This window comes from Ochotona curzoniae, unplaced genomic scaffold (assembly GCF_017591425.1).
Source record: "Ochotona curzoniae isolate NIBS_2020 unplaced genomic scaffold, NIBS_Ocur_1.0 scaffold_4701, whole genome shotgun sequence".
Taxonomy (NCBI): Eukaryota; Metazoa; Chordata; class Mammalia; order Lagomorpha; family Ochotonidae; genus Ochotona; species Ochotona curzoniae.
In genome coordinates, this window is record NW_024467122.1 from 56,958,347 (window position 1) to 57,079,840 (window position 121,494).

Below are 121,494 nucleotides of genomic sequence, written 5' to 3' on the forward strand. Positions count from 1 at the left end.
GCTTTTCTTTATATTAAAAAGTTTTAAAAATATCACCATTACAATCAACACGCACTGTTTCTAAAATAAAAATGGCACACATGCATCACCAAATTTAGGGCATCCCATCAGAGAACACTGGTAGAATAATCAACATTTTAAGAGTCAGTTTGGTAGGCCCAGTGGCATGGCCTAGCGGCCAAAGTCCTCGCCTTGAACGAGCCAGGATCCCATATGGGTGCCGGTTCTAATTCCGGCAGCTCCATTTCCCATCCAGCTCCCTGCTTGTGGACTGGGAAAGCAGTTGAAAACAGCCCAAAGCCTTGGAACCCTGCACCCATGTGGGAGACCTGGAAGAGGTTCCTGGCTCCTGGCTTCGGATCAGCACAGCATTAGCTGTTATGGTCACTTGGGGAGTGAACCATTGGATGGAAGATGATTCCTCTCTGTCTCTCTTCCTCTCTGTATATCTGACTTTCCAATAAAAATAAATAAATCTTAAAAAAAAAATTAGTTTGGTAAAGGACAAGAGTGTGATGAGACTGAGAAGACAAATATTAAGAGATTAAATAAGCAAATTATATTTTCAGACACTGGAGTAAATAAAAATGAACTTAAGTAATCTCAGGAAAGAACACTTTTTAGGGATAAGAAATATGTAATCTGTCACTTTCAAAATTAACCAAGGAAGAGGTAGCTTTGTTCAGAAAAATGAAGAGGGAATGATGCAGAAACCAGCAGTGATCCTTATGCCTGGTGTCATACTCTTAACGCACAGAGTGTTGTAAGAGCAAAGATGAAAACCAATTTGTGTGGGTTCAAATGCTAACCATGCTGTATCTTTATTAAGAGTCTTATAAAAGTTTAAACATTCATACAAAACCTGTATCTCCCTTTTCTGATATAATGAGAAGTATTTCACTGTACAGGACAGAGGAGCAAGAGGCAAAGCAAAACCACTGAGGCTGTGAAAATACTGAACAGCTTTTCAGAATGATTCAACTCATTAAACATTTGTAAACAAGAATAAATTTATTTAATTTCTTTTAAAGATTTAATGATATACAAAATGTATATAGTATAATATCTTTAAGTAATACACTTTTTCTTTCTCCCATCAATATTAAACACTATTTAAACAGCTTATTATCTCTTTTTGCCTTGACTGTATCTATGAGATACACTACTGGATACATATAAGCTTTTTACTGCTTTCTTCCAAATGAAAATTAAAATTAGTACCTAGGAAACAAACGAAAAGGAAAAAAAAAAAAATCAAAGCATAAAACTTTAGTCAGATGAAAAGCTTTTCTCCTTGTTGAATATTCAACAGTATCTGGGGCAGTTAAGTTCCATTTTATTGGCATAAAGTTGCATTGCAATCTCCCGACATTACATAATAATCCAACTCAATTAATTTCTTAAATAAGTACCACAAAAACATTCATGTTCAGATGTTCCAACACAATTTTAAATATAAGAAAGTTCATATTTACAATCTGATTTGACTGGTTAATAAAAATCTTTGGAGAAGTGTGTAACTTCCAGGTTGTCACTATAGACATTAACAAGAAAAAAGTACTTGAACTTTCCTCACAAGGTAATTTCCCTTCAACAGTGAGCTGAGGTTTCCTTTTATAGGTTTAGGTTATATACCAGTTTACCATGGCTTTCTTCTACTTAGCAATGACTTGATGAAACAATGTAAAAAAACCAAAACAATACTTTTTGCACAATTTGGGCTCTACTTAACAAAGACTGGCTCTATCTTTAAATATGGAGCCTAACCCTGATTCACAAATAAAGTCTCTCAGAAAATGGTCACCAGCTCCGCCTTCTCATATTCCTGGGAATTCAGAACTGTATCAGGCCATCTTCTTTCTATTGTGGCCAACAAGCAAAGAGTTGGGAACCAAGTGACATCATCATGGAACACACTTAACACGTTGAGGAAGACTTTGGAATGCCACTTAACCAAAAGGCCTACTTCATTTCTCCAGCTGCCAATAAAATGTGCATGGACACCTAACTTTGGTTAATGGTATTGCACCATGGAAGAGGGCATGATCACCCTCGTCAGAACAAAGTCAAATGAGATCCTCTGCTACAAAAAGCCCTTTAGAAAGTCATAAATACTAATTTTTTCATTACTTTTAAAATTCTCAGTTGCCAGGACTGCCCTATAGGGAGTGTCTGATTGACTAGTTTTATCAGGCCAAAAAAGATGCTGACCTTGTAACTGTGCTGGAGTCAGCAAATCCAATTTGCACACACCTCTATAGATTACTAGGTAACTTCCTCTTGAAGGAAAAGTGACAGTAACATTTTAAGGTGTCAATAAAGTCAATGATTCTGTAATATTATAACATTAGACGAACAGAATTCGTTGATTCTGCTTCTTTGGTGGAATTTTCAGGTTGAAGAGTCAAATCTGATGGCTCATCCTGAGGAAATATAATTTTATCAGGTGTATAGTCATTCCTCTTCAGATCTATATTCACCACCCAGGACAAAAAGAAAGAAAGAAGCATTATTTGTATTGTTTAGAAAAGCAGAACATTTTTCAAACAGCTTTTTAAAAAATGTGTCAGAGATCTATTTTCCAACAGGTTATTGCAATATTATAACAACCAATAATTAATTCAATAATTATGATGCACTGACCATGATTCATTAATCTGGCTTACATGTACATGTGGGAATGTTGCCATGAAAAAGGAAGGCAGACAAGCTCCTGTTTTCATTGGGTTTATATATGAAGAAAAGGGAACAGAAAAATGAGAGCATTAAGTTAGGAACATGCATTTGAAGAAATTAAGTTGATGAAAGGTGATGAGGGTGCATGGACATTTCAGATAGGGCCGGGCAGAAAAGCCAGAGAAAGAGAGTAAATCTTGAGAACTGAATTATCAAAGTTCTTAGAGGACTGTTCTGGGCAGAGGAAAGGTGGAAATACAAAGACTGTGAGAAGGAAATGGGCTTGCTATGTTCACGTGGTTTATTTGCCATGAATGAAAGGAAGACCAGCAGGAAACTAGGTCAAGCAATGGTTATGGTCAAACTACAGCTTTTGGTCCAATCAGGCATGCTGGCTGTTCTTGTAAATGGTTTTACTGGAATAGAGTGAGGTTCATTTGCTTCATCTATGGGTAGTTTTGCATTATGATTGTTGACTGTGTATTTGAGACTAACATCCTACAAGCCTAAACTATTTACTACCTTGTTTTATATAAAGTTTGCTGAGCTGATTTAGGAGGTGGCAAGCTCTGATGATATGAGTTCAGATAACAATAAAAATCAACTGGATAGTTTTTCTTCTTTTCTTCTTCTTCTTTTTTTAAAGGATCTATTTATTTCTACCTCAAAGTCAAGAAGGAGACTGAGAGAAGTTCCATCTGCTGGTTCACTCTCCAAATGATTGCAACACAGGGAGCTGGGCCATCTGAAGCCAGTAGCTTCCAGGTCTCCCACGTGAGCACACGGGCCCATGGATTTAAACCATCCTTTACTGCTTTTACAGGCAATAAGCTGGAGCAAAAGCAGGACACAAACCGGCACCATACTGGACACCAGCGCCACAGATAGAGGCTTAGCCTACTACGCCATGGTGCTGACCCCCATTTTTTTAAATTTAAGATTTATTTTATTTTCATTACAAAGTCAGATATACAGAGAGGAGGAGAGACAGAGAGCAAGATTCCCCATTCGATAATTCACTCCCCAAATGAACGCAACGGCCGGCGCTGTGCCGATCTGAAGCTAGGAGCCAGGAACTTCCTCCAGGTCTCCCACACAGGTGCAAGGTCCCAAGGCTTTGGGCCATCCTCGACTGCTTTCCCAGGCCACAAGCAGGGAGCTGGATGGGAACTGGAGCTGCTGGGATTAGAACCGGTGCCTATATGGGATCCCAGCACATTCAAGGTGAGGACTTTGGCCGCTAGGCCGCTGCGCAGGGCCCTGACCCCAAATTTTTTAAGTTGTCTATATTTGGCTTATGACACAACTTCCCAGACCCACCCTCACAAAACCAAAGCTGGGAAATGAATGATCTGCATGCTCTGCAGATCAATCCTGTAGTAGCTTCATATCAGACATGAAAAAAACAACTATGGCTTTAGACAACCTTTTTTCATCTGAGCCATTTTCAATCACTAAGCAAAGAAATGAAAAGCAATTTGCCGGCCTAACTGGATGGTTCTGAGCAGAGTTAAGGTAGAGACAGAATTCAATTTGTTTTAAAGGACTATTCTGATTGTGCTGCAGAACCTACCGTTAGCCAGGAAATGGCAGCAGTCCCAGAAACATGGCAGTGACAATGCAGGAAAGAAACAGATGAAGTAGAAAGCAGAGAGTCTGAGGAAGGGTTAGCAAAGGCGTGGGAAGAGAAAATGGAAAGGCTTTGGGATTGAGCAACTGAGTAACCATGAACGAAACCAAACTAATCATTACAGGTAGTGGAAATCAAGAGTACTGGGATGGATATGCTATTACCAAGATAACTTCAGGACACCCCAGAAGAAGCTCAGGAAATAAGTTTTCTAAATAATTTGGTATGGTTAATTGTATAATGTATGGCTTTTGGACAGTATGAAATCATTCAGCCAAATATGAGAGTAGAATTAGTAAATGTAGTAATTTCCAATTTGTAATTTAAACCAACCACAGTCATGCATATAATTTTATACTTTTAACTCCCTAAATAACTGACACCCAGAACATATTAATAACTGTATAAATAATTTTTGATAAAATGCTAATTCATGGCTGGCAGGCTTGTCCTAAGGAACTCTAAGAAAATGTCTTACGATCCATCTTCAACACAGAATGGAAAATCACTGTTAGCTGACTTGCAGACACAGAAAAATTCACTAGGAAAACAGGATGTTCTGGGGTAGCCAACTAACAGGAGGAAATAGGCAACTGTAACCTGGATGATAGAAGGTTATACAGCCCATACTACTCCTCAGTGAGGAACCAAGGCAGGGACTTGAATGCTGGGATATAAACTGCTTGTTCACTGCCCCCTGTGCCCACTCCTAAGACATCCTACCCTGCAACACAGATAATAGTCTTGCTTTGACTGTGCTGCCCAAGGCTGAGTCCCTGTCTTCAGAGGACAGGGGAGGCTATTTCGCACAGGAACACAACTACCGCACAACTTATCATACGAACAACAATAGACAGACATGCAATTATATCTCAAGTCTTGATCTCAGGGGGTTAACAAATGAGGGTAACCATGAGCAACTAACCTCAACTAAAATTATTAAGCATAAATGAGGCTCTATACTGTTGCTATTGTGGTCTCTTCTATTTATGAAACTCTGATCATAACAATTTTAAAAATGTTAAATACTCTTTAAACATTGTATTGTCTTGAAAACAAAATAAAATTGTATCTGTGATGTTAATTTCACCAATATACATTATAGATATGGCTAAAATGAAGCAAATACATGCCACTCTATTTCTCCCACTGGTTCTAAGTAAATGATGTCAACAAAACAAAACAAAACAAAACACATGAAATGACTGCGATTCCTCAAACAGCCGGCTGACTGAGAATGGCATATACACGGTGAGCTTCCTAGTTTTTTCTCATGTCTAGGAATAGATTTCAGGACAGCTCAAGCTCAGAGTTGTAAGAGTTAATGCAGGCAGAAAGAACTAAAACCTTCTGACCTGAGGAGAAGGAGGTGGGGTTTACGGGACGTACAATGTTCTGGGAAATGCCCACCCCTTTTTCTTTCTTCTTCGGATCCTGACCTAAGATAAACCCCACTCATGAAGAGTCGCTCCTGAAGTGCTTCCTGTTGGGGAAACAACTAAAATCCCCAGAAAATTACTCTCATTTGATAAAATGGGACTAGGTGTCTAGAAGAGTCAGTCGTGTTTAGCCAACTACCAAAGGTGCATCCAGCTGCAATAAGCATATGACAGTACAAGGAAGCTAAAATCTTTGCTTTCTAGTTGGAGTACAAAATAACTAACAAGAGGCTGCTGCTCTCAAGTAGTAGGCACCTCTGCCTTCGGCGCTGGCTTGTGGCTCAGCTGCTTTAGTTCCAATCCAGTTCCCTGCTGATGGCCTGGTAAAAGCGGCAGAGTGGCTCAGGTCCTCCAACCCCTGTATTCATTGTGGAAGCCCCTGACTCCTGGCTTTGGATGGGCTCAGTTCTGGCCAGTGTGGGCATTTCGGGAGTGAACCAGCACTTGCAAGATCTCCCTGTAACTGTGCTTTTCAAATAAAAAATAAAACAGGGCCCTCCAGCATGGTGGCGCAATGGTTAAGGGCCTCGCCTTGCACACCCGGGATCCCATATGGGCGCCGGTTCTATCCCGGCAGCCCCGCTTCCCTTCCAGCTCCCTGCCTGTGGCCTGGGAAAGCAGTCGAGGACGGCCCAAAGCTTTGGGACCCTGCACCCGCGTAGGAGACCCGGAAGAGGCTCCTGGCTTCGGATCGGCATAGCATCGGCCGTTGCGCTCATTTGGGGAGTGAATCATCGGACGGAGGATCTTCCTCTCTGTCTCTCCTCCTCTCTGTATATCCACCTTTCCAGTTTAAAAAATAATAAAAATAAATCTTAAAAAAAAATAAAACAAATCTTAAAAAAAAAAACAAATAAAAAGAGGACCCTGGCATCCACAGTTTGAAGGACATCATGAGAAGAGGAAAACGGATAAAAGGACACCCTCAATTTGTGGGTGAAAGGTAGACACTTAATGGTGCATGCAAGGAAAAACAATATAGCAGTCTTTGGAAGTATACTGCTATACAATCACCCAGGTCCCATGGTTGCCCCTGGCTGGTGCATGGGTGAGGCGGACCTGAGAACTGCTGTCAAGACTTTAAAACCAAAGGAATATTGGAAGCAGAGCAATAGAAGATAGATCAGAATCTGTGAAGTAAACTAAAATAAGCTGCCTGCCTTCCAAAGCAAACAACAAGAAAACCAGTATTCTCTGTATTTTTAAACAAGATCCAGAACCTAGCAATATTCAAAATACATAGAACACATTTTGAGGCTGCTGTGGTGGCAAAGTACGTGAATCCTCTACCTGCACTGCTAGCATCCCATATGGACTATTATCAAACCAAACCCAATAATATATAAAATAATACAATGAAGTGTGAACTGCACTAGAAATGCAAGACTGGTTCAACATTCAGAAATCAATGTATTACACTATATTAACTGACTAAAGAAAAATCACATGATCATACCAGAAGAGGGAGAGGAAAGATTTGATAAAAACAAATAATAGGCATACAGAGTATGTATGAACGTTCAAGCAATCTATTTCTAAAACATGTGGGTGCTGGTTCAGGTCTGAGCTGCTCCATTTCCAATCCACTTCCTTGCTAATGCACCTGAGAAAGCAATAGAACATATCCCCAGTTCTTGGGCCCCTACATTCATGTAAGAGATCTGGAAGCCGCCTCTGGCTTTATATGGACACAGCTCTGGACACTGCAGTCATCCAGAGGATGTAAAACCTCTTTCTTTCTGTATCTCCCTCTATTTTTATTTTATTTATTTATTTATTTTAGGCCACACCGCTGGGCCCTCCTTCTATTAAAAAAAAAATATTTTTGAGAACTCTGACTTTCAAATAAACAAGTAAATCTTTACAAATAAAGACTTAACAAGATCACAAGAAATTTTTTAAAAAATTTCAAAAGATCTCTTCCAGGGCTCCCACATGAGTTTAGGGGTTAGAGGACTTGAGCCCTTCTCTAGTGCTTCCCCAGGCCTAAAGCAAAGAGCTAAATTGAAGGTGGATCTACTGGGACTCAAACTGGCACCCATGTGGAATGCAGGTGCTACAGACAAAAGGAAGCCTAGCACCAGCCCCAGGAAATGAACATTTAGAAGTTATACATAGTGGCCCAGCACGGTGGCCTAGCCTTGAGGCCAAAGTCCTCGCCTTGAATGTGCCAGGATCCCATATGGGCACCAGTTCTAATCCCAGCAGCTCCACTTCCCGTCCAGCTCCCTGCTTGTGGCCTGGGAAAGCAGTCGAGGACAGTCCAAAACCTTGGGACCCTGCACCTGCATGGGAGACCTGGAGGAAGTTTCCGGCTCCTGGCTTTGGATTGGCGCAGTACTGGATGTTGTGGCTGCATGGGTAGTGAATCATCGGACAGAAGATCTTCCTCTCTGTCTCTTCTCTCTGTATATCTGACTTTCCAATAAAAATAAAATAAATCTTAAACTATAAATAAAATGCTTCCAAAAAAAGTGAATTAAGTAGGGTTTAGAACACCAGGTTAATATGTCCAAATATCAATGATATTTCTGTACACCAGCAACAATCCAGTAAAATTAAAGACACTAATTCAGATATCTAACAACACCTGGCTGGCCCTATTTTAAGCACTTCACAAATACCAACTAATTTAATCCTCCAAACAAACAACAAGAAAATAAAAAATACCAAAGCTAAAAAACCCAAAATAAAAGCTGGATGCAGGGCAAGTGTTGTGATGCAACAGGCTAAGCCACTGTTTGCAACATCCACAACCTACACTGGATGCCTAGGATGTAGTCCAGCCTTCATGTTAGAGCTGACTTCCTGATGATGCACAGGGAGACAGAGACGGCTCAAATACCAAGGTTCTGCCACTCATGTGGGAAAACTGAATGGAGCTCCTGGCCATGCAACAAATGCTCCAGGTATGAGGACAGTGAACTAGCAGAAGCAGGCTTGCTCTGTCTACCTTTCGCATAAGTAAATACATACATGTTCAAACATATTTACACAACCTGGATAATACAGGTACCAATCAGTCTGAGACCAAGCTCCTAAGTATGAAGTTACTAGCCAAAATGAATAAGACTTAAAACACAATTTGTAGCTCAAGCGTGAGTCCAGACAGTAGTTTAACATAATACACAGAGGATTCTGTAGCACAGTAAAGGCAGAAAAAAGAAACATGGTTGTGCTGCAATTTATACCTAAATAACAACGCATAACCCTTAAAATACAAAGTTTACTATTATGACAGAATAAAAAACCACAGTTCCTATTCCTGCTTTATGAAATTCTCTTTCCAACTCGGACAGGCTAATGAGACAACCTATTTATCCTTCAAGCCAGTTGCCTGGAACCATTCTCTGCTTTCAATTTGACAACGTGCTTATACATTATACAGCACTCTTGGTGTTTTTGTGGTTTCCTTTTCTCTTGGAAATTATTGGTCCTGTAATTCCCTGCTAAATATTGTTAACAGGGAATATCTGACTCAACTCCATGAGGGGAGGAAGTATGTCTTATGTATGTCTGCTCATATTATATCATCAATATCTAGCACAACTCCAGGCATCCTGCAGACATGTTAACACATTAAGTAAAAACATAGCATTATGTAATGAAAAGAAATTATCATTTACAACTAATGATGTGCATTTGTGAAGAACCTGCTAACACTGGCATAATTAGAAACCATTAAATGAAGCTTCTGTACCTCTTGCCTCATGAGGCATTGTAGGAATCAACCTAACAATGTATGCGTTATCATTACCGAAAGAAGCTTTACCTGGAAGTTTAAGCTTTCTACAGCAAGAATTACAGTGATGTTTTGCTCTGAAGTTTTTTATTGCATCTTCCCCTAGATTTGCTGGGCCAAATACCATATCACAGGATCTGTGGAATTGTTATAAAAAAAAAAAAAAAAAAGGGAGTTTATGTAAACATAAATGCAAATTTGAAACTATGAAAGTATGCCATAATGCAAATGCTGAAACTTGTTACCTCTTTTCTTCTGCTTTTATCACAGATGGGTCAGTCAAATTTTCACCTACACCTTTTTATGTATACATAAAAAAGACAAAAAACATTATGTAATTGACATAAACAGACATTCATATAATTAAAAAAAAAACAAATCATTCATCACAGCAATTTTAAACTATTCAAGGGAGGCAGGTTTCTTCTCTTGATATTTCAAAACTTGATTTAATCTGTAGCTTATCAGGAACAAAAAAAGGGCTCTTGAGATGTGAGGGTTAAATGTCTCGGTGGGTAGGTAGGCAGGGAAAAGGCTACAAAGAAAAGTCTATACAATCTACCCTTGTTGCTTCTTAGTTAGCAAAGAACAATCTGCCAACAATCTTCTACAGGAAAGCATAATCCACAGAACTTCTAAAAATCAAAAACCACATATGCATAATCCACAGAACTAAAAAAATCAAAATCACATCTCCACATGAAACACATTTTCACAGAAAACATGCAGATAACACAAAGAACACAACTGGGAGCATCTTTCTTTGCTTCCAGCTCTCCCCACAAGTACTATGTGGCTAAATCTTTCCAGCTCATCTGTTCTTCCCTCATTTCATCCATCCTCACCTAAGTAATACCTAGTAATATTTTGAATAACCATAAATACTTAGCCTATTAAAATGAAATCTAATAAAATGTCTTGACTTCACAACAGGGAAAATCAAAATTAAAACAAGATGCTGATTTCCACACAACAGACTGGCAAAGATCAAGAATATTCAATTCTTGGGCCTGGCACAGTAGCCTAGAGGCTAAAGTCCTCGCCTTGAACACGCCAGGATCCTATATGGGCGCCAGTTCTAATCCCAGCAGCTCCACTTCCCATCCAGCTCCCTGCTTGTGGCCTGGGAAAGCAGTCGAAGACAGCCCAAAGCCTTGGGACCCTGCACCTGCATGGGAGACTCAGAAACGCTCCTGGCTCTGGATCAACACAGTGCCAGCCATTGCCATCACTTGGGGAGTCCTCCTCTCTTAGTTTGCAATAAAAATAAATAAATCTATATTTAATACTTGACAAACCGCGAAATGGGCACTCACACTGAGTGTGAACTCAGCTAACTAGAAGCTCTTGTGAAAGTAGCGCTCATTAAAACAAAGACAGTGACCTATGTTGTCACACAGCAGGCATGATGAGTATACTTTCTAGTCCAAGTCCCAGCTGCTGTTTCTAATTCAATTTTTTGCTAATGAGGCTGGGAAATCGGTTACTGATGGCCCAAGTACTTGGGTTCCTGCTACCCACAAGGAAGACCAGGACAGAGTTCCATGCTTTGGCCTGGTCCATCCCTGGATATTGTGGGCATTAAGGGAATGACCAGTGGATGGAAGATCTGTCTCTCCATCATATTCCAAATCAATAAATAAGTTAGGGGGAAAAAAAGCAATGGCATTCATTTCTTTTTAATATGCCATAATACTTTGTGGAAACAGAAGTAATACTACATGCATATGTATATTGCAGCACTGTTTGTAGTATCAAAAAGCCAAACACAGACTGAACATCTATCAACACAGGACAGAAATCATGCTATGCCTTATACAAAAGACTATCATGAAGTTATTTTAAAAAAGAACTTGGGGTGGGTACTGGGTCTAGCAGTTAAGATACCTACATCCCACAGTGGAGTGCCCAAGTCTGATCTCCGGATCTGGTTCCTGACTCCAGCTTCCTGCTAATGCAGATCCTGGGAGGCAGTGATGATGGCTCAAGGAGTTGGTTCCCTGCTACCTGTGTGGGAGACCTGGGCTGAGTCTCGTGCCTAGCGTCAGTCTGACCTGGCTCTGGCCACCTGGGGAGTCAGCAGAAGGGTGGTGTTTTCTATCTGACAAAGGAAGGAACAGAGGTAGGGATCTAAAAGACATCCTTGACGTATTGTCCCATAGGAAAAAAAAAAAAAAAAACCACTGAAAAAAACTTGCTCATTATTCCAGATTTATTTTTGTTTCTGCTTCTGTCTGTTTATTGGGAGAGGGTGAAGGAGGAAAGGACGGAGGCAGCCTGATACAAAAAGCCAACTAAGGAGGTAAAAAAGCTTCCATTAGCTTTTTCTGCAAGAAGGTATAAGGTTCCTCTACATCTTACAGCAGTAGAACAGGAAAGATGGGGATGCTCATTCTTTATACTCAAGGACCTCTCCATACTAATTTGCTGTGGTTTCATGCAAAATGGCTTAAACATATTAATCATGCAGAGAAAAAAAAAACAAACCATAGTTATCTTGCTCACCAAAATCAATCATTACACTAACTAAATCAGGTCTGACAAAATTTGTTTTCTTCCCTACTTATAAATGTCTGAAGGAAATGAAATTGTATTAAATGATGTATTTTAATTATTAAATTTGAATTGATTTAAATAAAAGTTTATAGAGTTCTCACTATACTTGAATACATATCCTTAACCATTAATATACAGTGATTAACTAATAAAAGGGTATTACACATATACAAATTTTCATTCTTGAACTGAATCAACCCAATTATTTGCTCAAAAAAGCATTTAGTTTTTTTCCAAATCATTTAATTTCTATCTTTACAGTAAAAAGATTGAGAGATAAGCATTCTAAACAATTTTCTTACATGGTTTAAAATTGAATGTGAATTTACCTTTGAAATTAAGGATGCTCTTAACAGAGAAAAAAATTGTGGAAATCATAACTTACTAACGAAGCAGAGCTAGCACAAACTTTCCTTTGATTCCACTTTGAAAAGAAACAGACATTATTCCAAGTAAAGCTGTCCTCTTTTATTATTTTTCATATAGGACAGAGTTTATCTAACATCTAACAAAGACAGTTATGAGTAATTTTTTTTCTCTATGCATGATGTTTCACCTGAAATGCAATCATCTACTTTCCTTCCTCTTGCTTCTGGGCTGCCCCTTAAAACACCTGGACCAGTAAAAAGTGGCAGAAGGGATGTGTGGTCGGTTTTGAGCCAGCCCTGAGGAGGTTCTGCTTTTGCTCTAGAGGAAGCCCGCTACCATGTACAACATGGGAAAGCCTAAACCAGTTAGTTATGAGAAATACCATTTGGAGAGCTGAGAAGCCGAGCTGCGAGCGAAGGGCTGACATTTTTCCTATCAACCTGTTCAACGACTCCAATGAGACAAGCCTTCCAAAATGACAGCAGAGATAAACTACCCCTTCCAAGCCCCAACCAAATTCTTAAATCAAAGTGAAATGGCTATTTAATTCACTAATAGAACATGAAATTTCATGTTTTTGCTATCAAAACAATTGAGATGGCTAGCTTCCTTCATTCAAGATAGTGGTGGCAGCAAGCTATGGCTTATACTTTCTTTTGGCATAAGATTTTAAGTTGGCACATTTCTGTATATCATATGTAACATATGAATAGGTAAGAACCTACTGTGAAATTGCATGTTAGTATTTTTACAAAAATTCACCTTGTAATGGCTGGTGCAATGGATCAACCAGTTAATTCTCCCCCTGTAAGTGCTAACATCCTTTATGGGTGCTAGTTAGTGTCCCAGCTGTTCTACTTCCCAACCAGATCCCTGCTTACAGTCAGAGAAAGCAGTAGAGGACGGCCAAAAGACGTGGGATACTGCACCTGTGTGGGAGACCTCAAGGAGACTCTGTCTCCTGGGTTCAGATCGGCTTAGCTCTGGCTGTTGTCACTATCTGGGGACCTCCCTCTCTTTCCTTCTGTCTGTAAATTTGCCTTTCCAATAATAAATAAATAAATCTTAACGATTTTTTTTTTTTACCTTGTAAGTCAAGTACCAGTAATTCGCCTCTGGTATATTCATAAGTCCAGTGGCTGAAGGCTAGCATGATCTCTTCCAGTGTATTAGTCGGTATAATTTCATCCCCATTATTATTGTTGTATTTTCTAAATTCTCCGGTCATACACTCTTCCACAGCAAACCACTGTCCTGCTGAATGGCAATACAGCAGGAAAACTTCCAGGAACCTTGTGAAAAATGAAATATAGATGTAACGAATGTATCGTTAATAAAACTGTAATTGATCTGCAAAACATGTAAGTGACCATTATATTCAACATCATTCATATTGGTCAAAAATGGAGGTTAAAAAAATACTACCATTAAATAATACTGAAAAATTCAGGAACATGTGAAGATTTACCTTGGAGAATATGGTATAGATTTAGGTTTCATCTGATTGAAGGCAAACGTGAGCTTTTGTGCTGCTCTCTGTTGTTGAATTTCCTACAAGAGGGAAAAATTTTCTGTTCAATATTTAAGCTAAGACTTCTGTTGGTTTCTTCACACTTCAGAACTGACAAAATGAAGTTCAAATTATGCTTCAGTATTCTACATTCACCATCACTTACTCTGAGGCAGAGGTGAAGAACTGTATCTTCTTTATAAATACTTGACCATGTGTTAATCACCTCGGGAAGAAAAGACTTGATAATATACAGGTGTCCTGATTTGAGGATATCATGTTCTGACCAGGTACACTGCACTTTTACAGCTCTTCGTAAACCTCCTCCCATTTCCTCTTTACTTAAAAACTCTATCTTGGCACAGAGGCCTAGCTGTGACCAAGAAGACATACTGTTATTCAGTATGCTAGGAGAACTCTCTTCCAAACGATACACTGTGACAGGCTCACCTGCAATATGAACAAATATTGTTTAAAATTTAAAAATGACTCTTTAAAGAAGATAAAGTAAAACAAAAATAGTCTGAGTACATCATTAAGGAAAAGAAAACATACTGGATCAACTTGTAGTTATAGAAAAAAATCCTTAAAATGGCAAATCATAGGAAATCAACAACAAATTTCCATAATATCTAATTTTTTTGTGCCATAACATTTTTGAAATTGTGAAATTTCTTAAGAATAAACTTTCAGAAACCCAGTAGAACTTTTACATAGGTTAGAACTAATCTGTCTCCAAATGCTGCACTGTCAATTCATCTGTTGCAATGATCAAAGAGTAAAGTAGAACTCTTGTAAATTAGAAAGCACCAGCGTGTGGTTATGCTGCAACTACAGTTTTGGTGCATTCATCCTCGAAGTCTGTACCACCACTTAAGTAGTCATACTATTTAAGAATTTATATGAAACCTATGTATCTTCATGTCATCTTTTATTCTTTCACGCATCCATGTTTAGTGTCAACTAAAAATCAGCATAATGTAAAGTTCCCCTTTTATTCCCTTTTGGATTTACCTCTTGGAGGCACAGGTGTGAATGGAATGCTCTGGGATAACCTCATCAAGTTGTTTCTTTCCACAGCTGCATAAAAATCAAAGAAATAATTAAACCTCTAAACATCCAAAATATTACTAACTTTTATTTTTAATAATACTCACCTGAGTAATAGTAATTGGTATCTATAACTGGCTTAAAAGGAGAGGCGAGACCTAAAAGAGCAAATAAACAAATTAAGACAACTTTAAAAGTACTAGTGCAGCAATAATTCATGCTCACTCTCATATAGTCAATTATTCACCTTACAAAGAAACACAGATAATAAGTATGTCCAGAATACACTATAATATTATCCTAATTCTCTCTGCCAGATTAGTTGTATATTCATGTGGCAGGAAGAGGCACATTTATGTTTCTCATTCTCCTCAATTGTCATAAAGAGCACTTTCCTCAATCAAGAAGGACAAAATGACTCTGACTTCTGGGGCCTGGGTACAGCAGGCATTTAACCATTCGTGAAGGCTAACTGTGAGAAGACCAACTTCTCCAATTTTTTGTTTAAATAAGTTATTTGTTTTTATTGGAAAGACAGTTGTATAGAGAAGGAGAAGGAAAGAGAGATCTTCCATCTGCTGGTTGACTCCCAGAAGGCCCACAATGGCCGGAGTTGATCTGAAGCCAACAGTCAGGAGCTTCTTCTGAGTCTCCTATGTGGGTGTAGGGGCACAAGGATCTGAGCCACCCTCTGCTGCCTTCCTTGGCCATAAGCAGGGAGCTGGATCCAAGTGCAGGAACTGATACTAGAGCCAACACCCATATATGGGATGGTGGTGCTGCAGGGAGAGGTTTAGCCTTCTATATTCCAGTACTACCCCAAGTTATTCTTTTTCATATACATCCTCTGTGTGTTCATGTGCCTGTGTTTGTGTGTATTCACCTGTTGATGGACACACTGATTCATTCATCTGTCAATGGTCACACAGATTCATTCCATATTTTGGCTGTTGTGAACAGTGCTGCATTTAATCCTTGCAGGTAGAGGATTAGCTTGCAATGCCACTGTCCCAGCCCCAACTTCCTCAATATTAAACAAACCCTAAAACCCTTCCCTCATCTCTAAAATTTTTAAGGAGCATAGCAATTAGTGAAAGACAGAGAATAAATGTGTTATGTACTAAGTTTCTACAACACAGATTAAAACAAACCTATTGTCTCATAGAAGTTAGCCAGCAGTTTTAGCATAATGTATAAACAATATACACAGAATACATGTATGCAAATCATGAGGATCATAAAGGTGGGATAACACCTCTTGATTGAAAAAAAGGTCATGAACAATCTCAAAGGGGGTCAGTTATTACAGTCCAGCAGTTAAAACAACCATGCTCTCTATTCTGGAGTGTTCCCAGTCCCCGTTCTTGATTCCTGTTTCCTGAGTGAATACACATCATGGGAAGGAGCAGACTCAAGTAGCTGGGTCCCTGCCACCAACAGGTGAGGCCAGCACTGCATTCCCAGCTCACTGTTAGGGGTCCAGGCCCAGCTATGGCCATTATGGGCATGTGGGAAGTGAACCAGCAGGTGTGAACTGCCTGACTGTCCCTCAAACAAAATTTGAAATTTATTTTTGTCTTGAGAGGCAGATTTTACAGAAAGAAACATGCACCTCTTCCTTTGGTGACTCACTCACCAAATGGCTGCCAAGGCTAGAGCTGAGTCAATCTGAAGTCAGGAGCCTGGTCTTCCATGTGGATGCAGGGGTCCAAGGACCTGAGCCAGCACCCATTGCTTTTCTAGGCTGTAGGTTACGGAACTGGGCCTCAAGTGGGTGAGCCATGACTCCGACTGGCGCTTCATATGGGACACCGGCACTGCAGCAGATGATTAGCTTGATAAGCCACAACACTAACCCCTCAAATAAAAATTTTAAAAAGAAATCAAGGGCCTGGTGTGATGTCATAGTAATAGGCTAATCCTTGGCCTGCAGTGCTGGTGTCCCACATGGTTGATGGTTTGAGTCCTGGCTCTTCCACTTGTGATTCAACTCTTTGCTTATGGCCCAGGAAAAGAGCAAAGATAGTCCAAGTCCTTTGACCCCTGCACCCTCGTGGGAGACGTGCACAAACTTTTGGTTTAGCTCTGGCCATTGTGGGCACTTGGGGAGTCAACTAGTGGATGAAAAACCTCTCTGTCTCCTCTTCTCTGTTAAATTAAATCTAAAAAAAAAAGAAAGAAGAAATGTAAGGGGAATGGCAGTGGGTTACGCCACTGCCTGTGCTGCCATCATCCTATATGGGCACTAGCTGCTCTACTTCTGATCTGGTTCCCTGCCAATGCTCCTGGGAAAGCAGTGGAAGATAGCCCAAGCACTTGGACCTCTGCCATCCAAGTGGGAGACTTGCTTAGTGTTCAGGCTTCTGAATTCATCCTGGCACAGCACCTCATCACTGCAGCCACTAGGGGATGAACCAGCAGAATATCCTTTTCCCCTTTCATTTGTATTTTTCTTAAAATATTTATTTATTTTTATTACAAAGTCAGATATACAGAGAAGAGAGACAGAGAGGAAGATCTTCCGTCCTACGATTCACTCCTCAGGTGAGCACAACGGCTGGCACTGTGTTGATCCAGAGCCAGGAGCCAGGAGCCTCCTCTAGGTCTCCCACATGGATGCAGAGTCCCAAGGCCTTTGGGTCGTCCTCGACTGCTTTCCCAGGTCACAAGCAGGGAGCTGGATGGGAAGTGGAGCTGCTGGGATTAGAACCGGCGTTCATATGGGATCCCGGTGCATTCAAGGCGAGGACTTCAGCCTCTAGGCCACGCCGCCGGGCCCCCATTAGTATTTAAGTAAAACAAATCTCACAAACAAGCAAACAAAAAAACCAGCTACAAAACCTATCTCAGAGGAACAAAGAAGTAACTATGTAATTTGCGAGAGTGATCTTGCATGCTATCTTTAGAAACTGTATGCAGTTTACTACGAATAAACTAATTATACACATTAGAATGACCTATGAAACTTATTTGAACATGTATTCAGCCATATTTCTCTCATTTCAAAGCAGTCTAATTCTGTAGATATGTGTCACCATGGAAGATATGATTCTCTGTATGTGAACTGAATATGCTGCCAAAATTGAAAGTTAATAAGCACAGCTGTACAAGTGAAGCTACGAAAGCAGGGAGTCAAATTGGAAAGAACCTAATATACCATGCACAAAGTAGGCACAGTTTATTGAAGAGTAACAGGACAGAGTAGGAAAAAAAAGCTTCAACAGTAAGAATGACAGTACCCACTAGTGAAAACGCACATGCTATTATTTCACATAACAATATTCATAAAAATCATAAAAACGTTAGAGGCACAGGATAGCACATATTTATTTTATTTTTACAGCACAGACACACCTCCCACAAAAACTTACTGTGTTATTTAGAGGCAGAGGTTATAACAAGATCAAGGCACTGGCAACATTGTTTATTTTGTTTTTGGTGTTGATTACAAGCGTATGCACATTTAAGTTTTCAATGAGAGTCTACCCACACTATTCTGCATACATATAATAATGCTTCAACAAAAAGTTTAAAAAAAAAAACAATAGTCTGAACGAAAGGAGTGATGGAATGTACAGTGCAGTATAAGATTTGGAAATACTTATCAAGTATTTGGTATACAGCGGACTTCATGTTACAATGTCAAGGTGATCAAAATTATCTGTTCACATAGCTAGCTAAGAGTATCACCTAGCAAAACAGGATTTTTAGAGAAGGAACAGGCTGAGAAGAAAGGATGAAAGCAAGGGTGACAGTGAAGAGACTGTTTTCTAAATACCTATACTATTTCAGAAAAAGTTACTTCAAGGAAAAACTTTCTAGTACCTTGGCTTTTTAAATTTGCAATCTAAAATGTACCTATGATATTGTCATATTTGCTGTAATAGATCCAATATGATTCAGTTTCTCACATTAAGTCTACCAGAGACTTACCATTTAATGTTCCTTCTTCAGACGGCCTAAAGAAACATTAAAAAAAAAAAAAAACACACTATAAGCAGTGTTACCATGTCTTACTCAATCAACAACTTGTATTTTCTAGTTTATATTTTGGGGAGATTCATTCCTGTGCTGCAACAAGGCTTTGAAATGATCTTGTAGAATTATAAAAAAATATAAAAAGGATTAATGAGCAAAAATCCAAGAGAATAAAGAGGTCATTTTGTAAAACTCATTTTCTGATGCAGAAATTTGTCTCCATGATTAATACATTTATTTAAAACAACACACCATGGCAAGTGGAGGTTCTTTTAATTCCAAGAATTACAGTGTAAATCACAGACATAGGAATAGCACAAAAAGTGGAATAGGAATCAAGAGAAAGGGATCATGGGCTCAGCTGTACATTACATAACTAATGGCACTGCTCAGGACTCGGAGGACCATCCACAGAAGCACCTAAGAAGTAGAGGACTTCTCCAGTACCTCTCCAGCTTCCTATATTCTTTGTTTCCTGGTGGTTTTCACCTTAACACAGCATTTTCTTTTAACATATATTCTGAACATAGCACCATCCCTTCCGCTGCATTTAAAGAGTGATCAATTACCCTTCTGGTTATTTCCCTGGGTTAGCATGCTACAAGACAATGGTCCCTTGGCACACAGTATAATTAACATCAACTTGAAATCTCTATTCAGTATTCATATCCTATTGCCTTGATTATAAAACACAATATTCCCTTAAGATGTCTGGTAATAAATCTTCCAAGTGTCACCTAGGGCTAGGATATTTCAGTAATTTAAAAGCAATTTATGAAAATTATTTATCTGACTATGAGGTCTGCTTATTTTCTTCTCCTATACCAAATGGGTGACACATCAGACTTTAGAATATGTTCTTGGGAATATTAAAGTAATAATTCCTAGGCTGAAGCACACAGGTTATCTTTGATTGTTTATTCATGTCGAATCTGAACTGAACATCTTCCTTTCAGGAACAATCACCTGTAAACTGCTTTCATGTTCCCTTTGATTTTGTACCAGATCAGGTTTCTAGGGGATCTTCATATCTGTACATCTTCCTATTTGTACATTACTACTCTAACTATCAATGTGACTAAGCATGTGAGGGAGGGGTGGATAGGGATGCTCCGTCTGCAGGGACACTTGAAGCTGCTGGATTTTCGTTTCCTTGTGCAAGCCCTGTCCGCTCCGTCTGTAGGCTGGGAACTCCCCAAGGCCAGTTATAAAGCAGAGAGAGAAATGGCCCAGCCTGGCAGGGGTAGTTTGGCTTTCTTGGTGGTGTGGGTGGTATTTAGGGTGATGCATTACCTCCCGTTAGGACAATGTGCTTCCCAAAAGTAGATACAAAGTTTGTTTAAAATGATGAACAGAGATGCTAAGCAAATACAAAATTAAATTTTCAAATTGGGTCTCTCAATGTATTTATTCAAGAACAAGATGGAAATAGAACAACACAATAAAATCTTATTTTTATTACTATCAGAAAGATAGAATTGCAGTTACAGTATAACTATACAAAATGATGAAATCAGATCTATGTATAATGAGTTACCTCAATCTCATGTATACAAAGATAGGACAGACTACAATAATTACAGACCATAAATGAAGGAAATTTAAAGAAATTATGCAACAATCAGAGGAAAAAAACATTTGGTAACAATAATACTTCTCAGATTAATGATGTGAAAAAGGCTTACTTACAATGTTTCTCTGTTTGATGGTTTGTCTTGTAACCAATCCTTTAGTAAGAAAACAAACATAAACAAAAACTTAGCACAAAACAAGTTCATATCATTTATGAAATCTGTTTAATGCTATTTCGTTTCCTACAGTTTGTTTTAAGAATGAAGAACATTTTAGGGGCAAGTGCTGTAGTGCAGCACATTACACTGTGGTCTGTAACAACAGCATCCCAATATGGGTTCTGGCTGCTCCAATTCTGATCCAATTCCATGTTAATGTGCCTGGGAAGGCAGCGGATGATGGCCAAAATCCTTGGGCCCAGGAAGAAGCTTTGGCGTTACCCAATCCTGGTTGTTAGGCTATTTGGGGAGTAAATTAGTGCATGCAAGATCTTTGTCTCCCTTGCCTTTCAAATAAATAAAATAAATTTTAAGAAAAATAAAGAGATACCTGGCTTTAGATCCTGGGCTGGCTTTTGCAGGGGAATGAACTACTGTGCAGCAGGAGATTGATCTCTGTATGACTGTCTCTCTCTTTATAAATATGCCTCTATCTATGCCTGTCTCTGGCTTTACTTACACACACACACACACACGTTCATACACACAAACATATGTATATACACACAAACATGTATTATAAATAGTCATTTTGGAACAAAATTTTTAAAAATTCATGCATGATCTCTTTTATAACTTTTCATGAACTTTGTGAAGACTCTTCGCCTATACACTATGGCCCTCTGCCCCTCAAAAAGCAAAGGATAAAAAGAAAACCTGAGAAACAAGTTGAACGTTCAACAATAATTATGGTATTTTTTTTTCACATTCATGGCAGCCTTTTGGTACATATAGTTTTTATTCTGCAGGTTTAAAATGGTGTTTCTACATCTAGATTAGTTTTACTCCTCCATTTTCAGATGTTCCATCAGTTTGGAAAATTCTAAGTTTCTCAATGTCAAGCAGATATATGTTCCGTGTCTCTTTACCTTTAACATTTTCCATCTAATTATAGTTCTATATTGTATCAGGTTCAGTTGAGTAACTGTCCCCACACATGCCTAGCGTGTTACTTAGGTTTCGATCTGTAGTTCTTATTTCTATATTTTCCTTTCAAATTTGACAGTCTCTTAAAACATAATTATGAACAATGATTTCTATAGAATTCAATATAAAGGAAGAATTTTACTGCTTTTTAAAGAAATAATAAAAATCTGCTATTAAAAGAAATAAGTAAAATCAAAATGAGAGGGTTTCAAAACAGGTCTTGGAACACTGGAATTAAAAGCTAAAACAATATTCATTTCTACATTTTTCTGAGGTATCCTATTATCTTAGTTGGCAAAGTTCATGTACTTAGATTTAATTAACACACAGAAGAGATCTTTGCCTGTCTTCCATATAAACTATCTCATTACTCACCATAGGAAAAAACTTCCTGTAACTGCTACCATGCACTGATGTTGTGGTGTCTCATCTTTTTTAACTCTTTATTTGAAAAGCAGAGATGCTGACTGATCTTCCGGTCATCGATCCATTCCCCAAATTCCCATAAATAGCCAGGATTCACCAGGCAAAAGCCAGAAGCCAGGAATTCCATCCAAGTCTGCCACATGGGTAGCAGGGTCCTAGCTATCCGAGTCATCATCTGTTGCCTCCCAGGGTGTGCATCAGCAAGAAGTGGATTGGAAACCAAGCAGCTGGGACCTGAACCAGGCACCTCTGTATGGGATGTAGGCATCTGAAGCAGCAACTAAACCACTATTCCAAACACTTGCCACAGATGTAAGTTTTCTATGCTATAGTCTTTTTGAAAACTTGAAGCAATCCCAAATAAAATACTGCCACTTCTAGTTCTTTCCTAGCAATATTGTACTAAATAATATGCATCTGTATAGTTAAAATGTACAAACCGGTAATAAGGCTGCTTTGGAATCTACTTCATGAGTATCTTCTGCAGAAGGCCTTCGACTACCAATTTCCCCTAAGAGAAAATTAATGAAAAGTCAATTAAATTTTTTAAATACTGATTAACCAAACAAAAGTTTTCTAGCAACCTTCATAAAATAGCTTACTATCTGCCTAATACTGCTGAACACACAAAGTTACATGCAGCCCATGAATAATAGTGCTGTGGAAAGGCACTAAGAAACAGAGGAAAAATTAAGTAAAACATCTCTCTCCCTTGTCCCAAACTCACCCTTCTTGGAGGCATAAGAAGACTCAAGAAAAAATCTACATTATGACTATGATGACAGCATACAGTCTAAATATTTTGGGCTGATGAAGAAGCCTTCCCTGGTGGGCACTGCCCAATGTGGACAGTCTAAATATTTTGAAGAAATTTATTCAAATATTAAAGAATCTAGAGTTTTTGCTCTAACCATAATATAAGTTTGTTGGTGTGGAAGAGTAAACAGGTGTGTGTATGGGCTTTGTGTTTTGCGAAGAGATGCCTTTTTTAAAAAGGTAAACAGACACGGCTTAAAATGGAAATACGAGGATGCAGTAATGTAATCACACTAACTCTGAAAGTAACTATGTTGTGTCAGAATACTCAAGAGTTTTGTAATTTTTTCTTTACTAATTCTACTGCTTTATTGTTCTGATTTAGAATGTAAGAAACAGCAGTCCCAGATTCCCAGTATTGTTCTCCATTATGGACTTCGCCTATTTTATTATGGACTATAATATCCGCAGTAACTTTTTGAAATGCTTTTATCAAAATCAAGGAACTCCTTCATATTCCTACTTTAGCAGCTTTAATTTTCTTTTTTTTTAGATTTATTTTGTTTTTATTACAAGGTCAGATATACAGAGAGGAGGAAAGATAGAGAGGAAATGGAGCTGCCAGGATTAGAACCAGCAACCACATGGGATCCCGGTGCATTCAAGGCGAGGACCTTAGCCACTAGGCCATACCACCGGGCCCAGCAGCTTTAATTTTCAATGATTATTAAATTTTATCAAATCCCCTTTGTATAGTTACTGAGATAATCTCGTAATTTTCCTTTGGTTTACTTTCTTCATGCATCACAGTAATATGTTTGAATGTTAAGCCAATTTGCATTCCTGAAGAATAAACAACCTGATCATTATATGTACTGCTGAATTTAGCAGATGAAGAAGAAAAAAATAAGTGAGGGTAAGAGGGACATGGCGATACTGTTTCTGAAAAGGAAGCTTTAAAATTACTCAATTTTTAAGATACAAGAGTATGCAATCCTGACTCATTTTAAAAAGCCTGATATGGAACACCAGAATATCTTCAGTAAAAAGTTAATGGTACAAAACAAATCTATGGTATACTGTTTTCTGTTGTATAGGAAAAAGACTGAATTGTCATGTATTACAGTATAAACATGAAGATCTAATGGGAGACAAACCAACAATGGTGATGATGAATCATGCAGATTGAAGCATGATACATGACAAAAGTCAGATCTATCAGAAACAATTGTTTATGTAAAAAGTACCAGAACGTTAGCCTTACATGACTTATTTATGGCTAACAACAATGGACCAGAAAACTTACCTCTGACTCCTATATAATTTATTATCCAGGTATTTATCAAAGATAAGATAAAAGTTTAAATAAGCACGTTTGCTAACAAAATTCATAAATCAAAACACTTACCTTGTTCCACATGAAGAGAATCTGGAGTTCTGTGACATTCAGTAAAGCCAGCAAAAGAACTCACGTGTTTCAAAGTGTCTTCAGAGGGATTATCACTCTGCATATAGTGGACATACACATAATTTTTAAAACAACTGAACTGAATGCCATGCCACTGTTCTAAGTAAAAAGAACCCCTTGATTATTTATTTAGCTCAATATACTTTATTTGAGATAGACACAAGGCGGAAAATATTGATTACGGTTATTTTCTTCAGGGTCTCATAAACTGTCAAAGCACCTTTACTTGGCTATTGTAGACAAATCCATATGAGCTACTCCTTTTTCATAACAATATAAATTCACAAAAGATTTAGAACAATATAAGGGAATTGTAGAAAAAGAATCAACTCACAAGAAAGAAAAAAAAGGAAGGAAGAAAGGAAAAGAAAAATGGAAAGAAGGAATTATTTTACACATGCCTTGGCACACTCACAACACTGATTTGGAACTACTTCGTATTTGTGGGTCTTGGTAGTTTCTTAATGATCTGTATAAGGTATTCATCTAACAAAGATCTGTTGGCTGCCTGTCAAACTTTTTCAAATTTATTTAGATTTATCTATGTGTAGGTACTTAATTGGTTTTTTTTTTATAATTTATCCCACTATTTTCTATTGCCTGCATGTTGAGAAAGCTCTTCTGCGGACTGGTTCATGCCCTGGCTTTTCCATCTATGATCAAACTCTCTGCTAATGGCCTGGGAAAAGCAGAAGTTGTGCAAAGAGTTTGGGAGACCTGAAGAAATCTTGGCTCCTAGTTTTATGCAGGTCCAACCCTGGCCATTGCAGCCATCTGGACAGTGAACAAGCAGAATAAATAAATAAATAAATAAGTAAATAAATAAATAAATAAATCTTAAAACAAAGAAAGATGAGGTTCTATTAGCTTTACAGCTTAAGTTTTTTTGTGATTTCAATTTTCTAAGTTAATTTAAATATAGAGATAAATCTTCCAGCTTTGCTGCTAAAGTTCTTGAGCCGCAGTGGTTTTACACAGCTAAGGTAAAAACAGTACTCATCTTTTACTGGCAGAAACAACAGATTTTAAATTCATGTCCAATTTTAGTTTCTCCTTCTGGAACCAGTTTACAGCTATTTCTTGCTTGCTTTATTTTAAGTGCTTTTTGATATACTCAATAATAACACAAAAATTCTAATCTGCAACTAAGAGACAGATTTAGAGGCATTTGAAGAACTAAAATTTAAAATTAAAAACAAAACAAAAAAAATTTTAATGGGCCCAGTTCATGTCCTGACTGCCCCACTTTCCATCCAGCTCTCTGCTTATGGCCTTGGAAAGCAGCAGAGGATGACTCAAGCACTTGCGACCCTGCACCTGCGTGGGAGACCCAGAAGAAGCTCCTGACTTCCAGCTTCAGATTGCTCAGCTCTGGCCAGAGGCCATTTGGGGATTAAACCAGTGGATGCAAGATCTTCCTCTTTGTCTCTCCTTCCCTCTAAATGTGAATAGCCTTTCCAGTAAAGATAAATATACCTTTTAGAGAGAGAGAGATATGAAAAGTAGAACTTCTCTACCAAAGTTGATTTTACTGTTACTGTAATGTGAGATATGCTATTCCAGTTTTTCTAAAATAGATTCAACTGAAGTGAATTTTAGAATTAAATAGTGTTGGTTGGATCTTTGTAAGATTTAATCAGTTTATTTGTAATCTTGAAATGCTTAATAAACTGTCTCACCACATTTTCCTTTTTCTGTAGGTAGATTATTTCTGCATTCTAGTGCCATGTAAAAGGTTTTTTGTTGTTGTTTTGAAGTTTTGTTTTTATTGGTAGATCAGATTTAGAGAGAGAGAAGCCAGGAGCCTCTTCCAGATCTCCCACACAGATGAAGGGTCCCAAGACATTGAGCCATCCTCTACTGCTTTCCCAGGACATCAGCAGGGAGCTGAACAGGAAGTGGAGCAGCCAGGACACAAAGCAGCAACCATATGGGACACCAGCACTTGAAGGAGAGGATTTAGCTGCTGAGCCATCATGCCAGGCTCTTCTCTTCTTTCTTTTCTGTTTTCATCATTAGTTGCGAGCCAGAGCAATCTAAATGCAGTCGACCCATGTATTTAGATGTCTTTCCAAAATCGCTCTTTTAACAGAAAAATTCAGATCACAGGAATAAAATGGCTACAAACATTATGCAAAATATAAATACAAGAGATCCACTGAACTTACACCTACCTCCTGACTAAAAGGACATGTATATTTTAAGCTGAATTTGTGACTCCCATTTTTACTAGAGACTTTACCTGATATTTAGGCATCTCTGCATATGCCATAATCATTTTTCTTACATCATTCTGCTGTCCCTATGAGTAAAAATAATAGGATTATTTTTAAACTTAGAGCAAACATAGCACGCACACACCCAACACATCTTACCTTTCATATAACCAGATAAATTCTAAGCAGTAAGACTTAGCCAAAAGTCATTAAATATATCAAAATACTATTTTAATATGAACATACACTGTTAAAAATACAAATGGTACTGCAAATGCCACCAAAATACATAGATCTATCTTCTCTATGCAGGATAACTAATAATATGGTCCATCAAAATTACATAATTCAAGCTGGTTCCTATGAAGAGCAACTATTCACAGAAATTCGTACGCCATTATCAATTTTTTGGTGTTAATTTAAGGAAAAAATTTATTTTCATTTAATCAGTTCAACATTTCTGAGATGTGAAATCTCTAAAGCAAAGAGACATAAACATAAAAGTAGTGAAAGAAAGTAAAACTGTCTTGCTTCAATAGGTTTTACTTACAGATAGAATTTCTTTTGTTTTGTTTGATGTTTCCTTAAATCTCTGCAAATCCATACTATCTCTATGTCCTTTTAAAAAAATAATAAATTTTTTTGTTATGTTTAAACTGTAAAAATAATGACATCATAAGACATTCACAGAAACAATGTTGTTTTTAAAATTTCAATTGCTTCACTGTCCACTTTAGCATATTTGATGAATAATATTAAAAATATTTGTCAGGACATTTGTGAAGATTAGTTTAGTCTACAGTCACAGCAAAACAAAAGCCCCTTAAATGAATCTAACATGTGAAAAGGGGCCAGAAATTTAAAAGGAAAAAAGGAAACAATCTTTTTCACTAGTATATAAAGGTAAACATACATTTTAAGGGTAACACATTACACAGTAACAAACAAGCTAAAATGGACCTTCAAACATAGACTAGGCTAGACTTTGGGTAGGGAGTCATGTATCTACATCCACAAGGAACTGCACAGAGCCTAGCAGAGGCTCTCAGCACTCTCAGGACCTAGGTAATCTGTAGGCTGGCCTTAGTGCAGATTTTACATTGACTCACTAACATTCTTAGAACTGTATCTATGCACATTCCATAAACGCCAGAAGTTCCAAAGAGTAGCAAGCCACCTAATGGAAAGAAATAATCAAGAACCTCATCTATCTTTAAATAATTGCTATCTTCAGAAAATGCTGAGTATTTGTTAAACACTTCTAGCTATTAACAACCAGAAGTATTAGGTTCTTCAAATTAGAGGATTATATTCTTCAAATTGGAAGATTTAATTAGCTCTATAAAATATTTCCCCTTAACACATTCCTCTACAATGGCATACCATTAGCATTTTACTATATTTAAATTTCCATTACCACTAAAAATAAAACAAGGCACATCCTTAACAGACAACAACAAACCCAGTCATTTGTTTTACCTTCACTGCTAAACTTTTTCAGAGTTGCCAATAGTGACTCTACTATCTCTCCTTTCTTTCCTTCCATTCACACTTAATTTCACAACAATCTGCTTTCCTCTATCACTTCCTTACCAGTTTTGAAGGTCACTAACATGTTATTACTAAAAGGCTTTCCTTTTCTCATGTTGTTTAAGAGATCACGGGTATAAGAATAAATCATTTTTTTCTTAAGTGCTCTCCTTTGTAGGAATATAAATGGGTAGCACTTAAGACTTCATAATGACAAATGAACAAGGTACAGGCTTAGTATTTTCTATACTTTACTATTTTCTATTGTTATTGTAGGGTGTATTCCAACTTACTGAAAAAAATACAATAAACAGTATGGTCGTGGTACACTAGTAGCAGTCTCATACATTTCCTCAAAATGCCATATCAAGTGATTATCTACCACTTAGGTTTATATAAGTACAGTCTATATTAAAGTCTCCTAACGAGAGCCCGGCGCCATGGCCTGGCGGGTAAAGTCCTTGCCTTGACTGTGCTGGTTTTGATCCCACCAGCCCCGCTTCCCATCCAGCTCTCTGCTTGTGGCCTGGGAAAGCAATGGAGGACGGGCCAAAGCCTTGGAACTCTGCACCCCCGTGGGAGACCTGGAAGAGCTCCTGGATCAGCTCAACACCAACCACTGCGGTCACTTGGGTAATCATTGGATGGAAGATCTTCCTCTCTGCCTCTCCTCCTCCATATATATCTCTGACTTTGCAATTAAAAAAAAAAAACAAAACAAACAATGCCATCTTGTCAAACTCTCAGAATATGCCCCCATGATTAAGTGACACATGACTCATTTGTTCTCAAATTAAACTATTTTCCTAAAAACCTAATTATTATTTGTATATCCTTTCACTCTCACATGTCATGAATTACCTCTCTCTAACTCCCTCTATATCCTTCTGTTGTCCCCAAAGGACTGTAATAAATTATGAACACTCAAAGTCTTTCAATAGGAGATGGCCAAATTCAACTAAAATGTTTAAATTCCAAAGAAAGCCCAGAAATTTTCCATAAAATTGTAATTATGGCTAATAATGGCTTTTCCATCATAACTCTTAAAGAATCAAATTTAGCCTATCTCCCCTACTAATTCCTTTTAAAAATTGCAGAACTACATATTTTAAAAAATAGTATACTTGTCACATAGTACTTAAAATTTTTATTATCTAATTATTTTTTCCTTTAGAGATAACTTTTATTTCTGAGCAGAAAACAAACAATCCCGACAACATGAACACCAGTTTCACTTACCCACAAATGCTCCAAATTCTGTATTGTCTCCTTCTGCAGCTTTAGAGCAAACAGTGTCATGATCTTTGGTTACACTTTCCAAGTGACTTTTGCAACTTGGCTGGGATGGTGTACTAACAGAAAACTTGGTTGGAGGGGATGACAGATGTGGTGTACTACTAGGTGAACTGCCTAGTTTTTGACTTTTATTAAATCCCTTTAATAATTCTAGGCCATGTCGTCTCTGCCGTAGTTCTGAAGGAGAAACAGCACTTGAGAATAAGGCACTGCAAGAGGAACCAGCCTCCGGAAAATTGAATTCTTTCCTCTGGGGTAATATAGGTAAATCTTGACCAAATATATTATACTGGGAATCTTTTTCATGTTTCATAAATATATTGCAAAAAAAGGGGTTATTACTTTCAACATCACCTCGAGGAACAGAGGAGCTAAGCGTATTTGCAACGCTATGCTTTTTCCACACAGAAGGTCTGACAGGACCATCATCAATAAGGTTTTGAGTCAAATGTTTAGAAATACTCAGTTCTCGTGTTATTTCATTGTGAACTTTGCTAGCTTCGGAAGCCTTCTGAGCAGTGAGAGTCTTCAACGTATCTACTGTGAGGGCTGAAAGATCCTGTAAATGTCCAATTTGAGAATCTAATGACTGTAAAGATCTTTTTATGTAGTTGACACGATCTCCAACTTCTTTAATTTGAATGCACATCTGTTCCACTCTGTAAAGGAAAAGCAAGCTTTTTGTAAATACTAAATATTGATATAGAAATTTCTTCTGTGGTCTCAATAAATTATGGTAAAAGCAGATTTTACACAGGTTCTAACATTGTAAAATTTAAAAAAAAGATTTATTTTTATTGGAGAGGCAGATTTATTGAGAAGGAGAGACACAGAGAGATCTTCCATTTGCTGGTTAAACTCCCCAAAAGGACATAATAATCAAAGCTGAGCCAATCATAAGCCAAGAGCTTCCTCTGGGTTTCTGGTTTGGGACTTGCAGGCATAGTGATTAGTTAGCTGAACCATCATGCTGGTCACTCCAACACTGTAAATTTTTTCATAAGACATGGTTACTTATTACGAGGCATACCCTAAGATTTAAGGAGGAATCTAAATCCTAATATAAAATACAAGATTTTTAAAAACATTTTGTGGGGCAAGCACTGGTACATAGCACCTTAAGCTGCCACTGGCAACACTAGCATCCTATTTGTTCATCTTCTAGTTGTTTCAATTCCAATCTAGTCTTCTGTCAGTGTACTTGTGAAAGCAATGAAAGATAGCTATAGCCACTGGGGTCATTAGAGGAACGAACCAGTGGATGGAAGATTTCCTTTGTTTCCATCTCTCCCTCTGTAACTCTGTCTTTAAAAACAAACAAATATTTTTAAAAGGTTGAAAAGTGATCTCTATTTGGGCGCGGATTCTAGGCTATTTATTCCAACATCTTTACAAGTAATTTGGGTACAGATACATCCACACAGGTCTACCATGGCTACACAGAGACCAGATGCTTCCAGACTGTAACAAGAAAATGGAAAAAGACTTTCAGAAAGTGAGGATAGTTTTATTCCTCTCACTGAACAGTAAAAAACATTAATTCCTCATTATTCTAAGTAGGATTAAAAAAGTAATAAGGTTTGATTTCTCGAGATTTGTGAAGTATTGAACCAAAAGAAATTGAAGTCTTCCCAAAATATGAAACAATTACCAAAAATTAGTTTGTCTGCGGCCTGGCATGAAAGCTTAGTGGTTAAAGTTATCGCCTTGACCACACCAGGATCCCATATGGGTGCCAGTTCTGATCCGGGTGGCTCCGCTTCCAATCCAGCTCCCTGCTTGTGGCCTGGGAAACCAGCTGAGGATGGTCCAAAGCCTTGGTACCCTGCACCCGTGTGGGAGACCCGGAAGAGCTCCAGGCTCCAGGCTCCGGATTGGCTCAGCTCCAGCCATTGCAGTCACTTGGGGAGTAAATCAACAGACAGAAGACTTTCCTCTCTGTCTCTCCTCCTCTCTGTTTATCGAACTTTCCTCCTATAAAATAAACCTTTTTAAAAAGAACCATTTTGTCTGACAAAATAAGTTTGACAATGTGACCATGCATAACATACAGACATAACCAATACAGCTTCATTCTGACATAATCAATTTTAGTGAAAGTACTTCTGAACCTTTCAAAAGTGACACGAATTCTCTCTTCACTTCCAGAATGAAATTTGTCATCTTTTTCATTAAAATACATCTCAACACACTGTTCTTCAAAATCATGTAGTTTCTTTTGATCTTCTTCTGTTAGGAAAAGTTCTATGAAAAAAAAAGTAGGGAAAAAACGAATAAAGAACTATCAAGCTATCAACTTTACCTCATGAGTTTTCCAACTTTTATTCAGGGCTCTTAAGAATAAATCTACCTGCACATTTTCTCTCTTTTCACTGCTGTGCGTCTACTGCTCTAGTACTAGACAGGTACTGTCTTCACTCATGCTATATCACCAGGGTAATTTCAGACACTTCTTGCACTTGTTAATTTTTTTAAAAAGACTTATTTTATTTGAAAAGCAGACACACACACACACACACACACACACACACACACACACACACACACACACACACACACACACACATCTTCTTTCTCTCCAAATGGCTACAACAGGCAAACATGGGGTCAGACTGGAACCAGGAGTTTCGACTTCCATCTGAGTTTTACACTTCTGTTGCTGGCAGTGGCTCAAGTACTTGGTCCATCTTATGCAGCTTTCCTAGGCCTAAGAGTAGGCAGCTGGTTCGAAAGCCCTAACATCGCCTCCTCCAACCCCCAGATCATACTGCACCTAAATTTTTCCTTAGGTTTAGAAAATTTAACAAAAGCAGGCATTAACTAATTAAATCTTCTCAATAACCAATTTTTAGCTTTTAGTATAATACTGAGAAGTTATAAAAGCATTTGCTTTTATGTATTTTACTTACTTGGTCCACTAGAGGTCTTATCTTTCTTTCTTCTTTTACATATGCAGCAAAAAAGAGAAACTATATGGCTAAGAATGATAAGCGGAGGAGGCAGAACTGGTTTCTCATGATAAGCCATAATAAAATGATAACGCTGGTACTTCCATACAATATTGGATATTGCCTTCACTTGTAAATATACATTGCTAAAATAACAGAAAAAAAATGAACTTAACTAACTGTATCTTAAGTTTTAAATACTTAAAGCTTTGTTCTAAATAAGGACACAAAAGTCATAAATTTGAGGTAAAAACCTGACATTCTTGAGGACCTTACTCATGCCTGGTAAAAAAAAATTTGCAGAAAAATATATTAAGATTTGAAAAATTATATATAAATGGCAAAACCACAGGAAAATAGTCAACCTTAATAGTAATTAAAGAAATGTAGGGCCCGGAGCACCCGCCCAACAGCTAAAGTCTTCATTTGAATGCGCCAGGATCCCATATGGACGCTGGTTCTAATCCTCTGCTTGTGGCCTGGGAGAACAGTTGAGGAGAACCCTAAGCCTTGGGACCATGCACCTGCGTGGGAGACCCGGAAAAAATTCCTGGCTTTGGATGGGCTCAGCTCTGGCCACTGCTGTCACTTGCGGAGTAATCACTGGACAGAAGATCTTCCTCTCTGTATATCTGACTTTGCAATAAAAATACTATTATTAAAAAAAGAAATGTAGAGAAAATAAGGTCCTTTAATTTATTATAAAATTGGCAACCACTGAAATAATAATAGTCAGTGTTCACATAAGTTAGGGATACAGGTCTATGTTTTGCTTATAAAACTTCCCAAAGTTCTATTTTTTAAAATACATTCTAAGAAAATCCTTTTTAAGTTTTATTCAAAGAATTTCAATAGTTTAAATTTCAATATTTTTTTTTTTAATTTTAAGTTTTGTACATTTCCTTCAAAACAAGTAGAAACTGGACAATGATTTGTTACAATGAACATTTGAATGAACTTACTTGAAAAATGCAATCAGAAGATTAACCATAATAATATACTGTACAAAGAGGTAGACTGCTTGAAGAAATGGAGTCAGCCATGTCCCAGGACCACAGATTTCACGGACAGAGGAATCATTTGCACACACTTAAGGAAGAAAAACAAATTTTGGTAATTCACCAGTAATTGCTATTACTTAGTATTTAAGCTTATTTGTTTACTATACATAAGAAGTCTTGATTACACACAAATCTGTATCAGTTACCAGTAGAAGCCTTGGCGTAACTTCAGTACAGAAAGACTTTTGGGAGAATTTCTCCACTACTCTATTCTGACAAGACTACACATAATACAAATGCTTCATTGACGAGCTTACCCTGAGGTGCATTAAAGAAAGCAAAGTTTCTATTATCAGCCACATCACAATACTTCTTTTAGAAACATGTTTTTTGAAAAATTTATTTATTTATTTTGGAAAGGCCTATTTATGAAGAGAAAGAGAGACAAAGAGAAAGACCTTCTATCTATCTGCTGGTTCACTTCCCCAGATGGCCGAAATGGCCAAATCTGATGTGAAACCGAGAGGAGAAACATATCTTAACAGTATGAGAGTCACACTAAACCCTGTAAAGTCATTAACATAAAGATCCTCTTCAAGATCTATTGGTAGACAGCCTTTTTCTGTACTCTTGAGGAACAGATGTTTTTCACCCCAACCTTCTAGCTGTTGAATTAGTTACTTTGTAGGGTCTGTTAAGCCTGTGACTGAGAAGTGAACTGAAAATGTGCCATGACAAAAAAAGGCACTGTCACTGTGACTGAACAGGTTAACCCTCCACCTTGAAGCACCAGTTCCCAATATAGGCACTGGTTTGTCCCAGCTGCTTCACTTCAATCCAGGTTCCTCATCGTGGCCTGGGAAAACTATCCAGGATGACCCAAGTCCTTGGGCCCCAGCATTCACATGGGAGACCTGCAAGAGGCTCCTGGCTTTGGAGCAGCTCTGCTTTGACTGCTGTGGCCATTTGGGGAGTGAACCAGTACATGGAAAATCTTTCCCTGTCTCTCCTTCTGAGGATGGAGCATTGGGGGGTGGAAATATCACAATGCTTCTAAAACTGCATTGTTAGATATGTGGAATTTGTTTTATAAAAAACTTGTAAATAAAGGAAACTGAAAAAAAATCACAGAAGTTATCTAATTGTGACATAAAAGAGGATTGCAAAAGTAGCCAGTGCTTCTCAAACATATTATAATTAGATCTGAATTCCTTCTCATCCCCCTTTGCATTGTAGTTTCTGAAGTCAGAACAAAGCTGAATACAAAGGGAAAGCTTTAAAAATTATTGTTAGCTACCTTTACTAAGGTGATATAAGAGTCAAAGTGTAAATATAACAAAATTGTACAAAATATTTCCTTTAAGAAATGATGGTAATTATGTCATTTATTGGTTTATCCAAAAACTTTACTTAACAATCTTTGATAGCAACCTGAAAATCTGAAATCCCTGAAAACTTAACATGATAAATGCCCTTAAAAAAATGACAGTATATTATTACTTTTGTCATTAACATTGTACTCGACCCCCATCAGCATTGGTCAAAAGTTGTCAGAATAATCCCAGTCCCCTTTACCTCTAACTCTATACCATAGCTAAAGTTAACTTAAGCTAATTAGAAAAAAGTTTCTAAAGATTTCTGTGAAAAAAAACTTTATGCTAAAAATATATTTAAGTAGTATCCCTTCCTTCCTTCCTACTAACAATTGTCTTATAATTACAAGGGAAACATACACAAATCAGAAAACATGATTAGGGAGGATGAAATAGGAAAGAATAAGGGTTCTTGTTTATATAAGTATCCAGTCTGAAAAGCAGCATGCCTTTGAAATTTTTGTTATGTGAGCTGATAAATGTTCTTATGTGTAGGGCCAGTTTAGGCCAGACTTCCATTATTGAGAGCCAAAAAAATTCTAAAACATTTTAATTAATTTATATGCTTCACTGGGAGTTAACTAATGAATTGTTGGAGGCCTTAGACTGGCTAACAGCTTGACTTAAAAATATACAATATTATTATAACAGAATATTGATTTTAAAACAAAACAAAAATCTTTGTGCATAAATCCTTACCATCAATTTCATATGCATAAACTTCACCAAAAATCATCCAGTATGGATGAAAAACTATATCTTTAGCAAGAGTCCAAGACGGTGCTTCATGAGGATAGAGTATTGCCTTTCTGGGAACACCAAAACTAAGTAACACAAGAGCCATAATCACAACAATGTAGAACATATTGGCCACCTGTTAAAAAATGAACATCATTAAAATATAGAGAAAACTAAATTCCACAACAAATTCTCATTTTAAAAAACGCACCTGATGTTCTAATAGGCAAATATTAGTAGAATAATTAGGCTTTTAAAAAAAGTCCAAGTAGTAGTCATTGAAAGTGTGGTATATACAATTTAGAAAGCTGAGAAGTTACAGGCATCTTTATCAACATGCTGAATTGTATTATCGGTTTAAACTAGAATAAGAGGTCTATAGGCAAATAGGCAGATTTCTAAGTGTCCTTCCTAGAGCTTTACTGTTCTTTTGTCTTAAGTGTACTTCACGGCATTTTGTCTTTAATAATCATCTTGTACTCGCTACATAAAAGAAAAGCTTATTCCTACTAATATCAACTGACAGTTATAATGATAAATTGGTCTAAGAGAAATTATTGTAATATTTTTTATACTTTTAAAATTATTAAGTAGAACTGAAAGAATAAGTCCTATAGCCTAGACAGAATAATTTTATAGGGATATAATATTAGGGGGGGAAGCTATTTGAACAGCTGAATCTTAAAACATCAGCTCATATGCAGAGTAGAGGCTGACAACTTTCCTTAGAGCTGACTAAATTAAATTATTTAAAGATATCTAAATATTTTCCCTGTTTATGTAAAAAAAAAAAAAAAAAAGTCTAAATTCCTAGGTTAAATGTGTAGGAAGAAAGAAAGAAGTTCAGTATTTATCATGCAATTTTATTAGGCTGCTATCAAAGATATAAAAGGAGTCTGAATATTAATATGTTCAAGCTTAAGATTTATTATTTTGAAAGTGAATTACTGAGAAAAGGAGACAGAGAGAGACTTTCCAACTGCTGATTCACTCCTTAAATGCCCTCAACTGCTAGGTTAAAAGCCAGGAACTTCCTCCAGGTCTCCCATGTGGGTGCAAGGACCTGAAGACTGGGGTCATTTTTTTTGCTTTCCCAGGTGTACCAGCAGGGAGTGGGATAGAAGTGAACAGCAAGAATTTGTCTTAGGTGTTTAGTTGTTATGGGCGTTTGGGAAGTGAATCAGCATTAGTACTTTTTAAAAAATATCTGATACTAAAAAATAATAAATAAATAAATAAATAAATAAACAAATAAAAAACTGCATGATGGGTAAAGACAATAAAGAGAAATGTGGTTTCATCATATACAGAGATAATATCTTAACGATCGCTGTATTGTTCCACAAAGCATATATAATAAACATTAAAACATTCTTGGTAAACAATTATACTCTACAATTTGTTGCTAAACTTATAAAAATAAAGAATGAATGCTCAGCATTTTTGTTTGTTTTTTTCTTATTTGAAATGGATTTATCCATGTAGGCAACACATATCTATGAAGGAGAGCTCCTATTCCCAGATTATAGTCTACAGATGAAAATCCAGTAAGAATATAGCATAAAACATAGTTAGATATAGAAATATTCTAAATATTCTAAAGTGAAGATACACAGGTTCCAGCAGCAAAGGATAACAATAGCATCAACATGATGGAGCCGATATCTAAAGGATAAATTTAGGTTATCGAGTCCAAAAAGCTAAGGGTCTAGGCATAGGTGGAGATGACAGCATTCCAGTATCTAGTCTGGCACAAGCAGAGATGAAATGTTAAAATGCTTACGTGACCTGCAGCACATGTAAAGAGGTCAAGAATAATAAAAGGGAAGCATGGAAGATGTTGCCAAGAAAAAGAATACAAAAGCTTTATTATTTCTTATAATTCTATATAATTTATAATTACCTCAAAATTAAAATTTAGACAGTCAGTCAAAGTAATAGCCAAATTGGGCATAAGGTTATGGGCTCATTGAAACATATTGATCCCTTGAAGTGACGTAAAACCCTTAATTTTTTTTTTGAAATACAGAAGTGATATTATCAGACGTGAATTTTTATAAACAATTTCTCTAGTTGCAATGTAAACTGAAAACAAGCCAAAGTACTTCTGAGGAGACTGAATACTAGCCTACTACAGGTGCCAGATGAGTTGAAAAGAAATACAGGGATAGGATTTAACAGATGCTAGTAAATGTTCTGTGATACAAAATATTCTTTGTAAGTATCATTTAAAACATCAAAGCATTCCAAGAAACCACAAAATGTTTTTCCTAATGTTATTCTAGCAAATATTTCTCTTTAAGTTAATAATGTATCCATAAAGATATATACGAGGCAAAAAATTTAAAAATTCACTGGTTCAAACAAAACTGTTAATAACACATCTTTATGAATTTTAAGAAAAAAACTGGCAACAAATCCATAAGTATTAGCAGACATGTTTCAACTTACCATTTTTCCAATCATCATTACATAGGGTCCTGCCTGTTGATTTACTGCTAGAAAATCTAGCAAACGCACATACCAAAATATTATGTTAAGACAGTAAATTAATCTTCCAGCCACAAAAACATGATTATCATACGCATTCTCAGAGTTCCATTTTGCTCCAAATCTTAGTCCAAATCCAATGAAGAAAGAAATTATGGCAATTGTATCACTGATATTGAAGTAATCACTAAACCAAACTTTAATCTTCTGGCTTATTTTTCCAGCTTCAGACATGAAGATCTAAAGGGTTAATTAGAGAAAAAAAAATGGCTTAAGCAATTTCTTCCTGTCAAAACATGTAGTATTTAATTGCAATACCACAGTAGCATTTTAGATATCTTAATATTTCAAAGCATTTTTAAAGTCAGTTATGTTGGTATTTGATGACTGAAATACTAAGATAAAGGACTTCCATAAGCAAAGTCATTCAAATAAATGACTAAAACAAAATCTTAAACATGTATACATATATTATACACACATATATATTACTCTATAACCAGAATGTACAATATTTTATGAAGATATTTATTACTTTTGTAACATTTATTATATTTTTATTGGAAAGGCAGAGCTACAGAGATGAAAGACAGAACGATCTTCCATCCACTGGTTCATTTTCCCCAAACGGTTTCAACACTAGAGTTAGGCTGATCTGAAGACAGGAGCCTCCTCCTTAGGGTCTCCTATGTGGGATCAGGACCCCAGGGCTTTAGACCATCCTCAACTGTTTTCCCAGTCCACCACCAGCAGGTAGCTGCATCAGAAGTGGGGCAACTGGCATTAGAATCAGCACGTATATGGGATGCCAGTACTGCTTGTTGAGCCATGGTGTCGGCTCCAAGATGCATGTGTTTATTTACTTGGAAGGCAGAGTAAGATAGAGAAAGAGATCTTCCATTTTCTGGTTCACTCTTCAAATTGCCCAGGGCTGGCACAAGACAAAGCCAGGAGCCCTGAACACCATCTAGATCTTACACGTGAATGGCATGGGCCTTTAGTACTTGGGCCATCCTTTGCTGCTTTCCAGGCACATCAACAAGCACATGAACTAGAAGCAGAACTAGTGCTTCAAAATGGGATCTAACATTTCAGGCAGTGGCTTAACTGCTGTGCCACAACATCTACCTGTGAACACTTTTAAAAGGTGTTTTATTTCAAATTGAAGGAGCACTTGGACAGAACAGCCATAACTTTCAAAGGTGCCTGCTGTCAGAAAGTAAATCAATGGTTTAAGTAGTTTAATAAATTCATTTAAACACATATCTTTCTTGGAAATAAGAATTTTAAAAAATTTAACTTTTCAGAGAAATGTTAAAACTCACAGCTTTAACACCACAGTGTCTCATAAATACTGACATCTTCTCTTTAACTCTTTTCCCTTGTACAATAAATCAAACCACTAGAGGTAACCATTATGACTATGCCACTTATCCCTGTGGAACTGATTCATGAATATTTAATTTTAAACAAGTATGGCAACCTGCCTTTTAACAATTTACAGCTTAATTTCTTTAAACACATTATTAAAGCAACACATTTCATAAAAATATAAATTGTAACACTCAAAAATAGAGATAAATTCTTACCACATCTATATGGGAAAGTACAATGTTCTGTAACTACTTTTCATTTTCGTGTACTTTTGAAACGTAAGGCAGAGACATAAAAAAGTACACATGCAAGTGTGTCAAGAAATAACATCTGGTCTCAGCGCAGTGGCCTGGCATTTAAAGTCCTCGCCTTGCATGCGCAGGGATCCCATATGGGCACTGGTTCTAATCCCAGTGGCCCCTCTTCCCATCCATCTCCCTGATGTAGCCTGGGAAGGCAGTTGAGGACAGTCCAAGGCTTTGGGACCCTGCACCCTCATGGGAGACCTGGAAGAAGGTCTTGGCTTCGGACTACGGCCACTTGGGGAGTGAGTCATCGGACGGAAGATTTCCCCCTCTCTCTTTTCTTCTCTGTGTAATAGCTTAAATAGGAAGAAAAAAACTAAAAACAAAACAAAAAACTCAAGAAAAACAAAACAAACAAAAACCCAACTAAATCCAAAATCTTAGTTAAAGGGGCCAGCATTGTTACAAGCAGCAGTTCAACCCCCAGCTGCTCTACTTCTAATGCAGCCCTCTGCTTCTATCTGAGAAGCAGTGGAAGAGAAGCTCTCACGGCTGTTTGCGGAGTGAACCAGTCCATGGAAGATCTCTCTCCTCCTAATTCTTTCAAATAAACTATTCTTGAAAAAAAAAAAAACCACACACACACAGAGAAGAATATAAATCCAAATAACTAAGTGCAAACTACAGTGCACTTTAGTGAGCAGTATATAACACAACAGCAACAGCAAAATAATCTGTTTTTAGTTTATCCACCTGACTGGTTATTATTTACTTACCCATTACAAAGAGTGACAGAACAAATATAGTGATGAGGAAATGAAACTAAAAAAAATGAACTGCACATTACTGACAGTCTTCCAAGTCACTTTTTAGAACAGCAAAAAATATCATTTTTTACTTCTAAACTATAACACAAACTTACAAAGACACCCAAGACAAAATAAACTGAGCAAGCTACTTTAAAAAACCAAAGCCATACCTCACGGACTTTCTCAATGGCATAGGTAAAAATATAGGCAATAACAATCCATTCTTGAACTGAAGGTAACCGTTCCATTTGTACAAGAACTACAAATGTATAAAGCATCAGAAAACCTAAATACGCCAACTGGTTAAAAAAAAAGAAGTATTAGTAAAAATCATAAACCTTTATAATGAACATTTCAAAGCACCTACACAGATTACTACTAAATTAGACTGAGAATCATCCCTCACTAAGACAGATTTGGAAAAAGCTCTTCTTCAACAGACACTGCCCTTAATACTTAATAAGGTATAAACAGTCCCCAGAGTATAAATGTGTGGTTCCAGAACTGCTGACCTTTTAATTCACCATGGAAAGAATCTGAACAACTATTAGGTTAATATGCTCAGTATAGACGACTGAATTATTTAATATATCATAATGCATTTGAAATTATTGTACAATTGCACTATCATAATCACAAAGGAACACAGAGGCCTGCTTCCTTCCAAGTATTTTCTTAGGAAAGACATCCAGTATCTTCCTAGCTCCAGGTCATAAAAATTGAATCTCAAGAAACAGAAACAGACATGAAAAGGATTTGCTCTGGATAAGGAACAGCCCCATTTCTGACACTGAATCACAAACTTCTCAGGGAAATGAAAAGGGTTATAAACAATAACAAGTATTGATTTATTTCATTTCAGAGGAAACTGTGATTTTTTTTTAAACATTTATTTATTTTTATTACAAAGTCAGATATACAGAGAGGAGGAGAGACAGAGAGGAAGGAAGATCTTCTGTCCAATGATTCACTCCCCAGGTGAGCGCAACAGCCGGTGCTGTGCCAATCCAAAGCCTAGAACCAGGAACCTCTTCCAGGTCTCCCACATGGGTGCAGGGGCCCAAGGCTTTGGGCCGTCCTCGACTGCTTTCCCAGGCCACAAGCAGAGCGCTGGATGGAAAGTGTAGCAGCCGGGATTAGAACCGGCGGCCATATGGGATCCCAGCATGTTCAAGGCAAGGACTTTAGCCATTAGGACACGCCGCCGGGCTTGGAAACTGTAATCTTAATGACCCTTAAAATAATTATAGGTCGGCCCAGCATGGTAGCCTAAAGTCCTTGCCTTGCACACACCAGGATCCCATATTGGTGACCGTTCTAATTCCGGCAGCCCCGCTTCCTATCCAGCTCCCTGCTTGTGGCCTGGGAAGTAGTTGTGGATGACCCAAAGCCTTGGGAACCTGCAACCTGTGTGGGAAACCTGGAAGAGTCTCCCAGCTTCAGATCGGCTCAGTTCCAACCGCTGCCATCACTTGGGGAGTGAACCAGCAGATGGAAGATCTTCCTCTTTATGCATCTGACTTTCTAATAAAAATAAATTAAATCTTTAAAAAGCATAATTATAGCTAAGAATTCTCTCATTTCTCTCCTTCCTAACCAGTATTAGAACAAGTTACATTCTTGATTTAGCTAAAGTAGAGAAATAAATGGCAATACATAAAGAAAAATTCCTGTGATCACCCAAACTGCTAATTTTATCTTTTGAAAAATGTTATGCTCATATGATTTAAAAACATACCGTGTTAAACCAGAACTTTACAATGGGTGCATGATAAAAGGCATAGAACTTTCGTGTGATTGGAAGCTTTTTGGATTTTATTTGTATCTCCATTTCGTTCTTTCCTTCATTACTACCCAAAATCCTTACTTCCTTAAACACTTCCTAAATTTAAAAAAAAAAGTAGGTTATTATATAATAATTCACAGAAAAACTGTATTTATTTAAATTCTTTTTCCTCCTTACCATGGGGATGTCTTCTGCTATGTTCTGAAAGTTGTTTTCACTGTCTTCCATTGTCATCTGATGAGCATCTTGAGATTGCGGGATGTGGGACATTTCAGCCTTAGTTTTATATTCTAGCATTAATATGGCAGGTGGAACTAAAATGCTTAATATGACCTAAAATTTTTAGAAACATAAGTTTGCATTTTACAATCAGTGATCTTTAAGAACATAATAACCAAATCTATAAAGATGTAATAAATATCTTATGACTGTTAACCATTTTGCTGTTAGAAGTGCAGGGAAAAACAAAATCTCAATGGCCCAAGTAGAACTGTTTTAAAGTGTCAAACAATGAATATTATAATGAGGGAGTTAAGATAAATTCAATGATTTTTATAGATGTATCTTTTAAAGAAATTCTGGTTATAATTCATTAAGAAAACACGTTTTTGTTTAAATAAAATTTGTTTTAAGAAGGTACTATGTGCTAAACTGTATCCTAAATCCTCTTGCAAATGTTTCATGTCATATCAGTCAGCTCCTGCCTGCATAAATAGAACAGGTTTTTTCCTGAATTTTACATAATGGAAAACCTTAAAGCACAAGAAAACGGTTAATTCTGTAACAGAAGTTAGCTATTCCCTCAACTTTATTTTTACTAATTAATACTGTCATTCATTGACAATAGCTGACAACCTGACAATATAATGGACAAATATCCGCCTGATTTCTCTCTTCTATATTTCTGTACCTTATTTTAAAAGATGTAAAAGAATAAAAAGGGAGGTTTAACAAAACTGAAAGACCATTTTACCCAAATTCTTAACCGTATCCAATATACTTCAAGTAACTTAAAAGTAACAAGTAAGTTTGGCAGATAGGTCTTCAATTTTAGAGTCATCCTTTCATAAAGCAGCGAGTTTTTACCAGGGATATAAATGTCATGTTTGGAAGCAAAAATTCAAATTTTAGCCCTCCACCCCTGCCCCACACTCCCAGCCCAGCAACTCCCACCATCCTGCACAAGCCAAGGCATTTTACTACATACCTAGCTAGAACCTCTACCCCACGCCACCCCCATTTGAATGTAATCACACATTAACACTGACATTGCCTATAAAGTATACCTTGTACCATGAATTTTTCCTCATATTAAGCCTTCCCATCCACATATCAGATAACAACATTTGTGTACACGTGTGAGCTACAAAAGGTCTAAGTCTTGAAGAAACTGCTAATTTAAGGCAGGTAGAATTACTCCAATTTTTCAGTTCATATGTGAGCAATTTCATAGCCATGGTTTCATCTTGCCTGAACGACTGTTCTAATAATTCAACAGCCAGCTGACCAAAATCACTACAAAAAAAAGTCAAAACATATTCAATTAATAAACCACTAATCAAAATTCATACAATTTTCAATACAATATTTTCATACATATTTACAGAGCTATGAAACATGGGAGTAACTATGTTTTCAGAGATCTATATGTATCACAAAATTGCAAAGTCAATCACATTAAGCATGAGAGTAAATGTGAATGCAGGGACATTCTCCAGGTCCCAGAAATAAAACTATAATCTGTCTCTCTCTCTCACACACACACACACATACATACACACACATATCAGAGCTAATAATGTTACAGTGCTCTATTTAAACACAAAAGATCTTTCGGGGCCAGCATTGTGGTCTTGTGGGTAAAGCTTCTTCCTGCAATGCTGGCACTTCATGTGGGTGCCAGTTCATGTCACAGCTGCTCCACTTGCACATTCAGCTCCCTGTTTACGGCCTGGGACAAGCAGTGTAAGATGGCCCAAGCGTTTGTGCCCCTACCACCCACACAGGAAACCCAGATTAAGTTCCTGGCTTCTGACTTCAGCTCAGCACAGCCTGGACCATTGTGACCATCTGGGGAATGAACCAGAAGGTGGAAGATCTAACTATGACTTTAAAAATAAAACATCTAATATTTATACAGGTAATATTTGAGTCTCTATAGAATATAGCAAACATAGTAAAAGGTTTGGTATCCAACAGAGAGGAAGAATGAGATTAGCGAATAAGGAACCATGAAAAACATGTGAATCTTCAACACCCACTCAAGTCAAGTCTGTGAGTTCTTTTCAGTGACAACTATTCCTCTCTCTAAAGACTACCCACTGGGGGATATGGTGTGTCAAGTAACTCAGAGACAGCTTTCTCAAACAACCTTTGCAGTTTAATATTCTAATAATATCTATATGCACCATCTAAAATGCCCATATGTGAATCCAGTCTATGTTGTTAGGCTAGACTTAAAACCTCCATTACTTCATTTCCTTATCATCTGAAATGGAATTTTCTTAATCTATCACTACCATGTGCAATTATTAAACTGGCTTCTGGGGTTTATTTTATCTTTTTTTTTTTTCTGTTGAAACACTTAACTCTTAGATTGTGAAAATAGTAATTTTTTCACACACAGTACGTAATTTCTAAATTTAAAAATATTCATTTATTTATTTGAAAGAATTATTGAGAGACAGGGAGACAATGAGAGACAGAGAACTCTTCTGCCTCATATTTCACTCCTCCCAACAGCTGCAATGGTCAGGGCCTGGCCAACCTGAAGTGAGGGGCCAGCATCTGAGTCTCCCATTTGGGTGGCAAATGCACAAGCACCTGGGCTACCTTCACTGCTTTCCCGAGAGAGTAGAAGGGAGCTGGATCAGAAATGCAAGTCTTCAATTGGGCTAGAATGCTGACCCATATATTATATTTTCCCAGATTTAGACCACCCAGCTGTTTGTTAAGGTCAATTGGGGATTAAGCCACTCTATACTTGATTTTGAAGTAAAAATAAATATTTTTTTTAAAAGATGCTTTCAAATTGAAAAATATTACTTACTTGGAATACTGTTTCAGTTCTTCTGAAGTATCATCTACCAGGTCGCTCTGCTTTGCCTCATATGCCATTGAACGATAGATCTTACAGGCAACTAATGCTTTAGCCATTGACTCTTCACCATGCTGCCATAAAAACCGGGCCATGACCTGCCTCTTCATAAGGCAAGCCCAAATTAACAATTCATTAAGTGGGTAAGGAAAACGCTTGGTTTCTGGATCATCAATATCTACAATTTCATCTTTGGTTCTTTTCTTCTTTCCTTCTTCCACAGCTGTATCAATCTTTAAGAGAAAATAAATGCTATAAGGCCCATTATAATAAGGCCATATGTTACTCATGTTAGTGCAGTTTTTGTCAAATACATTTAGCCCAATTTTTCAACTTTATAAAATCACACGTAACTTTATAAATTTTATTTTTATAAAATACTTCTACTGTAACCTACAATTCATTTTACAACAATGTCATTTCAACAATATTTGTAACAAATCCCCCAAATTAAAATGTCTAAATATTTCAGTCAATACCTGATAAAACTTTAATAAATGTTTGATGATACCTGTTTTGCAGGTTCTTAAGTAAAAATGGGATATAATGAAACATTTATGAATGTATTTTGTAGTTATTATCAAAGTAAACTATGTAAAGTTTATGTGAATCATTAACTCACAAGGAATACCTTTGCATATGGAGAAATGAAGATTCACAGAAATATCAAAATTAAAAAATTCTTACTGAAAAGTATTTTTTGGTTTATGACTCAAGAATTGAAAATGAACAAAATCAAAAACCAGAAAGAGAATAATTAAATATACCTTTGGTCTGTAGGGCTGTGCTGTTTTAATGAAATGATTATGCCTCATTTTTTCCTTTTTATCTGCTCTATTGCCAAAAGACTCGTGACTCTTTCGCAACTGAGGAGTGCTACTGGAGGTATTTCGGCCAGATCTCTGAAAATGAAAGACTATTAGATTTTACAGCTTTAAATAATCCTGAAATGCTATAAAAATTCAAGAGTATATTCATCTACCTCTGTAAAATATTTGTGTATACATACACATACATGGTTGGTTTGGGATTTTGTTTGCCAAATGCTTCTAACTGGCTGTTTAAAGTCCCTCAATTATAAGACAATGTTCTTCTCATCTTTCTAACATATCTAATTCTTAACATTTAAAGTGTATGGATTAATGAACAAGAGCTGGTCCTTCAAACGTAAAAAATAAAACAGTTCTAAAGCACATACAGATACTCACCCCCCAAGCTTTACATACCCGATTGTTTCCACCAAGACTATTATATATTAATCGAAAACGTTTCCGAGTATAGGTGCATCTGTAGGTTCCTCCCATGAGATATTCAATAACAAGTCCTATATCAATTAGAGTGATTTTATATCCAGGAGGAAGATTTCCCTGGAAATAAAATATTTTAAATATATATAACAGTATTTCTTCATATTGCCATGCCATGACTAATAGATCTATTTTTCAAAATGTTAAATGACCATGAGTAGCAACAACTTGGGGTTGCTATCAGTTATGCTTTACAGGAAATGGGAGTGCTTTCTAAGAAAGGATTCTGTTGTGACTGCACCTGAAAGACTATATTATTGGGAGATATATGGAAAAAGGTTGGGGAGAAAAGAGTAGTCACAGAGAAGGCATATACCTACAAAACTGTATAATGGAAAATAATAATAGTAATAATAAATACTATTCCATTGGTAAAAATATTAAAAAAGCAAGAAAGCAAACAAGCAAAAAAGAAGAAAGGAATAAAGAAAGGATGAATTGGGAGGCTTGGTTCTTCAGCCACCATGTGGCAGCTGGGGGTCTCTGGGTCCGGCCACTTCTAATCTGGTAAGCACCAAGGCGGCTCCCACACCCACATCGGGAGCTGCTCCAGGCGGCCAGTGCGCCAGTTGGCGCATGGCTCTGCCTGCTGGCCACCCAGCCAGGGAGCCCTGGGATTTTGGTTCTCTGAATGCTGCTCAGACAGCTCCATGCTGAACCAGCAGTGCTTTGGGGACGCGAAACAACCCTAATGATTCCCAATGATGGTAAATCTTCCTCAGATGAACCTGCAACTAATACAGTCTCAACCCATGTGTTTTGAATGATTGTAATACCCAATACACTCCCAATTCCTTGGATACACAAAAATTGGGTGGGAGCACAGAGAAATCTCTCATCTCCTTTGAATGTGTGAAGAAGCCTGCAGGAACTGGACAGGCAACTTACAGACGATAGATTCAGAACAGCATTAGACAATAGTAAAAACTACAAAGACATACAAGGGGAATCAGGAGCGACCCTAATAATCTATTATCAAGGGGTCATATGCACAGAACAGGGGAGAGCCCCAGAGCGGAGCAGCAGGACAGGAGGAGGCTTGCATCCCAATCGTAAGGACTCCCAGATTCCCACCAAGGTCTATCAGAACGGGCACCAAGGACTTCATCACAACTGCCAAAGAGAACACGGGGAACTGGAATGCCTTCGGAGACCAAGAACCCAGAGGACATCCATCCACCCTCTTTGGACATACTACACGAGATGGAAGAAGCCCAAGTCCTTCCTCATAGGATCCAATGTCATCAGAACAACAGGCAGGAACCACGAGCGGTCCTCAGAATCAGAAGAACAATAAACTTCCTTCAGGACAAGGGAGAGGAGCTTTCTCCAGTCCTTACTTAGTTCCAGCTCTGGGCCCCCACCCTCTACAATGACCAACAGGGTCGCTCCAGACTCCCGCCCCCAAATACACACGCACACACACACTCACATACACACACAAATAGGAATATATAAGCAGAGAACAACAAAGAAGAAAGATTGGTCATCATGGACTCACACATACCCTACTAGGTAGAACACAAAGAACAAGTATCCCTCACCAAGGTATGAGAGATTTCTCTGCATATCCCCTCTAAAGCTGTTTTGCACCTTAATTGTTAAAATGTCATTGAAATAGTCGCAGGAGGTTGTTAAGAACTTACATATTTTTTAACATATTGTTTACTCAACACTATGTCAATTAATTCCATAACGATATATATTGTTGCTGCTGAGGCTTTAAACTGATCGGGATCTTGCTCTCTTGGCCCGACCTTCAGACCAGAGAAGGTCTCCCCAAGACGCAGATGAACTTATACGGATAATAAGATGCTGGACTTTATGCTTGGTATATGCTTACAATGAAGGTGTCTCAACTGATCTTGAACTGAGGTCTCACAACATGGTGGAGGAGTCCACCATGAGGGGAGGGTTGTGGGAAGGGAAGGGGGAATCCCAGTACCTATGGAACTGTGTCTCATAATACAATGTAATCAATAATTTAAAAAATAAATAATAATAATTAAAAAAAGAGAGAAAGGATGAATTCTGGAGCTCTGAGGTCTCAAACTGTGGCCTGGGAAAAACAGACGTTATGACCTAAAGCAGAAAGGTACAGTATCTCTTTATTTGCACCAATACATCATACAAAAAGGCACTGAAACTGTCAGCCACATACTCCATTCACTGAAGTACATACAACAAAATGAATTCTCAAAAAATGTTATAAAAGTATCAACTATGATTTCAGACCAGCTCTAAAATGCCTGGAAGTTATTTTTTAACCAAAATTACACTGGATATATTAAAGATTTGCAGAGAAGGAGAGACAGAAAGATCTTTATCTGCTGGTTCATCCCCCCAAAACGGCAGGAGCTGAACCAATACAAGACAGAAGCCAGGCGCTTCTTCCGGGTCTCCCACATGGGTGCGGGGTCCCAAGACTTTGGGTCATACTCCACTGCTTTCCCAGGTCACAAGTAGGGAGCTGGAAGGGAAGTGGAGCAGCCAGGACATGAACTGGTGCCCATGAGATTTCAGTGCTTGCAAGGAGAAAATTAGCAAATTGAATCACTACACTAGGCCCAGACAAATTTTTATAGTCTTCTTTGGGTGCTTGAATGCCTTTTACAAAACTGCTAAGAGCTAAGACTTCACTTTAATATAGCATTAGAACATAAATCACTTTTAAGTTTAGAAAAGTGGACTGTTTCAGAATTGAAAAACTGGCTAATTTCATTAAGCAAGCAATTTGATCACCGGATGATCTGTATTAACTAAATATCATATCATCACCATTTGTTTCATGTACTAGATTTTAATTATATAGATCTGTTATCTTTTAATAATACATTTAATATTTTATTATCTGTGTGGTTTCTAGGTGTATCCTTGCACCTCAAATTTGAAAAATGACTAAAACACTTACTTCTATGCAAAGTACAAGATTTTTGTTATAAGAGCTGGTATTGTGGCACAGCAAGTTAAACTGTAGCTTGCAACACTGACATTCTAAAGGAGGATGCAGGTTTCAGTGCTGGTTTTCCTACTACTGATGAAGATTGGCTCGGGAAGGCAACAAACGATGGATCACACTCCTGGGCCTTTCCCACCTTCGGGGGAGACAGGACAGAGTTTCTAGCTCTTGGCTTCTCCCTGGCTGGGATACAATTGTTGAAGCAGTTTGGGGAATGAGCCAGTAAGTAGATGATCTCTACAAATATAAATCTCTTCTTCTGGGTCCGGCGGCATGGCCTAGCGATTAAAGTCCTCGCCTTGAACGCACCAGGATCCCATGTGGGCACTGGTTCGAATCCCGGCAGCTCCACTTAACATCCAGCTCCCTGCCTGTGGCCTGGGAAAGCAGTTGTGGACGGCCCATAGCTTTGGGACCCTGCACCCATGTAGAAGACCGAGAAGAAGTTCCTGGATCCTGGCTTAGGATCAGCATAGCATCGGCCGTTGCACTCACTTGGGGGGTGAATCATTGGACGGAAGATCTTCCTCTCTGTCTCTCCTCTGACTTTGCAATAAATATAAAATAAATAAATCTTTTTTTAAAGAAAAATCTCTTCTCTCACTGTTGCTCTGCCTTTCCAAAAAATCTTTTTTAAAAAGAATTTATTTTCTTAAGAAACCTAACATACCATTTATGATACACGCCCACTAGATGGGAAACATTTAAAATAAAATGTCATTATCCTTAAAAATAAAAAACATATTATAAGCAAATTTTCAAACCACACTGTCAATTCTTGCAAAATCCATCTTACTAATTGGAATCAGAAAATATTCAACTACTTCCTTTAATACTTAAACACTAAATTAAAAAAAAAAATTTTTTTTTCTGGGCCTAGCACACAGACCTAGTGGCTAATTTTTTGCCTGATAACCGCTGGGATCCCATATGGGCTCCAGTTCGTGTCCTGGTTGTTCCAATTATCAGGCTCCCTGCTGTAGTCTGGGAAAGCAGCAGAAAATTGCCCAAAGCCTGGGGACCCTGCACCTGTGTGGGAGCAGAAGCTCCTGGCTCCTGGCTTTGGATAGGCTCAGCTCTAGCCACTGCAGCAGCCACTTAGGGAGTGAACTAGAGAATGGAATATCTTTCTCTCTGTCTCCCCTTCTCTCTGTAAAAATGTCTTTCCAATAAAAAAATTGGAATAGGGCCCAGCACGACATGGTTAAGGTCCTCGCCTTGAACACGCCGGGATCCCATATGGACACCAGTTCTAATCCTGGCAGCTCCATTTCCCATCCAGCTTCCTACTTGTGGCCTGGGAAAGCAGTCAAGGACGGCCCAAATCCTTGGGACCCTGCACCCACACGGGAGACCTGGAAAGAAGTTCCTGGCTCCTGGCTTCATATTGGCATAGGATCAGCCATTGCACTCACTTGGGGAGTGAATCATCGGATGGAAGATGTTTCTCTCTGTCTCTCTTCATCTCTGTACATCTGCCTTTCCAATAAAATAAATAAATCTTTCAAAAAATTGGAAAAGAAATTAAAAAAAGATTTTTCCTTATTTGAAAGGCAGAGTTATGGAGAAAGCAGAGATAGGGATTTAGGAGTGACAGATTTCTTCATCCATTGGTTCACTCTCCAAATGTCTGCAACAACTGAGCTGAACCAATCTGAACTTTTTCTAGGGCTCCCATGTTGGTAGAGGGGCCAAACGACTTAAGCCATCTCTTACTGTTTTCTCATGTCAAAGGCAGGGGCATGGATTCAAAGTGCAGCAGATGGGACTTGAACCAGCAGCTATTTGGGATGCTGGTGCAAAGGTCTTTTAATCATAGTTAATCAATATACCCAGTCACATTTGTTTCCAAACATTAATTCTGCTTTGTGCTAAACCATATGCAAATGGTGAGTAATGAAAATGTTTTATGAACTCCCGGCCTGAAGGTCTCACAACTACTCAAATTTGGGGTCGAAAGTTTTAATCACTTTTTAAAAATCAGATTAATAGGAAATGTACAGACCCCCGAAACCTGCAACTGTTGTCTGGGGTCGGGGTATGTAGGGAAGCAGCAGGACAGTCACTGTTAATGAGTACACAGTCACTGTTAATGAGTACACAGATACTTTGAGCTAGTTAATGCTTTAACATTAGACTTCAGCTATGATAGCACAATGTTGTGAATATACAAGTCAATGACATCCACTTATAATGAATTAATTATATGGTGTGTGAAATACAACTCAATAAAGCTGCACAAGAAACTGTATACAAAATATTGAATTACAGAAAACTGCTTTTTATATTTATTTGAATGATTTTTAAAACAATATTTCTTTGAAAGACAGAGTAGAGTTTACAGTGAAACCTTTTGTCGGCTGGTTCACTCCCCAGGTGGTCTTAAAAACCCCACCAGACTCAGGCCAAACATGGGAGCCAGGAGCTTCCTCTGGGTCTCCTATGTGAGTGGCAGGGATTGCTTAGGTCATCTGCTGCTGCTTTCCCTTGCACATCAACAGGGAGCTGAGTCAGAAGTGGAACAGCTCGTATGGGCTATGCCACAAAGCTGGTCCAAAAAGAAACTTTAAAAGTTATAAGAATGTCTTAAGTTCTTCCTATGAGGTACTAGTTTAATATTACAACATACCAACTACATGAAATTAAAAATGACATTTCTATTTTGTTTCTGGTTTTTAACAGTGAAAGAATAGTAACTATCAAGAGCTCAAGTAAATGAAGAATTTTTGGATGAGAGGGCTTAGTCTAGAAATTTGAAACATAGTTAAGATAGCTAACTGAAACAAACCATACTGGATACCCATAATTTGGCTATAAAAATGCTGGTAAAGATTTAACACTATAAATCTACAAAAATCTTAACAGAAGAGGCATAGCATTTGGTCACCACAAAAACAGCTTTAGCTCGTACAACAGTACTGCACATTCAGTTACTATAGTAGGTTACTTTACAACAGGGAGAGTATTATACCATTTTTATTCACTAAATCTACCTTGAACTTCCCTCAACTTCTTATCAATTTCCTTTATATTTGAACAAACTTCTAGGAATATATTTTTCAGAAAACATTCTATCAATGATCTGCTTTTTATGGATAAATATGCATAAAAGCCATGGCATTCTATCTTGGACCAAAGAAGCTTGGAAACTTGCTTTTTACTTTAAAAACTTTCCTTCTGCTTGATTTTCTCAGGAACAGATGTCCTGCCAAGTGATTTTTAAAAACAAGACTTTAGGGGGTTCGGGGGGAAAAAACTTTAAAAATAAACTTTCTTCTTACCTGTTTGACATCTCGAATAAGATGCAACAGCATTGGATTAGTTGGTCCTTGTTTCTTCAGGGAGAAAAACATTAAAGCAAACTGTTATTTTTCTTATAAAATAACTTCTTGCTCCTTTTATTACTTTTAAAGTTTTCATGAACATTGTGTACAATTAAACTGTTTTCAAGTTCTATTCATAAAATGGGGGAAAAGATACAGGAATCACTAAAAATTCTACGGAAATGTATACGAAAAAACTATGGACTTTAGAAATTTCTGCACTGTTTTTTTCCCGCTTTTCCCCTTGAAGATTTGTTTATTTATAAGACAGAGTTAGAGAGAAGGAGAGACAAAGAGGGATCATCCATTCACTAATTCACTCCCCAAATGACAACAAGGGCTAGGGCTGGGCCAATCTGAAGCTGGGAGCCACCAAGTCCTTCCAGGTCTCCCAGGCGGGTGCAGGGGCCCAGAGCCTTGAGCCATCCCCTCCAGCTTTCTCAGGCCATTAACGGGGAACTGGATCAGATGCAGAGCCGTCAGGACTGAAACTGGCACCCACATGGGAATGCCGGCCCCTAAAAAAATGTATCTTAAATGCAGTGCTCCAACTTAAATACAACTTAATGTGATGAATTCTCTGAGAAACACATTAGAAGATTTATACTTTAAATCTTACTGCTTAACAGAATCATGGGAATGATTTAACCATACAATGTTACTGCCAATTTTTATGAGTTTAATACTAGCAATCAATTCAACCTACCTTCCCAGTTTGATCATATCTACACAATGATGTATTTTCAAATCTAACTGGGTACATTTAGTAATACTTGGGGGGAAAACATTCTTTTTGATATTCCTAGCTTTCAAATTTCACATAATATCTAATGTAACAATCAATACTGCATTCAAATTAGCTCTCACTTTGACACTGGAGACAGGATATCCTATATTAGAATGGCAGTTCAAGTCCTAGCACTCCACTTCTGATCCTGCTTCTTGCTAATGGTCTGGGAAAGTAGAAGATGGTCAGCTACTTGGGTCCCTGTCACCCAGAGAACTGAAAGGAAGTTTGGAGAATAGCTTTAGCCTGAGAAGGCCTTGGCAGTAATGGTCACTTGGGAAGTGAACCAGCAAACAGAATATCTCTGCCACTTCACCTTGTGAATAAATTACATTTTTTTCAAAAATTACCTTTTTTTCTTTTAAGAATTTATTTATTTAGCACCTGACACAATGGCTCAATGGCTAAATGGCTCAAGTGCTGAGATCCCATATGGGTGCCAGTTTGTGTCCCAACTGCTCCACTTCCCATCCAACTCCCTATTTGTGGCCTGGGAAAGCAGCAGAGAATGGCCTAAAGTCTTGGGAGCATGTACCCGCGTGGGAGACCCAGAAGAAGCCATTTGGGGAATGAATCAGCAGATTGAAGATTTTTCTGTCTCTCCAACTCTCCGTAAATCCAATCTACCTTTCCAATAAAATCTTTTCTTAAAAAAATATTTGTTTGCTTATTTATTTATTTATATTAAAGGCAGAATGACAGACAGAATAAAAGACAGAAGGGCTGAGCTAAGTTTCAACACCCATGGGTGTACAGGACAGCTGAATGGGATGCAGGACAACCTGGGACCAGTCTGCTGCATATACATGGAAGCATAGGAAAAAGGACTGGGGATCCGGCATGGTAGCTAAAGTCCTCACATTGCATGCACCAGGATCCCATACAGGTACCAGTTCGTATCCTATTTGCTCCACTTTCCACTCAGCTCCCTGCTTCTGGCCTGGGAAAGCGGTAGAGGACAGGCCAAAGCCTTGGGACCTTGCACCCACATGGGAGACTTGGAAGAAGCTCCTGGTTGTGACTTCAGATCAGCTCAGTTCTGGCCGTTGTGGCTATACAGGGAGGAAACCAACAGATCTTCCATAGAACTTTTTCCCCGTCTCTCCTTCTCTCTTTAAATCTACCTTTCCAAATAATAATAATAATAAATTTAAATCTTTTTTTAAAAGAAAATAAATACATTTAAAAAAGGACCCAGGGCTGGGACATGGTCCAGTGCAGGTCACCCTGACATTCCTGCTGGTCAACGTGAGGGATGGTGTGTCGTGGTCAAAGCTGGGCTGGGCTACAACATGTATCAGTTTACATAAGAGAAAAGGCCAGAAATAGAACTAATGCAGCACTGTACCTACTAGTGTGTGTGTTTGTGAGTGTAGGCTGACAAGAATGATGGACTGAGCTGGACCCTTACTGGCAATCACACATAAGAGTCAGGTCTGGGATCGCCTCAGGTGAGCTTTCTGTGGGTATCCTCCCCGTTGAACGGCTGGACTCAGAACTCCAATCATGAGGCGGATGGCAGGATCTGTGGTCTGATCATGGAGTGCATGTATCAGAACTGAACCTTCTCAGTGACTAAGAAGGACCAGTGGACGGCATACCCAGATGCACATGGAGAATATGGCACTCCATTTGGGCCTGCAGAGGACATCTGGTACCATAGCAGAGGAAAGAGAGCGGAACAAATTGGTCAACTACCCCAGCCAGGTGTTGACAACAAATATCTGGGTAATGGGGACTCTGGAGTGGACTATGCTAGCAGACAGCCCTTGGAAGGATTTCCTCATCCTTGAATTGGCGAAATCAACAGCATTTCAGAATTATCAAAAGCACTCAAGCGGAATCCTTGGAGCAGGTCCCACACATCAGGGACCTTGGGATGGCATCAAGTAGCCATTCTCCATCCCCTGGTACTGGGGTGGCAGTTAGCCCAGGTGCAGCTCCTCCACCAACATCCTTCCAGATATAAGAGGAAAAGAGGGAAGATTTGGAAACAACAGTCTCATCATGGTCAACTATGTAAACAAAATGAACAAAATATAAAATAAAGAAATTTCACTAAGACGCTGTTCCCCCCATTAAAAATTTTTACAATGACTTACAGTGTTATAAAGTTCTTCCAATCTTGGAATGGTGAGGAATTTATGCATGCTTACTCCATTTTCAATAAGAAGTTTCACAAATGCAACTCTATCCATTACAAGAGCATCAAGCATAGCTTGTTCTAAAGAACCAACCTGAAAGAATAAATTAAAAATTAACTTATTAATTAAATATATACATTTCACATGTACCAATTACACAAATACTTCTAAATTTAAATCCATAGAATTTACAGCTATTTGTTCATGAATAGTTTTAGAATAATTAGATTAATATAAGGCCATTCTTGAACAAACACAAAGTGAAATACTTTTTTTTCATTATAATTTACTTTTCTTTGCCTTTTTAAAAAAGCAATTACAGCATTACACTGCTATTTAGATAACATTTATAAAATTTCATTTTAGCACAATAAACACCACAACAAAATTCTTGCTTTAATACAAGGAATGAAAATTTACTTAACAGGGTTTATAACTGTTATAACAAAGCCTGACAAAACCTGCACATCCAAGCAAAAAGTCGAAAAAAAAATCTCCTTTGTACTCAGAATTTCCTCACAAAATGCATACTAACGTCTTGCAATAAAAAGGAAAAACTGAAACAAGCGTCCTGCAAACTCTTGAGTTTGGTATGAGGCACAAATGAAACAGGTAACATGCACAACAAATCCAAGACACAAATTATAAATACAAAAGACAGGGGCAAAATTTTAGCCTAGTTGTTATCTAAATCCTATGGTGGAAAGCTCGACTTCAATTTCTGGCTCTAGATCCTGATTCCAGCAGCTTACTAACACAGACCCTGGGAGGAAGCAGTAACGGCTGAAGCAATTGGGTTCCTGCCATCAATACACATACCTAGAGCGAGTTCCCAGCTAGCTGGGCTGTGTGCAATGAACCAGCAGATGGAAACAAGCGCACTTGTCCTCTCTCTGGTTTCCTCCCTCTCTTTGCTTCTAAAACAAATAAAAATTCAACACCTACAGAAGACAGGCTTCCTCCAAATCTTTAAATCTGAGTTCAAAATTCAATTGAAATCATAAGGGAATAAAAGTTTAGTTTCTAGATTTGTGTTTTACCACAGGTGACAAGCACCCATTTCTCTGCAGTACAAGAGGAGATATGACTTCACAATTTCTTTACCATTATAGCACTATTTAAAAAAAAAAAAATGGATACTACAAATAGTAAATAAAACTTTCTCTTCTAATCCTTTCTCTAAATATCTCATTATCACCACACAGATATGCACATTTATGCATTCATAAAGATAATTTACTACCACTAAGATCAAAGTACATATACTTTTCAGCAATTTGCAACTTACATTCACTATGTAGACAGAAAAGATCTAATTCATTCTTTACAGAGGCTGGAAAAATTCCAGGACACAAATGAACATTTAATTTATCCAACCTCTGATGGATTCAGACATCTAAACAAAAATTTAACAACTGCTTACTAAATACCAGGCTACAATTACAGCAGTAAACAAAAGTTTTCCAACTTTCATAAAATTTGTTTACTGATGCAAAGGTAAGTAATAAATAAATAGCTATCTTATATGATTTGTTCAGTGGTGATAACTGTTAGTAAAATGATAAAAAAAAGGGGGGAGGAGAACAGAAATTGCTGGCAAATGGAGATGTTATCAAAAAAGAGACAATTAGATGAAATACAGAAGTATAACCAGGTGGAGAGTTAGATAAGAGTGTTCCAGACAGAGCTGAGAACATGGGAAGCTCAAAGAAAAGCAAGAAGGCCAAAAAGGCTACTTGAAAGACTGTGATCTGGGTAAACTTGACGTGATCCATCTTTTGTCTGAAAAAGGAGAGGAAGAATCACTGTAGTAAAACTGAAGAGAATGTTACTGTTCAATAACACACAAAAAAAGGTGATGATAGCTTGGATCATGATATTAAAATCAGATAATGAATCATAAAAATAAAAATATTTTTTAAAAAGATTAGATATATTGAATGTGGAGACAACAGGTGAAAGTAGATTGGAATATACAAAAAAACTGAAGAGTAAAACAGGATAGCAAAGCCTCACATGGGTGAAGAAGTTGCTCCCACTGAGTAGGAGGGGAAAGAGCACCAAAGGAACAGGTCTAAAGATCCAGGGGAAAAGTTAGCTTCAAGGATCCTGTCAAGTCCAGGCATTTAACAGATACCTAGATCTTTTTTTTAAAAGCAAGCTTTTATCAAGAGGTAAATATAATTTATTAAACCATAAATGAATCTGGACACTGTGGAAATGTTTAATCAAATCCATTTTGTGTTTTCAGCAGAAACTTTATCTGGCTAGAACAGTTTCTGCAAATAATTTATCACTATAATTACCATTCAGTATTCATGGAAGTACTCATTCCAGGACATTTCTTTGGGTAACAAAATTCACACATGTAAAATGGTGTAGTATCTACATATAGCCTGCCTATATTCTCCTAATACTTTTAATCATTTGTAAATTAATTACTCATCTTATACATGTAAATACTATGTAAATAAATAGTTGCTTTCATGTGTTATTTAGGAGACAGGAATAGTAAAGTCAGCAATACATTCAGTACAGTGGAAACAAAACAATCAGTATGCAATCCAAGAACAGATTAATCAATGGATGCAGAACAAAGACCAACTGTACTGTTTAGTTTACATTGTATATATAAGTTATTTGCTTACCAGCCACTGCTGTCCATACACAAACACATGATTTTTGGCAATGTCAACTCTGTCCCATGCCAGTGTAAGGATAAGCTGGTCAAATGCAGATGCATTAGTACCTAGTAAAAGAGAGATTTGGCAAGATCAACTAATTCATTTCAGCTAAAATATGAACGTACACACAACACCCCACCACACCTTACTAATAATTGGTCTAAGCCTCCATTCAGAAGGAAAAACACCAGGTTAAGGAATTTCACTTCCCAAGTAAAATGTGGGACAAATGCATTCACTGCAAACAACCAGAAATGAAGAAAAAATAAAAGTAAATACAGAAGCATGATCTATTTTAATCATACTCTAAAGTGCTTTTCTGTGTGTCTCTAAGCTCATTCATATACTTTATTTATCTAAAAATGAGATTACCCTACACAAAGAGTTCAGCAGCCTGCTCTTAACGTTATACCTCAGTTTTCCTCACATCATACTTAGATGTGCCTCACACTCATATATTGATACCTTTTAGAAGCAAATCACAACTGATTCAACAAACACTCCAAATGGTAAACAGTTAACACTTTTGTGCAGGTTCTACTATTACAAATAATGCCACTTACTCCTAAAATATAATTTAGAAAGCTTATAATATCCAGCAGGAACCTGAGGCTACCCCTTTCTCTACATGCCATTGGGGGAGGGGAGGATGAAGGGAAGACTTACTAAAAATCTATTTTATTTATTTACCGTCATGGCGATTATTCTCCCACTTTCCCAAGATTTGGGTTCTTCCACTGGTGTCTTTTACATAAATTCATCTTTCTCTCACTCATTTATAATAATAGCTCCTTGTAATTTCTCCACTTGAGTATATCTGTACCTAACTTCCTCATTTAAAACATGAAAAAATAAAAGGAATTCTGCCTCTTATGGATATACTAGGAACAGAATAAGATAACCAATAAAAATTATTTGCTTTCATTTTATAAAAATGCCTGATGTGCACTCTCTTCAGGAACTAAAAATTGGAGCAACAGAGCAGAGCAGCATGGCCTCTGCAAAAATATGACAAGCAAATTCATAAAGCATTCCATATTTCTTTAAAACAATTTCTGATACATGGGCGATTAATTGTTGCCTTAGATGAACACCTTTGTTGAGAAAGTGAAAGGAAAAAAACTCAGTATGGTATGTAAATCAATTCCTTAGCTCTGTAAGACACTAACAGTTTTCAAATTTTCACTTCAAAATGGAAGGGCCTGATGAAGAATCCATCTTTAATTTCTATCACCTAATACATTATGACTTTCAAACATTTTTCAGCTAAGAATCTAAAAAAGATAATTAAACAAATCTGGAAGAATAAATCCTATTATAACATTTCAAAATAAATAATTCTACAAGAAAAACACAAAAACCTAATTTGCCACCAATGAAAATCAACATACTTTTACAAAGAAAAATTATTGAAAACCTCGCTTTCCAAGCACTTCTCCAAATTTAAAACTTATAGCCTATAGAAAAGGCCATAAATTAAACATTACAAGTTAAGAAGTTTTAAAAACTTTACCTTTCAGCAATGCAGTAAGTATTGCTACATCTATATCTTGATGCTCCTCTGATCCAATGTGGAAAACAGTGATCTATAAAAAGTAATTTCCAACATCATACTTTCATATTTTAAAGTAAGAGCATAAAACAAAGCAATTTTAAACTACACTTGAAGAAAAACACATGTATCTTACAGGGCAGGGGACAGAAATAACTTCATTTTAATAAAAAAAAATTTTTAAAGAAAACCAGAAAGTTAAAATATATCATTTATCAAATAAAATACAAGTATAATAATATTGAATCTTTTTAAAAAGATTCATTTATTAACTTGAAAGGAAGTGTGACAGAGAAAGGGAGAGATTCTCTACCTGCTGATTTACTCCCTACAGGTTTTCAACAGCCAGGTTTGAGCTAGGCTGAAGCCAGGAATCATGAATCCTACCCTGTTCTCCACCACCACACAGATTTTAGAGATTCAAATATTCGGACAACCGTTCTCTGCCTACTCCAGCACATTAGCAGGAAGCCAGATCAGAAACATGGCAGCCAGAATTCAAACTGGCCCTCTGATATGAAATGATAGAATCACAAGCTGTGGCTTAACCTGCTCCACCACAAAGCCTATCCCCATATTTTCTTTTCTGATCTACATTTTACCCCTTGCTACGGTAAGTAACTGATGGTTAAAGTTATAGATTACTTTTCAGAGTTAAATTTTATCATTTCTTCAACACGTACTGCACAAAAACTTGCAACCACAGGTTGTGTCATAACAAGTTAAGCACTGCCTGCAATGCTGGTAATCCAATATGGACACCACACTGACTTCCTATCCAGTTCCCTGCTAATCGCTTGGGAAAGCAGCAGAAGATGGACTATTTGGGCCCCTGCACTCACATGGGAGATGTGGAAGAAGATGATGGCCTCTGGCTTTAGCCTGGCTAGCCCTAGCAGTGCAGCCAACTGAGGAGTGAAACAGCAGATGGAAGATTTCTCTCTAACTCTGAAGAAAAGGTGCAATGAAAAACACATATGTTATTTATATCATGTATCTATCACCTATCTACCTAGGCATCAAACTGTTTTAAGCCCTTATTCAGGAAAATTTAGCCTCATCAGTAAAACTACGCAGCACTAATCTTTCATTCAGCAGGCTTAAAAACTAAAAAGTAAAACTGATTAGAATTTTTTTCAAGAAAAATTTTTAGAGCAGCCATTGACAACGTTTACAGTTCTTTCTAGACCTGAACATAATTTGTTAACATGTCATCTGAAATACAAAAATCAGTCTTCCTTTGATGACACCTTTTAAATTGAAAAGACCAATAAATATCTTCTTAAATGGTTTTAGAAGATTTTAAAATGTAAAACACAAATTAAAAACAAAAGTATTTCATCAATTCAGAAAATGTGTTGAAAAAAAGAAGCGTATTCTAAAATCTACTTACAAGCTCCTTTTTTTTCATGCACTCCATCAGCGTTTGAAATAAATGAACCGCTTCACTCTGACCAAAGTTAAATGTTTTCTTGATGGTTGAGATAATATCAGGTTCTGCAGCATCAAGAAGATTCCTGGAATAAGAAACAATCATTCACTAACTTCATTCTCTACTATTTTTTAAGATCAACATGAAACATAGGTGGATCCATTTAAAACCTTTGGAAATACTGATACCATACTAATAATAAATATTTAATTTTGGACAGAAAATAATTCTATATTGTATTCTACATATATTTTCTATATATAATTCTATAATAAAATTTCCCCAATAAATCTTAGGGAGAAACAAAATAGGAGTAATTTTTTTTTTAATTGCTCCATGAATTTTTTTTACACAGTATGTGCTATAATACTAGAACACTACTTCATAAAGATAATTTTAAGATATTATATGGCAAATAAAGCAATGTTTTCAAAAGTTTTAACTGAGCATATTCATATTTTTCTTTCTGAGACCATGTAATACATTTACAAATACATTGGTATTTACAGAAAATACCAAAACATCCAAAGACTTATGGAACTCTCCTTCCCACTAACTTTTATCTGCCAGTTTCATCTCAACTATTTTCAGAAATCACTACTAGTTTGCTAATTTTTCACAAAAAGATTTCGTTTATTTCAAAGACAGAGCTACACACACACACATTTTCCATCTTCTGGTTCACTCCCCAAATAGCCATCACGGCCAGGCCTGCTCCAGGCTAATGCCAGGTGCCAGAAGCTTCACTTGGCCCCTGTTGATACAGGGATCCAGGGATTTGGGTCCTCTTCCTCTGCTTCCCAGGCAAATTAGTAGGGAAGTGGACTGGAAGTTGAAGAGCCAAGACTTGAGTATATATTTATATGGGACACTGGCACTGCAGGCAGTGGCTTAATACACTGCACCACAACGCTGACCCTAGTTTGTACAGCGTTCTTAAATCTTCATTTGTACAATTATTTGCTCTTCCTTTTCTTTATATACAAAGTACTAAAATATATATACTTTCTACACCTTTTTTCCATGCACATACTTCAATAATCATTCCAAATGTAATACAATTTAATTTTACTCAATTATGAAACATGTCACTGCAGCTGTAGCGATGTAGATAATTTGGTTCTCTAATCTACTCCTTACAAACATTATACTGTGCTCTAATCCCTGTAGCAAGTAACTTTACTTCTTACTTCATGTCTCTATACTACTAGATCAAGACATATGCCTCTGATTATGTGATGGATCCTGTGAAACATTATCTATTAAAAAGACGGTTGTACCACGTATTAATTCTTTTCAATCTGTATATGAGATAGTCACATACAAGGCTAGTTTCTCAAGCTTTAAGCACGTATCATACTAATACTGAAATGTTCATGTTCATAAGTAATAAAAGGAATCCAATATTTAAAACCACAGCCACTTTAGTAAAGATATTAAAATTTCATTATTCACATACCCTTCTTCCTCAGTTTGCTTATGAATGTATGCAAGTAGATCTGCAGCTCTGCCTGTTCCTTCACACACAACTACTGGAACAGGGGGGCTCTCCTGAAGGTATTCTAAAACAGTAAGGATAACATTTGGCCCACCCTCAAATACAAGTGCCACGACAGGAACACCTTGGCAAATTCCTTAAAAAAAAAAAAAAAAAAAAAAAAAAAACTTCAATTAAAAACAGATAAAATAACTTTTCAAATAAAAGTCGAAACAGAATTTTTATGATATTGGCTTCACTTTACTTCAAGCATAACATGATACTAGTCTCCTATAAGTGAAGAACTGAATAAACTGTCACCAATCAAATCAATTTTAAATGACAAAATGAGAGCCCAACATATATCCACTGCCACATAAACACTACTGTATTGTTTTTGCCAACTGAGCTCTTTTTTTATTTTTTTAATGATTTACTTATTTATATGAAAGGTAAAGAGAGAGAAAAAGAAAAACACTGAACTTCTACCCATGGGTTTGCTGCTCCATTGTCCATGACAGCCAGGGCTAGGCAAGGCTGAAATCAGCAACCAGAATCTACCTATGCTTACTAAATGAGTGGCAAGAATTTGCTATCTTGCAGACAACTTAGCAAAAGGTTGGATCCAAAGTGGAGTGCTGGGACATGATCCCAGGAACTCCAATATGGCATGTGGGTATCCAAAGCAGCAACTTAACCTGAGACATTACACAAATTATAGTCAGAATTAACAGACTAATCAAGAAAATAACAAGGTTTCTATCTTAGTTACAACAACAAAAGTACAGTGGGGAAGAGCAACTTTAAAATAACCTACAGTGCAGTGAAAAAACAAAAATGTTAACGCTAGGATTTGAAAATGTTCTTAACTTTTAGCAAATGCTCTGGTTCCACCATAATCTAACTGACTCTGTCATTCAATTTGCCTTCCTCATGTTTTGTTTTTTTGAAAGCCAGAATTACAGATTAAGAATTGAGACAGGGGAGGGAGATCCATCCTTTATCCAATAGTTCACTTCCAAGATGTTAGCAATGTTCAGGGCTGGGATAGATTGAAACCAAAAGCCTAACCCTTCTTCTGGGTTTCCCATGTGGATTGCAGGAAGCCAAGCACTTGGGTAAACTTCCAGTCTGTTCACAAGCCATTTGCAGGGTGCTGGGTCAGAAGTGGAACAGCCAGGACTCAAACAGGTGCTCAAAAGGTAGGCTAAGATGGCAGGTGGAGGCTGTATCTGTTATACCACAACAGATATCTTGATATCTTAAGGTTATAAAATCTCTTACATTTGAAATAAAATAGAATTACTAAACCAGAAAATCCAACCATCGTTGGAAAGAAAAGTCAGTTCCAAGAACAGAATCTCCTAAGACACATCTGCCACAAAGCAAAATCTATTCACTTTGGCTAAAAACTAAAAAACAAAATTCTAACTCAATAACAAAACAATTTTTTCCTCCTTGTAATGCAATCTCGATGTTAAAGTCCTATACTGGAATATATTTCATTTTAAAAACATTTGTGAACTCAGAGGCTGCTGCCATGATGTAGTAGGCTAAGCACGTCCAAGGTGCCATCATCTCAAATGGGCACTAGTCCTAGTCCCAGCTACTCCACTTCTCATCCAGCTTCCTGCTTACGACCTGGGAGGCAGCAGAGGATGACTCAGGCCTTCCGTCCCTGACCCATATGGGAGACCCAGAACTATGCACAAGGCTCCAGGATTCTGCCTTCAGATTGACTCAGTTCTGGCCTTCACAGCCTATCTGGGGAGCAAACCAGCAGACAGATCTGTCTCTACTCTGTAACTATTTTTAAAATATACTTATATGTAAATTTCTTGGGCTGCAACAGTAACACAAATTTTATAAAAAAAATAAGTCCCTTTAAAAAAAGATTTAAATGGAAAGTCAGATATACAGAGAAGAAGATTTTTCATTGATTCACACCCCAAGTGGCTGTAATGGCCGGAGCTGAGCCAATGCCAAGCCAGGAGCCTGGAAATTCTTCTTGGTCTCCCATGTATGTGTAGAGTCCCAAGGCTTTGGGCTGTGCTTGACTGTTTTCCCAGGCCACAAGCAGGGAGCTGGATGGGAAGCAGAGCTGCCAGGATTAGAACTGGCGCCCGTATGGGATCCCAGCATTTGTAATGCAAGGATTTTAGCCACTAGGCTTCTGCACGGGGCCCAGTAACACAATTTCTAATGCACTTTGGTTTCATCTTTTTTTAAAAAAAAAGATTTATTTATTTTTATTATAAAGTCAGATATACAGAGAGGAGGAGAGACAGAGAGGAAGATCTTCCGCCTGATGATTTACTCCCCAAGTGACCACAACGGCCGTTGCTGTGTCGATCCAAAACAAGGAGCCAGCAACGTGTTTCCAGGTCTCCCACGTGGGTGCAGGATCCTAAAACTTTGGGCCGTCCTCGACTGCTTTCCCAGGCCACAAGCATAGAGCTAGATGGGAAGTGGGGGCTGCCGGGATTAGAACCAGCGCCCATATGGGATCCTGGCACGTTCAACGCGAGGACTTAAGCCGCTAGGCCATGCTGCTGGGCCCTGGTTTCATCTTGATACCCGGATACTCTTATCTACTCTAACTAGGACTATTTTCCTAGGTCTTATCATTTGGCTTCAGATCAGCAATTTTTGATTGTTTTATATGTTATCTTGCTATGTAAAGAGAAAAACTCTTTAAACAACACCCTACACCCTACTAGAGATGCCAAGTAATTGGTATAATAATTGGTGAATTCCCTTACTAGCATGAATTCTTTGTTGATTAATGGTTTTTTCAAGTTCTCTTCTCAGTCTTACTTCTGCCCCATACTTTCCAACAGTGCCATCATCCACCAAAATAAAGTGGGAATGGAGATTATTCAGAACATTGAGTTTGCTCAGGGGGTTCAGTAAAGTTTGATAAGGAGCAACGACCTAAATGATAATAAACATGAGTTAGTGAACAGGATTAAATAACCATAGCATGATACAACCTAAATTTTCAAAGAATCTATAATGATGAGTTAAACTCTTTTACATGTTAAAATAAATTACAAAGAATGTATCAAGAAACCCAACTTTTTAAGTAACTGAGGATTAATCAACAATGGGGCTGAACTGCACAATTGTTATCTTGATTCTATTACATAGTTATGTATTTAATCATCACATGAAAGAGGAAACAATACTTAGGTAAATAAGCAAAGAAGCTCTTAGGTTATTAAGGAGAAAAAACTGCACATATAAATAGAGAAAAACCAATGAAATGTCACCTTTCTTTTTTGACTCAATAGAATCCTTAAAATTAGCATTTGAAATAACTTGAAAAATGATAATAAGTAGTTTTTTTAACAGTCAATTCTATTGATAAATATTTATAAACCAATTCATATGAGTTTAACTCAAATTACTGCCATTTGATTCCTATTCTTAGTGACCCTAAAATTAATTCTTAATGCACAAAGCCATTAAAAATTTAATTATGCCTGGCATGATACAGAAAATATCTGTGCACTAATGTTATACTTAATAGCAATTGTTGAAGGTTTATCACATTTTTAAGAGCAGCAAAAGAAAACCACAGAAAAACTTTTAAATTTTTAAAAGTCTGGTATTACTATGAATGAATACTTTTACTTTTACTCGGTTCTTGATATAATTTTGCTTACATATAAATTCAAATACAATAAATTTTCAAAATCACTCTTACATCTCTCCCAACAAGATCATTTCTGTTTTCAATCACTCCCCATGGAGCTATTCCAATAGTGCAAATTTTTCGAGATGATCTGGAAGCATGTTCTTTAAGGGCATCACCAACATGTTTTGCTACACCTGTTCAGATAAAGATTTAGTCATTTTGCTTGAAAATCTTTATTGGGTTCAGAAAACCTGTACGCGTAAGATCTAACAATGACAAATTGTGACACATTTCTTCATACATCCAAGCTATAAGGCATTGAGTCCATAGCCAAATTTGAATACACATGAAACAACATAAGAATAAAAAAATAACCCCTCCAATACCTAATCAATACAAGTGCCTTAAACATGTAAAATTAACTTTTGGCATGTTAAGCTTAATTGCTTTTCTGTCTTCTGGCTAAGGGCAAACGCATGTTAATCTTAGTCCTTTCTTAGATTTCTCCTATAGACAACTGTCATTTTTTGTTACAGTTTTAAGTATTATTTAGAACAACTACAGCTCAATAGGTATGTCCAATAAGTGAAATACACACACACACACACACACACACACACACCCCTACTTAAAATATAAAAGTTGTCCAATTAAAGGGAAAGAGAGAAAAGACAATTCCCAAGAACACATGCAATAATCCCCCACCAATGTCACTCAAAACCCATAGTGGAAGCCTGACAAATCGAAACTGATGTGAACACTGAAGTGACTAGTGGATGAGTAGTGTAAGCAAGGTAGGTATGTTGCACAAAAGGATGATTTACATTCTATGAAGGACAGAATATGATGCGACATGATGTTTCATCATGCTACGCAAAACACACAAATTTAAAATGAATGAATTGGTTATTTCTAAAATTATAGTTAATAGTATTTTTAGATCACTGTTCACCTGAATAATACAAATGATCTGAACTGTGTACTTCAAAATTCATGAAATCTTAGCCCAAAATATAAGTATTTGGAGATAGGGCCCTTTGAGATGACTAAGTTAAAATGAGGCTTTTAGGGTAGGACTGATATTCTTGTAAAGGAAATTTTAACACACAAAAAAGGCACCAGGTGATATCTACAGAGAAATGTCACAGCAAGAAGGCAATCAGCCGCATGCCAAGGAAAGAGGATGTAGAACAAAACAAGCCTACCGATACCTTAATCTTAAACTCTTGGCCTCCAGAATCATGAGAAAATAAAACTGTAAGCCGCTCAGTCTGGTATTTTGTTGTAGCAATCCTAGCAATCCAATGTATTCATTTACTTTTAATAAGACAATAGATTTCACCCTTCATTTGATTACAGAGATAGAACCTTCACTGGTCTTTTCAACTACCATGTCTGCCATTGCTGCTTACTGTCAATCTTCAAAGCATTGCCCAAGTCATTTTCACTCTTACCAACTCTGCTGAAAAACAATCCCTTCTCATTTAAGCTGAAAATCAAATTGCTTATATTAATCCATAGGCCTTATATAATGACCTCCTGGTTGGTCCTGCTATACACCAGTAACTTCTGGCCTCCTCAATCACTCCTTGCTCATTCCCTTCAAGTTATTGACCCCGAGACTTTTCACTGTTTTTTAAGTACATTACTGACTTTCTCTCCTGCACATGCTGTGCCTTTTCTTGCTCTCCTCATCATCTCAGAAATGAAGCTAGCCTTTACCAGATAAAAAGCAGTATCCCTTCCATTCTTGCACTAACTTTTGATAGCATTTTTAAACAGGATATAATGAGTTACTAAAAAGAGTATAAGACTTCAGTTTCAGACACACTATCACAGCAACGTGAGTTTTATGGTGAAGCTTGAGAATGAAAAAAAAGGAACTTTGATGCTTTAGAAAAAAATTGATGCTTACGGAGACAATGCTTTAAAGAAACCTTGGTATCGCCATGGAAACATTTGGGGAAACGCTGAAGGGATTTTGCTGGTTGACTTTCTAGAGGACCAAAAGTTACCTTATTCTGGGAAAGCTCTACCAGAATAATCCTGTAACCGCTCTGATTTCTATGGCATGAACATAATTTGGCTAACAAACTCACACTCATGCTTTACACCAAAGTTATAAACTGGATGGAAGAAACATGACTGAATCATGAGGGTTGGCAGAAGGACCTGCAGAGGTCCTTGGGCCATGGAAGAGTATCCTTGGAAGGTAGTTGTAGCAAGAGGATTGGTTAAAAAGCTGAATTGAGCCTGGCTACTCCTCTTTCCTGGCTGGTTTTGTGATTTTTTTTCCCCTTTGCACATGCATTGCCACTGCCATCCTTTCAGCCATACCAGGAAGTTGAACCTACCAACAAACTTAATCTTAGACCACAAACCCCCAAAACTAACAGTCAAAACTTATTCCATCATAAGCAGCTATTCCATTTTAGTGATAGAAAAGGTGACTAATGGGGTGAGTATTGCACTGCAGTAAATTAAGCCATCAACTAAAATGCTGGCATCCCATTTTGTGCCAGCTCAAGTCCCACAGGTTCCACTTCCAATCCAGCTCCCCGATAATGCCCTTGGGAAAGCAACAGAAGACTGTCTAAGGGCTTGGGTCTCTGCTCCCACAAGAGAGACATAGATGCAATTTGAGGCTCCTGGTTCTGGCCTGGCCCACCGCTGGCCATTATGGTCATTTAGAAGGTGAACCAGCAAATGGAAGACTTTGGTTTCTCCTTCTCTATCTCTGCGTCCCCAAAAAAGCTGACTAATTAATACAAACAAAATGTTCCTGCTCATTCCTCTCAACAACAGCCATTCTGCCAGAATTTTGATAGGAAATTATGCATCTATCTCACAGTCCAGATTTGGATCCTTTTTCATTCCCTTTCTTAAAAAAGAAATTTTTTTTGAAGGCACTAGTTTTTCTACAATTAATGTAAACAAAACAGGACTGATATCGTAAACTGCATAGGTATGAATTAAAAACCTGGTATTCTACACCAAGGTATGTTGAATCTGATAGAGGTTATGTTGAAAAATAAAGCTTGTATTTTAAATTTTTACCTGCTAATCCCATTTTTTCACAAAATCTTTGAATATCTTTCATATTAGTTCCAGGGAGACAAATAGCTCATCTATTTTCACAAATGAGTTAATATTGGTGGCCCAAAGAATATGTAACACATTTGAACAGTGTTCAAAAGCACAGTTTGCTGATAATCCATGAGATGCTTACAAGCAGATCTAAGCAAATAACTATGGTTTGCTTTAAACATTAAAATTAAGTTGCCCTCCTAATATTCAACCTATACAAGTAATACAGAGGAACTGGCATGAAACGTGATTTTTGATCAACTACTTTTTTACCACCGTTGAGGCAACAGATTGGCTTCTTCTTTCAATTTGCCAGTATTCAGAATACAAGAATTAACACAATGAATAAGGTCAGCAAAACCTTTTAAAATAATTCAAGCAGTAAATATTTCAGGCTTTGCAAAGTATTTATCAATCTCTTCTGCTGCTATAGCACAAAAGTAACAAATACATAACAATAACAAACAAATATGGCTGCTTTCCACTAAACCTTTATTCAGAAAAACAATGAAGAAGCTGGATCTGGTGCCAATCTCTGAGTTATATTGTATTCTTAAAGATCAGGTAACAACCAAACAGGTTTACACTTACCATTTGTACCAAGAAAGGATGCACAAATAGTAAATCTGTACTGGCTATTACTTTGAACGCTTAATTGATAGTATAAAAAAACTTTATAGACACACTAAATAAAATTGGTTAGGTCACCATATTACCTGTATTAACTCCTCCAGTTAAAATCCAGGCTCCGGTTGTAACTGCAGCTTTAATAAGACCCTTTCCAAGCAATTGCTTAATTCGTGGATGCAACTCAAATTTCTGCATACCTCCATGTACAGAGATAACAAGCTTTGGCAATTCCATTTGCCATTCTTTAAGCAGAAGTTGTAGAATGATTTCTGGTTTTGTGTCATATGATAGTCTCACATACTAAAAAGATATTTTAAAAGGAAAAAATAGTCAATCATGTTTGACGATTTCAAAATGCAACATTGTATAATGTGAAAAAGATTTTACTTGACTCAGATGATTTGAGAGTAATTTTCAGGAAGACTATTTTCAACATATTTACAGTCCTTGGAATAAGCAATTGATTTTCAAGTTGGAAAATTCATTCTGTAAGAAATACAGTAGCAGTAGTAGTAGTACTCCTACTTTTTAGTATTAAGATGGTGTTATTCTATTTATATTCAGTCTCCATTAGTCAAATTTATAAATTTACCTTATTTAACTATGAATACACATTGAGAAGCATGAAGACTGCCTAAAATGATAAGAAAACAGAGAACTACAAGTACTTCCAAAACTTGATACTAAAAGGTAAATAGTAAACTGATAACTTGTCAATTTCTTTCTGTCATGGCACCACACATATTGTTGTGCATTACTGAGACAATAGGAATTTAGTAAAATAAATGGATATCTGAAATACCTTAGCTCTGTAGGAATGAGAGCCCCCTTGAAAATTTATAACTCCATAAGCATCTGTTGGGCTCTGTTCTGTATGCTTTTCCACAGACCATTCCTCTGTTGCCTGATTAAAGTGATCAACCAATTTCACATCTGAGTATTTCATGGCAACACTTGCAGTAAAACAAGCATGTTGCTTGACTAAGCGACCACAAAAACACCTAGAGGGAAAAAGTAAAATTATAAAATGACCTTTCAAAATATTATCCATTGAAAAACTGAATATAAATCATCAAAGCATATGAAAATGGTTTTTTAAATTTTAAGATGTTAATAGTATCTTCCGAAAACTATAAAGTAATGTAATTATATCAGTACATAACATTATCATCTGAAATATAGGGCATCTACAAAATATGGTATAGCTATAACTAGGAATAATATTCAACAACAGAAATAAACAAACCACTAACATACAATATGGCTGAATCTCAAAACAATCATGCTAATAGGACAATACTGTAATGTAGCAGACTCTAGTAAAGTGACAAATCAGAAGTCCCTACTAACATGCCTGGGAAGACAGCAGAAGACGGCCCAGGAACTTGAGTCTCAGGGGCCCAGCACAATAGCCTAGTGGTTAAAGTTCTTGCACCAGGAGCCCATATGAGCACTGGTTATAATCCCAGTGGCCCTACTTCCCATCCAGCTCTCTGCTTATAGCCTGGGAAAACAGAAGACCTTTGGATCAGATTAGATCAGCTCCAGCTGTTGCATCCCCTTGGAGAATGAATCAGCAGATGGACAATCTTCCTGTCAGGCAGGAAGGCAGGAAGGCAGGAAGGCAGGAAGGCAGGCAGGAAGGCAGGCAGGAAGGCAGGCAGGAAGGCAGGCAGGAAGGCAGGCAGGAAGGCAGGCAGGCAGGAAGGCAGGAAGGCAGGAAGGCAGGAAGGCAGGAAGGCAGGAAGGCAGGAAGGCAGGAAGGCAGGAAGGCAGGAAGGCAGGAAGGAAGAAAGGAAGGAAGGAAGGAAGGAAGGGGAAAGAAAACAAATGAGCGAGCTTGGGTCCCTTCCTTCAATGAGGGAGGCAAGGATGAAATTTCTGGCTCCTGGCTTCCACCTAGCTCTTACATAACTGTTGCAGCCATTTGAAGAGTGAATTATTGGATGAAAGATCTTTCTCTCTCTCTCTCTCTCTCTCTGAAACTTCCATATTAGAACAAAACATTTCACTCTTAGTCAGGGATGAAAGACCCTAAAGAGTACATTTGATATCATGTATCTAAAGCTCAGAAAAAGGCAATTTAATCTGCACAGTAATGAATGATTAGTGATTGCATAAGGCCTGGGACAAAAAGAGACAATGCATTATATTTAAAAGCACAATTTAGGAACTAAGAACCTAGAGGAGGTGTACAATTAATAATCTGACAAACTCTTCCAATCAGGTCAGTGTCTGATCAAGGTAGGGTTGGCACTGTGGCCTCCAGAGTGGGTTATATCAATGCCTGCAACATAGACTTCCCATATCAGAGCACTGGCTTAGGTTTCAGCTGCTTCACTTTTGATCCAGCTCCCTGTAGCTAATGCACATGGGAAGGCAGCAGAAGAGGGTCCAAGTACTTGGGCTCCTGCCACCCATGTAAGAGTCCCAGATGGAGTTCCTGGTTCCTGCTTCAATCTAGGGCAATGAGCCAGCTGATGAAACATACACATTTGCTTTCCTGATCTCAAACCTTGTCTCCCCACCATTCAAATAAATAAACAATAAAATAAATCTTTTTTCATTCTAAAGAGCATAAAAGTGGCTGCAAAGAGACATAAAAATCAAGTTATTTGGGGGTCATTCTTCAAAGACACTGTATGTTTTCTGAGATAATGAAGCATGAATACATTGGTGAATCTGATTATTACTCATGATTGCAGAGATAAAAAGAAAACTGTTATGAATCTCAAAGACAGGTAAACAAATCTGGAACAACCAGCCCTAAGATTTGTTGGACAATCCAAAGATCTAGAAATCTACCATGAACAATCTGCTCTCATCCTGTCAGCTTGGTTTCACTGTATTGATAACTTCAACAATCATCACGCACCACAAACAAACAAACAAACAAACAAAAATAAGACAAAAATATACAAGAGGGCAAAATCTTGGAATTGTTTTTCTGGATATAATAATACAAATTTTGAAAGAACAAACGAACGGGAGAAATTCATTCTAGGATACTACTGAAAAAAATGTTGTAAGCAGCAAAGTACTGATGTCACACTCTGCACAGACCAAAGATAAGAAAGAGAGCTGCCTCTTTCAAACGCCATCAGGCCTAAAGTCAATGGAACCTCATCTTTAAATTGCTTAAAAGGAAAAAACAGTCACATTAAAATCCAGAGATACAAACAAAACTATCAAGCAAAGTGATCAAACAGATGCTTACAGAACAGTCCACTAAAGGGAGTAAAGATTCTATTCAAGAGCTTACAAAATATTAACTGAAATTGACATTATTTGAGACAACGAGATTAAGTTAGATAATGGCATACTTGGGGAAATTCTAGGGTATTTGAGGACGCAATTACAACTCATAGATCAAAGAAAGTTAAAAAACCAGAAAGTATTTAGAATAAAATTAATATTAAATCATGTAGGGTACAATTTAGCAGTTTATTAGAAAAGTTATATGTACATAGCTATATATTTTATAAAGGAAATATAACAACAGCACAAATTTTGTAGTAAAGCTTAAATTAGAAAAGATCTTCAAGAGTAATAATCTAAACTTCTACCTAAAACACTTTAAAAACAGCGATAAGAATTAAGTGCAGTGGTTAAACTACTTGGGAACCCTGTGTCCATTATCAGACCTGGTTTCAAGTTCTAGCTGTACTTTGGATTCTAGCTCTCTGCTACACATACCCTGGAATGATGCAGGTGATGGCAAGTAGCTGGGTCCCCATCGTCTACACGGGAGACCCAGACAGATTTCTGAGCACCTGACTTTAATCTGAGCTAACCCTGGCTGCTGTGGGCATTTGGGGAATGGAAGTTCTTTCTGCCTTTCAAATAAATCACATTAAAACTAAAAGAACAAAATCTACCCAAGGTAAATCGAAAGAAAGAATAAAGAAAGCACAATGAGGATGGGTGTCTGTCTGGTGGTGCATTCCACAACAGAGTACCCGGGCTCTGCATACAACTTCTAACCCTAGCTTCCCCCTAAGCAGACGCCGGAGGTCAACAGTAATTGCTCAAGTTACTAGGTTCCCAACACCCACAGAAGAAAAAAACATTAATATATTTCTGGCTTCCAGCTTAGCTTCAGCCCACTCCAACCATTGCGGCTTGTCAGGAGTAAGCCAAAGGGTTGAAGCTCTCTTTCTCAAAATATCAATTTAAAAAACAAAATACAATGAGACAGAAGATAAAAACAATGGAATAAAAACCAATGAAATAAAAAACTTACCATCGAAGAGACCAATAAAACTAGCTAATCTAAAGCCAGATTGAGGAAATAGAAAAAACTGAATAAAAAAATTCAATTAACCATTACTAACCTTCCTACAAAGAAAAACTCAAGGCCAGATACCTTCACTGGTAAATTTTGCCAAACATTTAAGAGGTAATAGTGTAAAATTCTACACTCGGAGCGCAGGTGCCACAGCGAGCCGACCCTGTCGCCCTCCCGGGGCTGCGTCCGTCGAAGCAAATGTGGAGGTCCTACACCCCCCGACTTCAGCACGGATCCTCCTAGCCTGGCTGCCCCGAGCTGACCACAGCCCCATCCATCCCTCCCACAGGAAACAAGAAAAAAAAAATTCTACACACTGCCAGAAAACAGAAATAGGGAAGATTTCCTAATTCATTTCATGATGTGAGATGCAACCTAATGGCTTAAAAAAGAAAAGTGCTACAAGAGCAAAACAATTACCACCACAAGGCTAGTATTCCTGTTTAGGGTAAGCACAGAAATATTCACATAATATTAGCAAACTGAATCCAGCAGTATATGGAAAGCAAAAATAATAGATTTCAAGAGAAATTCATTCTAGGAATACAAGGGATAAATCATTCAAGGTAATTTACTAGATCACAACAATCAGTTCACAACATGGGAACGGATAGAAACTTCAATGCACATAGCATACTACTTAGTAAATCTTATCAATGAGTACCTCTCATGCTAACCCTGGTAAATTTTGCCAAACATTTAAGAGGTAATAGTGTAAAATTCTACACTCGGAGCGCAGGTGCCACAGCGAGCCGACCCTGTCGCCCTCCTGGGGCTGCGTCCGTCGAAGCAAATGTGGAGGTCCTACACCCCCCGACTTCAGCACAGATCCCGGCAGCTCTATTTCCCAACCAGCTCCCTGCTTGTGGCCTGGGAAAGCAGTCGAGGCGGCCCAAAGCTTTGGGACCCTGCACCCACTTGGGAGACCTGGAAGAGGTTCCTGGTTCCCGGCTTCGAATCTGCGTGGTATAGGCCGTTGAGCTGACTTGGGGAGTGAATCATCAGAGGGAAGATCTTTCTCTCTGTCTCTTCTCATCTCTGTATATATCTGACCTTGTAATAAAAATAAATAAATCTTTAAAAAAAAGGGAAATATGGGATACACTAATTGAAATGAGGCCAGCACACAAAGCCAACCTCCACAATTAAATTGGTCTTTCTTCTCATCTCCTCAAAAGGCCAAGTACTCACACCAAAATAAACATAACCAGCTCCTGGCTAAAGTTGGCCCAGCTCTGGCCACTGCATCCGTTTGGGGAGTGAACCAGCAGATCCAAGATCTCCCTCTCTCGCTGTAACTCTGACTTTAAATAAATAAATCTTTACAAAGAAAAAGGCAGGGGTGGGGGGAGGAGGAGACAGGGATAAGTGGGAGTTTGACAGCACTGTATTCTAACTAGTACTGCTAGCAGATGATCTTTATTTTTTCAAAACTTACGAACTGTATTTATATTAAATGTACCTGACAAGTTGCTGACAAATCTGACATCCTGGAAGGCATCTGTAAGACACAAAAAGGTAAAGAACATTTAATTTTCTAGAACAAACCAGAGATCATGTGCATCTTGATTTATACAAGCAACTATTTTTAAAAAATTATTTTTTTAAAATTTAAATGCAACTAATTAGTTGTGACAAAGTACAGAAAACAAAGTACAATTTGATGACATAAAAATACAGTAATTATCAAAACTCTGCTACTGATAATGTCTAGACAAACTGCCTAAAACATTTGTGAAGAGCAGTTTTTCTAATAAAGAGCTTATTTTAACCAAGTTTTAAAATCTAATAAAGAAAATACACACATAGTTAAACATTAAAATATACATACAAAAATGTATTTTAGTAAGAAAGAATTTATTTACTTTAAAACAATATTCTCATAAGGCAGTCTCGAATCTGATGTTAGTTCTGTATGCGTACATCTCAATCATCTCTATGGCAGCATTATGCCAATACTCACCACAATAAAAATTCAAGATTCCTTCTCATACCGTAACTCTAATTCAAATCAAAGGCTAAATGTATCTGTGTTATGTACACAAACTGAAAAAAATGTATAATGTAAGACTTTGCATCATTTTTCCTGATTCCTAAAAATATATATATGTATATGTATATGTGTGTATACACACACACACACATAAATATATATATATATATATATATATATATATATATATATATATATATAAACTGAAAAAAGCTGAAACACTCATTAGGAAGAGACTCCCAGGGCTGGCATTATGGTTAGAGGATAAAGCATCTGGCATGGAATGCAGTAAGCCATGGGAGATTTGAATCCTGGCTGCTTCCATCATGATGGAGCTACCTGCTTAGGACCTGTCAAAAGCAGAAGTTGATTCAAGTGTTTGGGCCTCTGCCACCCATGTGGGAGATCCACAAGAAGCTCCTGGCTCAGGGTTAACCAATGCAGCCATCTTGGTTACGAGTAAACCAGTGGATGGATCTCTGTTGATCTCTTTTTCTCTCCCCGCCCCCCATAACTGTTTCAAATGAATAAATCCTTAAAAAGGGAAAAAAAGTAAAAGTTTCAGAGCAGCAGAGATCATGGTTTGACAGGAAATACAAGATTCAGAAAGCTCATAAATGTGTAGTTTTTTTTCTAAGTGCTTGTGAATAGAGATGTTCTATAACTTGGTCTTGATGAAACTTCTCTCTGATTAGTCTGTAACTTTGATTTTTTTTATTTGTAAGTATCAGGAGGAAAAATTAGCAAAAATGCATTTTAAAGACTAAAAACTCAGAAACACACTTACTCTTTGATGCTAGGCTTCCAATAAATGCTAATCTGTGTTTAGGTACTAGCAAACAACTCTAATAGGTCCACATACATGCACCTCAGCATGAAACACACTAATGGGTATTCAGTAAATCACCAATACATAAATACTAAGTTCTAAAAATCAGTGAAAAAGACAGTACTAACTGTCTTGTAATACATTAGCATGACTCCAGTGAACTGTGACATGGGGGAGTACTTTGAGGAAGCAGTTTATGTCACCATGACAGAGGGGTGAGGCACAGTCTTCAACATCCCATATGAGTACCATTTCTTGCATACTTTGTTTCCAATGCAGCTCCCTATTAATGTGCCTGGCAAATCAGTGGAAAATGGCTCAAGTACTTGAAACCCAGCCACCCAATGTGGGAAACCTGGATGGAATTCCTGAATTCTTGCTTCGACCTGAACCAGGCCCAGCCATGGAGACAATTTGGGAAGTGAACCAACTGGGCTATCTCTCTCTCCACATCTCTCTCTTTCCTAATCTCTCTCTGCCTTTCAAACAAATAAAAGGAATCTCTGGAAAAAGTCCAGAATACTAATACATTGCTAATGTTGTTTCCTCCTGATCTTGAAAGAATAACTTAGCAGCAACTACAAAAATCAGCACTTAACCAAAAATACACTTCATGATTTTTGCTTCTAACAAATTAAATGTAAAAATAGTAACATAAGGGCCCGGCGGCATGGCCTAGCAGCTGAAGTCCTCGCCTTGAACGCGCTGGGATCCCATATGGCCGCCGGTTCTAATCCCGGCAGTCCTGCTTCCCATCCAGCTCCCTGCTTGTGGCCTGAGAAAGCAGTCAAGGACGGCCTAAAGCCTTGGGACCCTGCACCCGTGTGGGAGACCTGGAAGAGGTTCCTGGTTCCCGGCTTTGGATCGGCACAGTACCGGCCGTTGCGCTCACTTGGGGAGTGAATCACCAGATGGAAGATCTTTCCCTCTGTCTCTCCTCCTCTCTGTATATCTGACTTTGTAATAAGAATAAATAAATCTTTAAAGAAAAAATAGTAACATAAATATAAAAAATAACTATATTTCTAGAAAACTCTTGAAGGAAGAAAGGTAGGCTTACCTGTGAGGATCCTTGGAACTTGGTATGATATACACACATTCCCTCTTGGTCAAAGTGCTTTCTATCCAGGATTTCTGGGACTAAAACAAGTTTGAGAAGATGGTTTATAAGTAAACTCATTAATATAATTAGGATATAATTTCATGACTAAAAACATAAAAACAGTCCTGTACTATATAATTTTATCTAATTCATTACATACTTATTATATAGTACATTCTTTGGGGATGGTAATAACCTAAATCATTAGAATAACTGCATTTAAATCCAATGTTATTCAGCTTATTAAGCCACCAATATAGTGTAGATACCATAGCTTCAAAAAGCCAGAAAGGAGAGAAGTCATGTTTGAGACCCCTATCATTGGTCAAAAGTCTCAAGAAGAACTACAGTGATCTCATGAAATAGACTAGCTAAAACAATTAACAGAGGCTGTCAGCGTCAATTAAATAACGGGGGGGAAGGAGGAATGTGAAGCAGCACGAGAGAACTGGAAGAAACCCCGGATCCTGGCTTTGGATCAGCTCAGCTAAAGCCTTTATGGCCATTTGAGGAATGAACCAGCAAATGGAAGATCTTTTTGTCTTTTCCTCTCTGCAAATCTGCCTTTCCAACAAATATAAATAAATCTTACAAAAAAAGAGAGAGAATTTACCTAAGACTTAAGGGCATGGAACTGTCAATGGTACATGGACAGAAAAAGGAAGCAAATTCTAACGGAGAAAAGGCAGTAGCAGAACAAATACACACTAAATATCAATATGAATTTCAGGTTATTACATGATTATATTCAATTGATTGAGTTGCTAGAACGATCTTACATATGATTAACCAAATAAAAATCACAATACACCAAGCAAAAAACAGAGAAATATATAAATTTAGAACCATAGTAATTAACATTTCTTTCAATTACTAAAAAAATTTTAAAATAATTAAGAAAGACATTTAATAAACAACATAATTTACAAGTCTGAGTAAATGATACAGGTTTATTTCTGCACATAACAAATGAGATCCATTCACTCTTTTCAAAGCATACAAAGGATCCTTAGTGACCATTAAGCAAAAAAGAATGATTTGAAAGGCAGGGTTACAGAGAGAGACAAAGAGAGGTCTATCCATCCCCAATTGGCCTCAATAGCCAGGGACAATGTCAGCCCAAAGCCAAATCCAGAAGTGGCTTCCAGGTTTCCCATACCAATACAGGGGCCCAAGCAATTGGATCATCTTTCATTGCTTTCCCAAGTGCATTAGCAAGGAACTGGACAGTAAGTAGAGCAGCCAGGACTCAAATGGGCACCTACACGAGAGGCCAGTGCTACAAATGGTAGCATTCTATTCTGTACCACAGGCCAAAAAGACCCAACAAATTCTCATATAGTGGGGTACCTTTCAGATCATATTCATTGATTACATGTAAATACAAATTGTAAGTCCTTATTATTTAAAGCTCTTTAACATGAACTAGGCCTAGTGTGATGGCTCAATTAGCTAATCCTCCCCTTGCCAGCACTGGCATCCCATATGGGCTCTGGTTTGCGTCCCGGCTGTTTCACTTCAAGCCAGCTCCCTGCTTATGGCCTGAGAAAGCAGAGGATGGCCCAAAGCCTTGGCTGAGACCAGGAAGAAGCTCCTGGCTCCCAGACTGGTTCAGTTCTGGCCACTGCAGCCACCTGGGGAGTGAACCAGTGGATGGGGGATCTTTCTGTCTCTCCTCTTTATAGACCTGCCTTTCCAATAAAAATAAATAATTAACCTTTGAATAACACCAAGTACAAAGAAAACAAATTTTCACAGTTCAACCAGCATTTTTTTTTTGGCCTTTTCAAAAATTACTTATCTTTCATGATGCAATTCTACAGGCTCAAGGATTTCCCATTCCAGCCTCCCAATTTACTCTCCCCGCTACCCCTGCACCAGTCTATCATTCTGCTATTTAAGTGCATCATGACACTATAATTATAGACAATGTAAAAGGTCCAGCATCCAATTGTCAAAATATATTTTATAGTTTCATTAGAAATCCATCTTTCATTCATGAGTGGAGATGCATACTAGCTGTATCTTCCCTTCTCACATTTTAAAGATATAATCAAGGAGAGGCCACTGGCCTAGCAGTTAACCCAGTGATCAGCATACCTACATCCCACATCAGAATGCCTTAATTTGAACTTCAGGCCCCAATACCAACTGTCTAATCACACAAATACAGGAAGGCGCTAAGTGACGGCACAACTGAGTCAACGCACCCACACAGGAAACCCAGATGAAGCTCCTGGCCACTGCGGCCATCTTGGGAGTGAACCAGCAGACAGATAATCAACCTCTATCTCTCCCTCCCTCTTTGTAAAAAATTATTTAATTTTTAAAATTGTATTTATATATAAATGTATTTTGTTATTAACACTTTACCAAGTGTCCCTAATTACTGCATATATAAACATGTTATATAGACTATAATGTGCATATTTATACAAATTTTATATACATTTATATACAAAGTAATTGATACATATAAAACATATATACAAATACATTTATACACATACTATATGTATGTGTGTGTGTAAACTTATACCAGCATAGATACAGGACTAATGTCCCAATATAAAGGAACTCTGAAAATCTTAACAGTAAAAACAATAATAAAAGCAAAAAACCAGAGATTTACATGAAATAGTATCGCAATGCCCCACCTTACCCAGAGACTGCTTGTAAGACCCCCAGTGGATACCTGAACCCACAGCCAGTACCCACTCCTACAATTTAATGATTTTTCCCATTTTAACTAAGCATTTATATACTATGGCCATAACGTTTGAAGTTTAAGACATGACAGCAAAGCTATCACATTTTCACAGGAAATTTTACTTTTTTTCAATCTGTTTTTACATAGATCTTAGCAACTTCAGCATATCTCTTTTTCCTCAAGTTGAGAATTTTCGCTCTTTCACTTGAAGGAAGCACTTAACAGCTTCCATTACTTGAACTACTAAATAAAACAGAGTTTACTTACATAAGAACATTCAACCATCTGATCTGGTAACAAAGATGGCTAAGAAATAAATGAATGTATAGAATATGTGTAGCCTGAATATGCTGGACTAAAGAATGATTCAAGTTCAGGGCTGCAAGGAGCAAGAGGCCATAAAATTCTATCACGATGAGGCCGGCATCGTGGTACATCAAGTTAAGCCGCTGTTTTCTGATATTGGCAATCCATATCTGAGTGCTGGAGTACCAGCGGCTCCACTTCACATCCAGACTCCTGCTGACACAGCTGGGAAAGCAGAGGACAGTCAATGTACTTGGGCCTCCGCCCCCCCCATGAGAGACCAAGATGGAATTCGGAGCCTCTAGCTTCAGTCTGGCCCAGCTCTGTTCACTGTGGCCATATGGAGAATAATCAGCAGATACACAGTACCTCATATCTCTCCCTCTCTGTCACTGTGTAAGTGAAATAAAGAAGTCTTCAAAAAATTTAAGGTATTATACTTTTTACAACACAGCAAATTTGAAATTTACTCATTATGTATTACAAGAATTTTCCATTAACTATTTTTTGACTGCTGTTAACAAGTAACTGAACCTCAGAAAACAAAACCATAGATAAGGAGGACTACTGTACAGATAACAGGAGGTATAAAATTTGATGGTCTATTAAAAAGTTAAATATAGGGCCCGGAGCAATAGCCTAGTGGCTAAAGTCCTCGCCTTGAACATGCCGGGATCCCATAAAGTCGGCATTTCTAATCCCGGCAGCCCCGCTTCCCATCCAGCTCCCTGCCTGTGGCCTGGGAAGGCAGTATTAGACAGTTCAAAGCCTTGGGACCCTGTACCCAGGTGGGAGACCTGGAAGAGGCTCCTAGCACTTGGCTCCAGATTGGCTCAGCTCCAGGTGTTGTAGCCACTTGGGGAGTGAATCATCGGACAGAAGATCTTCCTTTATGTCTCTCCTCCTCTCTGTACATGACTTTCCAGTTTAAAAAAAAATCTTTAAAAAATAGTTAAATATAAGCAGCATGTCTCAGCAATTCATTTCCCATATTCAAGAAAAATGAAAATAGGTGTCTATACAAAGACTTGCATTTCAAAGTGCAGAAAAGCATTATTCATACACACCCAAGGAAGTGAAATGCCCATACAATTGTAAACAAGTTAGTAATATTAAACAAGTCACAGATTCACACATGTCACAGCTCCACTTAAATAGCAAGCTCAGTGGGAAAAGCCACACACAAAACGACATGGTTTACACACATTAGATTTCTGAAATAAAAATCATACTGACAGAAATAAGCTTAGAAACTATCCAGAGTTCAGTAAGAGTAAAGATAAACTGGAAACAAATAAAACAGAAATTTTTGAGGTAAAAGTGTTCTAAAACTAGACTGTGATGATTACATTCTTGCATAAATGTGCTAAAACCATCAAATTTTTCTGTACACACACAACTCATAAATTTTACATACTATGTTCTTTATACCAAATAAAGCCATTTAAAAGGTGAAGGTGTTAAGAAAAATGTAAAGCAGGGTCCAGTGCAATGGCTCAGTGGTTAAATCTTCACCTTGCAAGTGCCAGGATCCCATATGGGTGCCAGTTCATGTTCCGGCTGCTGCACTTTCCATTCAGCTCTCTGTGGCCTGGGAAAGTAGCAAAGAATGGTTCAAAGCCTTGGGACCATGTACCCGCGTGGGAGACCTAAAAGAAGCTCCTGGCTCCTGGTTTGGGATCAGCTCAGCTCCAGATGCTGAGGCCACTTGGGGAGTGAACCAGCAGATGGAAGATCTTTCTGTCTCTACTTGTCTCTGTAAATTTGTTCTGCTTTTCAACAAGAAATAATAAATAATGGAAAGGGAGGTACAATGAGTTTAGATTACAGTTCCAAAAGAAGCAAATGGGCAGAGGCAGTGTTAACACAGATTAAGGGTTAAGATCTCTTTGTTTCTCCTCCTCACACAGCTCTTTCAAACAAAAAATGCCGACAGCTGAAGGCTCAAAGACTATCAACTAGTCACTGTCAACTTTTCTTCCTCGGTGGGAATCCTTAGATCAACTATGCTACAGATAAGTCAGAGTCTAGGGTGAAGAGCTACACAAGCGCCAGGTAAAGGAAACAGTCCTGCCTCACACCCATCTGAAGTTACCTGTTTTTCAGCTTTGATGGAGTATAACCAATAAATAACAATTGTTTATATTCAAAGTACATGACATGATCTTCAGATACACACTGTGAAATGATTTCCACAATCATACTAGTTATCAGATCTATCACCTCATAGCTAGTGTTTATGTGCTTGTGATAAAAATGCCTTTAAAAAGATTTATTTATTTCAAAGGCAAAATAATAGGGAGTTGTGGAAGATATCTTTCATTCTGCTGGCTCAGTACCCAATTATGGCCACAGCAGCCAGAGTTGGCTGAGGCCAAAGCCAGGAACCAAGAACTACAACATCCAAAGCACACACAACAGATTAATTACCAATGTGCTACATGTTGGGCAGTGTTATAAACATTTTTGTAAGCATCAATTCATTCCACAATCAGTGTTCAATGGAGTACTGTTAGTGTTCTTATTAATATGGGTTCAGCTCAGTTGAGTAATCAGTATGCAATCTCATACATGTTAAGTAATTGGCCAAAGCTACACAGTTAATAGTTTGTCCAACTCCAAAGCCTCTCCGGAATTTCAACATTCATCTGAAAGGCAGACACAGATCTATCACCTGCTCCCCAAATGCAGGTAACAGCTAAGCAAAACTGGCCAGCAGTCAGGAACCTCAACTGCTCTCCCATATGAATGGCAGGGACTTAAAAAGCTGAATACATCAGCAGGATGCTGGAACAGAAAGCAGAGCCAGGAACAGTCAGGCACTGCACAGCCAGATGTGGTGGTCCCTGGCCCTGCTTTCACTGCTGCTGGTTATCCGAGGAGTGAACCAGTGAACCACAGATCTTTCAGTGTGCCTAACTACACCAATGTGCCAGCATAGTTATCTATTCTACTCTTACTCTCTCTCTCTTTCCTTCTTTATTTTAAAGATGTGCGAAGGCCAGGAATGCCAGTCCAGGACATGCCACCCCAGCACCCAGATTAGGGGATGGGGCAGGAGACTGCCCAGAAAAGGGGATCTGGGAACATGTGGGGAATAGAGATGGCTGAGGGCATGTCTGATAGGGGAGGAATGAATTCTAGGGGCTTCCACCAGGCCACTGCACTGACAGGTGGGCAAGTGAACAGGCAGGACCACCCTGCTGGCCAACCTTTGTAATATGCTCGTGGGTCTGTGAATGCAAAAAGGTGGACGTGGTCAGCCAACAGACCTTGGATTTTCTCAACCCTGGTATAATGAAGCTGAAGTCAACGCAGCTCCAAACCATAAAACCCACTCGTGTAACATCCTTGGGACACCCCTTCCCCACACTGGGCTCTCCAGGACGTGGTCAGGTAGCCACTGCCCATTCCCAGATGCTGACACAGTTTGACTTAAGGAGTGGCCTGCTCCCTTTATAACCCCTCCCCACAGTGGACACAGAAGAACTGACGTATCTGTCCCATGCACCTTCCTCCATACCTCAACCCTCTTCATCCTAATGGGAGACCCACATGTGCATGAATCCCTCTGTTACGTAAATGATATTAAAAATAAAATTTAAAAACCACAAAAAGTAGGCCCCTAGTCAGATCTAGTTCAAATGGCATAGTTTTCCAACTCAGGCTCTAAATCTCACAATGAGTTAGTCTTTGCAAGTTTATTAAGTCAATTCAAACCAACAAACAAGCAACAAGACCTTTCATGTGCTTCCCCTAAACTGCTGTCCCTCTTTCTATCCATTTTTATAATCCTTATAAAGCCTTTTCGTAACAGGTGTTTTCAATCAGAGGAGGGAAAAAATAGCAAGGTTAATGAGTTTTAGAAGTAAAACAACAAAGGCATTTTGTGTGCAGGAATTTAAAAGCATTTTAATGAGCCATATGGATACAACTCTGAAACCTAAGCATAAATGAGCAAAATCCTGTTTGAGTTCACATAGAGGACATTCTGTCCAGAAACAATGGTCCTTTCCAATCACTTCAACCCAAAAGCAGCTTTTCCTTCACACCTCATTCCTTCACGTATTGTACCAATTTTTACACTTTTATGACAAAATATAAAGCTATTCAAACAGATAGGTTGAGTTCAGGACCTAACACAAATGTTGCAAAAGTCAGTTTCATTCTGCTATTTATATTGTTAAATTGTTAGTATTGCAAAAACCATTCCTTCATCACTTCAAACCTTCCACAGAAGTGTGTTAAAGCTGTAAATAATTTTTGAGAAATAAAAATTTTATATACATATATACACGAACCTGACTTTTTTGTCTCAATGTAAACAACATTAAAAAAAAAGATGGGCCCAGAGCGGTGGCCTAGTGGTTAAAGTACTCGCTTTGAATGTGCCAGGATCCCATATGGGTGCCAGTTCTAATCCCGACAGCTCCACTTCCATCCAGCTCCCTGCTTGTGGCCTGGGAGAGCAGTGGGGGATGGCCCAAAGCCTTGGGACCCTACACCGGCGTAGAAGACGTAGAGGAGGTTCCTGGATCCTGGCTTCGGATCGGCACAGCACCAGCCAGTGCAGTCACTTGGAGAGTGAATCATAAGACGGAAGATCTTCATCTCTGCATATCTGACTTTGCAATAAAATATAAATAAATCTTTCTTAAACAAAAAAGTGTATCTCTTTTTACTGCAAAGTTGCAATTAGAGAGACAGAGAGGTCTTCCAATTGGTTAGTCACTCCCCTAATGAAAATAATAGCCAGAGCCGGGCCAATCTAAAGCCAGGAGCCAGCAGTTTCCTCCTGGTGTCCCATTTGGGTGCAGGGGCCCAAGGCCCTGAGCCATCCTCCACTGCTTTCCCAGGCCACAAGCAGAAAACTGGATTGAAAATGGAGCAGCCAAGACTTAAACTGGCACCCATACGAGATGCTGTGCTGTGAAGAGAGCCTTTGCCTAGCCATTCACAAGGTCCCACGGTGCATTTTTTGTTTGTTTCTTTCTTCTTCTTCACTCTCTTAAATCTACTTATTTGTTTGAAAGTCAGAATACACAGAGACATCTTCCATCCACTGGTTCACTTCCCAGTTGGTCACAATGGCCAAGACTAGGCCAAGCTGAAACCAGGAGCCAGGAGCTTCTGCTAGGTCTCCCAAGCAAGTGGTAGGGGCCCAAGCACTTGGGCCATCTTCTGTTGCTTCTCTTATGCAATTAGCAAGGATCAGTGCCTATGTGGGATGCCAACTACAAATTGCAGCTTAACATGCAATGCCCCAGAGTCTCAGGTTGCTATCATCCCTTCACTTTGAAAGTGTCTAAATCGTGTGAAATGGGTCTCTATTAAGCAGCATATAGAAGGATCTTGTACGTTAATTCATTCAATTATTCTATGTCTATTTGATCATAAAATTTAATCAATTTACATTCAAAACAATAACTGATATATATGTAAGGAATTCCTACTACCATTATTTTCTGGTTGTTTCATAGATTCTGTGTTCTTTCTTCCTCTTGCAGTCTTCCTTTAGCGAATTTTCAGTAATTTTATCTGATGTGTCCACTATACTTTGCCTTTCACCTTTCTGCTTTAGGCTCCTGGTCTGTGGTTACTCTTAAACTTACAATTTTATTCTAGCATCACCTGTCTCACTTTAAAATTTTAATTCAAATCTCATCTATTTTGATAGTGTATATCCCTTAACAAATTACTGTTGCTATACTTTTAATCTCTTTAAATTTTATATAAAAATGTGATTACATACTACTATCATAGTATTCAAATATCTGAAATTTATGTTTACATTTGTCATTAAGCTTTCATAAGTTTCTGAAGATTTATTTTTATTTCAAAGGCAAATTCACAGAGAGAAGGAGAGAAAGAGAGGGAAAGATCTTCTATTAGCTGGTTTACTTCCCAAATGGCCACAACGGTCTGAGCTGAGGAGCTAGGAGCTTTTTTTGAGGTCTCCCACGTGGATGCAGGGGTCAAAGAGCCTGCATTCTCCTCTGCTTTCTCAGGCCATAAGCAGGGAGCTATAGCGAAGAGAAGCAGCCTGGACACAAACCAGTGCCCACTGGGAAGGCCAGCGTTTAAAGGTGAATTAACCTGTTGAGACACAGCACTGGCCCAAGTGTTATAATTTCATATTTTTGTGTTACTAATTAGCACCCTTTTCCTTTGTTCTGAAGAATTACAATTAGCATTTCATTTTTTTCTTTTTTTAAGATTTATTTATTCTTATTGGAAAATCAGATTTACAGAGATGAAGAGAGATAAAGTTCTTCCACCCACTGGTTCACTTGCCAAGCAGATGCAACACCCGGAGCTGTGCTGATTAGAAGCCAGGACCCAGGAGCTTCTTCTGGGTCTCATTCGCGGGTACCGGGACCCAAGGCTTTGGGCTGTCCTCGACTGCTTTCCCAGTCCATAAGCAGGGAGCTGGATGAGAAGTGGCTCAACCAGGACACAGAATTAGTGCCCATATGGGATCCCAGAGTGTGCAAAGGATTCTAGCCACTGAGTCATTACACTAGGCCCCACTATCAGCATTTCTTAGAACAGGTCTAGTGGCAAGAATCTCTCATAAGTTTTTATTTATTTGGATAAGTGTTTGTATCTCCTTCGTTTCTGATAGTTCTGCCCACAGTATTTTTTTCTAAATAGAAACACCCCTAATCCACTGGTTTGCTCCCCAAATACCTGCAATGGTCAGGGCTAGGTCATGCCAAAGCCAGCAATCAGGTTCTCAGTCCAGGTCACCACATAGATGGTGGGAACTCAATCGCCTGAGCTATGATCACTGTTTCTCAAGGTCCAGGACGCTGTGCTGGAGGCAGAAGCCCCAGGTGGGAAATGAACCCAGCTACGCCAATATCCAACACCAATGTCTTAACCAGGATTTTAATCACTATGCTAAATCCTGGCCATGCCAATAGTACTATTTGTTGCCCATTTTATTTCCTCCAGTACTTTGAGTATTTCAAGACTATCTCATTCCAAGGACTTACTATCACTAATTCTGCTAGTTTAAAAGAACATTTGCATTTGTATGCCATTTACACATCCTGTGTGCAAGCTGTAAGTTTCACTCAATAATAAGTTTTAACAGTTTTTAAATTCTTACTTACAGTTCTGTCATCAGTTACCCGGTCAAATCTCTCTTGATTTATAATTTAATACATATGTATATATTATACAAATCATATTTTATATACTTATCTTGTATAATATATTATATATATTTCTTAAAACATTTCTTCCATTTTTTCTGGACTGCAATACCCAATTTTTACCAAGAGGTGGCAAACTACAAACACAAATATGAAAATTTCCTAAACGTATTGTTTCAGACAATAAACCACAAATTAGAATTATCCCTTTATCTGAAATGCTTTCAAGTAACAAAGCTTCAAAGTTCAGTTTTTAAACATTTGCAAATATATAATGCAATAAGCCAGTCCACACATGAAATTCATTTATGTTTTGTATACATCATATAGCCTTTATAATGTACTGTTAGTGCCTCAGAGTTCAACACTGAGCCTTCAAAGTTCTAGCATGATATTTTCCACTTGTGGCATCATTTGGGATTTGAGACGTTTTGGATAGATGCTTAACATGGATGTTCACAAAATGTTAGCATACAAAGGCATCATGAAGTCCATCTAATGATCTTCAGGGCCTTTAAAGCAGATTTTGGGCTGAGCATTTGGCCTGGTGAGCAACATGCTGCCTGGGAAGCCATGTCGTGTAAGAGTGGCTGGGTTCCAGCCCTGGACCTGCTCCAATCCAATTGCCATTCAACACACACCTGCGATACAAACAGCTCAGTATCTGGGTCTCTGAATTCACATGGAAAAGCTGGATGACGTTCCTCCTGGCATCTGCCTAGCCATGTCCTGACTATGGCAGCTCTCAGGAAAGAGAACCAGCAGAACAAAAAAGAAAGCAAATGGAAAGTGGTGAGAAAATTTCTGTAAAGGAGAGCTCCACTAAAAAGGAGCTCTAAAAACTGCATTTTATTTACTTTTTAAAGATTTATTTAATTTTTTATTGGAAAGTCAGATTAGAAAAAGACAGAAAGATCTTCCATCTGCTGGTTCAATCCCCAAGTGGCCTCACAGCCAAAGCTCAGCAGATTTGAAACCAGGAGCCAGGAATTTTTTCCAGGTCTCCCACGCAGGTACAGGGTCCCAAGGCTTTGGGCCATCCTTGATTGCTTTCCCAGGCCGTAAACTAGGGAGATAAATGGGAAGTGGAACAGTTGGGATACAAATGGCACCCACATGTGATCCTGGTGTGTGCAAGATGAAGACTTTAGCCACTAGGGTACCCAAAAACTGCATCTAAATTCTGCACAAATCTCTGGATGGCTCATGAACATGCACATATAATCACCCCAACTTTAAAAGTGGATCTACACTCCAGATCAGTGCAGTGGCTCAACTGGCTAATCTGCCTACATGTGCCAGGATCCCATATAGGCGTAGGTTCATGTGTTGGCTACTCCACTTTCCATCCAGCTCCCTGTTCATGACATAGGAAAAATGTAAAGGATGGTTCAAAGCCTTGGGACCTTGTACCTATATGAAAGACCTGGAAGAAGTTCCTGGCTCCTGGCTTCAGATTGGCTCAGTTCTGGTTTAAGTTAATTAGCAGATAAAATGATCTTTCTGTCTCTCCTCTCTGTGGATCTGTCTTTTCAATAAGAAGAAGCAGATCTTTAAAAATTAAGCAGGCATCAAAAAAACAAAAAAAATAAAAGGATCTATACAGATATTTCTGCTGTCTACTGCAGGAAAGAGAGCATGAAGTACAGTTAATTTCATCAATGATTGCCTTATTTGTCTTGGATTATAATTCCATACAGTTTATGGATTAAATAATTAAAAATATTCCATATATTCCTCACATTTCTGGAGACTATAAATCCAAAACCAGGACGCTGCCAGGGTCTGGGGAAGGCTCTCCTTTGGTGTTGCAGAGGACCACCATCTAACTGTGAGGAGTGTACGTCATCCTATCTCTTCTTCCAGTAGTGCTGTCAGGGTCCTCATCTTCAACTACTATCACATCAGAGAGGTTGCTCTTTAATGAATTTGCATGAATTCAACACCAACGTTGGGAATCACAGATACTCAGTCTACAATAATTACTTTAAAAAGAATTAAAGCCTGGCACCGGTTCGTATCCTGGCGGCCCTGCTTCCCATCCAGCTCTCTGCTTGTAACCTGGGAGACCAGTCGAGGACAGGCCAAAGTCTTAGGACCCTCACCTGCGTGGGAGACCCAGAAACAGCTCCAGGCTCCTGGCTTTGGAGTGGCTCAGGTCCGGGCGTTGCAGCCGCTTGGGGAGTGAATCAGAGAAAGGATATCTCCTCTCTGTCTCTCCTCCTCTCTGTATACATGACTTCTCAATAAAAACAAATCTTTAAGAAATAAATAAATAAATAAAAAGAATCAGTACTCTCCTGTAGTATAAAAGAATGTCTAAAGTCTCTACAAGGTAACATTCACAATGTCCAAGATAAAATCCAAAATTAGCAGAGACAAGAAACAGGAAAATATTACTCTTACTCAAAAGAAAGACAATTAGAAAGAAGATGATTACAAACAAAATATGTTTTAGAAGTTCAATTACACTAAAAATTTAAGAAATTCTAGGTTACATAGTAAGCATTGTCAATACGCTGGTCACAGTTGGCATAAACAACAAAGAAAACTAAGGCCAGCTCAAAATGAAATTATGAAATAGGATGGCATTCTCTGCCTTCTAGAAGAGTCCAATTCACCTGACCTCTGGCATTCCTAAAGGAACTAAAGTTCCACCCTATTTCTAACTGGCTGCTTGATGGACTTAAGGCTGTTCATGGATATTGACAAGCGAGCTTTTTACAAGGGAATTTCGAACACGATTGAAAAACATGTGTGACAAATAATTGGTAGAAAAGTTCTATATACTGGGGCAAGCACTGTGGCATAAAAAACATGAATAATTATACCATAATATATATCTACACAAACTAAGTGCAAAAGTGAATATCTGATGGACTAAAGGTAAAATACTGAAACAAACTTTAGGTACCAACACTGTTGCACAGTAGATTATACTGCTGCCAGCATATCACATGGAAATCAGTTCAAGTTCTGAGTGTTTCACTTAAGATCTAGCTCCTTGCTAATGCGCCTAAGTAGACAGTAGAAGATGTGCCAGGCACTTGAGCCCCTGCACCCATGCGGGAGAACAGGATGGGTCCCTGTCTCCTGGTTTCAGCCTGATCAGACCTGGCTGTTATGGCCATCTGTGAAGTGAACCGACAGATGGAAGATCTCTTGTCTCTCTCCCTCTCTTTGCCATCCTGCCTTTCAGATAAATAAATCTTTAGAGAGTAAAGTACATGCTATCAAGTATACATCAAAGTTAAAAACCAATACACTGTATACAGAAACTCATCTAGTTAATGACTTTCCCAATCTTTTAAGGATGCCACCAGAGTAGTCTCTCCACTTTTGTCAAAGTCAAAAGTATACAACTGAGCGATGAATAACCTGTCCTCAGGTTCATTCTAACAATTTGGTAATAAAGAAAATTCTACTAGAATTCATATCACCTGAAGAAAGTATGGTGTAATCAAATTTTTAAAAAGTAACACATACTTGGAGACAAAATACAATGTCTCTATGCTTTACTCCCAGTGAAACAGCTGAAAATATCTAACAGTAGGATGCTGGACTCTCCAACATTGTCCATGCCTACAATGTCGGGAAGCACTTCAGTAACATCATAATGCACTTACGGTTGTTAATGAAGGACCACCCATTGTAATACTAAAGAGAAAATCACTGGGGGCAGGAGAGGGAATTTGGGAAGGGAGAATGGGAAATCTCAGAGCCCTTGGAACTGTGTCATGAAACAATAATAAAAATTAATCTTCAAAAAAGTAATACATATTTTCAAATAACCTCAACTTTTTTTATTTAATATCTCCCATCTGAGATCTCACAAAAATATATTTGTCCTGCATATCACAAGCCTTCACCATGTTACCATGATGTGGCAAACCAGTACCTACACCTTAACAAGCATCACAACCTCTGATAAGTAATTTTGTGTTCTGTCCTTTATATAAATAAAAGAGAACCAAACAGAGCCTACTTCAGTTTTCTCAAGGCATTAATACAACTGATCTGTGTAAAGCACTCAGAACAATGGCCACAGCTAAATGTTAATACATGTCAGCTAATCTAAAAGCACTTCTAAGGCCTGGTATCCTGGTATAATAGGTTAAGCCTCTGCCTGCAGTGCCAATTTCCTGGTTCAAAGTTCTGGCTGCTCCACTTCCCATCCAGCTCCCTGCTTGTGACCTGGGAAAGCAGCAGAGGACGGGCAAACTCCTTGGGCCCCCGGCACACATGGGAGGCCTGGAAGAAGCTTCTAGATCCTTTGGATTGGCTCAACTCTGGCCAATGGTAGTCACTTGGGAAGTGAACCAGCAGGTGAAAGATCTCTCTCTCCTTCTCTTTGTAAATCTGCCTTTCAAATAAAAATATATAAATCTTAAAAGAAAAGTACGTAAAACCTACCATGCACTTTTCTTAGACAAGAGTAATTTCTATATATTGGATAAAGTAAATCATACTCTTAAAACTGTGAAAACTACTGGTTAACATACCAAAGGAAATGGAAAGCCCCATCATTTAAGTCCAATGAATGTTTCACCAATCACTTTCTCATAGCAACAGCCTGCTTCTCAGACTAGTACATTCTACTACTCTAAAATATTACCAAAATGTCAGAAGAAAGTGCTGCTAAATTTCATTTTGCGCATACCTTTCCACCAGTAAACTACAGTATCAAGGAGACTAAAGTCTTGCTACGGCTTGGCTCAAAAGCTTTCTTCTTACTTTCCAAGAGCTAGGTTTCCAAAGGTTGACTTCAACATGTTTAGCAGCTGAGATAATGATACTTACATTTACATGGTAATTGTAGGAGAGGAAAAATAGTGTTTTAATAGACTTTACTCTTAGTATTAATCCTGAGATCAAGTAGAGGAAAGATTATCAACTGTCTCCTACAGAAGGAAACAATGTGCTACTTGTAAAAAGCGCAGTGGCACAGCGGTTAAAGTCCTCACCTTGAATGAGCCGGGGTTCCCATATGGGTGCCAGTTCTAAGCCCAGCAGCCCCGCTTCCCATCCAGCTCCCTGCTTGTGGCTCCGAAAGCAGTCGAGGACAGCCCAAAGCCTTGGAACCCTTCACCCGCATCCTTCACCTGGAAGAAGTTCCTGGCTCCTGGCTTTGGACTGGCTCAGCTCTAGCCGTTATGGCCACTTGGGGACTGAACCATTGGACGGAAGACCTTCCTTTCTGTCTCTCCTCCTCTCTGTACATCTGACTTTGTAATAAAAATTAAATATATCTTAAAATAAAAAGTTGTGGAGGGGTTGCCAGTATCTGTAGTGAGGGCTGGTTTGAGCTATGGCCACTGTACTTCAGGATCCAGCTCCCTCCTAATACACCTGGGAAGGCACTGGAAGATGGTCACAGTGCTTGGGCTCCTGCTCTCCCACCAGGAACACCAAAACAGAGTTCCAGGCCCCTGGCCCAGCCCTGGTCCTTGAAGTCATTTGGGGAATGAACCAGCGAATGGAAAATCTTTCTCTCTGTGGCTCCTTCTCTCTACAGAGCTACAGCTTTGCCTTTCCAATAAAAATAATAAACCTTTTTTTTAAAATTTAGAAAAAAATCAATTGATACCTTGCAAAGACGCATAGATACCTCTATACACCAGCATCTCTTTGGCAGAGTTTGGAGAATTTCTAAATGGTCATAAAATTAAACCCATACCCCACCTCCCAAAAGGATTAAACAGATTACAAAAAATTGTCTAAAGTCAAAATGAACTGAACCAAGGACCAAAATAAAACCCCACCAAAAGTACTTATTCAAATTAAAACTAATCATTTGATCATGCAAATGAGAAGTTAACACATAAACACTGAATATATATTCAAAGTAATCTGTAAAACAACTTCTAAAGTGACACCCATTTAAGTCCTTTTTATCCATCAACAAAGAATCAGTTTAAATCCCCATAAATAGTCTAATCATGCTTATATCCTAAATTAATCTTAACCACTCTGAATTTTGCTTCCAAATATCATAACTAAAACATAAAGGCAAGAATTATCAATGGTTCTATTAGAACATTACTGGCAACCACTATAAAAAGTATATGAATGATGGGTGGGAAGCTTTACAAGTCAGCGACCAGGCAAATAAAAAATGAATACACTGGTGAACCTTAACATGAAAAAAACAAAAACAAAAAGCCCAGAAAACATGTGACTCTTAATGTGATGCAACAGAAGACACAGCACTACCTGTTAAGTGCTATTGCTAAAATCTAACACCACAATCTGACTAACTCTTTATATTAATGCTAGAGCACTAAAGCTAGGATACAGAGGAAAAATACATGAAAGTTCAGAGAGGCATTCAACAAAGTCTAAGCTGCAGGAATTCTACAAGGCAAATACTAAGGGTCTGTCGACAAATAAACTGTACATAAGACCAAAAAGAAAGCCGGGAGAAATACACACTGAAAGAGTTATCAATCAAATATCATGCTCTTTATTCAGAGTCTGATTAAAACAAATCAATTGGACAAAAAGTAATAATTAGGGAAATTTACTGAATATTTAATAATCATTCTAGGTGCACCAAGAGTACCAAAGTTATGTTGAGTCCTGTCTTTTTAAGACATGCTGATACACAAAATTCAGTATCTATAGATGATATACGCCTGCAATCCGCATTAAAATTATCCAATGAGGGATAATAACAGACATAATAAGAGGAACAACATTAACACTTGAAACAGGCTAATAGACACAGTGGTATCTTTGTACATCTGAAATCTTCCACAGTACACTGCTCAAGAACAGCAGGGGCAAACATTAAGCAAAGCAGATGGAATGCCTGCATGCATCCAACCCTGGTACTCTCAGGTTCAAGACCTAGGTGATAGCTCAAGTACCAGGATGCTATGTAGGATCTCTCTACAGGTGAAATCCAGATTGAGGTCTAGATTCCTGACTGACCTGGGTTAACTCAGGCTGTTGTAAGCATCAGGAAGTGAACAGTCAGTGAAACCTCTTTCTCCCTGTATTTTTTTCAGTAAACATTAAAAAAGAAAGAAAATTAGAAAGAGAACATGGGGCACAGTTTTGTGGCCAAACAGTGACCTCAAAGGCTTCCTCACAACGTCAGCATTCTATATGGGTGCCAGTTTAAATCGTGACTGCTCCAGTTCCCTTCCAGCAGCCTGTGGTGATTGGGAAAGCTGCGGACGGTCCCAGCACTTAGGCCAGGACTACAGATCTGGGAAAGACTTGCATGCAGCTCTTGGTTGTTGTGGCTGTTTTGTGGACGGAACCAGCTGATGAAAGACCTTTCTGTGTTTCTCCTTTCTTCCTCTCCTTCTTTCAAATAAATAAATCTTTTGAAAAAATTTTTAAAAAGTATCAAGAGAACAAGACAAAAATATCTGCAACTAGTTCATAAGTGCCAGTTTTCAATATACCTTCACCTAAAAGGTTTTAATGTGCACAGTAATTTTTTGTTAAGATTCATTTTATTGTTATTCGAAAGGCACAATTATAGAGAAAAGGAGAAACAGAGACCTGCCTTCCTCCGGTTCACTGCGCAAACAGCTATAAAAGCCAGAGGACCAGAATCTGAACTGAGTCTTGTGGGAAAAAGTGAAGGGCATTGCATGTGAAATAAAACACTCTCAAGCAAAGGCAGAAGGCATGACAGTCATATCAATCTCTAAGTGATAAGATGTCTGAGACTCCATTAACAAACCCAGTCAGCCTCTTCTTTAGAAATAATTTACTAAGAATGACCTTTATGTTACTTAAAACCTATCAATACTGTTTTTTTTTCTTAAAGACTTACTTATTTTTACTGGAAAGGGAGATTTTACATAGAGAAGGAGAGACAAAGATCTTCTATCTGTGGGTTCACTCCCCAAATGGCCACAACAGCCAGAACTGAGTTTATCTGAAGCCAGGAGCCAGGAGCTTCTTCCAGGTCTCTCACATCAGTGCAGGGTCCCAAAGCTTTCGGCCATCCTCGACTGCTTTTCCAGGCCACAAGCAGGGAGCTGGATGAGAAGTGGGGCAGCTGGGACACAAACCAATGCCCGTATGGGATGTTGTCACTTGAGAGGTAAGGATTTAACCACTAAGCCGTCAAGCCAAGCCCATGACTAAGTTCTAAAAATGTTAATTCCTAAAAATTTCAATCTGCTCCTTCTACTGATCATCTCACTCATCTGAGTATGCAACAGCCTCTTCCTTACTGATCTCCCCTTTTTCACCAATTCAGCCTCCTTAACTGTCTCCAATTATCTCCAGAATAAGATTCAAACTCCTCTGTAAGACATACACTACCTTTAGAAATCTGGTCCATTGACACATATGAGAGCTGAATGGGATGTGGGACAGATTGGACCAGCGTGCTGTACATACAGGCAAGCACAGGAACCAGGGCAGGGGGCAAGACCGGTGGGAATTATTGTGGGTTGCTCCGAGTAGGCTGCAGCTCCCTTAGTGTACGTGAAGGCCGAGTGTGTGGTGGACAGGATTGGGCTGGGCTGCAACACCCATTGGTTTGTGTAAAAGACAAGGCTGGAGACAGAACTGAACCAGCAATTGCAACTAACAGTGTGCGTGTAGGCCGGTTTGGGCAATTGTCTGTGCCAGACCCTGTTTTGGTAAGCACACACAAGAATCAGTTCTGGGATCATCTCAGATGAAGTTTCCGTGGGGATCCCCCCAAAATGAATTGCTGGACTCAGAGCCCCAACCATAAAAAAAATGGTTCCATGGTCTAACTGTGGAGTGCTTGTGTCAGAGCTGAGCCTCCTCAGTGACTTAGATAGAGCAGTGGACAGCATATCCAGGTGCACATGGAGGATATGGCAGACCATTGGAGCCAGCAGAACACACCTGGTAACAGAGGACGGAGGACAGAACAAATTGATCAACTACCCCAGCCACCTGTTGGCAGTGAAACTCTGGGCAAACAGAGACTCTAAGGTGGACTATGTCAGCCAGTGGATTCTGGAGAGATTTCATCATGTTTGTAGAGGCAGTAATTCAGAACTGTTGAATTATCAAAATCTCTTGGGCTGGAGCCTCGGAGCATGCCCCACATCAGGGACCCTGGGGTGGGGTCGGGTGGCTGCCCTCCATCCCAGGGTGCAGAGACGTTTGGGAGGCTGGGGTGGCTTCTCTCCTCGTCTCTCTCCTTCACCCAGATACAGGAAGAAAAAGAAGAGAATGCGGAAATCTCACCCACCTACCTGTAGCCCTTGACCCTAATCAACACTGTAAAAATCATCAAAAATTTAAAATTTTTTTTAAAAAAGTAAACATCTAAAAGTAAAAAAAAAAAAATCTGGTCGATGTCTCTATAATATACTCATCAATATCTATGCCACCCCACACTCCACTTACTCCAAATTATGTACAGCACTGTTTCAACAAACGAAAGACGCCCTTGTTATCTAAAGCTCTCTTAAGACAAAACCACCAATTCATTATTCCTTCTATTTCCAAGCTAATTCCAACTTAATATTTCCTCTACCATGGTCACTTGTACCATTAGTTCTTTTTCAAGCATACTAAGACTTTCTCTTGCTCTGACAGGGACACAGTAATCCCTGCAATGGTATGTCAAACCTTTTGCTTTTGGCATATATGCACTCCCCCATGAAGATTGCTAAGTATCACAGTGCCTGAATTGTCAAAGACACTAACTAGTGTTATGAGGTAATGTTGGTAACAAGTAGATCTTCTTTAATATATGAGCTGTTTAAAAGTAAGCTTGCCTAGGAGCCTGTGTCATGGCATACTAGGCTAAACTTCCACCTGCAATGCCAGCATCCCACATGGGCCCAGTTTACATCCTATCCTGGCTGTTCCACTTTCCATCCAGCTCCCTGCTGATGGCATGGGAAAGCAGAGGAAGCGGCTCAGGTCCTTAGGCCCCTATACCCATGTGGGAGACCTGGAAAAACCTCCTGGCCTCGGACTGGCTCAGCGACTGGCTCAGCTCCAGCTGTCTCAACTACCTGAGGAGTCAATCAGTAGATACAAGATTTGTCTCTCCTCTCTGTTATCTCTGCCTTTAAAAAATAACAAAAAGAGCGACACACTGGCTACAGAACCCCTCCCTACACCCATTAACTGAGAAATAGCACAAGTACCTTGACTAAAAACTCTGGTTTCAGTTTTGTATGGCAATGAAATCAGTTTGTGGAGCAAAGTAAACCTGCCAGACTCCAGCAGAGAGAGTTGTTTGCATTAAGCCTATCAAGTTCAAGCACTGAGCAAAGAATACCTCTCTAATCTTAATGACTTTTTTTGAAAGAAATCTTCACGTTCGGTTCTTGGCCTTAATTTTAAAAGAAAAAAAAAAAGGCTCTATCAAAAGCTGCAATGCACCGCCTCTGCGTCTCTGCCTGCCTCTCCCCTCCCCCCCCCTCCACAGCAACTCTTGTCTAGAAAAACGGATGAAGCTGATTGTGGGGCGCCCAGGGCCCCACAATCAGCGTCTCAAAATGTTTTCATTCTCCCTAAAGAAAATCCCCAATCTGACCCACCGTCGACATCCAATCCCTTCCCTTGGCTCCAGCGAGAAGCGTGTGTACCTGTAGCGTACCCGCTGCATAGCCCACAAGGCACGACTCCAACCCCGTGTCCTTTACTCCCCCTCCTTTTTTTTTCGTTCCCTCCCAACCCTCCCTCCTTGCGCACGGTGAACTTGAGCAGAGCGTTTGGCTGCCTTATCTGTCAGCTTCTGGCGCCGGGAGGACCGCGCTCCCGGGAGATGCGGAGCCTGGAAGCCGAGCGCTGCGTGTGGCGCGCTGCGGCCGCTCAGCCCGGCCAGGCAGTCCCCGGCTCGCGCCTCGGCCCGCCGCGAGAGGCCGGGGCCGGGCTCAGCCCAGGGGTCGCGCCAGCTCTGCTCCGCGGCTTCCAGCGACCACGACGCACACCCCGTCCCGCCGGGGCAAACTCCGGAAGTCTGCGGGCAATTCAGGGGCTCCGGAGCCCCACGCCGCCACCTCCAGGAACCGGACTCCCCCGCACACGCTTGCCGCCCAGGGTCCCTTGCCCGCCCGCAACGCCCCATTCTCCACCCGGGCCTGCGTGGGTCGAGTACCATTCTCCTCACGGGGCGGACTCCGGAAGGGCAGCAACTCCACCTCCTCCTCCTCCGCGGCCTGTAGCCATCTATCGGGAAGCGTCTCCGGAGGCGGCAGCAGAGGCCGCCGGACAAGGACAGCCCAGGGAAACCTTCTCAGAACTAACTCAGCTCCGGCGCTAGCAGCAGAAGCCGAGTCTTTCATAATTGTGCGACCAACTCCTCCGGGTGACTGGCCACAGGGACGCGCCCGCGCCCGCCTCCGCCGGCGACCGGGCCGAAGACAGACCACGTGAGGGGCGCGTCGTGTGCGTCGCCGCCCGCGGGGCGGGTCACGTGGAGGGCGCGCGCTCCCGCGCTGGCGGGGCCGCCTCTGTGCGCGCGCGCGCGCGCGCGCTCGGGGCTCGGCCGCCTCCTTCCTCGTGGCCGGGGTTGCCCGAGGCGGGCGCCGCGGTCTCCGGGTCCTCGCCCGCTGCCGAGAAGTCGGCCGGACCTCCCCGGGCGGAACTCGGGGAAGCAGTGGCGGAGGGTGACGGTGCCAGGGCTCTCTCGGCGTGGTGTCCGCCTGCGCGCAGCTTCCTGCCCCGTCTTGTGGAAAGAGGCTTCTTAAAAATCCTATTCTCTCTGCCCAGACTCTGCGGTCATCTTCTTAACTTTAAATCGTGTTCTTCCCCTGGCTTCCCCTGTTCCTGCCAGTAACAGTCCCCCCGGATTTAAGACACAGGACTACCTTTACCCCCACCGAATGTCCCCCCACAGACACACGCGCGCACTCGGCACTCCTGACCGCCTGACTTTGCTCCCCTTGTCTCACACACGCGGCTGCGTCTTCCCTCAGACGGGCCCCGGTTGGCTGTGAGCGGTAGTTTAGGATTTTTCCTGTCAACTGGGAAGCCCACAATCCATTTTCCTGAAAACACTGGTTTCTACGCATCGTCTTTCTGCCCCCGAAAGACTTTGAGTTCCTAAACCCGACCCTCTGCAGTGATATTTACGTTGTATTGAAATCTGATAAAGAGGCAAACTGCACGTATTTAAGTGTACAAGTCGATGTGCGTTGACATGGACTCCACCCATGAAATCACCACCACAATCGAGACGGCACCCCAAGTTTCCCCCAGCCTTTTACACTTCCTCCCCAGCGAAACGTCCCTCCGGGGCTGATTGTCTCAGACCACCCCCACCCCAGATATCAAAATCTGCCAATGCTCACCTCCCTCATATAAAAAATTCTTTGATCCTTCTGATGTGACTTCCGTGGGGAGAGAGGGCCAACTGTACTGATCTGCTTCCTGCATATTAGTTCAAGTTTTATATACTGCAGTCATAAAACAGGCACTTTTTTTTTTTTTTAACTCTGGCTTCTCTCACCCGGTGTAATTACCATCTCTTCAGTGTTCTGACCCACAATTCGCTGAAGTCTGAACTTCCCTTCAGCAAAACTGAGCCATTCACTACTTCCTGCAGCAAGTTTTGACCTTGTTTGGGAACAGCCTCCAAGTTTTGGGTATACTTTCCCCACCTGACAGGTCCAGCAAGACCAAGTTCAAAAATGTCTTCATATGTATGTCATACTGGCTTGTCAGTCCCTTAGGGCAGGTGTTTTGACTAATTTGTACATGTGTTCAATAAATGTTTATCTTCTACATTTCAGCTGGGCCTACACATTTGCTGCCCGAGGATACTTGACAGTAGGAGGAGACGAGCAAGCCGGAAAAGCAGCACAGAAATAAGAGCGCCTCCTTCCCCTCTGACTTTTATCACTCTGCTCTGTGGGTGTCCACACGTGCCTCAGTCCTCCCTTGAACGGTGGAGTAATGCTAGGAGCTTCTTGACTGTTGAGTTGCTGGGAACAGGAAAGGAGATTTATTCTTAACGAATTCTTTCATTTTCATGTGATCAAACAGCCTTAGGATTCGCAGATGCTGACTTCCACTCGGTAGTCATTCTGGTGAATTATTTGTTGAAAAAAGTACGTATTGAATGGCTAAGAATATGTCAGGAACAGTTCTACTCTGCATTGAACAAGACTGACAGATTCAGTCCCTCAGAAAATGTTGACAGTTCTTTCTCTCACACGTTCCCAGGAGGAGCTCTATTTACACGATGGTCAGTGGCACATCTGTTTCCCACTCTTACTGGATAACATTTCTCTGCTTCCTCACCTTGCTCAGATTTTAAAACAAACAGTTTCTACTATACTCTGTTTAAAGCACTAAGTAACGTGCCAGTGAAAATGTCTGTCCTGGGTCCAGCGCGATAGCCTAGTGGGTATGGCCTCGCCTTGCATGTCCTGGGATCCCATATGGGCACCAGTTCCTCCCAGCTTTGAGTCAGCACAGCTCTGGCCCATTGTGGCCACTTAGGGAGTGAATCAGTCATTGGAAAATCTTCCTCTCTGTCTCTTCTCTGTATATTTACTTTCCAATAAAGGAAAAATACGTCTCTTTTTAAAAATTCAAAATATATTTATAATTATCTTTTTAAAAAATGTCTATCCTTGCTCTCCTGGATTTTTAGTTCTCAGCCTGCTTTGCATATTCTCAGCTTCAAAAAGGTTTGTATCACCTCCAAGGAATGGAAATTGTTTCCTGTGTGTGGTATGAAAACAAAAAATTCATTTTATTTGTAAAGAACAGATATTTATCACCGTACATAATCAAATATAAAACAGTATTAGAATTTCATGTATGGGTCCAGCGCCATGGCCTTGTGGTTTAAGTCCTCGCCTTGAATATGCCGGGATCCCATATGGGCGCCATTTCTAATCCCGGCAGCTCCACTTCCCATCCAGCTCCCTGCTTGTGGCCTGGGAAAGCAGTCAAGAACGGCCCAAAGCTTTGGGATCCTGCATCCACGCGGGAGACCCGGAAGAGGTTCCTGGTTCCCGGCTTTGGATCGGCTCAGCACCAGTCTTTGCGGTCACTTGGGGAGTAAATCATCAGATGGAAGATCTTCCTCTCTATCTCTTCTCCTCTCTGTATATCTGACTTTGTAATAAAAATAAATAAATCTTAAAAAAAAAAAAGAATTTCATGTGTGTGTCATAGATGGGGTGCAATTGGGAAAACCGTCCAAAAGGAGACTCCATGGCAGGGTCGATAATGACAAAAAGGTGAGACAATTAGGGTGGGGGATGGAACCAGATGCCAGAGTAACTCCTAATGAGGTGACTGTGACCATTGTCATGTTAGCCAGCCTCCAAGGGCCCTTAAGTTTCTTTACCCCCTGGCATTCTCACCACGTGTGGACCCTCTCATGAACAGAGCTCATGCTCAGTGGCTCAGCAGCAACGTATGGCTTCTGAAGCTTAATCATGGAAGACATTTCTGGTTTCCACTCTGGATGAAGTTTCCACTCACTCATAGAAGAACAAGCCCAGAAATGAGGAACACGTGCCGGGAACTGAGACGTCCTCAAACAGCTAATGCTAACTTGCCAGCCTTGGGAGTAAGCCAATACGAAGGACTTCAGTCCCAAAACACATCAAGTAGACCCCGCTGGCATCTTGTAACCTGAAAAAATTCTGTGAATCACCCAGGTAGGCCACGCCCACGATTCTACTCTTTGTGGGACTAGAAAGTGTGCGTTGTTATTTTAACAGTAAAATTTGGGCTAATTTATTATGCAGTAATATATAGCCACTAAAATTGTGTTATAGGAACCAAATTCTGGCACAGTAGGCTAAGCTGCTGCTTATGCTGTTGAGCAATGGTACAAATCCCAATGCTTCCATTTTGATCCAGCTTCCTGCTAATACACCTGGGAAAGCAGGGGAAGATGGTCCACATGCTTGTGGCCCTGCACCCACGTGGGAGACCTGGCTGGAGTTCTGGGATCCTGGCTTCAGCTCAGGCTGTTTTATGTTCTTCTAAGGAGTGAACCAGCAGAGGAAACTCTCTTTGTCTCTTTCTCTGTAAGTCTGCCTTCCAAATAAATAAATCTTCTTTCAAAATTGTGATAGAAATAAATCCTTATGCAGTGGTCAAATTTAATCACTAGTTGAAGATATTTGGAAAACTTGGAGGTGATAGAATCTGAACTGAGTCTTCTGGAGAAAAGTGAAGGGCATTGCATGTGAAATAAAACACCCTCAAGCAAAGGCAGAAGGCATGACAGTCATATCAATCTCTAAGTGATAAGATGTCTGAGACTCCATTAACAAACCCAGTCAGCCTCTTCTTCAGAAATAATTTACTGAGAATGACCTTTATGTTACTTAAAACCCATCAGAGCTGCTTTTTTTAAAAAAAAAATTACTTGTTTTTATTGGAAAGGGAGATGTTATATAGAGAGGGAGAGACAAAGATCTTCTATCTGTGGGTTCACTTTCCAAATGGACACAGCAGCTGGAATGAGCCGAACCAAAGTCAGGTTCAGGGTGCAGGGTCCCAAGGCTTTGGGCCGTTCTCAACTGCTTTCCCAGGCCACAAGCAGGGAGCTGAACGGGAAGTGGAGCAGCTGAGACACAAACCTGTGCCCATATGGGATCCTGGCACTTGAAGGTGGATTAGCCAGTTGAGCAAATGCGGCAGCCTCCATTAATGTTTCTTATAAACAAATTCAAATACCTTAAAATCTGACCTTATCTTCATTCCAGGATTATGTCAACCCACAGTTTCCTTAGGCTCTTTGTTATCTTCCTCAAATGTTCATTAATCAAGATTCAATTTGTCTCTACTTCTCTTTGTTTTTTGGTTAGGTGGGTTGCCTGTATGGTAGGTGGGTGTGGGGAGAGGTTGGGCCAGGGATGTTTAGCCAAAATTCTGCTTGGTATGTACATTCCATATTGGAGTTCCTGGGTTCAAATTCCAGACCTGCTTCCCACACAGTTTCCTGCAGCCTAGGAGGACAGCAGTGATGGATCCATCACTCTGCTACCCACATGGAGACTGTGGGTGATTTCCAGGATCTAGGCTTGAGCTTAGCCCAGCCATTGCTGCTGTGGACATTTGGGAAATAAGCCAGGGCATGAAAGCATTTGCTCTTTCACTTGTTCTTGATTTTTTTTCTCCCTCTACTTTTCAAATTAATAAGTTTAATTATTTTAATTGTAAAAATGTTGTAATTATTTTATTTCTTCCCTGTATATGCACGTATATACACACATACACACACACATATTCTTTGAGTTAGCCACCCCGCCTGTGTGTTCTTGTTATATACTGTATATTTCCTATTATGCCCTTTTATCCTGCAATCTACGGGACAGTCCCCCCTCAGAAAGTATTCTAGTGCATGAAAATCATAACTGTAACCACCTTCCTGATCACTGAGCCCAGTGCTGAGTGACACCTAGGAAGGACTTAACAAGTACTTGTTTGAGAATCAGTAAGCCCTCAAATGAGCCAGAATCTGAAGCTATAACGATGTCCTCTCAGCCTAGCGTGGAGAGAATGCCAGATTAAAACAGGTTGCTTCCCCTGCACAGTTAAAGGCACACTGATGTAAAACACAACGTGGGAGTTTGTGTTCCCATTGTTGACTCCCTAGTCATCCATTCACTCAACGTAGTGACCATGCTTGGGTGCTCTAGGTTACTCCCCTACATGGCTCGGGCCTTGTGCTTTTGTTTGCAAATCATTCTTAAAATATGTTGTTCTAAACCTTTTTGACGAAATTGGCCTTAACTTGTACGTGTCCAGTATCCTACTGCATATGACATAATAGATAACTATGAAATGTCACCTAAGCAAGTAATAGAAAATATGAAGCATAATTTTTCTCATAAAACCAACTCCCTTAATATCACTCATAAATCATGGAAAGCATCTTTTAAGTTTATATATTTGCCTTTATTTTTTGAAAGGTAGAACACCAGAAAAAGAGAGACACAGAGGACCTGGTGCTGAGGCCTAGTGGCTAAAGTCCTCACTTTGAATGCACCAGGATCCCATGTAGGGCACCAGTTCTAATTCCGGCAGCTCCACTTCCCATCCAGCCCTCTGCTTGTGGCCTGGGAAAGCAGTCGAGGAAAGCCCAAAGCATTGGGATCTTGCACTCGCATAGGAGACCTGGAAACACTTGCTGGCTCCTGGCTTCGGAATGGCTCAGCTCCAGCCGTTGCACTCACCTGGGGAGTGAACCAACAGATGGAAGATCTTCCTCTTTGTCTCTCCTCCTCTGTGTATATCTGTCTTTCCAATAAAAATAAATAAATCTTAAAAAAAGAGAGAGAGAGAGAAAGAGAATAATTTGCAAATGCTGCTTCACATCCCAATGCCTCCAACAACTGGGGCTGTGCCAGGCAAAAGTCTGGAAGCTGAAACTTGGTGTAAGTGACAGGAACCCAAGCAACTAAGCCATCATCTGCTGCCTTCCAGGGTGAGCATCAGAAGGAAGTTGGATCAGAAGCAGGGGCAGGAGTTCATGCCAAATACGCGTGCTTTGGGAAGCCCAGGCCTACTATATCCCAGTTTGAAAACTACTGCAATAGAACCATTATATATATTTTTTTAATGAGCCAAATATTTATTTGTTCATTTCTTGCATTTGAAGTATTCTTCAATGACATCTTTGGCTTGAGACTCTTTGCCATAGATCTTAATGACTATGCAGCTGCAGCCAACCACTTTACCGGGTTTCCCCTCTCCATCAGTTTTACAGAGGTCTACCCATTCTCCAAGTTTCTTCTTGTCATCAACCTTAATGAGGTTGATCTGGTGTTTGGCACACAAGACCTCCACCAACTTGACATACGTGGGCTCATCACAAGTGGATGCCAGCTCACAGAGGTGGGCTTGGTGCTTGTCTAAGGCTTTAGACACTTCACGGATGCCACGCGCGAGGCCATCGTGGATGAGGGCGGTCTCGAGCACCTCTTGTAAAGCAGTGTTCACGTCCATTACACCTCCAGCACCGATGCCTTCCTCGGCCATGGCGGTGGGTTACGAGTGAAGCCGAATCATGAACGCACTCAGGCCTGGCCTTCGCACGGCTCGGCGGTGGCAGCAGGAAAGAGCCATCATTCTGAACATTGTTCATGTGACAATGTCACAGTCTACTGATATGTGTATATTTCTGTTGTAGAGAAGAATTACAGTGTGCTCAAAAAAGCATTTTCAAGCAAAAATTTTCTTATCCAGATAAAATTGTATGGGACAATGAAGAACTGAAATGTGAAATTAAAACAGTATTAACATTAGCATCAAAGATGAGACAGATGTACATTCAACAAAATACATGCAAGATTTATATGAGAAAAATCTAAAATCTGAAAAAATAAATGGACAAAGCTCAAAATAAATGGGGATTTATTCCACATTCATTGGTAAGAAGATTCAACACTGTCAAGACATTGGTTCTTCTCAACTTGACCTAGATTCAATAAAATCACAATTGAAATCCTGGCAAGCCATTTTTAAATATTGGTAAACTGATCCTGAAGTTTATGTGGAAAGGCAAAAACAAACAAACAAACAAACGTAAAAGAGTCAGCACAATATTGAACAAGAACAGTGGACTAACATGATACTACCCTGCTTTAAGACCCAGCACACAGCTCCAACAATGAAGCCAGAATGTAATGGCTAAATAGCTTAATGGAACAGAATAGATGTAGACCCACACACGTACTGTCAACAGATCTTTGACAGAAGAACAAAGGCAATTTAGTGGAAAAGGACAGTCTTTTCAACCAGCGGTGCTGAAACAATTGCACATCAAGATAGAAAAAAAAAATTATCTGCAACACAGGCCTTCTACCCCAAACAAAAAAAAAGTGTCTCAAAATAAATCACAAATCAAATGTAAAAATTAAATATATAAAACTCATAGAAGATAATGGAATAAAAACTAACTGACTTAGAGTTTGCTGATGACTTTTTAGATGTGATGCCAAAGCAAAACTCATAAGGGAAACATTGTTTATTTGAATTTCATGAAAATTACAGATTTCTGCTCTGAGAGAGATACTGTTAAGATATTGAAAAGACAAGTCATAAATTGGCACAAAATATTTGGAAAATGCCTAACTCTTAAAGACTGGTATCCAAAATATGTAAAGAATGCTTAAAATTCAACAAGAGAAAAAATTTAAATCTGAAGAGAAGGCAAAAGATCTGTACATACAGTTCTTCAAAGTATATGCTGGGCAAATCAGCACATGATGAGATGTTCCACATCATATGTTATCAATGAATTACAAAGTAAAAGAAGAAAGAGCTATCAGCATATACATTTTAGAATGACCAGAAGGAAAAATACCTACAACACCAAATTTGGCAAGGATATGGAGCAAAAAAAAAAAAAAAAAAAAAAACAAACTCTTGTTCACAGGTGTTAGGAATGCAAAATAGTGTAGACTCTTTAGAAGGGACATTCCTTTCAGGACCAAACATACTCTGGTGATATCATCTAGCAGTTGTGTACCTTGATATTTACCCAAATGAGTCAAAAGCTTATAGACACACGAAGTCCTGCATGTAAGTGTTTATAGCAGCCTTATTCATAGTTGCCAAAAAAACATAGTTGCCAAAGTAACCAAGATGTCCTGCAGTAGGTGAATAAACAAAAAAAACCTATGATATATCTACACAATGGAATATTAGCAATATGAGGCAACGAGTTACTGAACTATGAAAAGATACAGAGGAACCTTAATGCATGCTGCTAGGTGAAAGAAACCCAACTGGAAAGCCACATACTGCATGATTCCAGCTATATGCCATCCTGGAAAAAAACACAACCATGAAGACATTAAGAAAATCAGTAATTGGCAGGGCTTGGGAGAAAGGGAAGTAACGCAGAGGCAGACTAGAGGGCATTTTCAAAGCAGCGAAGCCTTAGGTGAAAGAGATCAGAACCTGCCACACCCAAATATGTCATTTTGTATTGATTAGTTTAAGCTAAAGGCATTGGAAAGTCAGCAGGTGCAAGAAGGGCATTCTGACCTCTTCTTTTTCTTTCTGAAAGCAAGAAATGAAACTCCCACATGACAGACAACCTCCTCAAGCCGGGAGGGAAGAAACATTCCAGCCAATGATGTTAGGCAATGGGAGCTGCGAGAGGTCCGTGGAAACCATATTAAATGAAGCCTTACCTTCCTACTTACCTTTCCACTTCCAGTTGGTGTTCAGTCTGGTGGAAGCACTTAACCCCTAACCACTTCTTTGGTCTTCATTTTTTGTCTGAAACCTCCAGAGTTTGTTTTGTGTCTTTTCCTCCTGTTAATAGGGCCTACATCAGCCCCAGCTGAGGACTTTGGGGGGCGGGAGGTGGAAAGGTTGAGCTTCCCAATATGTATGGCACTCCAAAAGAACATATATATCATTGTACATTATCAAAGACCACAGAATATACAACACCAAAAAGTGAACCCAAGTGAAATTATGAAATGCAATAATTTGTATCAATTTGCAATTTATCAGTTGCAACAAAAAAAGTACCAATCTAGGCGCCAGCATTGTGACCTTGTGGGTTAAGATGCCTCTTGTGGCACTTGCATTTCACATTGGAGCACCACTTCAGATATTGGCAGCTCGGTTTCTGTGCTAATGTGGCTGGGAAAGCAGCAGCAGATGGCCCAGATGCTTTGGCCCTTGCCACTCCTCTGAGATCCAGATGAAGCCACTAGCTCCTGGATTTGGCCTGACCCAGCTGTTTCAGACATTTGGACAGTGAACCAGCTGAAGAAAGATCTTTTTGTCTTTCCATCTCTCTGTGCCTGTAACTCCTCCTTTCAAATAAATCAATTTTTAAATAAATAAATAAACAAACCTATACTTAAAAACCATAATAGGGTCCAAGGGCGATAGTCTCATGGCTAAAGTCATTGTCTCGCATGTGATACCATCCCATAAGGGCGCCAGTTCTAATCCCAAACTGGTGGCCCCGCTTCCCATCCAACTCCCTGCTTGTGGCCTGGGAAAGCAGTCAAGGATGGTTCAAAACCTTGAGATCCTGCACCTGCGTGGGACACCTGGAAGAGCTCCTGGCTCCTGGCTTCGGATTGTCTTAACTTTGGTTGTTGTGGCCACTTGGCGAGTGAGTCATCAGATGGAAGATCTTCCTCTCTGTCTCTCCTCCTCTCTGTATATCTGACTTTCCAATAAAAATTAATCTTAAAAAAATAATAAAAATAGACTCCAAAAACCAAATGATTAAAAGAAATGGATTTTAAAAAAACTTAGTTAATGCAAAAAAAAGTTAATTAGCCCCACAATCTTTGTTTTTCACTTAAGTTTTCTCAGGAATACAGGTACAATACCTTGTGTTGTCTTTCTTTTTTTAAAGAAAGAAATCTATTTGAAAGAGACTGACAGAAAGGAAGAAACAGAGCAATGTTCCATTCACTAGCTCTCACTCCAACTAAAGCTGGGTCAGGAGTTGGGGAGCTGAACTTAAGCCAGTGCTTAGAGATGGGGGTCTCTTATGGCACAGCTCATCTTGCTATGCACAATGCCAGCTCCACATCCTGCCTATTGGGTTAAGAAATTTTAGAAGTTCATAACCAGTCACTCAAGGCTAAGGTGTCTGTGAAGCAACCATTTTAAGAAGTAGAAGGGGTTTTATGGTGCTCATTAATGAACAGTCTTAATTCTAACTAACAGAAGATGGTTTTAGAAAAGCAAAAGTTTGTTACATCTGAAGTGACTCAAAAGTAGCACAATTCATGATTACTCTCTTTATGCTACCCAAGTTTTAGACCTTCCTCTATACAATATGAAACATTCATCCATGCAGATATTTGAGCTTACACTCAGAAAAGCAAAGGCAGGATTCGCAGCAAAGCAATCTGAAGCTGTGAGAGACACCCCTTCCTTCCACTGAATAGCTTCGGTTCATTGTGTGGTTTCCACTTGCCAGATGCTAGTCCAGTCACTGAACATCTATTAATGCATTAAGTCCTCTTCACCTCCAATGCCAGGTATGATTGTTACTCTTTTTTTTTTTTTAAGATTTATTTTATTTGTACTGCAAAGTCAGATATACAGAGAGGAAGAGAGACAGAGAGGAAGATCTTTTGTCTGATGATTCACTCCCCAAGTGGCCAGGTGCGCCGATCCTAAGCCAGGAGCTCTTCTCGGTCTCCCACGCAGGTGCAGGGTCCCAAGACTTTGGGCTGAGTTCAACTGCTTTCCCAGGCTACAAACAGAGAGCTGGATGGGAATTGGGGGTTACTAGATTAGAACTGGCACCCATATGGGATCCTGGCACATTCAAGGTGAGGACTTTAGCAGCGAGGACTTTAGCCGCTAAGTCACTGCACCAGGCCCTCCCTCTTATAATGCATAAGAGGTCATTGACCCACAGGGCAGAGTTTGGGTTTCAAGCATTGTGCTCTAACTTCAGAGTTTGTGTCTTTAAGTGACACAGAACTGAGTAAGTCATTGATAATGGCAACAGATTATATGTGATTCAGACTTTCACAGAAGCTCTTTCGCCATCTGTTTAATCAGCTCATTAAAGACATTTGTTTCTTTCACTAAATCTGCATCATTGGCTTAGGTGATTGTTTCTGTATAAATTACATCTGTAATTTCTCTTTCAGTGGATTTGTCCCTTGAGTAACTAAGCAGGGCATCCATGCCTCCAATCCCTCTTCCCTCAAAATGACTTAAAATGTTGCCAACATTAAAACAATTATGATAGGAGTCCTGCGTGATAGCTTAGTGGTTAAAGTTCTTGCCTTGCATGTGCTGGGATCCCATATGGGCACCGATTCTAATCCCAACAGCTCCACTTCCCATCTAGCTCCCTGCTTGTGGCCTGGGAAAGCAGATGAGGACGGCCCAAAGCCTTGGGACCCTGCACCCATGGGGGAGACCTGGAAGAGCTCCTGGTTCCTGGCTTCGGATTGGCTCAGCTCCAGCCATTGCACCCACTTGGGGAGTGAATCACCGGACAGAAGATCTTCCTCTCTGTTTCTCCTCCTCTGTGTATATCTGTCTTTCCAATAAAAAAATAAATAAATATTAAAAAACAATTATGATCAATAAAAGCATCAAAACAAAAGGTCAATTTGTAAAATGTTCATATTATGTGACTCTAACATTTAAATTTAGATACTCATAAATGTTTGGCCAGTCATTACAGAATCATTAGCTTACATAAGGAGAGGGTGATTAAAACAGTTTCAACAAATTTTGCTGTACTTTAGATAGAGGATTAATAGATTTTCTTTTGTAGGCATTCTTTCATAAGAATTAACTTCATTTCCAAGAGGAAAGCTTACAAAATGCCAACTAAAAATGCCAGACATGTTTCCGACACTAATCTCTAGTTTCAGTACATTGCCTGGCATATCTTACAGATTCAAAAATTGCTATTTATTTATTTGAAAGAGAGTGAGAAAGCGAGCCATAGAAACAGGATGATAGGCAGAAATCTCTTGTCTGCTACTTTCCTCCCCAAATCTCCTCCAACACTGTGGGGGATGGGGTGGAGGGAAGCTGATCCAGACACCAGAATTTGATCTTGGTCTCCCATATGGTGGTAGGAACCCAAGTACTTGAGCCGTCACTTGCTGCCCCCAAGGGGAGCATTAAACTGAAATTAGGAGTAGAGCCAGGACTCAAACCACACTACGAAATGGGAAGTGGGCGTGCCAAGCACCGAGCCGCCACCCCTCACAAGCGTTTACTAAATAGTTCTGAATAGTTGAGAGGATGGAAATCAGACTCCCTCACTTGTCCTATTTGTGAATATACTAATTAGTTGTACAACTTACAGCTGCAGAGCATTTATATCAACATTATATAAAGGCCTTTTCTTTGGCCTTTTAAAGGGAAAACCTTTTTTTAAACACTGCACCTAGTGAGTGGATTTGACAAGATGCTAAAACAAGTGACCAGATATCATAAAAATTCTCTCTCAGATTTTTTTTAACTCAGAGTTTTTAATGTAATCTTCTTAGTTGCTTAAGTTTTATTTATTTATTTATTTATTTTTATTGGAAAGGCAGATATACAGAGAGAAGGAGAAACTTCTACCCACTATTTCACTCCCCAAGTTTCCAGAACGGCCAGAGTTGAGCTAATCCCAAGCCAGGAGCTTCTTCCAGATCTTCCATGAGGGTGCAGGGTCCCAAGGCTTTGGACTGTCCTCTACTGCCTTCCCAGGCCACAAGCCGGGAGCTGGATTGGAGAGCAGCCAGGATGCGAACCCGCATTCATATGGGATCCTGGCACATGCAAGATGACGACTTTAGCCACTAAGCTAATGCACCAGGCATTTAAATTTAACATAACCCTTGTGATGATGAAAAAGAGATTACTGGGGCCACATGATGTCTCTGAAATGTATGTGAGTGTGTACTGAGCGGATTTCTTTGGCTATACACAGCTTAGAGAGGTCTAAGACTAATTACCCAATTATGACAAACAACGATATGTTGCCACTTTTAAGTGATTGATTAACTTTTTTTAGATTTGTCTATTTATTTGAAAGTCACAGTTACAGACAGAGAAAGGTTATCTTCCACATCCAGTGGTTCAATACTCAGGTGCATCAGCCAGGCCAGGGCCAAGCAAATCCAGGGGCCATGACCTTCATCCAGGTCTCCCACGTGAAAGGCAGAAGGACTTGGGATATCTTCTGCTGCTTTCCCAGGTGCATTAGCAGAGAGCAGGATTGGCAGCAGAAAATATCCAAGTCCTTCAGCCTCTGCCCCCCATTTGGGTAAGTCTTGAACCAGTGGTCCTGTGGGATGCTGGCCTTGCAGGTGGCACCTTTATCTATTTTGCCACAATGCTGGCCCCAGATTAATTTAACACATTTCAAAAATTTTTTTTCTTTTGCATATATAAATAGTGCTAGCTTTTAAACACACACACACACACACACACACACACACACGCATATATATTATTTGGTTTTAATTGAGAGTCAGAACTCCCATCTGCTTATTCACATGACATGGGTCTGCAGTGGTGTAGGGGTAAGCAACGTATGGTACCCCAATCTAGACCTCACTTGTCAGGAGCAGGAGCTCAGTGACTTGAATCCTCACTATTGCTTCCCGGAGGCCACATCAGCAGGAAACTGGAAGCTGGGGCTGTAGCCTGGTGTCAGCCAACGTAGGCACTCTGATGAAAGATGAGAGCTCCTTAACCACTGTCTGAACCACTAGGCCAGTCGCTACTCTCCGTCTCTAACTCATGTTAATGCCATAATACCATCCATAAATCATCTGACTCAACTGTTTTTCCAAAGAATAAAATCAAAACTAAAAAAAAAACCCTGATGTCATGCATTTTAAAAACTAATCCCTAAGTTTCAGTCTGAGGCAAAAACTCAACCACAGAACAGAAGGCTGGACAATCAGGATTTACACATAATGATTTTAAGTTTCACTGTCAATTTAAGAATGATAATTTAGTGATTTTAGTGGTGAGTTTTTATGTAGTCACACTGACACAATTTTCTTTTAAGATTTATTTATTTATTTGAAAGACCAAGAGACACAGAGAGCAAGTGTCAGATCTTTCTCCTGCTAGGTAACTCCCCAAATGCCCACAACAGCCAAATCTGAGACACGCAAAAGTCAGGAACTCTTCTCAGAGCTCCTAAGCGGGTGATAGGAGCCCAGGTATTTGGCTAATTATCCACTGCCTTCCTGGGCACATTGGCAGGAAGCTGAATGAGATTTGGAACATCGGACTCCAACTGATGCTGCAACATGGGAAGGCGGTTTTATAAGGAGTGGATTAACTTGCTGTGACACAATACCAGCCTCACATCAATGTTCTTGAACAAACTGAATAGCAGTAAGATACATAGAAAGATAAATCTGTTTCAATGTGACTACTCCTGTCCCTCTTTTATTCTCTCTCCCTGTCCTGCATTGTCTGTGTCTCCCTGGCTTTCAAACATGGGAGCTCTCACTTCATTTCTTCAGTTTCTTTCTTTCTATTTAAAAAAAAACTCATTTTAAAACTGCCGATCTAGTTGGATACTTAAAATGTTGGCTTTCATAATTATTCTGCATCATTGAGAAATATTTGGATAGGGTCAAGCTGTGGTGCAGTGAGTTAAACCGCTGCCTGTGATATCTGAATCCCACATGGGCACTAGCTTGAGTCCCTTCCTCTCCAGCTCCACACTATTGCTTCTGGAGAAGCTGTATATATAATGGTCTCATGTGCTTGGACCCCTGCAGCCATGTGGCAAATTCAAATGAAGCTCCTGGCATTGGCCTGGCCTAAACCTAGCTGTTGTAACCATCTGGGAAGTAAAACATTAGATGGAAGATAATCTCTCTGTGTCTCTCTTTATCTCCTGTAACTCTGCCTTTCAAGTAAATAAATCTTTAAAAAGTATGTTCTTTAGGGACGGGCGCAATAGCCTAGAGGCCTAAATCTTCGCCTTGCACTTGCTGGGATACCATATGGGCACCTGTTCTAATCCCAGCAGCCCTGTTTCCTATCTAGTTCCCTGCTTGTGGCCTGGGAAAGCAGTCAAGGACGGCCCAAAGCCTTGGGGCCCTGCACCCAAGTGGGAGACCCGGAAGAGCTTCCTGCTTTTAAGTCTTTCTTTAAGATTTTTTTTTCCGGGACCGGCGGCGTGGCCTAGTGGCTAAAGTCCTTGTCTTGAACGCACCAGGATCCCATATTGCAGCTCCACTTCCCATCCAGCTCCCTGCTTGTGGTCTGGGAAAGCAGATGAGGACAGCCCAAGGCTTTGGGACCCTGCACCCACATGGGAAACCCGGAAGAAGTTCCTGGTTCCCGGCTTTGGATCGGCGCAGCACCGGCTGCTGCGGTCACTTGGGGAGTGAATCATCGAATGGAAGATCTTCCTCTCTGTCTCTCCTCCTCTCTGTATATCTGACTTTGTAATAGAAATTTAAAACTCTTTAAAAGAAAAAAGATTTATTTATTTTTATTAGAAAGACAGATAAAATATACAGAGAGAAGTAGAGAGCGAGGTAATGATCTTCCATCCTCTGGTTTACTCCCCAAGTGGCTGCAATGGCTGGAGCTGAGCTGATCTGAAGCCAAGAGGAAAGAGCTTCTGCTGGGTCTCCCAAGCAAATGCAGGATCCCAAGACTTGGTCATCCTCAACTGCTTTTCTAGCTCACAAGCAGGAAACTGGAAGGGAAGTTGGGGCAGCTGGGACACCAACAGGCACCCATATGGGATCCGGGCACATGCAAGGTTGGGATTTAGCCATTGAGCTGTTGTGCCAGGCCCCTCAACTCAAGTCTTACACTACCTGCCTTGCATCAGCCTATAATCCTGCATGTTTAAAGGGCTCAGTCCTACATGAGTCCCCCATTTCAGATTCTAATCCCAAGTCCCAGGTTGCAACTGTGTTTCTGAGCAACTGGCTACAAATCAGGTATTCCTAGAAAACCCTTCCATTGCTACTAGTACTGACAGAATTCAAAGAAACACTTCCATTACCAGTTTATTCTTAAGGCTACAACCCACAGACAGCCAAAGGGGAAGGGAGGCGTAAGACAAGCACTGGGGAGTGTGAGCAAGGGTCAGGGACGTTCAGTAAGCTCTTGTACCCTCTTGCACCACTCTCCCAGCACTTCCAAATGTTCACCACTTGAGAAGTGCTTGGAACTTCATCCTTTTGGGTTCCCAAGGAGGCTGAACTTCCCAAGCTCTGCTGGTCCAATCACTGGCTTTGGGCGAGCAGGTCAATTTCCAGCTCCTCACTGCTCTGTAGTGACAGGGATGGAGCAGAAAGTTCCCATCCTCTAATCACAAGATCCGTTCCTCTGGCAACAAGCCCCATTCTGAGGTTAAGAGCTTCATTTCAGGCCATCTGTCAGTGTGAGCTTGGGTATGATCAAAGGAGGCTCTTCTAAACAAATGACACTGCAGTCATTTGTTCGGGAAATCCCAAGTGCTTTAGAAGCTCTGTACTTGGGCCCAGCACCTTGATGCAGTGGTTAAGGTCCTCGCCTTGCACACCCGGGATCCCATATGGGCGCTGGTTCAAATCCTGGCAGCCCCGCTTCCCACTCAGCTCCCTGCTTGTGGCCTGGGAAAGCAGTCGAGGACAGCCCAAAGCTTTGGGACCCTGCGCCCGCGTGGGATACCCAGAAGAGACTCCTGGCTTCCAATTGGCTCAGCTCCAGGTGTTGCGGCCACCTGGGGAGTGAACCATCCGACAGAAGATCTTCCTCTCTGTATATCTGCCTTTCCAATAAAAATAAATAAATCTTAAAAAAAAAAAAAAAGAAGAAGAAGCAGCTCTGTACTTGAAACTGGAGACCAAGACCACTTACATTATGTTTCTCAGTATACTACAACTCCATTTACTGGACACAAACCTTTTAAAGTCCTACATAATTAACCTCCTTCCACTTGGGCACTGGATCCTATCACCACCAGCCTATTTCAGCAAACAAATCTACTTAATTCTTCCTTTTCATGTTTATGTCATGAAATGTGTTTTTCTACTGGTTCTTCATCTATTTTCAAAGATTCTGCTATTTCTACCCCTGTCAAACAAACTTTCCCTAAACACAAACCTATTTTTCAGGGTTCATTTTGTTTATTTAAAGGCAGAGGACTACAGAGACAGAGATAGAGAAGCAACTTTTCCATTCACTGGTTCACTCTCCAAATGGCCACAATAGTGGGGGGATAGGTGAGGCCAAAGCCAGGAGCCCAGAGCTCCATTTGTGTCTCTGGCATGGTGGCAGGAACCCAGGTCCTCAGGGCATCTTCCATTGCTTTTCCAAGCACAGCAATAAGAAGCTGGATTAAAGCAGAGTATCTGGAACTCAAACTTTGACTCAAACCAGTACTCTTATAAGTTGCTGGCAATGTAGGTAGAAGCTCTATAATGCTGGCCCCACAAACCTATTTCTTTTATAAAATAAATATTAAAATACATATACTTTTATGTTTAAAATTTATAAGGATTTTGTTACTTTTTGATTAACACATAATTACAGCTATTTTAGGGAGTATGGTGATTACACAGTATGGACTGATCAAATCATGATAATTAGCATTTACATCTCCTTATCATTTACATTTGGCGCTTTTGAGCTCTACTCTTCAGGTTCTTCATAAAATATGTACTAGGTGGGGCAGCAAGTAAAGCTCCCACCTGTGGCGCCAATATCCCATATAGGCTTCAGTTTGAGTCTTCGTGGTTTCCATTTCTGATCCGGCATCCTGCTCTGCAACTGGAAAAGCAGCTCAGGACCCTGAGCCCACATGGAAGGACCCAGGTGAAGCTCCTGGTTCCTGGCCTCTGCTGCACCCAGCCCAGAAGCAACAATTATGACCATTTGGGGAGTGAATCAGCACAAGCCCGGAAGCAATCAGGAGCTTCACCCAGGTCCCACAAGGATGTAGGGGCTCAAGCACTTGTGCTAAGCTGTACTGCTTTCTCAGGCCATTAGCAGAGAGCTGGGTTGGAAGTAGACCAGTTCGAACTTGGACTGAAGCCCTATGGGATGCTCTCATTTTAGGTGGAGGCTCAGGCTAATAACATCACAACACTGGCCCTGCTATTGATTGGTGACTGTGGATTTGGTGTCCTGCAACTTTACAGGTATTGAATTCCAACAATCTCACTAAACTTTTATGGAATAATTATTCCTAAAACTATTCTAAAAATCCAGAGAAAGGGAAGGAACCCTCCCAAATTATAACATTATCAATACAACAAAAGTAAAAATCAGAGCCCATTTTTTCCTAATGGACATAGAGGAAAAATTTTTACCAAAATGTTAGCAAATCAAATCTAATAATACACCAAAATGATTATTCACTATGATAAAGTTGGAGTTATCCCAGGGATGCCAGGATGATTCAGCACATGCAAATCAATAAATGTAATTTAAAAACTTCAATAAAGGCCAAAAACATATAATCATCTCAATAGATGCAGAAATTGATATGTTCCAGCATTGCTTTATGATTTGGAAAGACAACCCTGAAAAATCAGATATAGATAGATCATATTGCAAGGCAATAAAGGCTGACACATAGTCAGCATGGTACTGAGAGCGGGAAGTTGAAGTATGGCCTCCAAGTCCTGAACAAGACAAGTGTGTCCACCCTCACTGCTTTTATCCAATATACTTGCCAATAGGCAAGACAAAGAAGAGACATTAAACATGAAGGAAGAAGTCAAGTGATCCCTGTTTGCAGTGACACAATTCTGTGTAGGGAAACACCTGATGACTATACCAGAAGGCTATTAAGACCGATATGCTTATTTCTTGAATACTCCCTGCCCTGTCCACTGTAGCTACTATTTGGTATCTATTGCCCTTCATTACAAAAGTCCATAAAGGAGTTCTCTGTATTTGTTCAGTCCATGTTTGTTATCTTCCCATTCCAGTGATACTTAAACTGAGATCTGAAGGGACTACAGGGGTTATGAGGGTGTGCTGTGCACACAAGGCTTACCTATAGAAATTTGGGTTGCCAGACTGGCCAGCCAGGCCAAGTTCTGCTAATACCTGGTGAGAGTTTGAAGGATTCTACATTTTTGGACTGGTCCTTTGTGGGGCTCAGGGGCAAAGAGGTCACTAAGTCAATAAGATGGCAACTAAGGTCAGTCCAGGTCACTGGCAGGCAAGATGGCCCCCAAGGACAGATCCCTGGGCATGAACCAGGGCAGGAGTCACGTAGCTCCAAGGAAATACTGATTGACCAGGGCCATCTCACTCACCCACCTCTGGCCTATGGGAGGTAGCTTCCTCAGTCATTCTTCTAGTAATTGGCTGCTAGTTTCTCCCCTCCTGGAATTCCCGAAATTCCCGGCCTGAGGCTCTCCCTTACCTTATATAAGAAATTGAATTTCCCCAATAAATCAGAACTGCTTAGGCAGAACCCCTGTCTGTCTGTTTGTCTCTCGCGAGCCAGGAGCCTGGGTGGTGGGCAGCAGGCTCAGGCTCTCTGGCAACGGGGTACTAAAGAAATCTGTGGGGGAGACCCTACAGTCCTTCTACCTTTTAATCAAAGGATAAGTAAGTAAGGTAAAGACACTCCTTAACTAATTGGTTCCTAAAATGCACACAGAAATAAAAAATAAGGTGGTGTGCTTTAGTATAACCAGCTAAAGCTTCTGCCTGTGTCACCAGTATCTCTTATGGGCACTAGTTCAAGTCCTGGCTGCTCCACTTCTGATCCAACTCCCCCCCGCTAGCACCCTGGGAAAGCAGCAGAGGATGGCCAACATCCTTGGGCTCTTATAACCACATGGGAGACCCAGAAGAAGCTCCTGGCTTCTAGCTTCAGATTAGCCTGGGAATGAACCAGTGTAGACAAGATGTCCCTCTCCTCTCTCATGGTAAAAGCCTTTCAAATAAAACTATTTAAAAAGCAGTAAATAGAAAAGATAGGCAAAATATAGGGTTACAAATGGGGTGGATGGGTCTGTGTGGTTTGAGTGGACATTTAGCATCATGGTTAAGATATCAACATGGACATCGACATTCCAGGCAGAGTAGTTGGCTTCAATACTAGGCTTCTGATCCTGTCCAAGTTCTTAGAAGCTGGGAGGAGGCAGAGAGTGACAGCTTGAGTGGTTGAATTCCTGCCACTCATGTGGGAGACAATGACTGAAACCTCAGCTCCTGGTTTGGGTCTAGCCCTGCCACAGCTGTTGAGGTCATTTGGGGAGTGAACCAGTGAGCAACCTTCTGTCTGCCTCTCAATCAGTGTTTTAAAATAGGCCAAAAAAGGGCCTGGCGCAGTAGCCTACCACTAAAGTCCTTGCCTTGCATGTGCCGGGATCTCATCCTGGTAGCCCTGCTTCCCGTCCAGCTCCCTGCTTGTGGTCTGGGAAAGCAGTGGAGGATAGTGCAAAGCATTAGGATCTTGCACCTGCGTGGGAGACCCAGAAGAAGCTCCTGGCATCAGATCAGCTCTGGTCTGGCCTCTTGGGGAGCGAATTAGCAGACGGAAGATCTTCCTCTTCTCCTCTCTGCATATCTGACTTGCCAATTAAAAAAAAAAGCACTCACTTGAGCACATTGTACTAGTAATGAACCAAGCATCATATACACATGAAGGCAGTTTTTCAAATGGTGTGGAAAACAGTTCCAGTAAGGTGACACAAAGACGCGGATGCCTGCAAGCATGAAGTCAGGAGCCTTTCACTCCAGCCCGGCCTCCAGCAGGGGCAAGTTTTCAGAGTGAATTCTTGCAGAGTCTCAAGTGTCTCAACTGAAAATGTGAGGACACTTGTATTGACTGCCCCACAAAGTATTATCTTAGCTTCCAGATATCAACTTTAGAAGGAAAAGTCCTGAACCCAAAAGACCTCTTTCGTATGCTGCTGCACATTCTCAACGCTGCTATCAGTCGGCCAGCAGTGTGAAGTAATGGATGACTTTGTTATCAGCCTGTCACTGGGCTCAGCTACCAGTATTACAAGAAAAGCTCAAAATGGAGTGAGTTTTTCAACAGTTATATGAATCACAGCTAAAATATCAATTTTTCTAAGATTCATGAAAATTATAACATAAGAACCATTCATTACACTGCAAGTATGGGGGTGGGGATGAAGAAAAATCATGGAAGAGTAAGTTGGTTTTGAAGAGACTAAACCAGGCAGGCCTTGTGATATGAAACATGTACCTGGTCTTCACCACCCCCTTCCTGGTATACAACTGCTAAAGCATTTAGAACCTGCAAAGTGCGACTTTTTTTTCTGCTAATGCACAGGTGACTGGCAGTCCCCAGGTTGCCTCACGGTCTGCCCAGGCCGGCCTCTGCCTCCCCCACTCTGAGCGGGATTGCAGACAGGGACTCAGCCCCATTGTCCATCCTCCAGGCAGCAGGGAAAGGCTGAAGATGGAGTTGATCTTCAACAAGCAACTATTTGGTTAGCCATACCTATGCCATTAGGCTTTCTGACTATTCAAAAAGACTTGAGTTCAGCAAG

At 39.4% G+C, this 121,494-nt stretch overlaps 2 protein-coding genes and 1 non-coding gene across 5 annotated transcripts; 1 reads left to right on the forward strand and 2 right to left on the reverse strand.

The window, feature by feature from the left end:
- Positions 1-997: 997 nt before the first annotated feature.
- Positions 998-99,911, reverse strand: TRPM7 (transient receptor potential cation channel subfamily M member 7). 3 transcript variants are annotated; one of them, XM_040968814.1, is made up of 40 exons: positions 99,696-99,911; positions 78,413-78,492; positions 75,993-76,031; positions 71,045-71,243; positions 70,329-70,542; positions 66,595-66,719; positions 65,648-65,819; positions 62,868-63,042; positions 61,370-61,493; positions 59,938-60,010; positions 58,389-58,489; positions 55,699-55,833; positions 52,768-52,821; positions 46,447-46,587; positions 45,988-46,122; positions 45,173-45,453; positions 43,410-43,638; positions 42,301-42,456; positions 42,076-42,219; positions 40,508-40,636; positions 37,871-38,149; positions 35,381-35,555; positions 33,270-33,396; positions 32,269-32,453; positions 31,471-31,603; positions 29,303-30,018; positions 27,084-27,151; positions 26,560-26,619; positions 24,258-24,354; positions 22,534-22,604; positions 20,640-20,677; positions 18,906-18,931; positions 15,080-15,130; positions 14,937-15,002; positions 14,089-14,372; positions 13,881-13,963; positions 13,499-13,704; positions 9,733-9,784; positions 9,518-9,624; positions 998-2,470 (listed from the first exon to the last, which is right to left on the reverse strand). In XM_040968814.1, the coding sequence occupies exons 1-40, from the start codon at positions 99,696-99,698 to the stop codon at positions 2,340-2,342; spliced, it is 5,664 nt and encodes a 1,887-aa protein (XP_040824748.1). In that variant the 5' UTR covers positions 99,699-99,911; the 3' UTR covers positions 998-2,339. The 3 variants fall into 3 exon arrangements, 2 of the variants coding, with proteins under 2 accessions (XP_040824748.1, XP_040824749.1); XR_005882578.1 differs by lacking the exon at positions 998-2,470 and adding an exon at positions 11,379-11,494 and having other exon boundaries at positions 9,588-9,624; XM_040968815.1 differs by lacking the exons at positions 998-2,470; positions 9,518-9,624; positions 9,733-9,784; ... (19 more) ...; positions 42,301-42,456; positions 43,410-43,638 and having other exon boundaries at positions 45,193-45,453; positions 45,988-46,136; positions 99,696-99,908.
- Positions 59,362-59,467, forward strand: LOC121149572. Its single transcript, XR_005882722.1, has one exon. It is a non-coding gene; the product is annotated as a U6 spliceosomal RNA (small nuclear RNA).
- A 6,123-nt stretch (positions 99,912-106,034) lies between the features above and the next one.
- On the reverse strand, positions 106,035-107,287 carry LOC121148939 (40S ribosomal protein S12-like). The gene has a single exon (XM_040969317.1). The coding sequence runs from the start codon at positions 106,553-106,555 to the stop codon at positions 106,157-106,159; it is 399 nt and encodes a 132-aa protein (XP_040825251.1). The 5' UTR covers positions 106,556-107,287; the 3' UTR covers positions 106,035-106,156.
- Between the last annotated feature and the right edge of the window lie 14,207 nt (positions 107,288-121,494).

Excerpts from the sequence above, each read along its gene's own strand:
- TRPM7 (XM_040968814.1), bottom strand. Across the intron at positions 27,152-29,302 it reads AGAATTTGGAGCATTTGTGG|GACATAGAGATAGTATGGAT; the intron begins GTAAGTGAAACT and ends TTTTTTTAAAAG. Across the intron at positions 13,964-14,088 it reads TTCTTCACCTCTGCCTCAGA|GAAATTCAACAACAGAGAGC; the intron begins GTAAGTGATGGT and ends TCCCTCTTGTAG.
- LOC121148939 (XM_040969317.1), bottom strand. The coding sequence starts at position 106,555 with ATGGCCGAGGAAGGCATCGGTGCTGGAGGTGTAATGGACGTGAACACT.